The 138,545-nt window shown below is 41.8% G+C and overlaps 3 protein-coding genes across 11 annotated transcripts; 2 read left to right on the plus strand and 1 right to left on the minus strand.

Moving 5' to 3' along the window:
• Window positions 1-2,651: 2,651 nt before the first annotated feature.
• Window positions 2,652-33,275, plus strand: LOC139366455 (thyroid hormone receptor-associated protein 3-like). 8 transcript variants are annotated; one of them, XM_071103971.1, is made up of 12 exons: window positions 2,652-3,099; window positions 11,014-11,135; window positions 19,762-22,234; window positions 23,270-24,235; window positions 24,954-25,682; window positions 26,065-26,237; window positions 26,788-26,899; window positions 27,309-27,393; window positions 29,495-29,676; window positions 30,029-30,221; window positions 30,503-30,652; window positions 30,866-33,275. In XM_071103971.1, exons 3-12 carry the CDS (start codon window positions 22,218-22,220, stop codon window positions 31,133-31,135), a joined length of 2,877 nt encoding a protein of 958 aa, XP_070960072.1. In that variant the 5' UTR covers window positions 2,652-3,099; window positions 11,014-11,135; window positions 19,762-22,217; the 3' UTR covers window positions 31,136-33,275. The 8 variants fall into 8 exon arrangements, with proteins under 8 accessions (XP_070960072.1, XP_070960106.1, XP_070960080.1 ...); XM_071104005.1 differs by having other exon boundaries at window positions 30,041-30,221; window positions 30,503-30,656; XM_071103979.1 differs by having other exon boundaries at window positions 30,041-30,221.
• A 1,451-nt stretch (window positions 33,276-34,726) lies between these two features.
• Window positions 34,727-53,725, plus strand: LOC139366496 (SH3 domain containing 21). 2 transcript variants are annotated; one of them, XM_071104025.1, is made up of 17 exons: window positions 34,727-34,861; window positions 36,045-36,202; window positions 36,493-36,550; window positions 37,081-37,190; window positions 38,127-38,217; window positions 38,333-38,394; window positions 38,507-38,552; window positions 39,639-39,733; window positions 41,253-41,354; window positions 41,877-41,928; window positions 48,255-48,305; window positions 48,506-48,629; window positions 50,127-50,292; window positions 51,135-51,188; window positions 51,437-51,627; window positions 52,030-52,093; window positions 52,415-53,725. In XM_071104025.1, exons 1-17 carry the CDS (start codon window positions 34,858-34,860, stop codon window positions 52,445-52,447), a joined length of 1,461 nt encoding a protein of 486 aa, XP_070960126.1. In that variant the 5' UTR covers window positions 34,727-34,857; the 3' UTR covers window positions 52,448-53,725. The 2 variants fall into 2 exon arrangements, with proteins under 2 accessions (XP_070960126.1, XP_070960136.1); XM_071104035.1 differs by lacking the exon at window positions 51,135-51,188.
• Window positions 53,726-61,654: 7,929 nt separating this feature from the next.
• Window positions 61,655-82,044, minus strand: LOC139366505 (protein eva-1 homolog B-like). The gene is made up of 4 exons (XM_071104047.1): window positions 81,681-82,044; window positions 67,512-67,663; window positions 64,968-65,067; window positions 61,655-64,769 (listed from the first exon to the last, which is right to left on the minus strand). Exons 3-4 carry the CDS (start codon window positions 65,032-65,034, stop codon window positions 64,333-64,335), a joined length of 504 nt encoding a protein of 167 aa, XP_070960148.1. The 5' UTR covers window positions 65,035-65,067; window positions 67,512-67,663; window positions 81,681-82,044; the 3' UTR covers window positions 61,655-64,332.
• Between the last annotated feature and the right edge of the window lie 56,501 nt (window positions 82,045-138,545).

The following is a 138,545-nucleotide window of genomic DNA, read 5'->3' on the forward strand; positions in this document are numbered from 1 at the left end:
AAGTACATTACATTTCAGATATTTAGCAGGAATAGGAAAATGACCCTATTCACACACTTATCAAGAATACATATGGCCATCCCTACTGCATCTGATCTGGCGGACTCAATACAAACAAATGCTTGGTTTGTAAATGATGTCTGATTGTTGGAGTGTGCCCCATGCTATCTGTACATGTAAAAACAAGAACATTGTGTCATCTGGTCTGCTTAATATACTTAATATAATTAAGTATATTTGAGCAATTACATTTACTTTTTATACTCACATTTAAAACCAAATATTGTTTTACTTTTACTCAAGTAGTATTTTACTGGGTGATTTTCACTTTTACTTGAGTCATTTTTTTAAATGAAAGTTATTTTTTACTTTTGCTCAGGTATGACGATTGGGTACTTATTCCAACACTGCCTAGTTACTATTTGGGTATTGTCTTCTAGCTGGGTCTACGCAAGGGGTTACTTGTAGGTTACTTGTGGGTTACTTGTGGGTTACTTGTAGGTTACTTGTGGGTTACTTGTAGGTTACTTGTGGGTTACTTGTGGGTTACTTGTGGGTTACTTGTAGGTTACTTGTGGGTTACTTGTAGGTTACTTGTGGGTTACTTGTAGGTTACTTGTGGGTTACTTGTAGGCTTACCACTGGAAAGCTGTAGGCCTACTTGGCATGGGAACATTATCACTATGTACTGTACATTCTATCTGGTCGATGTCAAGATAAAGAACAAAGATGAAAATGAAGTGTGACAGCCAACTTGATGAAAAGATCTCACAGCAATGGATGTTTACCGTTAATAGTCTATAACTGCAAAGTATAGTTCCACGTGCATTATGCTGATGTTATAACTCTACCTCCTGTTTTTTTTATTTTATGGAAGACAATTCATTTCATTTGGCTTCAATTCATCTGGCTACTGTCTTTGGCATTGCTAGGGCCAGGCGTTTTTCCTTTCCCAGGATTAGATCACATGGTCAGGAAAAAAATACTGTTGTCTTAACCATGACCTATGAATGAATTATGTATCATTGTATGATGGATTCATTGTGTTGTCTCATCCCCCGGTAATAGAATTCCGTAGTTGGGGTTGTGGTTCTTGTGATTTGAATGGGCTCAGTACTACTCAACAGAACTTTGCCTAAGGGGTTGTTTTGTTTCCTGTTTTTCCAGACTGTGTTAGTTTGATTCATCCTAATGTATACCAATATTTGCCTTGCAAATACACAGCTAATAAAGGCAATGTCATTGTAACCCCGGCATCTGAACTGTCAGTGCAGCCAGTTGGTCCAAGCACTCAGGTCTGTTGATAAATGAATACGTCGAGTGCCTATGGTAGATATTGAACAATTAGTGCAAAGTTTATGCCACCTTCATCATTTCAGTCTTTATGATATATATCTTAATCAAGATTAATGATGTTTCCTCCTGTTCAATTTCTGCCAGGACTGAGATAACTTGCTGTAGTACGGCAACAAATGATGGAACATGCCTATATGATTCTTTCTTATACTGTATATGCAACGTACATGACCAATGACATTTCTGCAGAAGCACTGTAGTGACTGCAAATTGTAACAGTTGTGGTGGACTTTGTTACAGTGTAACTCCCAGCTGGAGATGAAACAGAAAACATGTTGCTAAAGTGTAACTATACTGAACAAAAATGTAAACGCAACATGTAGCAATATCAAAGATTTTAGGGAGTTTTACAGTTCATGTAAGGAAATCAGTCCATTTAAATAAATTCATTAGGCGCTAATCTATGGATTTCAAATGACTGGAAAACCAGTCCGTATCTGGTGTGACCACCATTTGCCTCATGCAGCACAACACATCTCCTTTGCATAGAGTTGATCAGACTGTTAATTGTGGCCTGTGTAATATTGTCCCATTCCTTTTCAATGGATGTGCGAAGTTGATGGATATTGGCGGGAACTGGAACATGCTGTCGTACACGTCGATCCAGAGCATCCCAAACGTGCTCAATGGGTGACATGTCTGGTGAGTACGCAGGTCATGGAAGAACTGATACATTTTTAGCTTCCATGAATTCTGTACAGATCCTTACGACATGGGTCTGTGTATTATCATGCTAAAACATGAGGTGTTGGTGGCGGATGCATGGCATGACAATGGGCCTCAGGATCTCGTGACGGTATCTCTGTGCATTCAATTTTCCCTTGATAAAATGCACTTGTGTTCATTGTACATAGCTTATGCCTGGCCATACCATAACACTACCAGCCACCATGGGGCACCATCGGCAAGTCGCTTGCCCACACAACGCCATACACGTAGTCTGCGGTTGTGACGCTGGTTAGACGTACTGCCAAATTCTCTAAAACAACAAAAACTGCACATTTTAGTGGCCTTTTATTGTCCCCAGCAAGAGGTGCACCTGTGTAATGATCATGCTGTTTCATCGGCTTCTTGATATGCCACACCTGTCAAGTGGATGGATTATTTTGGCAAAGGAAAAATGCTGATTTACAGGGATGTCAACACATTTGTGCACAATACTTGAGAGAAAATAAGCTTTTTTTGCATATGGAAATTTTCTGGAATCTTTTATTTCAGCTCATGCAACATGGGTCCAACACTTTACATGCTGCGTATGTTTGACGAGGGAATACCAGGAAGGACATTTGACCTGCGTGCACTGAGCACTGAGCACTGAGCAGCACTCACACCCCCTGCTGCGCTGCGAAGGAAGATTCTACTGTAGCCAGTACTATAGCTTCGTATTGTATGCGTTCTCGGATGATTTCTCCACTTTGAATTCATTCCTCGTGAGCGCACAGCGCAGTGTCGCATTACAACTGCTGTAGTTATTTAATGTGACATGAATACAAAACGGACCTGATAAAAGGCTTGTTGAACGAGCTGATAAACGTCATTCCCGCACATTTTTCGGTCAATAAGATGCTTGACACACAGTAGCCAAAGTTAGCTCAACTGGCCTGTTTGTTCGGACTGCAACCTATCATCGAAAATTACTTGGTTGACTGTGTGACAGCAACGGATCCTCCGCCGACTGTCAACCAAGAAGCTGTACGACCCGGACCCGCCAGAAGGAGCGTGAAAAAAACATAAATATCGGAGGTAAGCTATAGCCTGTCTATCCCTGCTGTAGTATGTCCTTTTATCCCCACCAGCTACTATATATGCTATAATGTATTACTTGTGAGGTTATTCTCATGGCATGATACAGTGTAATGTTATGTTTGTATTTCTCATTTATTCGACACCATTGTCAAGCTACTAGCGATGGGTCGTTCGCGAACGAGTCAGCTCTAAGAACGTTGGTGAACGTTGGGAGCCGGCTCATATATCAGAAGAGCCGAATCTATTTATACAAATATTTAAAAAATAAGATATGAATGATCAAAAGATTTCAATTAATAAAATTAACTAATTCAAAGAACGAATAAATAAATAAAATAATGTAGTCCTAAATACTCAAGTGCACACATTCGTTCTGAAAGATCTGCAGATCTTCTGAGCTGGTGGAAGAACAAGGCCTCTGTCTACCCACGGCTTACTAAAGTCATGACAGGGAGACTCTGCATAGTTGCCACATCCGTTACCTCAGAGGGTCTTCTTGAAACAAATAATTACTGAGAGAAGCAACCGCATCAGCCCCTCGAAAGTGAGGCAGCTTGCATTTCTGAATGCAAATCTCTCATAAAAGCAACATATGGTCAGCATTGTTGTGTGCTGCTGGTTATAACATGGCAATAAACACGATAGAGAAAAGAGGGACTAGTTTAATGTTTTAAGTGGGATGCTACAGTTTTGCACATTGTTATTTATTTTTCTTTGATATGGTGCAGTATTATATTATGCTGTTCAGATTGTATTTGTTTTGAATGATTAGATTTATATGCACTTTGTTTATATACATTAAAAACTTATACTTTAAATGCAAATGTTTAAACGCATTTTTTTATAACAAACCAATGCATTTTTAAATACATTGTGGTTAAGGTAGAGATGGTTTCATTTAAAAATGTAATTAGAATTGTTTTAACACCAATCATAGTCAAACTATCGCAAACTATTTTGACTCTTTTTGGTGAGCTGAGCCGAACGAGCCGGCTCACTGAAAATAACCGGAATGCCCATCACGTCAAGCCCCAGAAAGTCAACAGCTCAATGTCACTTTAAATGCATTTCATGTTGTCAATTGATTGATCAGCAATGATAGAGCTCAGTCAGCCAGTGAGGTATCCAGCTTTCTTCATAAATGCATCAGTTGCATAGAGCAACACCCAGTCATAGTTCATAGTTCACCCCCCAATTATAATTTCTAATTATTTATGAGTAAAAAATGGGACATGTTTAATTGTGCCGCCCTTTGCGTAAATAATCACTACATCATAGCATATCCTGTTGCAGTTTGCTCTAAGGTCCTGGTTTATTGTTCTCTTAATGCAAATAATATCTGTTCAAATGTACACAGATAAGAAAGGTGTAACCACATCCCCACCGGTATCCTGACACAGGTCCTTATAACAAAGAGGCTGTGCTGTACTGTCACTTGTTTTTTTAATAAGAATAACTTTTCTATTTGCTGTTAATGGGGATCATTGTAAAAGCAATAGGATTTACAGTAATCGGCCTTGTGGTCTTTTACAGTATGTATGCTCTGTTGTTGACTAGTCTACAGTTGATGTTGTGAATGCATGGGTGATGCCTTCTATTCTGTGTGGTGTACATTTGAGGACACCCCTGTAACTGGTACTCTCCAGTGTCAAGGTGTTGTATCTACAGGATGTTGTGTCAACACTTGTCTTTTCACAGGATTCGCAACTTACGTGACATTTCTTTTCAGACAGACGCAAAATGTGATGAGAAAAGGGGGAGTTCACAGGAGAAGTCGACAATTTGATTTTTTGACTCTGTTTTTGACTCTGTCAACTCTGGGGTAACATCACTTGTGTGTGAATGTAACGACTCTGGACCTGGTAGAATGGCTGACACTGAAAGTTGACCAAATACATCAGATATCTACAGCTTTAGACTACATTTGAATGAAAATGTCTGTCAATGGGCAATACCTAACATATACATCATCTCATCACATTGCTGATATAAGGAACGATAGCTGGCCACTTGCCATGCTGTTCACAACGGACCAAAATGGAGAGGACCTTTAGCTGTTGAGGTCCATCTTGATAGCAGCAAGTTGAGAAGCATGTCCTCGCAATTTGAGGATGCCTCAGTAATGTTCTGCTATGTATTTTCAGGACAACAGTTGTGTAAATCAAAAGCTCACACAGATATGAACTTTCCGCCTATTTACAGCAAGAAATAAACATACTGATTATAGCGCTGACTGAGGTTTTTTAAGAAATCTCAAGTGGGAAGAAAGAGTGATTATATGTACTGCACATGGATCCGACTCCATTGGTGGGAGTGGATGTGAATTCGCTGTGGCGGTTTGCATCCAATAGAGGGACTGTCTGATGTAGACAGACACTGAACTTTCAGTGAGGACACTGCTATGGGGCCCTGTATTTTCTCACTCTGTATTTTCTCACTCTGAGAAAATAAACCACATAACTTTCTCAGCCTTTCAGTTATTAAGTGATTTTATTTGTTTGTTTGGTATTTAATGATTATTGTTGCATTGTCCAATTCAATGTTGGTTTGTCAGCTTCGGTCAGTGTTGAGTTTGCCTCAGAAAATCACAATGACGCAGTCGTTGGTTGAGTTAATTCTTATCTGAGAGTTCCATTATCAATAGGCCTAAATCAAGTTACAATGAGCCTATTTGGTAATAAGGCAACTTTAACAAACATAATAATTATCCTCTGATGTCCATGGAACTGTATGGAAGGAAGCTAACACAGTCTATCTTGACTCCAGGAGCAGAGTCCGCTTGGCAATCCATGAACCGCCTCAACAAAGCCACGTCTTGAGGGAAAACTCTGACACTCTGACAATGATGCCCACATTTCAGTGACAGTTGCTGTTGAGAGTGTTGTCTCAGTGGTCCATATAGTTGCCAAATGTGATTCCAGCTGCTTCTGAGGCATCCAGGTCTTAATGATAGAGTAGTTGATTGAGCGGGGTGTGTCTGCTTATATTCTTGCTGCTGTATCGAGTTGCCCAACCATTGTTCGCAACAACTTCTGCCCTTAAATAAAATGAACAGGTGACCGGGCTTTAGCAGCTGTCACTCTTTGCACCAGGGTGGGTGTTTTTGTGTGTCTGCCAGTAGAGGGTACATAATTAGTGTAGATGCTTGTTACAGCCTTTTGGATGTTTAAATCCTAGTGATTAGGCTGGGAAGCACACTCTGTGAGGAGGAGACAGGCAGCTGCCTCTGGTTATCAGTTGGAAGTGGGTCACTGTGTTCTTACTGAAATGGACCCATGATTCATCCCACTTTACTGACACTTATTATTTATTAAGTTACAGTTAACTACACCTGGAATGGGCTACACATATCCTTGCCATTTTACCAGTAAGATAAACCAGTCACACACAATTCAGGGGAGCATCTATTTAAGTTAAAAATGATGATACATGATACAAGAGTTACCTAGTGAATGCCCAGTTTGCCCAGTTTTGGCCCTGGCAATGCGCTACACGGTTTTACCTGTAAGATAAACCAGTCACACAAAATTAAGTGAAGGAAGTGATTATACTCAAGTTACCTAGTGGATGAATGCACAGTTATGGCCCCCATCTTGTTTCGTTTCATTTGACAGGCATTTGAAAGCTTTCAGAAAGGTTTATTCTCAGCCATATGAAACCTGTCCCGAGAGAACCCTTAAAATATATGTTTTTCTTGTTTGTTTAATGAGTTTTAAACAAATTCTTGGTATTACAGTATATGCACTTATACAGCCATAGGCTATGTGTATTAAGTCAACTGTGTATGACTAGGAGATAAAGGTCTTCTGCGGAGAGTACTTTGCAAAATGTCTAATTTCATAATATGCCATACCATCTGTTGACCAGGGTTTAGGTTCCCTTTATTTTCCAAATGTGGATACGGGAGCACGCTCTGAATGCTGGTCATGAAATGTGCCCGGTAAGAATAAAAGTATATTCCAGTGCCTTCAGGAAATTAGCCCTGGAAGCCAAAAATAACAAGCGCAGTCTGCAATGAAGAAAAGCGAGGGAAGGAGCACCATAGAGGAGTAGCAGGAGGAGGGATCCATTTCAGTACTCACCAAAATAGTAGCAGGGATATACTCTGCGACCACCATGTGCTGCTTGATACCGGTGCACCGTTTTTGAAGTCCTCGCAATGTTTAGTCTGCAATTTCCTCCTCACGGCATTCCCCCTCAGATGCTTCTCAAAATGAAAAGTAAATGTTTTGATCCCTACTCACTTAGACCGAAGATCATATGCCATGGAGAGTGTCCATAGACTGAATAACCTCATCTGCTGGATCATATGAGTCATTCTCAGAATATAGCCAGAATCCCCTTAAGGAATCGTATTTACCCTCCACAGAGGTAAGGAACATGTTAAGATGTTAGGCACTGATTGTGCTATTCTAGAATGGACATTCTCGGGCCACTGATTGGCAGTTGCATTAGGCCCAATAATCAGATCATCTTCTCAACTCTCATGAGCCAATCCACTTGCTGGTCTGGCACCATATGAGCATTATCCTTTCAATTAGTTTATTTCGGAGAGCCAGAATGACCTCTTCCCTTCTCTTTATTGGCAGCCCAGTTGTTCAGGTTGTTAACTTATAAAGCTCTCCAGTAATGTCTTGTAACTTTGTATAATCAATTCAAATGTTATTGGTCGCGTACACGTATTTGCAGATGTTATTGCAGGTGCAGCGAAATCCTCCAACAATGCAGCTCCAACAGTGCAGTAATAATACCTAGCAATATGAAACTATACGCACATAATCCAAAAAGTTAAATAAAAAAATATAAAAAATATCAGAACGAGCAATGTCAGAGTTATTGGGTACGCCCATCTAGTACCAGGTCGGATCTCTCTTTGCCTCCAGAACAGACAAAATTATTCGGGGCCTATAAGGTGTTGGAAACTTTTGTTGCTCAAATAATATCAAGGGACCTAAAGTGTGCCAGGAAAACATTCCCCACACCAGTACACCACTGCCACCAGCCTGTACAAGGCATGATGGGTCCATGGATTCATGCTGCTTATGCCAAATCCTGACCTTTGAATTGCAACTCCATTTTGTCCATGTACTGTCGAATATACACTGCAGTGATGATAACCAAATAAAATTATCTTGGGAGATAATGTGGTCGGCATTTGATGGGGAGGTATTCCAGATCGGGAGAACAAAAGGACTTGAGTTCGTGTACATTACCACAATCACACCATGAGTTGTTAAAGATGAAACAAACCCATCCGCTTTTCTTTTTCCCCTGAGAGATTTTTCTTCCTGTCTGCGCGATGGATGGAGAACCCCGCTGGCTGAATGGACGGGGACAATATATCTGGAGAGTGCCATGATTCTGTAAAAAGAGTATGTTACACTCCCTGATGTCTCTCTGGAAGGAGATCCTCGCCCTGAACTTGTTTACTTTATTGTCCAGGGATGGTATACACGCTAGAGGTCGACCGATTATGATTTTTCAACGCCGATACCGATACTGATTATTGGAGGACCAAAAAAAGCCGATACCGATTAATCGGCCGATTAAAAAAAATATGTATTTGTAATAATGACAATTACAGCAATACTGAATGAACACTTATTTTAACTTAATATAATACATCAATAAAAATCAAATAAATAATGAAACATGTTCAATTTGGTTTAAATAATGCATAAACAAAGTGTTGGAAAAGTAAAAGTGCAATATGTGCCATGTAAAAAAGCTGTTCCTTGCTCAGAACATGATAACATATGAAAGTTGGTGGTTCCTTTTAACATGAGGCTTCAATATTCCAAGGTAGGAGTTTTTAGGTTGTAGTTAATATAGTATTTATAGGACTATTTCTCTCCATACCATTTGTATTTCATATACCTTTGACTATTCGATGTTCTTATAGGCACTATAGTATTGCCAGTGTAACAGTATAGCTTCCGTCCCTCTCCTCGCCCCTACCTGGGCTCGAACGAGGAACACATCGACAACAGCCGCCCTTGAAGCAGCGTTACCCATGCAGAGCAAGGGGAATAACTACTCCAAGTCTCAGAGCGAGTGATGTTTGAAACGCTATTAGCGCGCACCCCGCTAACTAACTAGCCATTTCACATCGGTTACACCAGCCATTAGGCCGATAGGCTTGAAGTCATAAACAGCGCTGTGCTTGCGAAGAGCTGCTGGAACTACGCACGAAAGTGCTGTTTGAATGAATGCTTACGAGTCTGCTGCTGCCTACCATCGCTCTGTCAGACTGCTCTATCAAATCATAGACTTAATTGTAACATAACACACAGAAATACAAGCCTTTAGTCATTAATATGGTCGAATCCGGAAACTATCATTTCGAAAGCAAAACATTATTATTTCAGTGAAATACGGAACCGTTCAGTATTTTATCTAACGGGTGGCATCCCTAAGTCTAAATATTCTTGTTACATTGCACAACCTTCAATGTTATGTCATAGTTACATAAAATTCTGGCAAATTAGTTTGCAATGAGCCAGGCTGCCCAAACTGTTGCATATACCCTGACTCTGCGTGCAATGAGCACAAGAGAAGTGACAATTTCACCTGGTTAATATTGCCTGCTAACCTGGATTTCTTTTAGCTAGATATGCAGGTTTAAAAATATATACTTTTGTGTATTGATTTTAAGAAATGCATTGGTGTTTATGGTTAGGTACAGTCGTCCAACGATTGTGCCTTTTTTTTGCAAATGCACTTTTGTTAAATCATCGATTATTATCATCGTGCAGAACACGCTAGATGAACTAGTAATATCATCAACCATGTGAAGTTATAACTAGTGATTATGATTGATTGATTGTTTTTTATAAGATAAGTATAATGCTAGCTAGCAACTTACCTTGGCTTCTACTGCATTCGCGTAACAGGCAGGCTCCTCGTGGAGTGCAATGAGAGGCAGGTGGTTAGAGCGTTGGACTAGTTAACTGTAAGGTTGCAAGATGGGATCCCCCGAGCTGACAAGGTTAAAATATGTCGTTCTGCCCCTGAACAAGGCAGTTAACCCACCTTTCCTAGGCCGTCATTGAAAATAAGAATGTGTTCTTAACTGACTTGCCTAGTTAAATAAAGGTATAAAAAAATATATTTTTTAAATCGGCAAAATCGGCACCCAAAAATACAGATTGTTATTAAAACTTGAAATCGGCCCTAATTAATCGGCCATTCCGATTAATCGGTCGACCTCTAATACGCGCCGCTTGAGTCTGAGTCAAATGTTTAGTCTCATCACTGGAATGAAACAGATTCCTTAATGCAAATGGCTGACTACTGAAACTGGTTTGACTGACTACATGAAACTGGTTATGTTACTTGCTGCAGTATCCACACTGTTCTCCAACAGTTTTTTGGCAGTAATAGTTAGTGTACGCTAGTAGCTTTTTTGCACTTCTTTTAAAGTTGATTCACTGTACATTTTTGCGCAAAAGCTTTGTCTCTTTTTCTGGAGTCACAGCTCTTTATCTTAATCCCTCTGTTTCTGCAGTAACTGTAGATAATCATTCAGCGGCCTAGCCGTCTGGTTGTAGTTTGCCACCTGACACTTCGGTCACAGTGATTTACAGATTTGCCCACTTTTACTCGTTCACAGCCATTTTGCTCTAAATCTTCAAATATGTTGTGAAGAATCTTTGATCTTGTTAAGTTATATTAAATCGTGGGTATCTCCTATGTAGTAGGCCTCATTGAAGAATATCAGTTTTTGTACGCAAAAATGAAATCATAGTCAATCATGTTTATTAATCCTATGACCAGCACTTTAGCTGATTACATTTTTCCTTGTTCTACTTATTCAATGTTGCCTATGTGGGCCTATTAAAAGGTGGGTGAAATGTTGAAATTGTGTAGATGCTCATGATCACTGACTCCCCCCCTCTGTTTGTCTGACAGGCTGTTGTCTCAAAGAGGTAGCTTGCAGTGATGTCCAAGGCAATGAAGTCAGCCTCTAAGTCTCGGTCCCACTCCCGCTCCAGAAGCAGCTCACGATCCAGATCTCGGAAGCATCGCTACAGGTGGCTAACAACGTAACTTACTGTAACTGATCTAACTTGCTTACCTACAAATTACGGACCACCTCAAACTAGGGCATTGTTATGAATTCATATTATTTTGTCTATAAATTGTCAGGTTAAGAGGGATGAGGCAACATATTCCACCTTATAAGGACATATGAAGTATTTATTTTCTGTCAATAAATTTCACAATAGGTTATCACATGCGTAGAGAGCTTGAAGAAGATTTTGAAACAGAAACAAGAGGGGAGGGAACACTTTTTCTGAGAAAGATTGTTTCCGTCTTGTTGTCTATATGGAAAGCAACGAGTGATAAATCGAAAAGAGATAAGAGTTGCTGACAGCGTCTTGACAGATATGCTACACATAGATTGTAAGAAATGCTTTTGACCCGACAACGGTTGCTGCTATGTTGATTAGTCAAGGTTTTAAATGCTCCTGATTGGTTGCTGACCTCCAACAGTTATGTGTGGACTATGCATGCTATGTTTGGGCCTCAATGCATGACCTGTTTCATTTGTCATCACCAACATGTGAAGTTCATTTGAGCATGTCAAATTGTGTGCATGGCATGTTTAATTTGTCATCACCAACATGTGAAGTTCATAGGAGTATGTCTAATTGGGTGTCAAATGAAAGCTGAGTCATAAATGTGTTACAAAGTATCTATTACCTTATATCATGCTTTATAAAGGGTCCATAAATGTGGCATGACTGTGTGACATAATCACCAATGTCAAAAGTGACATAAATCACTATGTCGAATGTGATATAACCATGTGCTTAAAATAAAGTAATGTTAGTCACAAGACCCCTAATCTCATTCGCAGACCCTTCCACCCAAATGTGCGGAAGTTCTGGAGGACCAACGCATCAAACGTGGCTTTTATTAGTTATGGTTAGATTTAAAATCTAATTTTAAGAAGATAAATTGTGGAAGTGGGCAGGGTTTTGCCATAATATATTTTTTTTTACTGTGTTAGCTAGTGACAATGACAAATAGTTTACTCAGTAAGGTCACTCCTTTAGAATTAAATGGTCACTCTTATCCCACTTTGAATGGTTGATGAATGGTTGATATCCCAGGCTTATATGTGCTGTGTGTGCAGTAGCCTGGAGACGATGTTACACCAAGAAACACTTATCTTGATGAAAGCTCCCAACATAAAGAAATTGAAAGTGTCTTTCTTCTGGAGCCAAGTTACATGTTCCTCAGTGCACAAACACGCACACGACAAAAACGAGCCATACCGTGTGGTGTTGGGTCCATCAGGTCTTTGACACATTCACCCACTCCCCCTCTGAAAGATCAGCCACAAAATGTTGGCACCATTGTAACAGGTTGTAATCAAGCCCTGGTCTCCAGCATGGGATCAGACGAGGAATACCTGTTGCGGTGGTCTCAGGTTGGACTACTCCAAATCATTTTGGCTCTGACACACACAAAAGCTTTGCAGGTCCATTAACCCATTTAAATACCTTACAGTAACCTGTGGATCATGAGAGAACCTTCATAAATCAGCAGAACGTTAACAACCTATTGATTGACACTATGTAGTGTCCTGTAATACTTTGTTTGATGTGAGACATCTTCGGTCATTCATAGCACATCCATTAAGACTACATCACATGATGCTTTACTTAATTTAAAGTCAGAAACATTTTGTAACTGAAAGGTTGCTAGATCGAATCCCCGAGCTGACAAGGTAAAAATCTGTCAAGGCAGTTAACCCACTGTTCCTAGGCCGTCATTATAAATAATAATTTGTTCTTAACTGACTTGCCTAGTTAAATAACAATAAAGTCATATGATGCTGTACTTACTATAAAGTCAGACACCTTTGGTCATTCCTAACACATACATCAAGGCTTATGATGTAAACACAAATTAATTATCACTAACAAATAAACATCAAAGACATGTTTAACACATACATGTCCTTTCATATGCACATTTTTGAAACAATACAAATTCTTTAAGTTTCAAGTCCAGCAATTGAACATTACACATAACTGTGAATAGTGCAGCTTGTCCCTGAGATGGCGGACAAATGGTTCTTGCCTCTCTGCCTCATGGAGGTACTGGATGTTGGTTCCAACCTTAAAAGTAACAACAAAGAAAGTTAGCATGTCTGTTAGGAAATGTCTTTGTCACACCATCTGGATAAGGGCATTTCTGTGCAGAGCCAGAAACTAAATGGGGAGATGGGAAAATCCATTATATTCATATTATTATATTCCTCTTTCATTTACACATTTCATGACGTAACTATGAGATGTGGATGTATCTAAGGGGATTGTTATTTAGCTGAGCCTGCTAGCTAGCTTCCTAAATTTAATCTAGCTAGCAATTGCCGTAAAGTACCCGAAATTATTTTAAATAACGACTGAGGTAGCTACAGTATATAATCTAATTCAACCCTTTAACTACTTTAAATTACAGTAAATAAAGGTTTATTTGCTTGTTTTTTGCTGTCCGGTTGGCACCACAATTGGGCATTTGATTTGCGTACTCATCACATGACCAGCGTCTCATCAGCAACACTAAAAAAGTACTTCAGAGTAACTGAATTTCAAAAAGTTTAAAAATAAAAGTCCCCCGACATAACAGTATAAAAGTGTCAACAACATGCATTTTATTAATGATATTAATGATATATGAAAAATGATTGTCTAAACATTAACAATAGTTGTTCATATTTAAGTGAAATATGCATTAAATTTGGGTTTTAAAACATGTTCCAAGGTCAAATAAATGCCCCCAATGCAAATCACTGTTTATGGAATTCATATTGGCTTATAGAGCAATAACTATTCTGGGTGCCGCAGTATTGTAGGGAGTACTCTGTAGGGTCTATAGAATGTACAGTACCAGTCAAAAGTTTGGACACAACTACTCATTCAAGGGTATATCTTCATTTTTACTATGTTCTATATTGTTGAATAGTAGTGCATACATCTAGCCATCCCGGATCCGGGATCGTGAATACAGCCTCAAGCTCATTACCATAACGCAACGTTAACTATTCATGAAAATCGCAAATGAAATGAAATAAATATGCTAGCTCTCAAGCTTAGCCTTTTGTTAACAACACTGTCATCTCAGATTTTCTAAATATGCTTTTCAACCATAGCAAAACAAGCATTTGTGTAACAGTGTTGATAGCTAGCGTAGCATTTAGCGTAGCATTGAGCAGGCAACATTTTCACAAAACAAGAAAAGCAGTCAAATAAAATCATTTACCTTTGAAGAACTTCGGATGTTTTCAATGAGGAGACTCTCAGTTAGAAAGCAAATGTTCAGTTTTTCCAAAAAGATTCTTTGTGTATGAGAAATCGCTCCGTTTTGTTCAAAACCGAAAAATTCAGTCATCAAAACGCCAAACTTTTTTCCAAATTAACTCCATAATATCGACTGAAACATGGCAAACGTTGTTTAGAATCAATCCTCAAGGTGTTTTTCACATATCTCTTCGATGATATAACGTTCGTGGAAGTCTGCTCTCTCCTCTGAATCCCATGGAAGAATGCTTGCAGCTGAAGATTACGCACCAATTTCGACAAAGGACACCGGGCGGACACCTGGTAAATGTAGTCTCTTATGGCCAATCTTCCAATGATATGCCTACAAATACGTCACAATGCTGCAGACACCTTAGGGAAATGGCAGAAAGTGTAGGCTCGTTCCTGGCGCATTCACAGCCATATAAGGAGACAATGGAAAACAGCGCCTCAGAAATTTTGTTCACTTCCTGTTTGAAGTTTCATCTTGGTTTCGCCTGTAGCATCAGTTCTGGGGCACTCACAGACAATATCTTTGCAGATTTGTAAACGTTAGAGTGTTTTCTTTCCAAAGCTGTCAATTATATGCATAGTCAAGCATCTTTTCGTGACAAAATATTGCGCTTAAAACGGGAATGTTTTTTTATCCAATAATGAAATAGCGCCCCCATAGATTCAACAGGTTATAGAGCAAGAACTATTCTGGGTGCCGCAGTATTGTAGGGAGTACTCTGTAGGGTCTATAGAATGTACAGTACCAGTCAAAAGTTTGGACACAACTACTCATTCAAGGGTATTTCTTCATTTTTACTATGTTCTATATTGTTGAATAGTAGTGCATACATCAAAACTATGAAATAGCACGTGTTAAACAGCTTTGCACACTCTTGGCGTTCTCTCAACCAGTTTCATGAGAAATACTTTTCTAACAGTCTTGAAGGAGTTTCCACATATGCTGAGCACTTGTTGGCTGTTTTTCCTTCACTCCTTGGTCCAACTCATCCCAAATGATCTCAATTGGGTTGAGGTCGGGTGATTTTGGAGGCCAGGTCATCTGATGCAGCACTCCATCACTCTCCTTCTTGGTCAAATAGCCCTTACACAGCCTGGAGGTGTGTTTTGGTTCATTGTCCTGTTGAAATACAAATAAAAATCTAATTGTATGTGTCACATGCACTGAATACAACAGTGAAATGCTTACTTACAAGCTTTTAACTAACAATGCAGTTTTAAGAAAAATATGTGTTAAGTAAAAAATAGATAAGTAAAAAATAAGGAATAAAAGTAACAAATAATTAAAGAGCAGCAGTAAAATAACAGTAGCGATGCTATATACAATGCAAATAGTCTGGGTAGCCATTTGATTAGTTGTTCAGGAATCTTATGGCTTGGGGGTAGAAGCTGTTGAGAAGCCTTTTGGACCTAGACTTGGCGCTCCGGTACCTCTTGCCGTGCGGTAGCAGAGAGAAGAGTATGACTAGGGTGTATGGAGTCTTTTACAATTTCTAGGGCCTTCCCACTAAGCGCAAACCAGATGGGATAGCATATCACTGCAAGATGCTGTGGTAGCCATGCTGGTTAAGTGTGCCTTGAATTGTAAATAAATCACTGATAGTGTCACCAGCAAAGCACCCCCACACCATCACACCTCCTCTATGCTTAATGGTCGGAACAACACATGGAAGGATTATCAGTTCACCTACTCTGTCTCACAAAGAAACGGTGGTTGGAGCCAAAAATCTCAAATTTGTACTCATCAGGCCAAAGGACAGATTTCCACCGGTCTAACGTTCATTCATGTCTTAAAGTAATGAATGACTGTCGTTTTCCTTTGCTTATTTGAGCTAACATAATATGGACTTGGTCTTTTACCAAATAGGGCTATCTTCTGTATATCACCCATACCTTGTCACAACACAACTGATTGGCTCAGACGCATTAAAACCTGTTGGGGCAACCAGGGAACTCCACCCCCCCGTTCAGCTGAAAAGGTGGCGCAGGGAATTCAAAAATATTATTTAGAAATATTTAACTTTCACACATTAACAAGTCCAATACCTCAAATGAAAGATAAACACCTTGTTCATCTACCCACCATGTCAGATTTTTGAAATGTTTTACAGCGAAAACACAACATATATTTATGTTAGACCACCACCAAACCAAAGAAAAAACGCTGCCATTTTTTTCCAGCCAAAGATAAAATCACATAAGCAGGATTAGAGATAAAATGAATCACTAACCTCTTGAAAATCTTCATCAGATGACAGTCATATGACATGTTACACAGTACATTTATGTTTTGTTCGATAATATGCATTTTTATATCCACAAATCTCGGTTTACATTGACGCCATGTTCAGAACTGCCTCCAAAATATCCGGAGGAATTATAGAAAGCTACGCCAGATAACAGAAATACTCATCATAAACTTTGACTAAAGATACATGTTCTACATATAATTAAAGATACACTGGTTCTTAATGCAAGCGCTGTGTCAGATTTTTTAAAAACGTTACGGAAAAAGCCTAACATTGCAATAATCTGAGACGGCGCTCAGACGTAACCGCCATGTTGGAGTCAACAGAAATACGAAATTACAACATAAATATTCCCTTACCTTTGATGATCTTTCATCAGAATGTAGTGCAAGGAGTCCTAGTTCCACAATAAATCGTTGTTTTGTTCCATAATGTCCAATACTAGTGTCCAAATAGCTGCATTTGCTATCACTTTCAGCTCACGTGCCCAAAAACTGACTGCTGGTTCAAGATAACTCGCACGAAAACTTCCAAAAGATATATTCCAGGTCGAATAAACTGGTCAAACTAAGTAGAGAATCAATCTTCAGGATGTTATTATCATATATATCCAATAACGTTCCAACCGGATCATACGTTTTCATCTGGGGCCGAATGGAACAGCCGTAGCACCCACAGAGAAATGCGCCACAGCAAAATGGAATTCTGTTGCGACACTGACTATTTTCCCTCCCATTAGGTCAAAGTTCACAGCAAATGCTCCATTACACTTTCTACTGAATGAGGACATCTAGTGGAAGGCGTAGGAAGTGCTTCCAGATCCATATCTTGTTGGGAAAGGAGGGGGCGATGACGTCAAAGTTGCTCCAACTTTCAGAATTTCACTCCTTGTTTGGAAGATTGTCTGCCCTATGAGTTCTGTTATACTCACAGACATAATTCAAACAGTTTTAGAAACTTCAGAGTGTTTTCTATCCAATAGTAATAATAATATGCATATATTAGCAATCTAGGACAGAGTTTGATGCAGTTCACTATGGGCACGCAATTAATCCAAAGTGAAAATACTGCCCCCTGTCCTCATGAAGGAAAGAAATTCCACAAATGAACTTTTAACAAGGCACACCTGTTAACTGAAATGCATTCCATGTGACTACCTCATGAAGCTGGTTGAGAGAATGTCAAGAGTGTGCAAAGCTGTCATCAAGGCAAAAAGTGGCTACATTGAAGAATCTCAAATATAAAATGTATTTTGATTTGTTTAACACTTTTTTGGTTACCACATGATGTTATTTCATAGTTTTGATGTCTTCACTATTATTCTACAATTTAGAAAATAGTAAATATAAAGAAAAACCCTTGAATGAGTTGGTGACTGGTACTGTATATATGGTGTCATTTCTTGGGGTTCTGAATAATATGAAGTGTTGCTGGCCATTTACTCCACCCATTCCATTGGCGGTCACAATACAAATCATTGTATATGGAATACATAATCATCACATGTGCGATTACTGCACTACGGAAAACCCTCTAACCAAACAACAGTGCAGGGCATGAGCACTGAATTAAAGGGCAACTACACAAAAAAATTGAAGTTTCTTAGATTTTTCACAGACCTCAAAACTCATCCCCTGATGTGGTTTGAGCATTGTTGTGGACACAGAAAATGTAAGGTTGTTGTTTTTCTATTAAAAAAGTGGGGAAAAAACTGAGGAAAAACTTGAAAATATTGGGGAAATCTGAATCCTGGAAAAACTAAACTGAGAAAATGGAATTAGGTGAAAATTCTAACTGATTTTAAAAGGCCACACCAATGTTTTTTGGCTGTGCGTGACTGCATTTTGTGGGAAGTTGAGGTCAGGTCCAATATAAGGAAATAAGTTGGGCCATCCTAGAAATGTTTTAGAATAATGTAATATATCAAGTTTTGCCGATGCTTTTAATGAAAGCGACTTACAGTCATGCTTGAATACATTTTTAAGTATGGGTGGCCCCGGGAATTGAAACCACTATCCTGGCATTGCAATGCTCTACCAAGATGCTTGACAAGGTTATAAATGCTTTGCGAAGCCTCAATTTAATATGATATATAAGGCATTTATTAAGCTGTGCTTATGCCACCTTTTATAATGTACAGGTTTATGTCATATTTGACATAGTGGGTTATGTCACATTTGACATTGGGGGTTATGTCACACAGCTATGCCACATTTATGAACCCTTCATAAGGCATGACATATAGTTATTGGGGGCGGCAGGGTAGCCTAGTGGTTAGAGCGTTGGACTAGTAACCGGAAGGTTGCAAGTTCAAACCCCCTGAGCTGACAAGGTACAAATCTGTCATTCTGCCCCTGAACAAGGCAGTTAACCCACTAGGCCGTCATTGAAAATAAGAATTTGTTCTTAACTGACTTGCCTAGTTAAATAAAGGTAAAACAATATATATATATATTATTTGTAACACATTTATGAAGGCTTTATGAAGCCTTTATAAGCTGCATGTTATTTAAAGCTGGAATAAGCGAAAGATTTGATTTCTTGTCAAACATGGAAAAGGGGTCTTATAAAACATCTACCAGAAAAAGTCATAAAAGGTATTATAAATACATAAAAACACAATAATGTTGAAGGAAAGTACCCCTGCCAAATAATATCAACACTTAACATGTTTTCTGCCTTCAGTAAGTTTAAGAAACATTGCTTTGTGCCTTTAAATTCTGTTACCAATATCCCACATGCTCTATCTTTAAGATATTTTCTCATTTATAATAAGAGGAGAGAGGATAATTAAAATTCACAGAAATAACAAGTAAAGGTAGACCTATCAATTAGTTATAGTGTTTTTACTAATATACACTTTGTTTATGAGTTATTAAGTGGATAAAACTTGTAATTCTGCGACCAAATCGGTAACAGAATTTCAGAAAGATCCGTAACAGAATTTCTGCTATTTTAATAGGCTAAAATGGGAAATCATAGTAGTCACAAACCACAGTTGGGTCACCTGCTACTGTCCTTCCTTCCACTGGAATATGGTTATGTTCAGCTGATAACGGTTTCCTTTCTATTTCTGTCGTCAGGTGGTGGCAAGAGTGTGAAGAGTCGGACAACCCCTCCCTCTCTCTCTCCTTCTCTACCTCCAATTAATGTCACCTCTCACAGCTCTTACTGACACCTACCCATGAGCCACCTCTCTTTCCATTTACTGTAACCAGCAGCATCCTCATCCTTCATTTGGCCCAGATCGGACCAAATCTGAACCGATCATAGATATCTATGTTACACAAAATTGGAACGCATTACAGTACAGTAGAACACAGTAGAGTACAGTAAAGTAAAGAAAAGCAGTGTATTGTTAGGTACTCGAGAATAGAGTGGAGTAGAGTTCAGTACAGTACACAGTAGACCACACTAGAGTGGAGTACACTATAATGTATTGTACTGAACTGTACAGTTCCGAATAATGTTCTGAACTGAATTATACTTTACTTTACTAAATTCTACTCTACTTTAATATACTCTACTCTACTAAACTCGACTGTACTGCACTGAATCCTACTCTACTTTGCTGTGCTGTACTCTACTATACTCTACTGAGCTCTACTGTGCTGTACTTTGATGTCCAAACTTGTGAAACATAGACGTCAATGACTGGTTCAGATTTGGTCCGGTTCGGACCGACCAAATAGGGTCTTGTTTGGTGGCGGAGCTCATTAAAAATAATATCCAAATATGCAAAGGAGGATACTGCATATTTCCACCTTTGTGTACCTATTCAGGATACATCACCATGAAGAGAATGACATTCATATCCATAGTTATGCATTTATGTGTAGGTCAGATCAGAGACCCATGATGAAATTCCTTTAAGGCAATTCTGTTACTGGGTGTAAATCCACTTCACTTAGTGTAGTTCAATAACCAAAATAGATTTTTTCAAAGTCAATGTCACGTATACTCCCTCTCCGGCCTCTAGGTCATCAGGGTGCTGATTATCCTGCACACCTGTCACCATCGTCTCGCGTACCTGCCTCATGACACTCACCTGGACTCCATCACCTCCTTGATTATCTTCCCGATATCTGTCACTCCCCTTGGTTCTTTCCTCAGGTGTTATTGACTCTGTTTCATGTCGGTGCGTTGTTTGTGTTTCGTGTTGGTTGGTTGGTTTATTAATGAAATTAAAACACTCACTCACTCCCTGAACATGCTTCCCGACTCTCAGCGGACACGTTACAGTCAAGGTGTCATGTCATAGCTGACACCCCAGTCTTTCTGCAGCTGTCCATGGTGTTATATTTGAGTGTGCTTGAAAGGGGTTGAAGTGGTGCTGAAGCATACACTTTCTGATTTCCTGCCTCAACCCATGCATTTTCTGTGCTTTATGTTGAGTTGGCACTCATATTAAGTGCAGAGCGACAACAGCTTTCTGCTGGCCTTACCCAGGGTCTAGTGCACTTTATACAAAGGAAATTGATGTGTGTGGGAAAGAGCTCTGGTGCTGTGATGGCACACTTGCACTTGGTTCTTGGCTATTGTAATGAGTTCTCCCACTACTACACAGGCCTTTGACTTGCACCAGAAACATTTCAGAATGATTTGCATTACCCGCACCTCTCTGATTCGGGAGGGGTTGGGTTAAATGCGGAAGACACATTTCAGTTGAATGCATTCAGTACAACTGACTAGGTATCCCCTTTTCCCTTACTACGATATTGGCATTCGTTAATAGGCTACATGTTCAACATCTACCTAGTGCTTTTACTATGATGTGTAGCCCTAAATGGAAATGAATCTGTCATTCGGCTACAATGTTCATTTGCAAGGGAAACTAGTTTGAGTGTGACACCACCGGCCACTCTTGCTGCTGGCAGAATTGTTTTGTGGAGTCTGAAATGCATGGCAGCTCTTCTCCGTGGAGTGGCACAGCATGGCACTATTAAGCCATGGTCTTGAGTTCTATGAGTTCAGAAAAGAGATGGCTTGAACCTGCAAGTCAATGCTGGACCTGGATTGGCCTATCACTGTTTACAGTGTATGAAATGTAACCCTCTCGCAGTACAAGACGGCACACACGCACAAACATGACTTATTTTAGATGTAAGCATTCCATGAAATGTTCCTTCATCAAAAGTACTGCATTTACCCACAAATCTTTAGCATTTCAAGTGAAATTTAAATCCATTGTAAAGATAGCCTACATTGTTTGGTTTGAAAATGCTGCATTATGTAATATTAGGCCATTTCCATCACAAAACTGTGATTTTAGCTGTCCTAAATCCCTGTATATAGTAGCTGGCTGACTGAATTTCTCCTTTTAGCCTATGTTTCTGGGCAGACTGGCCAGCCAGGGTAATTGGCAAGCCGAGCCCCGTCCTTTTGCTTTGAAGGATTAGACTAGACATTTTTCCCATATGGCCCATGTGACTGCCTCTTTCCACTAGTGCTCAGCATAAGAGATGCAGAGTGTCTTGCTTTCAATGTGAGTGTGCAATGCTGCTCGGTGCACTACCTTCTCTACTCACTCTTTATTCCAATGAAAAAACACACTGGGTGAGTAGTACCGCAGGGCTTTGTTGTTTACTTCAAAGGTTTCCAGATGGCTCTTACTTAGGAGTACTAGATTGTTCTGTCAATGGTGGTTTTCTTTTTCGATTTTGTGTGCTTTTAGTCTAAGTGATGTAATTGTAGGTATTTTTCTGTAATGCTGACTGTAGTTTGAATTTCTCCTTGTTATTTGTGCAAGTTATCCATCTTTGCCTGTGTAGGGATATTGACTGCAGTGCAAAGCTGCTGAGCAGTTTGAGATTTTTAATGACTTTTAACTCATGTTATCAAAGGATTCGGACTATTTACCAGGCTATGTATTGTTGGATCGTGCTGATATATGAGTAGTCTCCGATGTATCCTCTTTAAATGAGACTGTTTTCTTTACTGTAGCTAAGATGGACCATATGTGTCAACTTAATTTTTAATACTTAGAGGCGATAGATTGTTTAGAAACTGGAGAAACTTCTTCTGTTATGCTTTACTGTCCATGGTGCTATGGAGCCACCATGTGGACTGGGTAGACCTCACAGCCATATTCTCTAGACGAATCTTGAAGTCTGTTTTTCTCCATTGCTTCCATTGTGCACCCATGTATTCCCACTTCCCAGCAGTTACATTTTAAGATGTGGTTTGCTACCTCTGTTAATATATTTGTCAGATGCACACAGATGCGTCACAGTGTGCCATGTACATGGGATTATGATGTACTTTACAGAAACAAAACTGCTAAGTACATGAGTATCTGTCACTTTTTTCCCCCTGTAACCAACAGGCACTTGATTATTTTTTAAGCTGTAGACCCAATGTGAACTGGAAACAAAATGTGTTGGCCTAGTTGTTTTGGAAGGTTTTGGAAGGAGGACAGCATCACACAACACAAAAAAATGTATTGCTCAGGCTATAAGGTTGTTTATAGTCTTGAGAAAAACAGCATTGCACACCTTATTCCTCAAAGTACTTTCAGTCATCTTCTCTTCATCTTCCGTCCCTTTCATCTCTCTATCCCTTCTGCCTTCTCTCTTTCTCCCACTTTCAAAGCTCTAGGTCCCGCACTCGCTCGCGCTCCAGATCTCATTCTCCATCCCACAATAACCGAGAGCGGAACTACCCAAGGGAGTACCAGAATAATAACCGCGAGTTCCGGGGCTACCACCGAGGCTTCCGGAGGCCCTACTACTTCAGAGGCCGAGGGCGTGGCTACTTCCCACGGGGACGCTTCCAGAGGGGTGGTGGAGGCGGCTATAACAACTACCGCCCCAATAACTGGCAGAACTACAGGCAGCACCCCCAACAGCAGCACCCCCAACAGCAGCAGCAGCAACAACAACAGCAGCAGCAACAACCCCACAGCCCGAGACGGGGACGATCCCGTACCCCTAAAAAGCGCTCTGGTAGCCCTCATTCCCACAGCCACTCCAAGTACTCGGACCGCTCTTCCTCGCCCCGATCCCGGCGCTCCCACCACTCCTCTTCCTCACATTCCTCCTCTCCCACACGCAGGTCGGGCTCTGGGTCAGCTACGCAGAACTCTAAGGATGTCAAGGAGGAGCGTTCTGCCTCCAAGGAGGTCCAGAAGAAAGGAGTAGGAGGAGGAGGACATGGTGAGCCTGTGGAGATCACAGGGGGGTCTGCAGGGCCTGATGGGGGCGCCAGTGGGGACAGGCCCAAGGCTAACTGGCAGGGCGTGACGGATCACAGCAGCCCCAAGGGGTCAAGTCCAGATCACACCAGCCCCAAGGGGTCAAGTCCTCAGGTGCGCTCAGCTGTTATCATTGGTCAGGGCGCTCCAGCTTCGACCCTGTCTAGTCCCTCTCCTAAAAGCACTAATGCTAATGGCCCCAATTACAATGGTGCCCCCTCATGGCAGATACAGACGGTGGGCAGTTCACCTTCCACCAAAAGCCCTTCTCAGAAAAGCCCCACACCTGTGTTCTCTGGCTTTGGCTTCTTCTCTAAAGACGACAACCTGGCAGGAGATAAAGATATCTCTTCAGTGTTCAAAAGGTAATACAATTATTTGTCTCCTTTTCTCTTTGCCACTTCTGAAATATCTTTAGAAGTGAAAGGTTAACACACACACTACCATGTTTTTCTCATTTTTGGTGCAAGAATTTACTGCCCCCAAGTTCACGTTGTAGCACATGATTATTGTCAACATTTTGGTCAAAGACCCTTTTCATGGCTAGGAAATATCTGTCATATTTATTGACACCTTTCATTTAGTGAGGTTAGTAGATAGTTGTGATGTGCCAATTGTATTGAGTCTTTTTTAAAATTTGTATTTAGAATTCATGGTTCTTTCCCAATGCGTCATGCACCACATAGAATAATTTGTCCCTGGTATTTGTTCTTGGCCCTAAGCCCTTGGTGGTCGTCGTCATAGCATGCTGAAACAGGAGTTTGTAAGTTGAGAAGGCATTACAGGCCCTTGGGAGTTTTGAGATGTGTGTGTTTTCTTGGCCAGTCAACGCTGCACTAACCATGACAAATCCCTCATGGCTTGGGCCTTTGAAGAAGGGAGATCTTTTGCTGGCCGTCATATTCTATGTTTATAACTTTATCCTCCATTACCCTAAGTCTTCCATTTTTACCTACACCATTGACAAGCATCCTTATTTATTTCGCATGGTTTTGTAATAAAGTTGCAGGGCACTCACCTGAACTGTTGTTCAAGATGCATTTAAACACAGTTGTTTCTCTTTCTCTCTTCGCCATTGTCTAGGTTCTTGGAAGAGCACAATCATAAGAAAACGCAGTCCAGTTGGGAGAATGGCAGAGAGATGAAAACCAATGGTGGGGATGTGGAGCGGGAGAAAGGGAATGGCATGAAGGCCTCTGGGGGCATCTTTGACAGAGAGCCCGACAAAGGGGAGAATGAGAAGTACAAGGAAGACTTTGACGATGAGGGGAATGTGTCGTTGAACCGCTTCTTGAAAGCCTCCCCTTTCTTTTCCTGCGATAGCGAGGAAGAGGAGTTGATACCCAAGCCCCATCCCAAGGTGCTCCGCAAAGAGCATGACCGGGAGGACGATGAGTCGCCCAAGCCAAAGAGCAAAGTCACCCTCTCGGCCCGCGAGCTATTTGAGGAGCGCTTCGGCAAGTGGGAGGACCTGGCCTACTTGCAGGTGGCTGCCAAAGATGATGATCTTGATGCCATGGCAGAGGAGATTTACCGCAGCCGGAAGCAGGAGAAGGCTGCGGCCATAGCTGCGGCCCTGGCCAAGAGAGAGGCCATAGCGGGCATGCTCAGAGGCTTCTCCCCGGAGAACGTCAGCAAAGACAGGAGGAAGGAGAAAGCTGCCTCCAGCCAGTCCCCCACACCCGCACCACGGAGGAACTCTGACCGAGAGATGTTCATGGTCAGGGGGGAGGACTCTCCCCCAAGGGCCTCTGAGAAAAGAGGAGCGGAGTTCAGTGTCAGAATGGATTCTCTCAGAGATGACGTGGCAAGGTAAGCAGTATGCACCATCACGACATAGATTCACACAGAGGACTCTGATGCCTTTATCGCCTTGGATAGGTTTCAATCTCCATTAGCAGGAAGCCATGAATCATGAGACACACTCTTTGGCTCAGGCCTGGGCCATGTTTTATAGCCTCTTTGAGTCATAGTTCTATGAAACCATGAGCTTTATCAAAATGAATAAAGATGTGTGCTGTGACAATTGAGATAATGAAATTACCCCTCCAGATTAAATCTTTCGGGTGTTGTTTATAAAAGTCTCATGAGAAAGATCCCATTCTCTTTGTTCTCTGTTTATTTTCCGCCATAAAGGGAAAAGGTGAAACATCAAATTACATTTTTGTTGTTGTTGTTTTGTCTCTTTCCCCAGCTCCTCTGGTGTTATGGTTGGTGAGCGACGATTATCACGGGATCTTGTGCATCCTACTAAAAAGGAGCAGGAGTTTCGCTCTTTCTTCCAGCACATTCAGGCCACACAATTACAAAGGAGTCCCTCAGAGCTGTTTGCACAGCACATTGTCACCATTGTCCACTACATAAAAGGTGACTGACCTCTCTAACCCCTGATCCTTTGCAACTGACCAGTCTCTCTGCTAGCTGGGCTTTAACACAGTTGCAAGTTAAGGTGCAATTGCGATATCAAAAGGTTTATATAGCCTATACAGTATATCATTTAATAGGTCAAACTGAAAAGGGTTGCCAAATGCTTGTGAAATAGCTTGGCCAGTATGCCTATCTAGCCCTGCAATCCCGTGTGGGAATGATTATGGAGAAATATTGCTGTACACCAAAAAAACATGGAGTCGTTTTTCAGGCACAAATGTTTTCTAATGGAATTTGGTTTCGAGAAGTTTTCCAAAAATGTTCTTCATTGCTATGAAACATTTGCATGGGTATTATACCGTTTATGATCCTATGAGGCTAATAAACTCACATTAAAATATATATATTAACCTTTGATACAGCTGAAAATATTGTTTTTATGGTCTCAAGCTAACACAACTTATGAATTTAAAGTAATAGGAAATTGCATTGGCACAGCATGTACTGTCATATCTGTTGTGTAACAAGTTCTGGTTCCTGTTGATTACAGCACAGCACTTTCCATCCAACGGAATTACTCTAAATGAGCGATTTGCCATGTACCAACGAAGAGCTGCACAAAAGGAAATGATGAAGCCAAGAAAGAGCCCAGAGATACACAGGTAGAGTCTCCATTCTGAGCGACCATCTCACCTTCAGTGTGCTGTGGCATCACCTTTTGTTTATCAAAGCTTGCAAAGGTATTTGTCTTACCTTTTGTCAATCAGTGCACGATCACTGGTGGTCTTGTTTGCTATGTGATATCCTGGAGTCATCCGGGTCTATACATTGCTCGTAGACAATTCATTTTAGTCCTCATCTGATCATCACTGAAAATAAGAATAATTCCTTGCAGTCATTTCAGTACTCACCTGAGCAGCACAGACGTGAAACTAAGAGTAAATCTTGGCAGTCATTTCAGTCCTCATCTGAACAGCACTGACCTAAAAATGTTTTAGAGTAATCCCTTGCTTATGTTATATTTGCCACCTGAGCTGTGGCAAAGTTAGACATTGTGTTTCTCTCTTGCAGGATAATTGATGTTTCTCTCAGTGCTTTTAAGAAACACTCTCACCTGTTTGAGGGGATGAAAAGCTCCGGGGATGGCAGTTACAAGGTGACTGAACATTTTGAAATATGAAGTATTTTGGGAAAACTGACAAAACAACAGCGAGCGAGCGAGCGAGCCAGCCATCCACCTTTAGACTGCGTTCTCTGTCTAAGCCTGTGCTTTTCTTTGAAGGGAGATGCATAACGTCTAAAAGCAAAGCAAATGCAAAACAAGGCACATTCAATTTGTTGTGTGTTATATACTCCCCCTCCACGTATGATGATTTGGTTATACTGTGGGTACAAGCCTGCCTGAGGCCATTGAGTCGAAAAACATGAGGGGTCAGAAATGGAAACGGCCAATTGCTCCTGTGTCCAAGCCATTCAAAGGACTCTAAAACAAATGTCATAGTAAGTATTATTCTTCAACAAATAAGGGGAAATATAGTCAAAAGCAAAAACCTGTTGTACTTGTAGAGTGCTTATACAGTCTCTAGGCCTACTTATAACTTCGGTCACTTGATGACATCTGACTGAGACCATTTTGCAGTATGGCTACATTGAACTCTCTTCAAAACGGAAACATTTTAGGGAAATAAAACAGCGTGAAAGTCAATGAACTCAGCTCCGTCAGGAGTTTGAAACCGCATTATGTTCAGTTGTGTTGCAGAGGTTCAACATTGTGTTGTGCAGATCTGGGAAAGTACACCGAACAAAAACATAAACGCAACATGCAACAATTTTGTAGATTTTACTGAGTTACAGTTCATATAAGGAAATCAGTCAATTGAAATAAATGAATTAGGCCCTAATCTACGAATTCCACATGACTGGGAATACAGATATGCATCTGTTGGTCACAGATATACTATATATACAGAATAACTGTTCGTCAGGAGCTTAATGAAATGGGTTTTCCAGGGAAGAACTGGGACATTTTCAGCTTCCGGGAATTGTGTACGGATGCTTGCCAATGGGGGCTGTGCGTTATTATGCTGAAACGTGAGGTGATGGTGGCGGATGAATTGTACGACAATGGGCCTCAGGATCTCGTCACGGTATCTCAGTGCATTCAAATTGCCATCAATAAAATGCAGTCGTGTTCGTTGTCTGTAGCTTATTCCTGCCCATACCATAAACCCACCATCACCATGGGGCCCTCTGTTCACAACATTGACATCAGCAAACCACTCGTACACATGACGCCATACATGCCTTCTGCCATCTGCCCGGTACAGTTGAAACCGGGATTCATCTGTGAAGAGCACAATTCTCCAGCTTGTCAGTGGCAATATGAGTATATGCAGATGAGCTTCCCTGAGATGTTTTCTGACAGTTTGTGCAGACATTCTTTGGTTGTGCAAACCCACAGTTTCATCAGCTGTCCGGGTGGCAGGTCTCAAACGATCTCGCAGGTGAAGAAGCCGAATGTGGAAGTCCTCTGGGCTGCCGTGGTTACACGTGGTCTGCGGTTGTGAGGCCGGTTGGATGTACTCTAACACGACATTGGAGATGGCTTATGGTAGAGAAATGAACATTCATTTTCTGGCAATAGTGAACATTCACTTTCTGGCAATAGCTATGGTGGACATTCCTGCTGTCAGCATGCCAATTGCACGCCCTCAAAACTTGAGACATCTGTGGCTTTGTGTTGTGTGACAAAACTGCACATTTTAGAGTGGCCTTTTATTGACCCCAGCACAAGGTGCACCTGTGTAATGGTCATGCTATTTAATCAACTTATTGATATGCCACACCTGTCAGGTGGATGGATTATCTTGGCAAAGAAGAAATGCTCACTAACATGGATGTAAACACGTGTGCAAAACATTGGAAAGAAATATGTTTTTTGTGCGTATACAAGATTTCTGGGATATTTTATTTCAGCTCATGAAACATGGGATCAACACTTTACATGTTGCGTTTTGATTTGTGTTCAGTGTAGTTCCAGAATGGTCTGTTTTCACTTATTCCGGTCAAATGTTACACAGCAGCCGTTAAACGGGCAGTTCCCAGAGTTTGTTGGTTAATTATGGTCTTGTAACAGTTCTACCGGCCCCTCGCATGCAGTGTGCAAACAAGACTGATTGCAGACTGACAGCACATCTCAATGCTAACCCATAGCATGTCCATGTCCTTGTGTTCTTTTATTTTTTTTTCCTGCACAGGACGAAGGTAAAAAAATGAAGGGTGACTCAATGGACCTTCGTCTGGATATTGAGCGCCGCAAAAAATATTCCACCCGGGAGAGAGATTATAAACAGGACGGGGGGAGAGATTCAGGAGACTCCCCAGAGGCTAGCATGGAGAGGTCCGCTGAGAAATCCTCCAAGCACCACAAGAAGTCCAAGTATGTTCAACTTACTCACACTCTATAGCAGTGGTTCTCAAACCTCTCATCGGGGCCCCCAACAGTTCCATGTATTTTATCTATTACATGGCTATCACGCCTTTGACAATGTGAATCAGGTGAGTTAGTTCAGAGCTACAACAAAATTGTGAAAGGTCTGATGGTCCCTGAGAGTTTTTAGAACCACTTCTCTATCACAAGCATCACAATCACTTTACTTTACCACATTCCATTTACTACATTTACTTTACAAGTCATGTACATATCTGCAACTAGCCAGGGTCTTACAAGACAAGCAATGGAGCTAACAATGAACTGACTTTTAAAGTTATTTTGGTCCCTCAACCTTAAGCTCTTCCTCCAGGAAAAACAAGAAGAAGCAATCTCGCTCTCGCTCCTCCTCTTCATCTGCCGAATCTCACAGGGGAGGAGACTATCCCCACAAGGAGCCTGAGCTCAAAGACGAGGGCTTTAACAAGGCCAGGCTGGGGCCTCGGGGGGACTATGGCAGCCCCATGGAGAGGGGACGAGGACGCGGAGGCTTTGTAAGTTTGCTCATGGACGTGCACTCATATTAATTTTGGAAAGTAAAGGATCTGATAAAGAATAGAATCATCAAGAGAACAAGACAAAGTACCACCACAACTAACCTGAAAAGAAAACCATATTTGAAATTGAAAAAATATGCCATGATAGCAGTTTATTTTCTTCTTTGCACTTGGAAAGATTTTTCTGGGAAATCAAACTCATGGATAGTTATTTAAATTTGTGCAATAATTGTCTTGTTTTTGTGATCTGGGTTCTCTGTGTTTGACTCATGTTGCAGCAATTTAGAATAAGAGGAAGGGGCTGGAACAGGGGAAATTACCAGGAAAACAATGCCAACGGTAATCCCCCTAACATGGGCATACCAGTTCACCCCAAGAATGAGGACTGGGACCCGGAATACACCCCCAAGAGCCGAAAATACTACTTGGTAGGTTTGTACCCATGCCATTATAAATATATCTTTGTTTCCTCTTGCCTATATATACAGTTCCATACTCAAATGAATTCATTACTCAAATCAAATCGGTGAATTCACCAAATTCACAGCTCCTTTGAACTTGCTAATAATGGAAATACCTTCAAGCTCACTTCAAGATATTAACTCTTTCTCTCTTTTCCTGTCTTTCCATTTCTCTTTCAGCATGATGACAGGGAGGGCGAGAGGAAGTGGGTGGACAACCGAGGACGGGGGAACTTCCTGCGTGGCAGCAGGGGCCGTTTCATTATCCGGAAGGCCAGCCTTGGCCCACCCAACAACCACACCAACAACAACAACAGCAGCCCCAAGTGGACACATGACAAGTTCCAGCTCAACAGGGGGGAGGAGGAGGACGAGCCCCAGGAGGAGGAAACGGAGCAGGACCACAAAGACCAGAAGAAGTCTGAAGACATGGAAAACACTGAGCAGTGAGGGAGCTCAGGGAGAGTGAAACATTGTACCAACACAGTGGCAATGTTCTATTGTCTCAAGTCATCTGGGTCATGTTCAAATGGATGAAAACAGACTGAAACAGGGGAGGAAAGGACTACCTGGACTTGTCCAGTAATGAACACTGTCCAATAAGAAACTACCTGGACTTATCCAATAAGAAAATACCCTGCTCTCAGCCTTTATCCATCAAATGGCCGGACTTTGGAGAGAGTTGCCCGTGCACAAATACACACATTAGGAATCAATCAGGACTCTCTTTGACACAATATCTTTACGCAACATTATGTTATACTTTTGTCAGGGTATAGCTAACTTGTGTTTTATCTGCTTATAGTAGAAACACTGTTAGACAGTGAACTGCTGTGTTGGAATAGGAAATATACATAACCAACCTCTGCGCTTGATAGGTTAGCACTATGAACAGTGCATTGTGGGGTGTTATGCCTCTTAGTACAGGGCTGATGCAACATTGCATAACACTTTGTTTATATCTTGATGCGAGAATGTCACACCTTTTCGCAGAGCATGACCAGAGGATATTTTTGTGCCATAGATTTGTTCAAATATGTCAGACACATATTTATCTAATTAAATTACGTTTGAGGCCAAACCGATTAATACTATACTAGAAGATAAACATTTTATTTATTTATTATATAGTAGTGATAAATCATACACTATTATACAGTAGATACATTTTTAGACTAGTTTAGCCATCAACCTCAGAAAATGCAGTATGCTGTTTGAGGTTTCAACAATGTAACCTACGGATTCAAATACATAACCTGCATGTTCAACTACGTGACATACGTAGTTGTTTTCAAATACGTAGCATTCAACTACGTAACATTCAACTTTGTAGCCTGGTAGAATCTAAAAACATGTTAAAGTACAGCTAGAGGCAATCGAATCCCCTTTTTACATGACAACTGGGCCAGTTTCTAATGGTCTATATGGTTTAGATCGTATGGTTTATAGTGGTCTTGCTAGTCCAGCATCTTGCAAATGACCCCTCTGACAATGGGACCAAATCGGGTCAAAGGTTATATTCTACAGACCTGCATTGTGGAGTGAAACAAGATGCTCAGCAGTGGTGGAAAAAGTACCCAATCGTCATACTTGAGTAAAAGTAAAGATACCTTAATAGAAAATGACTCAAGTAAAAGTTGAGTCTCCCAGTAAAATTCTACTTGAGTAGAAGTCTAAAAGCATTTGATTTTAAATATAATTAAGTATCAAAAGTTAATTTAAAAAAAATATATACTTTAAAAGTATAAATCATTTAAAATTCCTTATATTAATCAAACCAGACAGCACTATTTAGTTGTTTTTTAAATTCAGCGGCAATAGGGTTGACCAAGGACGTTCTTTTGAAGTGCGTGAATTAGGCCATGTTCCTGTCCTGCTAAGCATTCAAAATGTAAAGAGTACTTTTGGGTGTCATTGTTTTCTTTAGGAATGTAGTGAAGTCAAAATTATAAATAGTAAAGTACAGATACCCCAAAAAACAAATACAAATACTTTAAAGTACTACCTAAATACTTTACACCACTGGCAAACAGAGACTGTCAAATAAAATGAATTGGCATACCCTGTCTGCAAAGTCACAATAGGCTACCTGGATGTTTGTTATCTTGTCTAGTTTGTTGAGAATCCTGTATTGGATTGTTATATCTTGTACATTTCAGAACTGTTAACTTGGTCTTGGGTTAGGTGTGTACTACTACTGTCTCACCATTGGAAGTCTGTGCCTCAGAAATACCTGTGCAAAGTCATTCAACTTTTGATTAGACGACACAATTTGTAATCATTTGTAGTAATTAATGCTTCCTTTGTATATTAAGAAAAATTGGTGATTGGTTAGATCATGGCACACTCTATGCTTTTGATGTGATAGGTTTTCTTCATTGAATGGGGACTTTCCCCCTTGTGTAACGTCTATGTTAAGTTTGGATTGCAGAGTAGACTGTGTGGGGTGCACTCTTTAATGTGCATGATAAACGTTGTGGTTGACACATTCATGTTCAATTCTATGTGGTTGGGGGCAATAACTTTTTTAAATGGTTCCTGTAGCCAATGTTTTTCAGATGTAAATTAAAAAGAACTTTGGTTAATTTAACATCTGTTAAATGTTATTCTGTGTTGCTGATTTTATGTACAGTATCTTTATTCAATAAGGAGTTGAAAATCTAACATTTACATTATTGACACCTGTCTATATTGTACTGGAAAGGTAAGGTTGTAAGAGCCACACAGTACATGCACTAGACACAAAAGACACAAAAGACACAAAAGTGCAGAGATGTATAAGTCGTTATACTCACTTTCATTACTGCATTCTGTGTATAGGGAAGAGAAGTGGTGAAAGCTTTGATTTTACAGATGTAGGATCTTAATTCGATCCCTCTTTTTGTCGCTGAGAATTTTCCTGCGCTGCAGATAAGCTTCATCATTTACATAAATTCACTGAAACCCCACTCTAAAACACAGTTGGCACTCCAGTTTCCTTTTCACCTCATTTAACACCTGATTTACATGACATAGCACGCGGTGGGCCTTTTCTCTTTTACTCAGTTGTTCCTCAAGCGGCTGTTGACATCCACAGATTCCCATCAAACCAACTCCTTAAATGCCCTACTCCTTGAAGTTTGCAGTTACCCTTTAGTGTGTGTACTTTACTGTATTTATGCTTGGGATATCGCTCTTCAACAGGAAAATATCAAAATCGCTGTAGGACGTCTTTAACAGTATTGCACGTTCACATAGCCTAGCCACCATTCAATCAACGTTATGGACTAAACATTTCAATCCTGTTGCTGTAGTATTCTTTCTGTGACGATATAGGTCAACATGAGTAAACATGAGCTAGATAATATTTAACAGTAAACCATTCCATGTGGTGAAACAGTATTAGCAATGGAGGGTGAAAATTTTCACATATTACCGCCTGGAGCCTCCAAGACACATTTTCAATACCTTGAGAGAGTAATGCAATTCAAGCATGCTCGTTATCTTTTATTTTATTTTACCTTTATTTAACTATGCAAGTCAGTTAAGAACAAATTCTTATTTTCAATGACAGCCTAGGAACAGTGGGTTAACTGCCTGTTCAGGGGCAGAACGACAGATTTGTACCTTGTCAGCTGGGGAAATTGAACTTGCAACTTTTTGGGCTACTAGTCCAATGCTCTAACCACTAGGCTACCCTGCCGCCCCGAAATCTGCCATCTCCAATGTAAGCTTCTCTATGAATGGACGCCTATTCTACCGTAAGCGGTACGCACACACATACAGTACACACATCATTACGTCACATTGACATATTGTGACTGTCTTGTTTCTTTCCCATACAATGTATGACAGTTACTTTTACAGCTGAAAATATGGGGCTATGTTCTTTTTCACCCTTGCCTATCGTCTCTCTCCAAATAGAAACCTGTCCCACCTGCTCTCTCTCCTCTTACTCTCTCGCTTGCTCTCTCTGACCCGTCGTCCTCCTGGCTGGTGGCTTGTCATGACTAGCCGAAGTAGATGTTAATGAATGACTAGAGGGAAGGAGGGCCCTGGCTAGCCATATATAGCTTTGCTTCTTGGGCAATACTTTCTTTCAGTTCTCCTTCTGTAGCATGAGGTGTCTGTCTGTCCTCTGAAGAGGATTTACATAAAAGTCTAGAAGAGAGAGTAAAGCTTTCTAAGAAGTCATGGGTAAGTGCATTGTAACTGTGTGGTCCATTCAGCAGGGTCTAGATGGGTTTTGGGGAATGTTTACAATGTCTGTCAATCAATCAGTTATGTTCAGGGCAATTGACAAGAACTATAGTTTAGAAAATGTATGGTCATGTTGTATTCCCAAATAATAGTTGCGAGTGGAGGTGATTTTAGTATACCAGAGCCTGTTCGTGTGTCTAGATTATACACCCTCTTTGTCATTAAACAGACAACAGAGATAATGATCTTTCTTCTTTATTATCCAGAAAACAAAGGGGTAGTAGGTCTCTGGGTGTCCACTATACTTTTGCATTTGGTGTTGCAGGGTTGCTTCATAGCTAACATTGACATAAATGCCTAAAGCCAGGTAAACAGGTTAGCACTAGTACTAGCAGTGGATAATGGGTGTGTAGGCAATGGGTGTGTGTGGTAATAAAAACTACTTGAACAGAAAGCTTTTCACTATCCCAGGGCAAATTCCAAACTGTAATGTTTGATATCCATTTTGCTGCCCCAGTACTGTACTGTAACCTTGGTTTACATACCTGTACATGTTGTTCAAACACAAATATGCTACAGGAGACTGATTTGATTTACAAAGGCCTTGGTGTTTAGTCAGAAAAAAACAAAAGCCTTTCTTGCCTATGATTTGCTGTATGTTCCAAGCACAATAATCTTGATATCACATTGTTGTCCATTGCAACTCGACTACTCTCCTCCAGCCTTGCATGGAACATACCACATAGCCTGTTGAAACAAGCATTGCCGTTCTAGATGTTGGGGCACATTACCTGTCTAATGAGTCCAAATAATCTCGCAATGCCATTACCCTTCTCACACTATGCAGCCAAGCTGAGTCAAACAAGCTGGTTATATACCCACCATAGTTGCTGAAACCATGCTAGAGAGGACAATGTGAAAGGCAACATCCATGCCAGCACAGTACGGGTTGGATCAGCACAATAGTGTGAAAAGGGTCCACGTAATCTCTCTCCTCCTCCCTATGTGTTTGAGTTACCAGACTATGGTGTTAACCTTCTAGATGTTGGGCCACATTATTTGTTAAATGACTCTAATTAACTGCAGTTCCTCAAGCAATGTTGTTAGGTCTGTTTGAAAAGAGAATGAAACTTGCAACATCATATTCTCTTCCCCCTCGTCCCCTATTTGTGTGTCTCAGAGGTGCTGGTGCTGATAGCCTTTGAGGGCACAATGGGTGATGAGATGACGGTGCAGGTGGGAGACGTAGTGACGAGTGTCTCCAATGCCAGCGAGGAGGGCTGGCTGGAGGGGGAACTGAGGGGCAAGAGGGGCATCTTCCCCTCTAACTTCGTCAAGGTACGGTATGTCCATCAAGAGTTTGCCTTCATGCCTTCAGTCCCAGGATTAGGATTAATACCATCTCAATTCAGTCAACAAAGGAAGTCAGATGAAATTATATTCTGTCAAGGAACTGAAATTCCAACATTTCAGTTTACTTCCTTCCTTGACTGATTTGAAATCGGTTTGACCACATCTCTGATCAGCCTACTGTTTGTGCATTTTCATGAACTACCCATTGTATACTGTATTACTTGACTCGTTAGCTTTTTCATTGTATGTGTCTGTATCTTTTATTTCCCACACAGGAGGTGCCAGTGTATTTGATAGGTGACAGCAAGAGGGAACCAAGAAGCATACGGAAATGTATGTCACTCTCCAATGGCTTTAAACCTCCACTACCATGTCACTCTGTTTAATGTGTTTCCCATAACTTGGATCCAGATATGTTTCCCAGTCTATCAAACACGAACCCTGTTTTGTGCTGAAATGTGGAAGTGTTTCGGTTCGTGCCCATCGAGATACACACACACTTTGTCAGCACGACAGGCTCAAACAAGTAATTAAAGGCCTTGTGCAGATATACAGCTTCGCCTGCTAGCACCAAGCTTATTTATAATTTACAAAGAAGGAACCGATTAAAAAACACAGAGAGTCTACTGTTAAGGCACAGTCCCTTTGAGGGATTCAATTAGTTACAACACGACGAAGCTTCAATTCTTCTAGTCATGCTCTGAGTCTGGAGTCTATAAGTGATCATGTTGAGACTTCTGTATTTGTTGACTTCTACATTTCTCTACTGAATTTCTATTCATCATTAGTTTTAACTATTACTTTACAAAAATAAGAACAGTTTTGACTAATCTTGTGGCTGGTACAATGCTTTGTTCAAGCAGCAAGGATGATTAAACAAACAAGGAAGTGTGAGGTGGCCTTTGCCTACAGTCCCTTGAATGAGGACGAGCTGGAGCTGGTTGTCGGGGAGACCATTGAGATCCTCAGAGAGGTAAAGTGCTGCTTTTATCATTACTGACGCTAGACTATCGATGGATGGGAAAACACACATACTAGAGGAGGAATCTCCAACAAATATCCCACAAGACAATTTAACGAGGCCCTAGACCCAAATTATTCTGAGACCCCTGCTCTATAGTGTCAGTGTAAATTAGTTGTAGGTTTGTTGGAGAGAACATTAGCTGCTCTCTTTAGAAGGATACGTTTATGTTTTTACTTCATAATTGGAGTGGCATATCATATTTACTTTCTTTGTATCATATCTCTAATGGCAAATTCATGAGCATGAGGAAACAACCACAAATAATTGATCTTGTTTGCCTAGCTAGATATGATACTAAAATGTCACCCCTCCAAAAGCTCAGAAAAACAAATAGTCGTACAGACACTTCCAGCAATGCATATTCATTGTGATATTTCCCCAAGATTATCCAGAAGAAATCACGTTTCTCGCACACATAACAACTTTACTCTGAGGTGTGTGCAGATGTAGGCTCTTCATTTGAGCCAGTTTGCTACAGCAGGAAAATGATCCTGCAGCAGTAACAGGAAATGATAGTTATTATGTGGATCACAGGAGGTTGGTGGCACCTTTATTGGGGAGCATGGGCTCGTGGTAATGGTTTCACCGTTCCAGACATTATTATGAGGCGTCCTCCCCTCATATAGCCTCTCCACTGATGTGGATTATAATTCATGGATATTTCACAACAAATTACAAACTTCAGACACCTTTTTAAACCTCAAACACACTCAGAGTTGTACATTTCCTGATAAGATCCTACATCTGTAGACACTATGCTGACCAAACCTGTTTTGAGAATTCCTATGCATGTGGATGATTGGTGAAACATTCTCTGTTACACGGTGCTATTCTTATATTTCTGTTTCTCTTCTTTTTTCTTCTCTCTCTTCTAACACCTGATAGATTGAAGATGGCTGGTGGATGGGAATGAAAAGTGGTAAAGTGGGAGCGTTTCCATCAAACTTCACCAAAGAGATATTTGTCTCTCCAAAAGGTGGGATTTTCAAATGTAATTTTTTTCTTTTTGCATTGCCGAGTTACTGTACATGTTCTGAGAGTGGACTTGAATCAATATACCCTTATAGAACTTCCTTCTCAATCTTTTTCAGACGTCAAGCATAACGAGAGCAAAACCAGACCCAAACTCTCAGATACAATGTTTAGTAAAGAGGTATGGAATGCAAGATAAATCAAAATACAATACACATGGGATGTTTTTCTCCTGAAAACGTAGGTGTGAGATGCCATTGATGAATTTAATACATTGTTTTTTTTTTGTTAAGACAAAGCTACCTCAGAGGACGAGTGTTAGGAACAAAACAAAAAATGGTAAGTTTTTATAGTTCTTATTCCTACTTTATGTATGTCGTATAAATGAGTGGACTGCATTTTGAAATACATTTTAAATTGTAAAATAAAAGGTCCATCCTTGTAACCCTCATCAAATTCATCCTCCTTGTGGGAGAGACTTTTTGATACATTGAATGAAACTGCAAAGCAATGTCTCTGCTGAATATAGACATGTTCTGATGTACTACAGCAGTGAGACCTCTGCTTGTGTTCTATTTTTGGACCAAACTACCACTTAGGCAGGTGTCCACAAATAATAGACAGCCACATCATTGGCATGTGACTGCCAGTAATTCCCACAGTTTACCTAATAGGCTATGTGGGTGTTGGCCCACAGAAACTTTGACGTTCACCCTGGCCTGATGTCACAGTTTCATGTGGAAAAAAGTCAATGGTTCAAACAGGCTAAACAGGTTAATCTCATATTTCAGTAAAAATACTTTAAAGTATTACTTAAGTAGTTTTTTGGGGTATCTTTACTTTACTATTTATATTTTTGACAATTTTTACTTTTACTTCACTACATTCCTAAAGAAAATAATGTACTTTTTGCTCCATACATTTTCCCTGACACCCAAAAGTACTCATTACATGTTGAGTGCTTAGCAGGACAGGAAAATGGTCCAATTCACGCACTTATCAAGAGAACAAGTGGTCATCCCTACTGCCTCTGATCTGTCAGACTCACTAAACACAAATGCATTGTTTGTAAATGATGTATTTTGGAGTGTACCCCTTGCTATCTTCACATTTTAAAAACAAGACAACGGTGCCATCTAGTTTGCTTTATATAAGGAATTTGAAATGATTTATAATTGTACTTTTACTTTTGATACTTAAGTATATTTAGAACCAAATACTTTTAGACTTTTACTCAAGTAATATTTTACTAGGTGACTAACTTTTACTTGAGTATGACAATTGGGTACTTTTCCTACCCCTGGTCATGATGAGGTATTGTGATAAATTACTGTCAGCGTCTGTTCAACATGATCTTACAACCAATGCATTGCTTAGGTTCTCTAAGTTCTCTATAACACTCCCTTCTCTTTTATGTCTACTCAGTGAAGGAATGTTGTCAAGTCATGTTCGACTATCCAGCCTTGACCGAGGATGAGTTAAATCTAAAGAAGGGAGACATTGTTACAATCATCACCAAGGTTTGTACGAATGCTGTCATCCATGTTCCCCAATGCAATATACTGTACCTTCATGACTTTATGCCTTTTGGGACCAAAATCAAGGATATTCTGCTCCAGTTTTGGACTAGTATAAACATGGCTATACAATTTCAGAAATATTTTTTCTCCTCTTCAACCAGACAAACCTGTTAAGTGACTTGTGAGCAATTCTGTGAAAATATGTGCCACTAGACGACAAAGCATGCACAATTACATAAGTGGGGAAAACATCCAAAAATCTGATGGTATAAATTATATTCCAAATTACAGTGGTGTAAAGTAACTACATTAAGGAAAAATACTTTAAAGTATTACTTAAGTCGTTTTTTTGGGTATCTGTAGTTTACTTTACTTTTTATATTTTTGACAACTTTACTCCAATACATGTTTAAAGAAAATATGTACTTTTTACTCCCATACATTTTCCCAGACACCCAAAAGTACTTGTTACATTTCGAATGTTCATAGTAGGACAATAATGTCGCCCAATTCACGCATGTACAGTATCAAAATAATGTATTGTCACACCTACTCATTCAAGGGGTTTTCTTTATTTTTTACTATTTTCTACATTGTAGAATGATAGTGAAAACATCAAAACTATGAAATAACACATATTGAATCATGTAGTAACCAAAAAAGTGTTAAACAAATTAAAGTATATTTTGTATTTGAGATTCTTCAAAGTAGCCACCCTCTGCCTTGATAACAGCTTAGCACACTCTTGGCATGCTCTCAACCAGCTTCATGAGGTAGTCACCAGGAATGAATTTCAATTAATGCCTTGATAAAAGTTAATTTGTGGAATATCTTTCCTTCTTAATACGTTTGAGCCAATCAGTTGTGTTGTGACAAGGTAGGGGTGGTATACAGAAAAAAGCCTCCATATTATGAAAAGAACAGCTCAAATAAGCAAAGAGAAACGACAGTCCATCATTACACTTTTTTGGTTCCAAAATGATTCCATATGTGTTATTTCATAGTTTTGATGTCTTCACTATTATTCTACAATGTAGAAAACTGTAAAAAAAAAATTAAGAAAAACCCTTGAATGAGTAGGTGTGTCCAAACTTTTGACTTGTACTGTATATATCAAAGAGAGAATCGTGCCGTCTGGTTTGCAAAAAATAAGGACTTTGATGTTTAGCATTAACTTGTACTTTTTACTTTTGAATACTTTTTCCACCACTGTACTTAAGTATATTCAAAACCATATACTTGTAGACTTTTACTCAAGTAGCATTTTCCTGGGTGACCTTTACTTTTACTTGAGAAATGTTCTATTAAGGAATCTTTACTTTTACTCAAGTATGATAATTGAGTACTTTTTTCCACACTGCCAAATTATAAGTGGAAGGTTTATAAGGTTTATGATAACTTTGAAGATCAAATATTAGTGTCCACTGTGGGCAATGACCATGGTCCTCATGGACATTGTCGTTTTTCGAACTATGTGTAGTTTTTTGAGGTGCTCTTCACACAATGTCTCCTTCTGAAGGAAACAGAGGACGAGGGCTGGTGGGAGGGAGAGATGAACGGACGCAGAGGTTTTTTCCCCGACAACTTTGTCATGGTGATACCGACGACAGATGGTCTCCAAGTGAGTGAGGGAAACGTTCTCAGCAATAGTCTTGCTGTAGCCCTGTGAATGGGAATTTCCCCCCACACGTTCCAGGTGGTTTTAGCCATTACATTACACTGACCTAAGCAGCTATGACACCAACCACTAATGGACATGAGCTGTCAATAATAACAGATCAATAAAAACAAAGCCCTTCATCTACAGTTGGCTGACATAAAAACAAAAATACATTTCCAGTCAGGTCTTTCTTATATAACTAACTTATAAAGGTTTCTGACTCAAAGATCTCTTCAACATCCGCAGTTTAGGAGTCACGGACAAACATTTCTGCCTGTGGAAAGAGTGTGTTAGTTTAATTTGAATTGTATTCATTTTATATATATATATATATATATATAAAAATGTTATAAAACAATACAAGACAATACGAATGGCCGCTCGCATCACTGGGTGCTCTAATCAGTGGGTGTGTGTTACTGCAAATAGGCAGTAAAGAGAGACTGAGCCATCCTGTTGTGTTTTCCATCCCTTTTCCTCCAGTCTGGGAGCACCAGCCAACCACCTGCGCGCCGTGGCACGGAAAGACGCTCAGGTAAAGACAGCAATTTCCTGTTTTAACAAAGAGTCCAGTGCAACAGGATATACGGTTACACCAGTTAATCCATGATACCAATATGACAGTACAGAATGTCTTGTGATTTAGATGCTGACGATGGAGCTTTTGAGGTTTAACAGAATAGCTGGTGCAACAAAACATACTGTGACACCCATAGAGCTCACAATAAATTACTATTATAATTAGTATTAGTGTATTAGTATTTTAATTCCTAATTCTATGGTGACACCAATCTGTGACACACCAATATGAACACCAATATGATTTATAGATGCTAATGGGAGCTGAATTAGAGAATTCTCATACAATGAAATGGCTAGGGTTGCTACTGTTTTTGTCTGCGGTGGTGTTCAGTCTGGCGCGGTGTTCATGTTTTAGGGTGTGTGAGGTTGTTGTTTTAGCAGCCGAATATGAGATGATTTTGTGTGGTCCAAATGGCTTCCTGAATATTTCCAAATCAAGGTCTTTGTATTTTACAGATACTGTTATTGTAGATGGAAAACAGACATTAACATAGGCATGTTACAAAACATGTAATACTGTACTCAGGTTGAGGGAGTATGGTGACCCTAACGGTCAAGTTACAGTAGCTTTTAAAATTGAGTGACAATGGCACAGGGAGACACCTCACCTCACCTCCTCTCTACTCAACTCAAACATCCAGAACCTTAACACCCATGAAGACCTACAGGAATTCATGCAAAGACTGAAACCACATCAGGATCTTGGCTACTTCACAGAGACCATCATATGATTCTCTCCAAAAAAGTTATGACATCAACACTTGAATCTAGGATGATGATTCATAATGGCCTTGTGCTAACATCCACCCTGCCCGTCTGTCGGCTGTCTGTAACTGAACCACACTGAGGTTTTTATTAGCAAACCAGACCACAGACACACTCACATTTCTTCAGTCCAGACTACATAGGCAAATCTTATGTAAGTGAAACCTCCCCCCTAAAGATCAATATAACGCAGGAAAGCCCCAGAATACTCAGCTATTTTGGCGTCAAATTCACACAACCACACCTATATTAAATTCACGGATGTAACCGGTAACAGGTTAGATACTTTGACAATCTAAAATGTGGTTTGTGTGATATAAATGGAAGCTCCCAATCGTCCCTATTTCAGATACTAGTTTTTTTATTGCCTCTCAATTATCTATAGCTATGCATCATACAACGAAGTCGGGTAGCATAAATGATTGTTCATTGTTGAAGTTTCAAAGCTGTTCAAATGTTTCAAGTTGACCTCTCTTGGCCTGAAGTGCTAGCATTTTAACATGTGGTATATTTAGTCTCAACATTTTGATGACTCCATGTTGTTCAACGAAGGAATAGACCCACTGGGCACACCACATCATTTCGATGTGGATAATACATTTTCAATGGCGTTCAAGATTCTGAACAGATGATTATAGCAATTGTGAAGCTCTCCACAGACCTGCGACAACTTATGCATGCAATCTTGAACATATGATTACATAAGAAGAAATGTGTAGCTACAGTAACCTCAGTGGCCATGGATGAGTTAATCATTTTAAGGATAATTGTTACATTCGTTTGTAAGATAGACTTCACTTTTACTGTATTACAAAAGTAATATTGAATTGTGCTTGGTTGACAACGCAACCAAACATTAACATTTAAAAGAGATGATTCTACCTCTTGGATAGTTCCATCTGAGCCACTGGCTTAATCTCATTCTTTAACTTTTATTTTTGAATTGGAGATGTGAATCCAACATATCATTTGTTAACTTGTCGACAAGTTCATTTATTATATTTCAAAAATGATATTGTGTTTGGTTGTCAACTCCTGGATAGTTCCATCTGTGCCACTGACTTCTGACTTTAATTCCAGTTTGTCTACAAATTAATAATTGATATGTTATATTCACGTCTCTATCTCAACCAAACATCTACATTTAAAAATAGGACTAAATAAAATAAAATACAAATTTAAACACACTAAATGAAGATTGATTTGATTTAATCCTATTCTTTAACTTAGATTTTTGGTTGAGATGGAGTCGTGAATCCAACATATCAGACAAACTGGAATTAAGTCATCTTGAGTCAGTTGCACAGATGGAAGCAAAGCAAAAGCTCTCCTTCAAATATAATATTTAATTAATATTTGGTTGCGTTGACAACGAAACACAATTCAATTCTACATTACATTTGAAATCAACTAGAGCTTGAAACCATAAGCAACAAGAGCTGTTGATGACTTTGCAAATGCTATAGGCCTAAATAGCATCATTGATGTTAAATGAGTGGTAAAGTATGGTCAGATTTCATTTGCTCTGTTAAACCTACCCTTTGGAATGACTTTGATAGCAACAGCGAATCTATTTATTTTCTAAGTGGAGAACACTCGACCATCGTTCTCATGATAGCACATTGGTAATAGTCAGTGATGAATTACATAGCTACAGTACCAGTCAAAATTTTGGACACACCAACTCATTCCAGGGTTTTTCTTTATTTTTTACTATTTTCTACATTGTAACAGTAGTGTAAAGTACTTAAGTAAAAATACTTTAAAGTACTACTTAAGTAGTTTGTTGGCTACTTTTACCACTACATTCCTAAAGAAAATAATGTACTTTTTACTCCATACATTTTCCCTGACACCGAAAAGTACTTGTTACATTTTGACAGGAAAGTGGTCCAATTCACACACTTATCAAGAGAACATCCCTGGTCATTCTTACTGCCTCTGATCTGGCGGACTCACTAAACACACATGCTTCATGTAAATTAGGTCTGAGTGTTGGAGGAAAACAAGAAAGAAAACGATGCCGTCTGCTTTGCTTAGTATAAGGAATTTGAAATTATTTATACTTTTACTTTTGATACTTAAATATATTTCAGAAATTCAATTTACTTTTGATACTTACGTATATTTTAAACCAAATACTTTTAGACTTTTACTCAGGTAGTATTTTACTAGGTGACTTTCACTTTTACTTTTCTATTAAGATACCTTTACCTTAGTACTTTTTCCACCACTGCATTTTAGAATAATAGTGAAGACATCAAAACTATGAACACATAGTAGTAACGAAAAAAGCGTTAAACAAATCAAAATATATTTTATATTTGAGATTCTTCAAAGTAGCCACACTTTTTTTTGATGACAGCCTTGCACACTCTTGGCATTGTCTCAACTAGCTTCATGAAGTAGTCACATGGAATGCATTTCAGTTAACAGGTGTGTCTTGTTAAAAGTACATTTGTGGAATTTCTTTCCTTAATGCGTCAGTAGTGTTGTGACAAGGTAGGGGTGAAATACAGAAGATAGCCATAGGTAAAAGACCAAGTCCATATTATGGCAAGAACAGCACAAATAAACAAAAAGAAATGACGGTCCATCATTACTTTAAGACATGAAGGTCAGTCAATATGGAAAACGTCAAGAAATTTGAACGTTTCTACCATCAAGCGCTATGATGAAACTGGCTCTCATGAGGAACGCCACAGGAAAGAAAGACCCAGAGTTGCCTCTGCTACAGAGGATAAGTTCATTAGAGATACCAGCCTCAGATTGCAGCCCAAATAAATGCTTCACAGAGTTCAAGTAACAAACACATCTCAACATCAACTGTTCAGAGGAGAATGCGCGAATCAGGCCTTCATGGTCGAATTGCTGCAAAGAAACCACTACTAAAGGACACCAACAAGAAGAAGAGACTTGCTTGGGCCAAGAAACACGAGCAATGGACATTGGACCAGTGGAAATCTGTCCTTTAGTCTGATGAGTTCAAATTTGCGATTTTTGGTTCCAACCGCCGTGTCTTTGTGAGATGCAGAGTAATGGATGATCTCTGCATGTGTGGTTCCCACCGTGAAGCATGGAGGAGGAGGTGTGATGGTGTGGGGGTGCTTTGCCGATGACACTGTCTGTGATTTATTTAGAATTCAAGGCACTTTATCAGCATGGCTACCACAGCATTCTGCAGCAATAAGCCATCCCATCTGGTTTACGCTTAGTGGGACTGTCATTTGTTTTTCAACAGGACAATGACCCAAAACACACCTCCAGGCTGTGTAAGGGCTATTTGACCAAGAAGGAGACTGATGGAGTGCTGTATCAGATGACCTGGCCTCCACAATCATCCGACCTCAACCCAATTGAGATGGTTTGGGATGAGTTGGACCGCTGAGTGAAGGAAAAGCAGCCAACATATGTGGGAACTCCTTTAAGACGGTTGGAAAATCATTCCTCGTGAAGCTGGTTGAAAGAATGCCAAGAGTGTGCAAAGCTGTCATCAAGGCAAAAATCTAAAATATATATTTTTTTGGTTACTACATGACTCCATATGTGTTATTTCATAGTTTTGATGTCTTCACTATTATTCTACAATGTTGAAAATAGTTTAACTAAAGAATAACCTTTGAATGATTAGGAGTGTTCAAACCTTTGGCTGGTACTGTAAGAAGGGCTTGGTTTAAACCCTGGATGGGAGACCACAGGGGAGCTATAAATAAGTTATCCAGTAGGAGGTGCTGCCTAGCCTAATGATCTGACATTGTTTTAAAGATACAAATGCAACATATTTGATGTTGAAATTTGGTGATGATATAATCCTGTGGTTGTAAACCCTCAAAACTAGAGTTGACGTGGATTACTTCTTTCAAATCCAATGTCGTTTCCATGTAGATTCCATGTCACAATACGCTGACAAATGACATTCAAACAACGTTGATTCAACCAGTTTGTTCCCAGTGGGGAGGGATAGACAGCATGTAACACATGTTTTTACCTAAAACAGTAAAGAGGATGTGGGAGTCAAATCTTGAGACTGTCAGTAGCACACATAGCAGGATGTGGTTCACATGCAGGTTTTATCTAAGTGCACCAGATCTTGCTTCAAACACACATTTCTGCTGACGGTACAAGTTGTGTTTAAGACGCTAACTGTTAGTTAGCTGTTAGGCTGGATGTTTCGTCCCAGCTTTAAATAAATAAAGCCTTTCTAATTGAATACAAAGAGTAAACAACATTAAGATGCAATATTTCAATCACATAATGTATTTTAATAATGAAATCGGTGCACAAATACTTAAAAAAGTTTGTTATTGCTACAAGACCCCTTTGATTGATGTTTTGAGGCACTGGCTCTTGCTGAACAATAACAAACGTGCATATCTTGCTGTTTGAGTTCAAACATTAAAAGGCCTGACAGTCATTTGGAGATAATATCATCCCAACTCAAAACTGCACTTGAATCCCTCCACCCCACCCCATCGCTCCTACTACCCCATTGGCGTCTAGTGTCACTGGGGGGTTGCAGTTATGTCACAGGAAGTCATACACCATGATGGAGAGGGGAATGTAATACAGTTGGTCACATGACCTGGCTGAGATGCCTTGGAGGAAGCCAGGGGGTGGGGGACCGTAGAGAGCTCTGTCTGTCACAGTGGCTTTTCACAAGCGGCCCAAGCAGCCAACTCTGCAACAACTCTAGTGCTTCACATTGGTGGAAGGGCTTGGTCAGGGAGTTTTACATGTGCTTTGAACTGAGAAGGTAGGCTCTATTCCCATTCATTTACTATTGGTCAGTCTGTGGAATTCATCATCACCAGTCTCTTTTGGTGGTTTATTGTCTTACATGTCAGCATGACACTCATCATGTTCTTCCTCTGTATCTTGAGAGATGTGCTAACAGCTATAATGCAGATTCATGTTGTTATTGACTTGGCTGTATTGTGGTCAGTTCCCTTAACTGCACTCAAGTTGATCTTTAATTTTTTTTATTTTTATTAAACACTATAATTGCTTGGTTAACTCTAAATGGTAATTGAAAGGCAGAATACTGTGCTTTGTCAAAAGACACTCCCATAAGTCTATTATACCTAGCTGTTCACACTTGAGGGATCTCCTTTGTGATAAGTTAGTTCCACCCTCCAAGCCAAGGCCTTCTCAAGGGAGATTATTGGGAACAGTAACTACAGTATGTTGGATTCTATTGGACACAGCTGTGAACTAGCCTGCTCCTATGACATACAGAATCTTGGCTTCGCATGCCACTATACTGGTTGTAATTGAATCAAACTCAAATGGAAGAAAATTAACAAAGTTTCAGCGCTACATGAACATTCATTTGCATTTTAATGAAATTTTGCTGAGTACATTTTTGCAGAGAATTATTAACCCTGGAGGCCTGCGTCTTGATGCTGATGTACACTCACCGTTGTCGTAGCGAAGAGAACAACACACCAGTAGCAAGATAGATAGCTGTGGCCGGGTATAATATGGTGTGCGTTTTGTGCTCTTATGGTCTTCTAGTCAAGGCAGAGGGTTCAGCGATGGAGAAGAGCAGCCCTGCAAAAGCAAAAGGTAATATACAGTATGTTGATACCGTTCAATTAAAGTACAGTTTTACTGTGTCTGTAGTCTCATTCAACCAGATGTTGTATTAAAGGATACTTTAAAATACAGAGGAGATGAGGCTTTACAATTGTACCAAGGTGTGTGTGTTGTTAATAAGTACATACGAGTACAGTTTGCTTACTAGCAATGCTTAAATGTGCACACAGATGAGAAACCAGAGAGTAAAGACTTGAGAAGCAATCCCCCAACCAAAGTCAAGCTCCCTGCACCAAGTAGACCTGCACAACCACCTCCAGTGAAGGACAAGCCTCTGAAGTTTGGTAGTAGCAAGTGAGTGATTCTAGAATATCCACTACTGTTTTTAAGTTTGGTGTCACTTATAAATGTCATTGTTTTTGTCCATTAAAATATCATAAAATTGATCAGTGAACAGGCTGGCCTTCGAGGCAGAGTTGCAAAGAGAAAGCCATATCTCAGACTGGCCAATAAAAAGAAAAGATTAAGATGGACGAAAGAACACAGACACTAGACAGGGGAACTCTGCCTAGAAGGCCAGCAGCCCGGAGTCGTCTGTTCACTGTTGACATCGAGACTGGTGTTTTGCGGGGTACTATTTAATGAAGCTGTCAGTTGAGAAACTTGTCTGTTTCTCAAACCACATTTTTTCTCAGTCCACACCAACTATTTAGGTAGAGTATGGAGGTATAGTAGTGCCAACATGAATGCAATCTTAATCCAATGTTGACACTAATATCACTCCATAGTATCAAGTATGAATGTAAATAGTTCAGACTTGTACATGAAGGATTGCTTTCAGACTTTGTTACTGATCAGAATGGACAAATAGGGCACTCATATGGAAGCCTTAGTAGTTATATAATTGCAAAAGCCACTAATAAGAAAAGCAAAAGGTCTCTGTCAAGACAGGAACTGTTGATTCTATTTAAACTGGCAAGGAAGGAGAGTGCGGAGGAGAGTTTTGGTTGGTGCCTAGGTTACTATAGCACATAGTCTTCAGGTCTTAATGCTGAATTGCCAGGATTCCCAAACCTTGATCGGTTCACAGGAAACTCTGGGATGAGTCAGTGTGGGCCTAAACAGACGAGAGCAGCCCATTTCCTGTTTCCTGAACAAACACACACACACACACGCGCACACACACACACACACACACACACACACACACACACACACACACACACACACACACACACACACACACACACACACACACACACACACACACACACACACACACACACACACACACACACACACACACACAAACACAACTGGGAAAAACAAAAAGGCCGTCTTTACCAAGGGGCAACTGACGAGGAAAAAGCCATTCAGACTGTTCTTTCCAAGTAACTGTCACATGTTGGAGGCAATGCAATGATAGTGTGGCCTTGGCTAAAAGCATTTTGCTTATTTGTCAAATTCACTTTGGATTATATCAGGTCAAACAAGTTTGTATATTTTATTAAAAGCTATTGCGTCTTTTTGTTCTAGTGAGGGTGTGGACGTTGAAAGGGGAAGTCTTAATGCTTGGCTAAACATTAACTCACTGAGGTTTCAATATGCAGTACATCACCACCTGCCTCTTAAAACATGCAACAGGAAACAGGATGCCACTTTTTCCACACTAAACCACAACAATTTTCATCAAAAGAAAATCTCAACTGTAGAAAATGAAGCATATGTTTCAGTTTTCTTTCTTTACATCATAGATTTTTGGGTCTAGTTAACCTTATGAATCAACCAGTGTAGGCCTGAAATAATGAAAGTTTAATTTCTCTGAAAAAAATACCTATTTTCCCCCATTAGAGCCAATGGCGATCTCCCTCCTCTTTCACCAAAATGTTCAGAGGACAGCAACTCGGACCAGTTTGACGGAGTGGAGGTGTCCCCTGAGAAACTGAGTCACCCCACAGCCAACAGAGCCAAACCCCCACAGAGACGACCCCCATCAGCCCTCGTCACCAGTCCACAGGTATGGCGAATGCACCTCTGTACAGTGTACATATTATGACATACTAGGAACAGAAGCATTTCGCTACACCCACAATGACATTTACTAAATATGTGTATGCAACCAAAATAATGGTATTTGATTTGATTTAGGACAGCATGTTAGAACAGTCACACATCCATGGAATCTGTCAGAGTTACTTTGAGTTAGTGTCATTGTCGTATGTGTCTCCTAACATGGACACCACACACAGTTAGTTATGTTTCCTCTGAAACCACAGGGAGACAATGTGGCTTAATCACATGACGCATGACAGTAGACCCCCCCAACCCTTAGGATATCATAGCGATGATGATACAATCCCTGATTTGTCTATTGTCATGACGCTACCAGTCCATATCTGCCCAAAGGTGCACACTATACTCCACATCCACTCTGAAACCACAGGGGGGCAGTGTGGCCCAATACTCATCATGTTGTGACATTATGAACCCACAACCCCAGGTTAGCATAGAGATGATGATACATTCTCTGGTTAGTCTGATGTCATTTTCTAATGTCACGCCACAAGTACATATCTGCCTAGAGGAATCCTTGTCATCACAGTCATAGGGGCATATCAATGGAGAATAGTGGCCCCTGTTAGATTACATTCCTCCAGAGTTTCCCTGCGGACTATTTGTTCGTATGACGTGGCCCATCTGGCCCACTAAGTCTGAACTCACCCGCCCAGAGAGAGAGATGGCCTGTTCATAAGTGGCTTGACAAGTTGCATGCCATGAAGGGTTAGTGAGGCCATGATGTGAGGAATGACTCTTAAAAAGAAATCGTCATTAAGGTCATTGTTGTTGTTCTAACCCTAGGCTCTGAGTGGCAGGGACCAGACAGAAGCAGAAAAATTGCCTAAACTGCTGGAGGTTTGCAAAATTGACTTTGATTCCATATACATTAATACTCTATCATCATGTTAGGCCTTGCTGGCAAGTACATAGAACACACAATTAACATAACGGCAATGTATCTCTCTCAAAGTATCAATTAGCCACAAAGTAACAACTGACTTTAAATAGGCTTACTGAGATTGAATAGATTTTAAAGGGCTTGAATTCTGGACCTGTCAACCCTTGACAATCAAACTGAGAGATACCTTGCCTATACATTGCAGATTTCAGAAAGTCATTCACCACCATCCAAGCCTGAGCATTCTACCAAGAATCCAGTACCTTCCAGGCTAGCACTTCCCAAGGCTGTAGTGGAGGCCAGGGCAACCCAGGAGGAGAAGCCTTGTCTGGACAGCCTACACGCTGAGGTCAGGGAGCTGAAGATGGTTCTGGAGCTGCTGCAAAACAGACATGAGTAAGTAGTATTACCCATTTATTCAGACTTCTAGATAACCAGGGGAAAAACTTGAGGAATCTGGGACATTAACCCGTTTGTTCAATTGTTCCACCAAGCTATTTTCAACGATTTTGATAATAGGTAGAATCTACAGCACACCCAAAAAACGATTAGTGAAGGTGCTGAAGGCAAAATGCTAAACTGGAAAGACAGGAAAAAGTCTCTGCACACTTCCAGTCTGACCTCTCCTAGCCTGGTTAAACCAGACTGAATGCTGGGCTCACCATTGTTGAAACAATTCAGTATGGGTTAACCAGGCTACATCTCTCCTGCCAAAAATGTAAACCATTCCATCCTTTTTGAACTCTTCTTTGACCTCTTAGTGCATCGATTGATATATTTTCTGTTCTCTCCTTGTAGACGAGACATACAGGAACTGAAAGAGGAACTGAGAGACGAGAGAAACAAACGTGTGGCGCTGCAGGTATGTGGAATATTTACAGTGAGCTCCAAAAGTATTGGGACAGTGACACATTTTTTGTTATTTTGGCTCTGTACTCCAGCACTTTGAATTTGAAATGATACTATGACTGAGGTTAAAGTGCAGACTGTTAAATAGCACATAAATATTGCACAAATATCGCACAAATAGGATACCCCCATGGCATGCTAATCTCCCCTGTTATTCTAATAGTGAGAGGTTAGCATGACTTGTTTTGAACATACAGTGGAACATACAATGTTTGGAGCATAAACACTAGCTTTTGACTTAACTGAATATTATCACAATGTTTCCCCTGTGCAGGAGGAGGTACATGGTCTTAGGACTAAACATTAATCCCAACTGACACCATGACCGGGCGGTACATCTAAGTCAGGCTCTATAATGTCATTCCCTTGAATTCACTTGAAGTGAAATTCAAAATGTTCCTGGCGTTGGAGTGCAAGAGAAGAAAGAAAGGATGCATGTCTGCTTCCTCTGCAGACAAACCAGCTGAGGCCACATTAAGGGCTGGAATCAATCCGTATCTCTGAAGTATCACGGAAGATCCGCTTTATAGCTCGATTAAAAATGTAAAGGCAATGTTCCAACGTTTGCATTTAAGGTAAACGCTGCATCGGCAATTACCTTTAAAGGGATACTTTGGTATTTTGGCAATGAAGTCTTTTATCAACTTCCCCGGCGTCAGATGAACCCGTGGATACCATTTTTATGTCTCTATGTGCAGTTTGAAAGAATTTGCTAACTAGCATTAGTGCAATTACTAACTAACGTTAGTGCAATGACTGGAAGTATCTACTAGCATGCTAGTAGATACCATAGACTTCCAGCCATTGGCCTAACTCTAGTTAGCACTGGCTCACAAAACTACCTCTAACATTGAGTACATCTGACTCTGGGGAAATAGATAAAGGGCTTCATTGCCAAAATCCCAAAATATACCTTTACATTTTAACACGGACCTTCCGTGATACTTTTGCGATAACGAGTGAATACAGACATAGATTGTAGTCTTCCATTTTGTTTGAGGGCATTCTGTACTTGATTGGCAAGGGACCAAAATTGGCAGGGGGCCAAAATGCTTTGTATAGATCGACCAAAATACTTTGTAGCCTGGGATTCAATTCAAGGTGGGTTACAGCGCAGTGCACAATACAACTGATAATGTGTCTTTTAAAGTACTTTCACCCAATATTTACATGGTAAACACTGCACACGTTGGACCAAGCCTAAATCACTTTTAAAAGTATGTTATAGTGTGCCGTGCTTTAACACGGGACACTCAATGCCTTGCATTGATGGGCCTTTGGATAGAAAATATGTTTTATTTTATATTGATGATATTGTATATTTCATTGAAAGAACAACACCAACCGGAAATACAGAGGACTGGTTTTATACATTGAATGTGGGCCACGTTTCTCCTGTAAAAGCATATTTCTTATTTTTATGAGCATGTTTTGAAGCACAGTGTTTACAATATTTTGAAGCACTGTGTTTGCGGAACATGAGTCAACTTAACAAACTACTTGTATCTTTTGTGTAAACATTGTATATAAGAGTAACTATTTTGTGTCTCTTTTATAAAATATAAAATAATACCTGTCCAAAATACTCCAGTGACTCAGCAACTATTCTGCAATGCTGCATGCATCCATTGGGAGGCACCTTTGTACTACTGTTGTGAATTCAGTGCTGCATTGTAGTTGGCTTTCAGGGCACAAAAACAAAACTATATAAGTTAATTCTGTATAAATGAACCCTTTTCTCTTTTTTGGATGTGTCTTTAAGAATAGGTGCCAGGAGGTCACACTTGTGTTAAATTAGTCATATAAAGGGTAAAGTGAAACTAATTAAAACCTTGAAAATACAAACACACTGAAATTAAGTGATCCGTCAGTGAAGCATGTCGGTATTATACTTTTTCAGCTGGATAAAAGTGGTTGCGTCAGTCACACCAGAACATTAACTTAGCATACTGAAAGCAGCATACCAGCACACTGAAACTGAAAACAAGTTGACTCATCACAATGAACAAAAACAGAGGATGAAGGAAGACAAACAAGGATAGATTTGCTGTCGGATATTTGATGAGATATCAGTATTTGTTGTTACCATTTTAGGCCTTTGGCTTCTCTTGAGTGAGCCCTATAGATCTGTTTCCCCCGTCTCGGCATTGGCGACATGCTTCTGGCACGGCCCGGGAAGTCTGTGAGCTGGAAAGCACATCTGGAGAGCATCTGGAACACATTAGAGAGAGTGGGCTTCTGAAACTGCCATGGGAACAAACTATTTTTAAAAATGGCATCGAATATGTGTGATGGAGTGCATATTCCCTCTCGGGCTAAAACTGCTAGTGTAACATGAAATAAACCAAAGTAAATAAATAGGGTTTGTTGGTACGGCAGTATTTTCATAATTTCTTTCACATAAGGCCTTTTGAAAGTGATCCTTCATCCTTATGGACCTGCAAGGACAACTGAAAACTGTACTTCATGACACATATTTGATAGGACACTAATCATAAATGTTACAGCACAGGCATTTCCATTAAACACATACATTTTGCAACTTCTTGAAACCCCATAATCAACCAAAGAGACAATAGACAGCCGTTTTCATTAGTCCAGAACAATCTTTTTTAAAGGGAAACAGTTACTGTTAAAAAGGAGGGATTTGGGAGGAGAGAAATGGTATCAGGCATGGAGGCATGGAGCCAGATATAAGATTTGGAGGAGGGTCAAATGTAAACTAAAATTAGCCTTCATAAAAAAGGGTCTGATACGGACAGAAAGAGAACAGTTTTCCTCTTCTGTGGAGAGGAAATGAGGGATGAGGAGAGGGCACGAGCTACATAGATAAGCTGGTTAACCTCCAGGAAATGACCACAAAGCCATTTTTTTTTTTTAAATGTGTCATTGCGTTGATAAGGAGCCACAAGTCACAAACAGTACAGTTGTCACTGGTGACTGTCATTTCATTCAAAAGACATGGGCCCTTTTTGAATGCCTTTGTCAATCATTCCTTCCTATATAGGTTTATATAGAACTTTTGTGAAACAGAATAGTTAAAAATATATGTCAAATGTCAAACATTAGAAATAGATGGGAGAGGTTGAGGGTAGAGGAAGAATAGGACTAAAAACAAACAAAATATAACTATTGTAAAATAGATTGTTTCCTGTAAAATGTATATAGTATCTATAAGCTGGAAGTAGAAGTAGAAGGGTTGTTTTTCAATAGTTTACATCCAATTAGGGGAGGGGTGGGAGGGTTAGAGGAAAATAATACAGGAAAAAAAGATGTGTATATATATATATATATATACACTACCGTTCAAAAGTTTGGGGTCACTTAGAAATGTCCTTGATTTTGAAAGAAAAGCAAATGTTTTGTCCATTAAAATAACATAAAATTGATCAGAAATACAGTGTTGACATTGTTAATGTTGTAAATGACTATTGTAACTGGAAACGGCTGATTTTTAATGGAATATCTACATAGGCGTACAGAGGCCCATTGTCAGCAGCCATTAGAAAACCCTTTTGCAATTTTGTTAGCATAGCTGAAAACTGTTGTTCTGATTAAAGAAGCAATACAACTGGCCTTCTGTAGACGAGTTGAGTATCTGGAGCATTGGCATTTGTGAGTACGATTACAGCCTCAAAATGGCCAGAAACAAAGAACTTTCTTCTGAAACTCGTCAGTCTATTCTTGTTCTGAGAAATTAAGGCTATTCTATGCAAAAAATTGCCAAGAAACTGAAGATTTCGTACAACGTGTACTACTTCTTTCACAGAACAGCGCAAACTGGCTCTAGCCAGAAAAGAAAGAGGAGTGGGAGGCCCCGGTGCACAACTGAGCAAGAGGACAAGTACATTAGACTGTCTAGTTTGAGAAACAGATGCCTCACAAGTCCTCAACTGGCAGCTTCATTAAATAATACCAGCAAAACACCAGTCTCAACGTCAAGAGTGAAGAGGAGACTCCTGGATGCTGGCCTTCTAGGCAGAGTTCCTCCAGTGTCTGTGTTCTTTTGCCATTATTTTATTTTTATTGGCCAGTCTGAGATATGGCTTTTTCTTTGCAACTCTGCCTAGAAGGCCAGCATCCTGGAGTCGCCTCTTTACTCTTGACTTTGAGACTGGTGTTTGGTGGGTACTATTTAACGAAGCTGCCAGTTGACGACTTGTGAGACGTTTGTTTCCAGCTACAATAGTCATTTACAACATTAACATAGTCTACACTGTATTTCTGATCTATTTGATGCTATTTTAATCGACAAAACATATGCTTTTCTTTCAAAAACAAGGACATTTCTAAGTGACCCCAAACTTTTGAACGGTAGTGTATGTATGTGTATTTATATGTATGTGCTGTATGTATATATGTATGTATGTATGTATGTATGTATGTATGTACAGTGCCAGTCCAAAATTTGGATACAGCTACTCATTCAAGGGTTTTTCTTTATTTTTGCTATATTCTACAAAGATTCTTCAAAGCAGCCACCCTTTGCCTTGATGACCCTTGAATGAGTAGGTGTGTCCAAACTTTTGAGTGGTGGTGTATGTATATGTATGTATGTATTTTGTTAGGTTACAGCCTTATTCTAAAATGGATTAAATAATTCCCCCCTCTCATCAAACTACACACAACTCCATGATGACAAAGCAAAAACAGGTTTTTCGAAATGTTTGCTAATAACAAAATAGAAATATTACATTTACATAAGTATTCAGACCCTTTACATGCTCCACAGCTTTTTTCAGGTCTCTCCAGAGATGTTTGATCTGGTTCAAGTCCAGGCTCTGGCTGGTCTACTCAAGGACATTCAGAGACTTGCCCCGAAGCCACTCCTGCATTGTCTTAGGGTCATGTGCTTAGGGTCATTGTCCTGTTGGAAGGTGAACCTGAGCACTCTGGAGCAGGTTTTCATCAAGGAGCTCTCTGTAATTTTCTCTGTTCATCTTTGCCTCGATCCTGACTAGTCTCTCAGTCCCTGCCGCTGAAAAACATTCCCACAACATGATGCTGCCTCCACCATGCTTCACCGTAGTGATGTTGCCAGGTTTCCTCCAGATGTGATGCTTGGCATTCAGGCCAAATAATTCAATCAAAATCTAATTAAATCTGATCCATTTTGCTACTTCCAATCTTGGTTTCATCAGACCAGAGAATCTTGTTTCTCATGATCTGAGAATCCCCCCCCCCCCCCCAAAAAAAGACAAGAAAAGTACATTCCTTCCTATCTTCCTTGAAGTAATCACAGATCTGATTTGGTTGCATTGGTGAAACTAATAGGGTGGTAACCTTACTTCCACCTATCCAATCACTTATAGATCTGTGCTTACCTCCAGGAAATGAGGAAGGGAGGATGCATTTCTAAACTATTCAAACAGGTCCATGGTTTGTTTTTCCAAGGAAACAATGGAACTCCAGAGATGTATGGTTTGTGTCATTTTGATTTGATTCTCAATTGCAAAATTGTCCGATTATGCTAGTCTATAGAATCGTCTGTGGTTCGGTGAAGAACATGAAGGGGTTAACCCGTTACATTGGGGAGGAAAAGAGCGTGTGTGCTGCTGTTGTTGTTTTACCCTTTCTACGATGTTCAGATCCTCTCGGTGTGCGAGTCAGAAACTTTCCCGCAGCGTTGTGGTTCTCTGTGTGGTCCATCCTGATTGAAGTTTCCTCATCTTAGCGTTGTGAAAATCCTCTTTGTCTCATTCATAGATTTTTTTTGTCCATGTGCTTTTCTTCACAGTCGTATAATCGGTATGAGTCAAACCCGGCAAACAGTTAACAACTACAACGTCAGAGACATTAATGGGGAAAACGTTATAGCTATGTCATGGGATCGTCCCCGGGAACCTCTGTCAAACGTTGTCATTTTAACATTCTCAAAACTGCTAATGTTTTGGGAATAAGAAGGTAACCAGAAATTGTCTGCTGGGAAGATTTGCTGTGAATAACCTCTATTCTCAACTCAACTCAATTACTACCACTGAGATTGATAACATGTCAGATGGAGAAATAAAATAGCAATTGACTCACATTTAGTCACACAATAACTTATTCAGCTTGATGAAGCCCTACGTAGATGCGTTACAAAACATTTACAAGCAAATGTCACTATATACAGTAAGGGTGATGATATAACAGGTCTGCACATTTGGTACTTTGCAAAATGTGGCATGACCATTCTGCCACCCTTTATATGGTGTGACACTCGATTATACATTAAGCATTTAAGGCCTTATTAAATGGAAATAAATACCTCAGTGTCTTCGATGATCAACATTGGACCGTGAAAATTGCACTGAATAACGTTCATATATTTCCAGTTTAATTGCCATACTATTTCATCTAATTTAATGTTCTGTAATGTACTGACATACCCTCTCATTTGATTTGATTTATAGTATTCTTTCTAACAAAGATATCTACATATATTTCAGGATATTGCTCAACTTGCCATTGGCTCAACCATTGGCTCAAGTTACCCCATTGCCATTGTCTCAACTTACCGCAAGGCAAACACTTTGACTACATTAGCCCACACAGATACAAGGATGCACTTGTATTCTAGGTTTAGGAGCTCATATTGGAGCTTTTATAGGCCCCAACTGATGTATAGAACAATCTTACAATTTTCTACTTTGGTTTAGATACAAGCATCATGAACCCTCTCCATGGAATTATGACCTGTTCCTAAATGTTTGGTCAAATTATACATTTTGTGTATGGTTTCATAGAAACCAAGATGGCTCAAATGACTCCTTTGGCTCAGCTTACCCCACTCTCCATTACTGTTCTAAGGGAATGTCCGGTCTGAAAAGTAGAAAAGGCATTGTTAGTCGTGTTACTATCAGTCTTTTTCTAAGAAATGTGTGTTCAATGGCAGTGTAATAATACTAAGGGCTCTATTAATTCCGCATCGCGGAAGTTCAGCTTTACAGTGTGATTGAAATTTAAAGGCAATGCTCTCGCTTCACCAGACGACATTCATCGGAAATTACCTTTACATTTCTGTCACCCTTCAGCGTTACAGATTTAATAGAGTCCTATCTCTTTAGAAGAGGGTTTACACCAGGGTTGGGGTCAATTCAAATGAAACTCAGTGACTTCAGGAAGTGATTTGAATTTAATATCCCAAAATTCTAAAACATTTAGCAAAAATAGTGTCTCCTTTTCAGTTTGTTGAGAACTCATTGACAATAGATGCCCTTTTTCAATTATTGAATTGGAATTTCAGTTTACTTATATAAGCCCCAGTAAGATATCAAGTCATTCTAAATAAGTACTCATTCAAATTATATTGCTATTCATTTTATTTATTCATACTATTGTACTCGACAGGGATATTACATTTTAATCAACATGTCAGTTTTCACATCAGTACCATAGAGTCCGCTATAAAGCTAGCTTGCTCCATGGGCCTACAGCTTTTGGAAAATGGCTCACTAAGTGTGTCACTCTCCCCATACGGGTTACATGGCGGAGGGTAAGGCTCCGATCAAGCCTCTGACCGACAAGATCCAGGAGCATGCTGAGAAGATCCAGGAGCATGCTGAGGAGATCTAGGAGCATGCTGAGAAGATCTAGAAGCATGCTGAGAAGATCCAGGAGCATGCTGAGAAGATCTAGGAGCATGCTGAGAAGATCCAGGAGCATGCTGAGAAGATCTAGGAGCATGCTGAGAAGATCCAGGAGCATGCTGAGAAGATCCAGGAGCATGCTGAGAAGATCTAGGAGCATGCTGAGAAGATCCAGGAGCAGAAGAAGCCCTTCATCAGTGAACTCGAGAAGCAGGTCCACTGCCACCCCATTACTGACAACATCCAGGCCTAGTTCAGTCCTCTAAATGACAACCTGCAGGCCCAGTTAATGGCCCTGGTCGACAAGATGCAGGCCCAGTTCAAGCCTCTGGCTGATGACTTCCAGGACCAGATGGAGCAGGTCTTCCAGACCGTGGTTGACCAGACCAAGGCTCTCCTCCCCCCCAGTAAAGCTAACGTAACATCCCCCTAGCTTGGGTTCAGACCATAGATGGAAAAAACTTTCCCCTCTGTCTGTTTCACCTGTGTCATGTAAAGAGGAGTTAGATGGTCATCATCTTGAAATTATGCCAAAATTTCACCAATAAAGGGGTTTAAAGGTGGCAATTTTGTCTGTGATTGTTCCTTTTTTAGTTCACGTGGGCACATTGCAGATGAAAATAATGACCTGTGTACTGCCATGTAAATTATTGAAGGTTAAAGGTCAAGTTATGAGGTTGAAATTAGATGAATTTCTGGGCGGAATTTGATGGAACGTGCTTATTGAAGTTCAAGCAGTATTTGTTTTTGATATACTGACCTTTGGGCCACTCCATCATATAGCTTAAGCCTATTTGTTAATATTCTGAAGTAGTTGCTTATATTGGATGGAGTTTAGCTGAATTGCTATATTAAGATATATTCATTTAATTGATTTTGACCTCTAGGCCTACTACACAGTAAGCGATCACAAAAAATAAAAATACAATATCATTGGAATAGAAAAGCCAGCAAAAGTAGTTGGTTTGGAAGGGGGTGCCCCTCAGTGGCTGTCCATGTGGGTGTTTGAGTGAGGAAGACACAGTGGTGCACCAATCAGTATAGAAGCACAGCCCCTTTCATTATCGATGCATCCTGCTGACAACAACAAAAGAGCCTTTCCAGACTCTGAAGTCAGGAGGAGTTCGAGTCAGGTGTCAGCCAGACTAATGACTTATGCCATGTTAAGGCAATGTTCCCGCAGTTACGGAGAGCTCAATCGGTCAGCTCTGTTGGATATTACCTTAACATTTGAACGCAGATACTGCGATACTGATTGAATCCAACCCTTAATATGATATCTGAGTGAGAGTGACTTACAAAAACAATGTGGGCCCTCTGGAGGTCAGGGCACCTGGGGACGTGCCCTTCGTGCCCCGTCGGTAATTTGAACATGGTTGCTTCAAGTTTAGATAGCTGGCTAGACTAACTATACTAATTTACCAATCTACTTTTTTTTATTGATATGGGCTAATTGAGTGACTGTCAGTGAGTGACATATAACAACAGGAAAACTGCTGATGTACAACAAAGTTTTGAAATTGCACCTTGTGTATTCTGCTATAACTCTCAACAGCAAGTTGAGACCCCAATTATTATTAATTCTAATTCGAAAAAAATCCAGAGGTCCAGATCTCGGTGTCATTATATGTAGCTACGGCCTGGATCACATAAGGGTTTAGCCCTGACCTCAACAGAGAAAACCTTGCTAATTCAAACCTGCTACCCTGTCTGCTTTTCCAGCACATTGTGAATTTCGAGGAGGTTTAAGACATGCTACAGTAGTTCTTGGCTGGTTTCCTCTACAAGCAATGTCTCCCTCCTCGCACCGTTAGCCTGGCCTCTTTATGCATGGGTGTCGAGCACAGTCAGGCTCCAGTACTAAGGCTTCTGGCTGCTAGGTTGGTCAAAAAGTCTAATGGATATAAGACATATCTACTGAACACACACTGGTTGAATCTATGTTGTTTCAAGTTTCAAGTTTTAATGTCACCTGCACAAGTACAGTGAAATGCCTTTCTTGCAAGCTGTAAACCCAACAATGCAGTAATCAATATAAATGACTGCATTGGTTAAATGTAATTTCAATCACATTACGTTGAACCAACGTGGAATATATGTTGAATTGATATCTGTGCCCAGTTGGTACACTGATAATTATATTTAGTTGGAGGGCCAGGTATTTATTTGGGGCTAGGGTCCTTTTTTCAGAATTTCCGCCTGACTAACGTGCCCAAAGTAAACTACCTGTTACTCAGGCCCAGAAGCCAGGATATGCATATAATTGGTACCGTTGGATACAAAACACTTTGAAGTTTGTAAATTAAAATAATGTATGAGACTATAACACAATTGATACGGTAGGAGAAAATCCAAAGAAAAAACAACTGGAATTTTGTTTTTGAGATCCCATGCTCTTCCAATTGAAAGCTATGGGTCCTATGCAATTCCAGCTCCCAGCTTGCAATTCCTATGGCTTCCACTAGATGTCAACAGTCTTTGTTCAAGGTTTCAGGCTTGTTCAGAATTTTGAGTTTTGTTACAGGGAGTCAGAGTTGGGAACCAGCATGTGGGCGTGCAACTAAGAGGACGCGCACTTGCTAATCTTTTATATTGAACATACTTCTTTCCGGTATGAAATATTAGAGTTTAGTTACATTTTAGGGTACCCGATGATTAAATAGAAACGTAGTTTGACTTGGTTTAACAAAGTTTAGCGGTAGCTTTTTTGAATTCCTGCATGTTGAACTCAAATTGATGGCGCCAACTAAACATACTTTTTTGGGATACAAAGAAGGATTTTATCTAAACGACCATGCATGTTGTAGTCAGGACCCTTTGGATTGCAAATCAGAGGAAGATTTTCAAAAAGTAAGTGATTATTTAATCGCTATTTGGGATTTTATGAAGCCTGTGCTGGTTGAAAAATACGTTGATGTGGGGCGCCGTCCTCAAACAATCGAATGGCATGCTTTTGCTGTAAAGCCTATTGTAAATCAGACAATGCAGTTAGATTAACAAGAATTTAAGCTTTTAACCTATCTACGACACTTGTATGTACCTAGATGTTTAATATCCAGAATTTTAAGATGATTTATTTGAATTGTGCGCCCTCCAATTTCACCGGAAATTGTCAACGGGTTTCCCGCTGATGGGACGCATAGCACTAAGAAGTTTTTTAATAATTTGAAAAACCTGTACAGCTAAAGCCCAAGAGAACCAAACTGGATAATGATCATACCCAAGGTACATATGCAGCTTGTGTTATTCATCAACGTTCAACATGATTCTGTTGGCAATCAAATATCCTTTTGTCCTGTGTTTTATTTCCAACAATAAAATAAGACTTTATTTCGTTTAGATAGACCACTGGGTTTTGCCAAAACATTTAGTAAACAAGTTTTCAAGATATTGTACTATAAAAATCATATCTGTTTAACATTTCAAGGCACACATGGGAGCAATTGATTAAGAATAACAATTCACTATGAGTGACCTTACAATCCATTGTAATTAAATGGTTCAACTGAGGTTTTTCAGTTGTTAAATTTCAGCCCTAGACAATCTTTATATTGTACAGTATATTCAAAATACATAGTCTAGGAACATTTTAAGAAAGAGCATTGTTTGTCTAAAAGACATTAAGTGTAACAGAAACAACCACAAGGCCTTTTGAGTTTCCCACTTTAATTACTTAATTTCCCCTAGTGTAATTGGTTCTGAAAACAGCCTTTAAACTGTGTTCTTAAACTGAGCAGACTGAGCAGTCCAATTCCAAAATGACTTGACGTCAGGTGAAAAATCGTCTCACCGAATCTATTTCTATTTTCTTACTTAGGCAAAGCTATTTTCTCACAGAAGATTCCAAGACCACTCTAAAGCATTGAGGATAATTTCCTAATATAATGACAAACAGCTCACGGCACTGTCCCGCTGTAAACTCACCAGTGTTGAGGGAAACATGGCCCCATAGCAAACAAAAGAAAGTGACCTCTCATTGTAAAATACTTGGTCCCTACTCCCTACAGTATCTCTGGCTATTTGTCAATGGCTGTATTAGTCCTTCCTTACTCCCTTTGTGTTTTTCTAAGGGCAATACTTTGTTCAGGCATCTCTCCACACTGTAGACTCCAATTATGATAAATGTTCCCATTCACATGCCTAAATCACAAAGCAGCAGAACTGGTCTCAAAGGTGCCTTGTGGTGTAACTCCATTATGGCAGTGGTAGTAGGTGACAAATGTTGATGGGGGAAATACATTCACACAGCACACCACTATCACATAGTGTTAGAGTCAAGACTTACACTTCAAGGGCCTGTTCAGAGGGATGTCACGTTACAGAATGTTCAGATAGAAACTTATCGTGCAGAACAGATATGTTTGTCTTTCAGGTAGAATAGTGAATTTTGTCAGCTCTATTCATTATATTTCTATCTGCAACATTCAGAAGATTTCACATCACTGAATACACCCCAGATCGAAGTAGCACGCCACTTGTGACCTGTCTGTATACAACAGCATGAGTGACACCCCTCATGGGAATCTGTCTTTGGCGGGTGTGGACCACAGTGTACCCCCTGATTCCATAGCACCATAGTTCTATATAGTATGTCCATTCAGTGGCCCAGTAGTACTGGACGTTAGTAGTAGTGCACCCGACCTATAGTGCCTGTTCCTGAACCCAGGATATCAGGCTGCCCATTCCTCCAGATCTCCCGTATGATTCGCTCCCTCTCCTCCAATCGCTGTGCCCGCTCTAGCTCCTCGGCCGACGTGAACACGTTAACGCTCAGTGTCCCGTCCGATTGGCTGTGGTTGTGGTGGTTGCCAATGGGAATCTCTGTGGTGGGCACGGGGGCAGGTGCTTCGACGTCACCCTCCTCTTCCTCATCCTCATCCTCGCTATCTTCATCACATTCGTCCTCACTGAAGTCCTTCAGGTGTTTCTTCTCGGGCGTGGAGGCCGGGATGTTGGTGCGGGGCTTGCAGGAGATCCGGATGACCAGGAGGCAGAGGGTGAGGACCAGGCCAAAACAAACCCCAATCACAAAGTACAGCCCAAAGCTCTCTGGGTTCTCTACAGGACAGAAAAAGATAACTGGTAATTTCACCTAGTATAACAAAACCCCACAATATGTCAAAAAGGCATTGTGCTAGTAGCCTAAATCAATATTGTTATGACTGGCACATTGGTGATTTTGTGTCATTGATTCATTTTGTGGTACTTTAAAAGCAATGTGAGAACTGCTGATGTTAAAGTGATTGATTGACTGACCTTTGATGTGTGCATAGGCAGCTATGCTGTTGCTCAGGAGGTCCATCTCTTTCCTCTTTGCGTCCATGCTGACGATATATCCAGTAGCCTTTGCTTACACCTAGAACAAATAAACACAACCCACTGCATCAGAATTCCTTGCGATCTCAACTTCAATGCCATGCATGCAATGCCAAGTACTGTATGCAGTAATGTATGCATGAATTCAGTTATTCCCACTGTGTACCACAGAAAGTTCCACAACAAACAAACTGACACAACGAGACTTGGCCAAAAGACACATGCTACCCTCATGCTACCCTCATGCACCCCACCGAAACACTTCTGCTACCACAAACCCCTATAATTCCCCTCCCCTTTAAAACGTAGTTAAAGTGTTTTACGAGTGCCTCTAGTGCCACACTAGATGTTTTCTTGTTTGCTATCGCGCCAAACGCACTGACCACAGAATATCTCCATAGGGACATTTTCTCAAAAGTGGTATTACACGTTTATCAGCTTTCAAAGCAGAATTACTTTCACATTGTTCCTCAACTGTAGTGTATGATATACTACATTTTTCTACATAAGACCGAATTGAGCCGGTCGGTCACATATGTCTTTGGGTGGGTGAGGACCAGGCCTAACTGGTCCAACTGTGGCAAACAAAAGCTCCACTTATTCGTCCTCAAATACCAACCGCGCAAACTGGGATCATGACGCATTTGGAACATGGTCCTGCCTGTGAGCCGTGACAGGCCTCTACAGTGAGGGTCCAGGGGTCAACTCTCTCCTCAGAAGCCAATGAACAGCACTTCCTCCAACGAGCCTCCCGGATCATTGGGGGCAAGGCCTAAGGCCGTCTGTGTTGTTTTTACAGTACCTGTTTAGTTCACCCTTTCAATTTCCCTGACTGACACAAATAGGTGAACACCTGGAAGACCTGTGTTGTTGCTATTGTTTAACTATGTATTTTAGTCACACTTTTACTGTCCCTGACTGAAACAGAGTCACTGGGTTTTCGTTTTTTAATCTTGTTCTGAAGGCAGCTCTGCCTGGAGAGCAGAACCAAATGTGAATGATTGAGTTTAGACAAGTAATTTAATTGGTTTAAGTTTTGGCCACTGGGCTTATCCCTGGTGACGCTTTCTGGTCGTCTGAGTCTTTTCCTCAGCGTTTCCAGACGCTCTGTTTGGCTCCATTGTGTTCCTGCAGGCCCTCGATGGCCCGGTCATTACTCCCTCACCTCAGACTCCCCAGGAAGTCTCAAGTTTCCCTCACAGAGAACCTTGCGGCGCCACGCCTCGCCACACAACAAAAGTATGACGCCTGGTCCTGCTTCTTTTCCTATGTGGTCTGTTTTTATTTTCTGTCAATTACATAGGCTAGGCTATAAAGGTAAGCCCCTGTGCTTTTTTTATTTTACCTTTATTTAACTAGGCAAGTCAGTTAAGAACAAATTCTTATTTTCAATGACGGCCTAAGAACAGTGGGTTAACTGCCTGTTCAGGGGCAGAACGACAGATTTGTACCTTGTCAGCTCGGGGGTTTGAACTTGCAACCTTCTGGTTACTAGACCAACGCTCTAACCACTAGGCTACCCTGCCGCCCCAGAGAGAGAGCGAGCGAGCGAGCGAGCGAGCGAGCGAGAGAGAGAGAGAGAGAGAGAGAGAGAGAGAGAGAGAGAGAGAGAGAGAGAGAGAGAGAGAGAGAGAGAGAGAGAGAGAGAGAGAGAGAGAGAGAGAGAGAGAGAGAGAGAGAGAGAGAGAGAGAGAGAGACTGTTTCCAATCAGAGTGGGAGGCTGGGTGGATTCTCCCATATGGAACACTCTATCCACAAGGCCCTGCTGGTTCTCTCCTGCATTTCCTGTGCAACCCCCTCTCTTCACCCTCAACCCTTGTCATAGCCCTTTCCTGCTGACTCTGCCCTTTTCTCGTCCGCTCCACTATTGTTCTCCCCCCGACCCGCCTTGATGACATCCTCACATGGAAGGCACATGACACAGGAAAACCAAGATGCTATAGATAGCGACACAGGGGCCCAGCCAATACGAGTCTCCCTGAACCCTTCAATGTGTTAGCATTAGCCTTCGATCCCTTTCGTTCTACACGTGTTCTGTGTTATGGCTCCCAGGGGAACAAACATGTTGTTCAAGTAGGACAAGATGGCTGACTCTAGCACAGTCACATAGAGCACTAACCCGTGGAATTGCTCACAACAAGCTAAGTCATAGCACATGGCATGATATTCTCATAGCCTACAGATCGTTGACATCAAAAATGGCACAGGCCACCTGTTTTTGTTCTGTCACCTCAACATTGTTGGCTGATCTCTTCAGTCTATGGATTTTACACTAATGTGAATCCCAATGATATTATACTGTTGTTAACACGCTCATTTGTTAATGCAGCAAGGATTGAAAAATGCAACAAAAACATTGGTCAACCATATGTATTGCACATGCCTGACTTTAAAAAAAGCTCAATGCTCTTTCTCTAAGATATAAAGATATGCAATAACAAGCACAGACAGATGTACACCTGGTATTGTATCATAAACCTTACCATAAAATGAAGCTGTAGTGGTAACTATTCAGTCCCAGCTCATGATGGAAGTGGAGAGGTTTGCTGAATGATTGAGCTACCCTCTCTCTCTGTCTCTCTGGATCTACGCCCGTGCCCTTCGCTCCTCAGGCCGAACAGTTCATTTGGCCGCCCTGAGACAAGAACAAACACACAGACACTCACACAGCCGTCAGCTTACATCAGATCCAAACTCACTGAGGCGTTGGCAATGCAAACAATGACAGGCCTTTTGCTGTTGCCGAGGGATACACAGTCCGGCAGCAGACAAAATACAGGCTTTGCTTTCAGTAGTACAAAAGTTCATATTTCGATACGCAAACGCATACATATACAGTGCATACTGTATAAATACAATTTGCATACGCATATGTTCAAAAGACATGCAAGTAACTATGTTATAAACGTTAAACACTGAAACACTGCACTTGTTCATGTATGGAGGCTACACAACAATAAATGATGTGCAAGGAGGAAGAGGCATTTTTTTGGTGGGGATTTGTCCATGGTGTTTGTAATCAAACATGACAAAGATTGAATTCTCACTAGGTTTTTGTGTGTATTCCTAAGCACTGATATGTTTGAAGTAAAGTCAAAGCTGCCTACAATGAATGAAAGTATATAAAATATCTCTGATAAAGTCACAGGCTGATGTTTCCCTGGAAACAGTTCAACACATAAACTTAAGTCTCATCCCATCTCTGACACATCAAACCACTGCAATATCCTCAGAGCACTTTGTCTCCAAGAAGTAGAAATCCTAGTCTATAAACCCGACAGCCACCGTATATCTCACAGAATATGAGCAGCTCTTTAAATGCCAGGTGGGGAAAGAGGACCGTGAAAAACATTTAAACATTTTTCACAAACCCTTTATGTGTTGAGAGGAAAAAGCCCAGTGCCAGTTTGAGTTGGATTAGCAGGGCCTCTTTGCTTCCCAGTGCAGATTTTGATCTTGCTGACTCTTGCCAGACCCTATGTACACTGATGCTGGGCCGAGAGAGTGTTCGGGGCTAGCAGGGACTCAGGGAACAGTCGCCATGACAGCATCTCTCCACTCCAGGCCACAGAGTCATATGGTCAGTGAGCCTTTTGTTTTGGACCACAGAAGCGGGTTCCATCTGCACACTCTTCCTGTTTTTACTTCCTTCCTTTTCAATTACTGCAACTTGTGTTTGAACGGACAAGGTCAACTTTCCCCCAGCACATCATTCCTGTAGCCTGGTCCCAGATCTGTTTGTGTTGTATGTATAGCCAACTACAGTCATTGTAATTGCCAAACAAAAACAGATCTCGGACCAGGCCACCTTGGCCTGATCCTTGCTGAGCTATTTGAAACAATGCATCGTCTAGGCAAAGCAGCCAGTACCCACATAGGATACTGTCTAAAGAGCTTAGGTAATAAAGTGTAAGGTCCGAGTGATTTCACCAGTTTTCCAAGGTCATGGCTAATGATTGGACTGCTAACTGGGCCCAACTGCTCTTTTCTCACAGTGGAATGCACCAGAATGGAATTAGTCAGAACTCAGGCATCTGAGAAGGGTGGTTAAAGACAACCGGAGACTCGTTTAAAGCCAATCTAAACAATAATTAACCTGGGCCTGTTGTTTTGTTTTGTTTTTGTTTTGCCCTGAGGAAGAAATCATGAACAGACGTGCTCTCCACCTCCCTCAATCCCATGACTCAAATTTCAGTCATGTTCTCCAAGTGACTATTCAATAGCAGATGTTGCCATGCCCCTTCACTGCTGGAGAGAAAAACACTGTTCACATATGTTTCAGTGTTTCTGCAGTTTTGGGGACCTTGAATGCTGTGCTGAAAAAGTTCTGGCATATTACTCCCTTCAAGAGCCTCTAAAGGGGTTCAAATGCTAACTGGATCATTATGCCACTACAAAAAAAATGACATAAAACCAAAACAGGGTTTTCCTACACCGACATGCCAAAGACCCTTTATGGTACTGGAAAATAAATGGAGGCACACTCTAAGCTAATGTTGTGTGAGAAGGCTTCAGCTTTGAAGGCCTCACTCATAGATTACGTCACCTCGCATGTTACCAAATAATGCCTGTCATTCAATCCTAACTGACCTCATATCCTCAGGTCAAACAATTTGAACACACAATCCACTTCCTGTGTCCTCAGTCACATGGTGGGCAGCATCAGTCAACCAATGACTTCACATTGAAGCCAATTAGTGTGTACTTAAGAGTGTAAGAAAAGTGTATCTTGACACCATGTCAAGATACAAAAACAATGAAAAGTTCATCCAAGTCTCAAATAACTGTAAGGCAAATAGTGCTGAGACTGACACTGAGGTAAACAACATGTGGTGTTGTGAGGCCTGGGAAGAGTTCATTCTCTATTTCTGACTGACAATTGTTTGCTTTGGTTGGGAGGACAGAGGAACCAAATGAAGGAAAACCCTGTCCGTTAAAGTTGTGATATTTTAGTTCTTATCATCTTGCAGAAGAGCACAATAGCTTTTCCTTTCCTACCATGTTTCCCCCCTTACATCCGGTTGTACCGTCAGTCCGGAACCTAGTCCAGACAAATGCCCTTAACTCCCACTCCTTAAACGGCAGCCCCGCCACTTGGTTTGCTATAAAGCTGGGTCAAAGAAACGTAAAAAATTGAAATTCATAGATGGAGGTATGGAAACAATGACTGACTGTCCACAGAGTCAACATGATAGTTTTAAAGTGGGCCTTTAAAGTGAATGATAACATTGTCTGATTGTCTGAGCTAATCATGCTGTTATTGTCTTGTGGGGAGAAGCTGATTATGCCGTCTCTCTAGATAAAGATAGTTCCTAAATGATTGACTAGCCACATAGTGACAGGGACCAACCTCAGAGGCAAGACTTTTCGCTCCTATTACCAAACAGAAGCCCTTTTCCCTAGATACAGGTACACTATAAACCATTAATAAAGTATCTAACCATAGTACTCCTCTGCCGCGTCTGAGAAATCACATTAACAACCCATGAGTAGGAATTTATCCAGGGAGTGTAGCCATAATTGAATAACAATGAGAAACTGCATGAAAAAATACAAATCCCACAAGGGAGCGAGTACACCTGCTTCCTCATGATAATGACACACTTTGAACCACAGAGGGACAGGGATATTTTTGATACCTAGAATTTCTGTGCTGCCGCAATTTTTCCCTGGCACAATGGATGCTCTTTCTGTGGTTTGCCTGGCATAGGTCTTCAGTGAGTTGAAAAGCCCAGATTTGAATTTAATCACATTTTGTTGTTTTTATGCACAGATATAGCCTATTATACAACTCTGGCATGGGAGATCAGAGACATAGCTGGTGTCACTTTGAGTTTGAGTGTAAAGTGAGGACAATTTTATAGCATTCATCAACTTTGCCCCTGACAATGTTAATTAAAATGATCCTTGTTTCTTATATTTTTCTTTGCTACTGACAGAGAAAATCTGTCTGTGATTAATGATCCATGGGATCAAATGGACCACTGAGGAGTAATTTATTCATTGTTTTGAGCACATGGAGGCAGTTCTAAGCTCAATATACTCCACTTGACTTTTGCAACGTGAATAAATACTGTATGCTAGAATTGTGCAGCCTGTAGAGCTACTGCTTTGATTTACTTTTTTTTTCAATTTTTCACCGAAAGCCATGATGTGAGATTCTGTAAGTAGCAGAAAAGCAGGTTAATGGCTATTCCCTAGATGCTCATAAACTGAAGTTGTATCACAGCAATATCTACTGGATGTTTTTTTTCCCATACCTTTCCTATTTTAACAGATTTCTGTAAAAGAGTTTACCATGTGGCTTCAATCACGGCAGTGTATGGTCTCACAGTCTTTCTCTAGCCTAAACCCAGCCAACCAAGATCCCCTGACCACCAACCAAGGCAGGACAGCATCCAAGTCCAGAAAAGCCTGAAGTTCAAGTTCAAGTTCCCTCTGGGATTTGACTAGAAGGGATACAGCTTTTGTCATTTAGATTTTTTTTGTATCAGGTTAGGAGAACATATGCAGCAGGTTAGGAGAATATACGTAGCAGGTTAGGATATTTATGTTAAGGTAAAGAAAAGGGTTAGGGTTAGGAAAAATGCCCCCCCCCCAAAAAAACTTTTGATGTTAATTTGACAGAAGCTGTATCCCTTCTAGCCATGACCCTCTCCCTGAGAAAGACAGGCAGAGGTGCAGGCGGTAATGTTCCACCCAATAAACACGGACACTTTTCCTAAGAGCTAGGGCTCTGTTCGCCGGGGCCTGCAAAAGCATTCAGAGGGTAGGCATCTGGTGAAGGCATTTTCTGTCCAGCGCGGCCGGTCTTTCTTGACGACAGTAAAGGGTTGTAAGGGCATTTCAGAGAAAAGAGAGTGTCTTCCTTTCTTGTTTTCTCTTGACATGGGATCTTGGGGATCAAGCTGTGCTAAGTGTTGGTGCTGTTTTCCATTGCACCGTGCCCTGGCCATGGGCTCATACTGTGGGGGGAATTATTTCAGTTTGAGCCCAGTCAGACATGTGTTTTCCATCAGGCCCAGTGACACCAAGCACAAGTTAGAGCTGACCCCAAAGATGTCTGCCAGCTGAGAGTATGGGGAGCTCCACTGAGCTGAGACTCAAACGTAGAAAATCTGCTTTTCGTTTTCTCCTCCCGAACAGCGAGCAGGGTTGCCACCCAGTGAAGGTGGTTTCCAAACATTAGCCTTGGATGAACTTTCTCTGGGTTATAAGTGAGCCATTTTAAACTGCCCACCAGGCACAAACTGGGAGAATCAACCATTTTTGTAGATACTTTTTTACCCAACTTTTAACCAAAATGCACTTACATGGCTCAAAGATTGTTTTGATTTCACTTTCAATTCACGCTCATTGACAACGCAATCAAATATAAATGAAAACTTGACATTGTACCGACATTTGTGCACAGTGGGTGGACAGTTTTGATAAGTTGTTGAATTTGACTTTAGTCTCACTTAACAGCTTTTTAACACTGGGACCAGAACCTTCTTTCAAGGACCAGAACCTTCTTCTCATCCAAGGCATTACTAAACATTCTGATCTAATTCACAGGGCAGGTACTCAATAAGGAAGTTATTTTGGTTTCTTTATGTCATACTTCTCTACGTGAGGCCATGATTTAATTTAAATGGAGAGTGTCATCTTCAAGTCCACTCCAACTTGGTTCAGCAGAGAAGCCTCTATGCTTTTCAGTGCGAATGTAACTGCAATCCGTGACAAACCGAAGCAGGTATTTGACATAAGAAATTATCTAGCGAGCAATCTCTTTACCCCATGAGTATTGGGCTGGTGGGGGTATGGGGAGTAATGGAGATATGGGCCCATGGGGGTGGAGGTTAATAGCGGACAGATGTGGGGTTGAGGGGTTTGATGTTAGACAGAGACAAAGTGCTGCTCTCCTATGGAAATCCAGAAGAGAAAACACATGCTCTATCACCATATCAACTTTATCATACGTGCTCCATCGCAATCCAGCTCATGCATGTTAACATTAGAAGCATCCTCCCTAAGTTTGCTTTATTCACTGCTTTAGCACACTCTGTCAACCCGGATGTCCTTGTCGTGTCTGAATCCTGGATTAGGAAGGCCACCAAAAAACCCTGAAATGTCCATCCCTAACAATACAATTGTCCGACAAGATAGAACTGCCAAAGGGGGCAGAGTAGCAATCTACTGCAGAGATAGCCTGCAGAGTTCTGTCTTACTATTCAGGTCTGTGCCCAAACAATTTGAGCTTCTACTTTTAAAAATCCACCTTTCCAGAAACAAGTCTCTTACTGTTGCCGCTTGCTGTAGACCACCTTCTGCCCCTAGCTGTGCCCTGGACACCATATGTGAATTGATTGCCCCGTATCTATCTCCATAGCTCGTGCTGTTAGGTGACCTAAACTGGGATATGCTTAACACCTCGGCCATCCAAGAATCTAAGCTTGATGCCCTCAATCTCACAAAAATTATCAATGCAACTACCACCGTACAACCCCAAATCTGTAAACACAGGCACCCTCATAGATATCATCCTAACCAACCTACCCTCCAAATACACCTCTGCTGTCATCAACGAGGATCTCAGTGATCAATGCCTCATTGCTTGTGTCCGTAATGAGTCTGCGGTCGAACAACCACCCCGCATCACAGTCAAACACTCCCTAAAACACTTCAGCAAGCAGGCCTTTCTAATTGACCTGGCCAGGGTATCCTGGAAGGATATTGACCTCATCCCATCAGTAGAAGAGGCCTGGTTATTCTTTAAAAGTGCTTTCCTCACAATCGCAAATAAGCATGCCCCATTCAAAAAAATTTAACCAGGAACAGTTAGGCAGTTAGGAAAGCAGCTTTTTCAATTTCATTGAGTAGCTTGGATAAAAAGGTGCCCATAGTAAACTGCCTGCTACTCAGCCATAAAAGCTAGAATATGCATATAATTAGTAGATTTGGATAGGGAACACTCTGACGTTTGTAAACTCATTGCCTATCGAATGTACAGTGTCTATGGGGTCATATTGCACTTCCTAAGGCTCCCACTAGTTGTCAACAGTCTTTAGAACCTTGTTTGAAGCTTCTACTGTGAAGGAGTCTGAATGAGTCAGGGCTCTGGCAGAGTGCCACAGAGCTGATCACGCGTGCTCACGTGAGAGCGACCTGCTTTCCATTGCATTTATGAAGCCAAAGGAATTCTCCGGTTGGAACATTATTGAAGATTTATGATAAAACCATCCTACAAATTGATTCTATTCTTCGTTTGACATGTTTCTACGAACTGTAATATGACTTTTCATCTAAACTTTCGCCTGGACTTGCCCGCGCCTCGAGAGTTTGGATTGTGTACTAAATGCGCGAACAAAAAGGAGGTACTTGGACATAAATGATGGACTTTATCGAACAAATCAAACATTTATTGTGGAACTGGGATTCCTGGGAGTGCATTCTGATTAAGATCATAAAAGGTATGTTAAGATCATCAAATTAATATTTATAATGCTATTTCTGACTTCTGTTGACTCCACAACATGGCGGATATCTGTATGGCTTGTTTTTGTGTCTGAGCACTGTACTCAGATTATTGCATGGTGTGCTTTTTCAGTTAAGTTTTTTTTAAATCTGACACAGCGGTTGCATTAAGGAGAAGTGGATCTAAAATTCCATGCATAACACTTGTTTCTTTTAGCAATGTTTATTATGAGTATTTCTGTAAATTCATATGGCTCTCTGCAAAATCACTGGATGTTTTGGAACTACTGAAAATAACACGCTGAGATTTTTGGATATAAATATGAACTTTATCGAACAAAACATACATGTATTGTGTAACATGAAGTCCTATGAGTGTCATCTGATGAAGATCATCAAAGGTTAGTGATTCATTTTAGCTCTATTTCTGCTTTTTGTGACTCCTCTCTTTGGCTGGAAAAATGTCTGTGTTTTTCTGTGACTAGGTACTGACCTAACATAATCGTTTGTTGTCCTTTCGCAGTAAAGCCTTTTTGAAATCGGACACTGTGGCTGGATTTACAACAAGTTTATCTTTAAATGGTGTAAAATACTTGTATGTTTGAGGAATTTTAATTATTGGATTTCTGTTGTTTTGAATTTGGCGCCATGCAATTTCACTGGCTGTTGGCGAGGTGGGACACTACCATCCCACATATCGCAGAGAAGTTAAGCACCAGCTGTCAGAGCAGCTCACAGATCACTGCACCTGTACATAGCCCATCCAACTACCTCATCCCCATACTGTTATTTTTTTGCGCCTTTGCGAGTATCTCTAACCCGTATCTCTGCACATTCATCTTCTGCACATCTATAACTCCAGTCTCTATCACTCCAGTGTTTAATTGCTAAATTGTAATTATTTCGCCACTGTGTTCTATTTATTGCATCACCTCCCTTATCTTACCTCATTTGCACACACTGTATATTTTTTTCTATTGTGTTATTGACTGTATGATTTGTTTATTCCATGTGTAACTCTCTGTTGTTGTTTGTGTCGTACTGCTTTGCTTTATCTTGGCCAGGTCGCAGTTCGAAAGGCTAGCCTAGTGGTTAGAGCGTTGGACTAGTAACCGGAAGGTTGCAAGTTCAAACCCCGAGCTGACAAGGTACAAATCTGTCGTTCTGCCCCTGAACAGGCAGTTAACCCACTGTTCCTAGGCCGTCATTGAAAATAAGAATTTGTTCTTAACTGACTTGCCTACTTAAATAAAGGTACAAAAAAAAAAAGAAACTAGCCTATCTGGTTAAATGGTGAAATTAATAAAACATTTATATAAAATACTGTACATACAGGGCCCAGGACATTGATGCTCAGAATTGGAACTTAATGAGTTTGTGTGTGTGTGTGCGAGAGAGTATAAGTGGGAATGTGTGTGTGAGACAGAGCGTGATGATGTGTGTCCATGCATACACCCATATGTGTGTTCATTTTTGCCTCCTCATATGCACCCCTGTGCTTTCTTAAAGCACAGTAACCCTCAGATGATCCCCAACCTCAAGCTCCAAAAATAGAGTCGTGATCTTTGATCGATCTGGGCCAGCATGTACCATCCGACCACAACCACACACTGCATTCATTACACAAGACTTGTGATTACCCTATGACACAAAATGTGTTAACCCTTTCCATGAGTGGCTGGGCAGAGTTAACCATGTCCTGTTCACAAACAAGTAGAGCTGGTTTCCTGGACATAAAATAAGCCTAGTCTTCTAGGAAAGTGACACGTGCTGTCATTTTTAGTCTGTATGGTATGAGTTCTTTAGTTCGTCAGGGTACAGTTTTGTCGGAGCTGAACAAACAACTTGTTTGGTGTAGACCATAAATATTTGATAACCGACCTTAAACTATGATTCAATCATAAGATTGAGCTTCTGAGTCAAGTGTCTCTTATTTAATGTGCAATCAATGAATACTAGAGATACTTTACAAACGTCACTGTACCAGTTTCCAGAGGTGTGAACTCGAGTCACATGACTTGGACTCGAGTCAGACTCGAGTCACAAATATGATGACTTGAAACTCGACTTTGACTTTAACACCAGTGACGCGTGACTTGACTTGGACTTGAGCGTTATGACTCGACCTGACTTGATACCCTCCCCAAGCCCAAATATTAAAAATGATACTATTAAAAAAAGTGTGCAGCGCATTAACTGTTCATTTAACGGATTACCTTTTGAATCGGACAGCAGCCAATCAAATTGTGTCAGCTGAGAAAAAGTTGTACGTGGCAGTGCAGAGGAATGTCGGCGGGTGAATTCAGTTGGAGCCCTTGGAAAGATGATACCCCAAATAATTACATTTGGATATAAAGACAACGCTGTATCAACAAAAAAATGGATTGCAACTTGCAAAACATGCGGGAAGAAATTTACAGGCGGAGGAGCAACAATTTCCAACTTTGTTCGACATTTGAAGCTGCACAAAGAACGGTAAGTCGTGGCTAATATAGCCGACAGCTATACATTTTATTAATTTACTAGTGTATCTTGTAGCAAACGTAACGTTAAATCAATGAGCCTCCACACAGTCAGTCAGTGCGGGAATGTGATCGTTGCACCCAAGATTGAGCTTCAACTGGCTAGGCAATTGGTAGCCTAAGTCCTGCCTGATGTTACTGCTGTTCCTAAATCGATTGACATATGTTAGCCTACTGTAACCAGAGAGAGAGAGAGAGAGAAAGAGAGAGGGAGAGAGAGAGAGAGAGAGAGAGAGTGTGTGTCCATGGAAATATAAAGTTTATTTGGAAAGTAGTTAATATATATATATATATGTTTTTAAAATCATTCATGATTTGCGTAAATGTGAAATTGTATTACATTTGGTGAAGAGCACATTATGACATTATTGTTTAGGACTCGAAACTCAAACTTGTAAAACAATGACTTGGTCCAAACCTCGGCCAGTTTCTGTGTGCTTAACCCTGTCATCTTGTTTTTATTCCCTTTTCACCATATGGTACCTCTCTTCCCCCAGATTCCCATGTAAAGTTTTAAACAAATTCTACCTTAATTGCAGGGCTCTTTATGTTCTTGGACATTCACATGTGTACAGAGATAGAGAGGCTTAGGCAAACCCTAGTGGATTTAGCATGTCAAACATCCCCCTAAGTCTAAGGAGACCAGGGAGAAGCAGTCATTAGAAGGCATTGAGGCTTTATGAGACAGCAGTGGTTTTAGTTGGAGTCTTGCTAAACACAGCTTCAGAGATAAATCACTCATCAACCTATTATTTGTCAATGGCGAATCTGAATCGAATACAGTCTTGTTGAGTTTACATCTGATTAGACAAGGCAGTTCATAGCTTCTGCGTCTCTTTGGAAACCTGTTTATAACGTTTAATGGCTACTGGTCTACAAAATATAATATACTGTATCTCCCACTTCATTTAGATAGCATGTCTCAAACTCTCTCTCATGTTACACAACAAAACAAAAATTATACCAACACACATGTGAGAGTAATGGTTTACTCACCCTAAGAAGTTGTCAGATGTGAGTTACTCTATCAGTTTCTGCTAGGCGAGAACAGCAAGACCAAGGCAATGGCTTAAATAGCAATATCAAGGCATCATTACAGGATTGTAGTGATAATAAAGCAAATACACCACTCATAAAAATACACCACTCATCTTGATCCAGGGCTACTGTGGCTTACATAAGAATTTACCCCCTTTGGTATTTTTCCTATTTTGTTGCCTTAACCTGGAAATCAAATAGATTTTTAGGGTGGTTGGTATAATTTGATTTACACAACATGCCTACCACTTGGAAGATGCAAAATATGACAACAAAAACAGAAAACTTGAGCGTGCGTAACTATTTAAAAGTCAATACTTTGTAGAGCCACCTTTTGCAGCAATTACAGCTGCAAGTCTCTTGAGGCATGTCTCTATAAGCTTGGCACATCTAGCCACTGGGATTTTTCCCCATTCTTCAAGGCAAAACTGCTCCAGCTCCTTCAAGTTGGATGGGTTCCGCTGGTGTACAGCAATCTTTAAGTCATACCACAGATTCTCAATTGGATTGAGGTCTGGGCTTTGACAAGGCCATTCCAAGACACTTAGATGTTTCCCCTTAAACCACTCAAGTGTTAGTTTAGCAGTATGTTTAGGGTCATTGTCCTGCTGGAAGGTGAACCTCCGTCCCAGTCTCAAATCTCTGGAAGACTGAAACAGGTTTCCCTCAATCATTTTCCTGTATTTAGCTCCATCCATCATTCTGACCAGTTTCTCAGTCCCTGCCAATGAAAAACAACCCCACAGCATGATGCTGACACCACCATGCTTCACTGTGGTGATGGTGTTCTCGGGGTGATGAAAGGTGTTGGGTTTGCGCCAGATATAGCCGTTTCCTTGTCAGCCAAAAAGCTCAATTTTAGTCTCATCTGGCCAGAGTACCTTCTTCCATATGTTTGGAGAACACCACATGCCCTTTGGCAAACACCAAATGTGTTTGCTTATATTTTTCTTTAAGCAATGGCTTTTTTCTGGCCACTCTTTTGTAAAACCCAGCTCTGGGGAGTGTATGGCTTAAAGTGGTCCTATGGACAGATACTCCAATCTCCGCTGTGGAGCTTTGCAGCTCCTTCAGGGTTATCTTTGGTCTCTTTGTTGCTTCTCTGATTATTGCCTTCCTTGCCTGGTTCGTGAGTTTTGGTGGGTGGCCCTCTCTTGGCAGGTTTGTTGTGGTGCCATATTCTTTCCATTGTTTAATCATGGATTTAATGGTGCTCTGTGGGATGTTCAAAGTTTCAGATATTTTTTTATAATCCAACCCTGATCTGTACTTCTCCACAACTTTGTCCCTGACCTGTTTGGAGAGCTCCTTGGTCTTCATGGTGTCGCTTGCTTGATGGTGCCCCTTGTTTAATGGTGTTGCAGACACTGGGGCCTTCAAGAACAGACGTATGTATACTGAGATCATGTGACAGATCATGTGACGCTTAGATTGCACACAGGTGAACTTTATTTAACTAATTATGTGACTTCTAAAGGTAATTGGTTGCACCAGATCTTATTTAAGGGCTTCATAACAAAGGAGGTAAATACTTTTCTGTATAAAGTTATTTTTTTCATTTCACTTCACCAATTTTGACTATTTTGTGTATGTCCATTACATGAAATCCAAGTAAAAATCCATTTAAATTACAGGTTGTAATGCAACAAAATAGGAAAAATGCCAAGGGGGATGAATACTTTTGCAAGGCACTGTACAGTATGTGTGTCTGTGAAAGCACTCTGAAGCGCTCTGTTGTCTCCTGTGCAGCAGAGGGCCAGGCAAATGGTTTAGAGTTTAGACAAGCGTTTCAAGTCAAGGATTGACCTGTGACTCCTTAGAGGCCACAGATAAGGCAAAAACCCCAATGATAAAACATGGGGCAGTGAGATTGAGGAGAACAAGAGGATGGTGGGGAACATAGCTGGGAGAGGTCAGATACAAGTCAACTGTCCCAAAACACACTTGAGGGTTTAAGGCATTCACACTTATCCTCTGTTATCTGTCACTTTATCAGATTGACACAGGGAGGGACAGCAAGCTGCCTGCCCACTTAGAAATGCTAATTAGAGGGGACCTCTGAGAATGGCTATCTCCTACTGATAAGAGGAGCTGACCACAGCACTCCAGTAGAGACGGTGTGTGCATGTGTATGTGTGTGAGACAAAACCATTATTCTCCCCCACACACACACACGTACGCACACAAACAGGACCCCTATATGTTGATGAAACGGGAGGGCTGCACATCAGTGAAGCATGACGCTCCCACCTCGGCTCCCCCAGATCGTATTACGCTGTTGATGCGGCCCTCACCAAAATACAGAATGCGGCAGGATGTTTGCATTTATTGCGGCGAACGTGAAGTCATTTATCACCGCAAGGTTAGCCACTGTGCAGCTAGCTGCATCAGCCCTGCTCTCTGGCACTGATCCATCAGATACATGTTGGGGCAGTGAGCTCTTAGCTCTTGTAAGAGCTCACGTTGAGACACTTGTTGAGACACTCAAAGGTGAGCATTGCTTCTCTTGAAGACACTCCAACAAGAACAGTATAACCCCTATAAATGAGCTTGGATCACGTAAAGATATGAATATAGCTACTCTTCCCGGAAGGAAGGAAACAAGCTACAACACACAGCGCTGGAACCTATAGCTGTGTGTTCTACTGAGTGCACTGACAGAAAGGGAACTTCTAGTCGTCATTAGAGTTTTTAAAGTGTTTCCAAACTCTTGCTAACCACAAGAGTACTGCTTTGCAGAGTTCTGAAGGAACATAAACTGCAAAACATGAAACAGCAGACACTCATTGAAACCCCACTGTACCTAGACACACACCACAGGTCGCACCCCCATAAAAATCAGTCAGTTTAAGCTAGAGATATCAGGTTTGCATTAGATGCATCTCAATCCACTGCATCTGCCTATGTCACACTTCCACATCTGTGGTGAAAGGTGAAAGAGCTAGAATGGTGTTTGTCACAAAAATCAGTCTTCCCAAACTATTATGACCACTCTATGGAAAGATGAGACTTTCACGAACACGATGGTGTTCTCCGTTTTGCTCTACGACCACAAACACGTCTGAAGTCAGTACAGCCGATCTGTCAACTTCTGTCTGTAGAGTCCGAACAGTTTGGGCTACACACTAATATGATACCAGTTGAAAAAAATGAATGGAAGTATGTATATATGTGAAGACTGTTTAGTGCCAAAAATAAGGGTTAAATACATGCAAAAAATAAGTTACAAATGTTTCCTGATCTTTCTTATATCTCTCAGATATAGGGGAGACATTTCAGAACAAACTTCCTTTAGATTTTTTGGGGGACTATCTGTTGTTCCATGTAGTGAATCTGTCATTCAACGCGTTGGTATGGGCTAATAGCAGGACGGCCCAAAATATTTTAAAACATATTTTTGTGGGATACTTCAAGGGGTATTAAAATTCAAAATCAAATAGCAAAATGATCCTTTGACCTTCTCAAAAAAATTCCATGTAGCTTAGTAGAACACCCTCCCCCGGCTTAAGCATGGCTTATGGGTTTTAAGGGAAACGCAAAAAGTTACAGCCTTTACATTGTAAATACAGTGATTTAAATACCTCGTTGAGGTTCATATGTTATTGTACATACACAGACTGGGGTTGTCACACTCACCAAGTAAGTAGTACTGTCAAAGTGTCCTCTTAGGAAAGTTAATTCCTGTCGAGATAAGGTAAGGCTCAATGCTAGCCTCAGTCAAAACAGTCCACTTCTCGCATCCAGGTTGGCAAAATCAACACAACAAGCAATCCTGACTTTGTCAATCTTGCTCGTTCCTTGTGTGTGACTACTGCTGTTCTCCAGTCCCGGAGCGTGTAGAGAAACCTATAGGGAAGAGGTGGTAGCTTGTTCTGAATAACAGACTTTCCCTCTCCCTCACGGTCTCCACTCTCTCTGCCAGCAGCAGGAAAAGCTGTCATACAACCTCTCAGAAAGAGAGAGAAAAAAGGAGGAATGAGGAACTGCCAAAAATGAGCAGGGTTTGGGAAAGAGGGAGGGAAGAAGGAAAGAGGGAGGGAGTATTGGGAAGGGAGTTCTTCCCCCTCGTCCCCTCTGTTAAGGAAATGGGCAGGAAAAACACAACCCCCGACAAATGAAGGTTGATTTTCCACACTGAGTACAGAATGACAGAAAACACGAACAAAAACAAAACACGAGGCATGACAGTGGTGGATTGTCGTTTACCTTTGGAGCTATTAATAATAACTGTATATAAGCAACAAAACACACTGTATTGCAGCTTAAGCCTTTTTGATTTGAAGATGAATGGGAAAGTGGGACTTTTGGGGGGTAGGAGAAAACATGTAGTCTGAAAAATATGACAACCCCCTCACAGTTGTGAGCCACACTCATAAATATATGGCTATCAATTTGATTTTATAATCCATTATAGAGAAGAAAATGAAGACTGAAGAGGTTTGACTGCGTAAAATGTGGTATCTATCTAGTAACTGTCCTTGCTGAATAACAAAATAACGCAAAACCATGTAAGTATCCATAGTCTTTTGAACACTTTTGGAAAAAAGCCTACTTTTCAGGCTTAGCACTTGGCCGTGACAGCATGACATGGCCATAAGTCCTACATTACGGGCTCACAGCACATGCTCATCTTGTTTTGTAACCCAGACTTACTAGCAGGGAGGAAACCCCCAACCAACTGAAGAGAGTGAGCAGTAAATACACTGGGCCACCAAGCAAAGCCTTGACCAGATTTAATTAAAGCCAGACGGAGTGGGTGGGCATGGAGATACAGTATTTCCCATCAACATGGACAGGGTCTCCATGGGAATCCAGGGAGGGGAAGACTTCTCTACAAAGTGCTGTGAAATCAATATTGAGAAGCTGCATTAAGAAGTGCGTCATCGAGTTTCCTAATTTCTCAATGAGGTCAATGTCGGCGCAAAGCTGTTATTGTGATACACCCTGCTGCTAAGGTGGAAAAAGAAAGAAACATGGTATTGGGATACGTCCCAAATAGCACCCTATTCCCTATGTGGTGCTCTATGGGCCCTGGTCAAAAAAAATAGTGCACTATAAAGGGATTAGGGTGCCATTTGGGATGTACCTTGGTTTCTGTCCACATATTTCACTCATTAACCCACGCTCACAAGAGAGCAGAACTTAACAACCCATGAAGGGACACAAGCTCTTTGGATGCTCTGGAGATGGATTCAGTTCAATTGGACTCCTTCGCCACTCCAGTTCAAACATTCTCCCTTTCTGCCTCTCTTCCCAGATGTTTTGCTTTTCCCTTGTCCCTAATAATAAAAGTTGGAGAAGAAAAAGAGACAGCAGAAGGCATCTCTCCAGCACCCCACCCCCATGTCAGCTGAAGAGATGGGGGAGATGAGAGGAGGAGTGTGGGGTGGGTTGGGTTGGAGCAGTTGGTTTTAAGACTGCAGTCCTGTACGTGCGTGGGCACACACATACTATATTGAGCTCTAGGATCTCAGTGTTTTTTTCTGAGGTCGCCAGGCAGCTCCATCCCTGATCACATTCCTGCCTGGATGATCTTCTCATGGCTGGCAGATGTTCCCCTGTCCCTGGCACTGATTTACACTCCAACACTGAGAGAGGTGTGTGTGTGTGTGTGTGTGTGTGTGTGTGTGTGTGTGTGTGTGTGTGTGTGTGTGTGTGTGTGTGTGTGTGTGTCCATGTGTGTGTGTCCATGTGTGTGTGTCCATGTGTGTGTGTCCATGAGTGTGTGTCCATGTGTGTGTGTCCATGTGTGTCTGTTAGGGGTGGAGAGGTGGTAGAATCTATGGAAGCCTCCAGGCTATTACTTAAGCATACCTTACAGAGGGGCGCAGTGAGTCAAGGTTGTGTAGACCATAGATTATGAGAGGCTTTTGTCACAGGAAGAAGGAGTGGGTGAGACTTTGTTCAGAGATGTGAAGGTTCTATCTCTAGACCAGGTGGGAGAATTAAATGAACGAAGGACGATGAAATGAGAGGTGGATGGATGAAGGAAGGAGGAGGGGAAGATCTCAGACAAGATAGCACTTGTTCATTGAGCGAGCTGCTGCTTGAGGTGATAAACTATAACAGCCTGGCCTCATAGACGAGACGTAACATAGTAAAAGTACATCTGTGACACTAAAATTAGTATGATATGTTACGTTTGATATGGGGAAGATGGTGGGCGTATAATGCGAACGTCTAGCAACCAAAATGTTGCGTGTTCAAATCACATCACGGACAACCTTTGCATTTTAGCTAATTAGCAACTTTACAACACCGTACAACGTTTTAGCTACTTTACAGCTACATAGCATGTTAGCTAACCCTTCTCCTAACCCTAACCCTAATCTTAACCCTTACACCCTAACCCTGACCTTAACCCCTAACCCTAACCATAATCTGGCTAAGGTTAACCCAACAAGCTCTCAGAGTCTCACTCCAGAATTAGACGTTTATTTTCCGTTTCTCCAAACGTAAAATTTCGAGGAAATGTACCAAAAATCCAGAAACTCCCAAGTGATTTCATACATTGAAACTAGTTCAGTGGAGTTTGCCCTCTCCCGTTTCTCTGCCTGTATTGCTGTACTGAAACAGCTGCAAAAACGTTGCTGGATGCAGGCCTCGCTCTGCTCCGTTGCCAGTGAATTTACAATTCAGACAAATGTTTTTGAACGCTTAAAATGAGCAATTATTTTCAAAAGTACTGTCGGTTTTAATACTAACATTTGTGATTATTTTATATCATTATTTCACGTAGCTGACTGCCACAGCAGTGGAGATGGGTAACAACTGCACATGTGTGCTCTCGGGGGAATCCCTGTCATGTAGAAACTGCACGATATGCCCTTATTCACAGATGCACGTTTTTTGGGGGGCAGAGAAGTGAAGACAGTGTTACACGTTAGTTATACAAAGTAAACCACAACCTACAAATGTCTGACAACAACATACTTGCTACTAGAGGGGCACCGATGAATGTTGTTGAACCGTATTTATATGAGCCTGAGTATTTGAACAAAGAATTGAGGCAAATTGAGCTTCAGATGGTCGCTGCCACCTTAGCCACCAAAGCCGCAGCAGTAGCTGGACCAAAGCCGCAGCAGTAGCTGGACCAAAGCCGCAGCAGTAGCTGGACCAAAGCCGCAACCCATCCCCAGGATCAACACAGGCTGGTGGTGCAGATGTGGCAATTGTGCTCCAATGGAGCGAATGAGGAATGTTTGAGCTGCAGAGAATTTGAGTACGTGACTACAATTCCTACAGAAATAGAGGAACGTAATGATGATGAGGAGAGGTAAGGTTGCTTTTGCGACTACAGGTATTGTGCTGCCCACATAAACGCTGGTGTCCTGGGAACAATTTTCGGTATTCCAAAAATGTATTGGTGACGCAACCCTGTTCCAGCTGGGCAATATGGACAATTATTTAATGAATAAGTAGCTAAACTTTACTTTATTGAATGATTACTTATCATAAATCTCTATGAGCAGGACCGTTATCAGGGTTATGTTTTCACATTAGCTCAAAACACTATATAGCCTATGTTTATTTGTCACAATGGTTTTATGATACTCTATTCTGTAATGTAAGGTGACACAATGTCTATTGTATCTCTCCATAATTTCAGATTACATATCTCAATCATATGGATTATTACTGAAGAGCTAGTTACGCATACACAAGGATGTAAGGTTGGCTGCAGGGGTATTTACATATTTTATCGGAAAACAGTGGAATTTGGTGCCTTCCGTTGATTTCCTATATAAAGTGTAGCCAGGGACCGAACACCAGTTTGCTCTTGCTGTCATCTCTGTTTCCGAGGACAAGGAGGTGACCCAGCTCATGGTCCAGCACGTCTTCCGGATCCATGGATTGCGCGTGGACATGGTCTCCGACCGGGGACCTCCGTTCTCGTCCTGGAAGGCGTTCTGCACCCTCATTGGGTCGTCGTCCAGCCTGTCCTCTGGGTTCCACCCCCAGTCCAATTGCCAGTCGGAGCGAGCCAACCAGGCCCTCGAGACTACTCCATGCTGCCTGGTCTCCGCCAACCCCACCACCTGGAGCCAGAAGCTTGTGTGGGTAGAATATGCCCGCAACACCCTTCCCTGCTCTGCCACGGGCCTATTGCCATTTGAGTGTTCCCTGTGGTGTCAGCCCCCGCTCTTACCCGAGCAGGAAGAAGAGGTCGGCATACCTTCTGTCCAGATGTTTATCCACCGCTGTCATACCTGGAGGAGAGTTTTTACCTTTTCTGCCTGCCCTGACCCTGAGCCTGACTGCCTGCCGTCCTCTACCTTTGCCCCACATATTTGAATTACTGGCCCCTGCCTGCCCTTGACCTGTCTTTTGCCTGCCCCTGTTGGATTAATAAACTGTTGTTAATTTGACATTGTCTGCATCTGGGTCTTACCTCAAATGTAATAGGAGAGGGCAAACTCCACTGAACTTGCTTCAATGTATGGAATCACTTGGGAGTGTCTTTATTTTGGGTAAACTTCTCCTTTAAGGGTTAAGGTTTGTGTTTGGGTTTCAAACAAAAACAACTAAATATAAATGTCACCATTGGGATCAAACACACAACTTTCTGATGCAGAGTCATGGGATTACACCCATCCGCCACCCCTGTCCACACCTTAGCGAAAACCAAGCCTTCTTGTTGCCGACAGATTGGGCTGCTGTGCTTATAGATCTTAGGACATTTTGCAGTATTTTTTTTTTTATGTGTTATTTCTTACATTATTAGCCCAGAGAAGTTTCTGTGTTTTTACATACAGCCGGGAAGAACGTTTGGATGTCAAAGTGACGCTAACTCACCAGTTTTACCAGCATTACGACCATGAATACGACTTTCCTGAATCGGCTTCTTTCGTTTGTACCCCCCAGGGCAATTGAACTGATTCCAGAGGCTGACCCAAAACACCACCGGCGGAGAAGAGGTACTCGGAGTGGACGTCTAGTCCGACTCAGTAGGCATGCACACCACCCACCGCTTACGAGTATATTACTCGCTAATGTTCAGTCAATGGGATTGTAACATACTCTGTTTCACGGAAACATGGCTCTCTCGGGATATACTGTCTGAGTCTGTACAGCCAGTTGGGTTCTCAGTTTATCGTGCAGACAGAAATAAATATATTTCCAGGAAGAAGGGTGTATGTTTCATTATTAACTACTAATGGGTTGATTGTGAGAAAATACAGGAACTCAAGTCCTTTTGTTCACAAAACCTAGAATACCTCACAAATGATGATCGTATTACCTGCCAAGAGAATTCTCTTCGGTTATAGTCATAGCCGTGTATATTCCCCCTCAAGCTGATACTATGACGGTTCTCAAATAACTTCACTGTGTCTATGGACATATTCAATCGCTCCCTATCCCAGTCTGCTGTCCCCACGTGCTTCAAGATCTCCACCATTGTTCCCATATCCAAGAAAGCAAAGGTAACTGAACTAAATGACTATTGACCCTTAGCACGCACTTCTGTCATCATGAATTGCTTAAAGAGACTAGTCAAGGAACATATCACCTCTACCTTACCTGACACCCTAGACCCGCTTCAATTTGCTTACCTCCCCAATAGATCCAGAGACGATGCAATCGCCATCGCACTGCACACTGCCCTATGCCATCTGGACAAGAGGAATACCTATGTAAGAATGCTGTTCATTGACTATAGCTCATCATTCAACACCATAGCACCATCCAAGCTCATCATTAAGATCGAGGCCCTGGGTCTGAACCCCGCCCTGTGCAACTGGGTTCTGGACTTCCTGACAGGCCGCCCCCATCCTCAACACTGGGGCCCCGCAAGGATGCATGTTCAGCCTCCTCCTGTACTCCCTGTTCACCCATGACGGCGTGGCCACACACGCCTCCAAATCAATCATCAAGTTTGCAGACAACACAACAGTAGTAGGCCTGATTACCAACAATGACGAGACAGCCTACAGGGAGAAGGTGAGGGCCCTGGGAGTGTGGTGCCAGGAAATAACGTCTCACCCAATGTCAACAAAACAAAGGAGCTGATTGTGGAAAAGCAGAGGGAGCACCCCCCAATCCACATCGACTGGACCAGAGTGGAGAAGGTGGAAAGCTTCAAGTTCCTCGGCATACACATCACTGACAACCTGAAATGGTCCATCCACACAGACAGTGTGGTGAAGAAGGCGCAACAGCACCTCTTCAACCTCAGGTGGCTGAAGAAACTTAGCTTGGCTCCTAAAACCCTCACAAAATTTTACAGGTGCACAATTGAGAGCATCCTGTCGGGCTGTATCACCGCCTGGTACGGCTACTGCACTGCGCGCAACCGCAGGGCTCTCCAGAGTGTAGTGAGGTCTGCCCAACGCATCCCCGTGGGCAAACTACCTGCCCTCCAGGACACCTACAGCACCCAATGTCTCAAGAAGGCCAAAAAGATAATCAAGGACAACAACCACCTCAGCCACTGCCTGTTAACCCCGCTATCATCCAGAAGGCGAGGTCAGTACAGGTTCATCAAAGCTGGGACCGAGGGACTGAAAAACAGCTTCTTCCTCAAGGCCATCAGACTGTTAAATAGCCATCACTAGCACATTAGAGGCTGCTGCCATATATATTTGAAATCACTGGCCACTTTAATAATGGAGCACTAGTCACTTTAATAATGTTTGCATATTTTGCATTTCTCATCTCATATGTATATACTGTATTCTATCCTATTCTACTGTATGTTAGTCTACACCGCTCTGACACTGCTCGCCCAAATATTTATATATTCTTAATTCCATTCCTTTACTTTAGATTTGTGTGTATTTTTGTGAAATAGTTAGATATTACTTGTTAGATACTACTGCACTGTTGGAGCTAGAAACACAATAACTTTGCTACACCCGCAATAACATCTGCTGAACACGTGTATGTGACAAATAACAATTGATTTGAATGAATACATTCCATACATTTACATTCCATACGAAATGTAAATCATAAAATGGAGGGAGACAGACGTTTACTTTGTTACGTCCACCCCTGAGTCCAGGTTGACTATAAATGTTAAGCAGGTTTTGGAAGAACAAAGACTATGAAAGTATAGCCTTTAGCTCAGATTAATCCCCATAGAACAGTGTTTGAGAGAAAGGAATAAGGATTGGCCCACGCGATCCAAAAGATTTCCATTAAACTCCTTTGTTGATGCTTTGTATTGTGTGGGTGGATGTGTGAATGGTACTGGGGAACACGGGTGATGAAGGGCTGGGCTGCTTTACATACACATTCACACAAAGACAGAAAACGCCTGGCAAACACTGGAGCCAACATACATACATACATACCATACATACCATACATACCATACATAACATAACATACATAACATACATACATACATACATACATACATACATACATAATGTAGGCTACATATGCATAGCAAAATGACCCTTATCTCACAGTCCTAAAGGACTTGTTACACTTTAACTGTGAACAGAACAAGGGATTAAGGTTTCATGGTTAGCTGTTATGCTAGCTAGTAGCTAGAGTCAAGATGAGGAACATAGATCGTAATAAACAACAGCACAATTTTTCTACACAGCCGCTAATCTGATAATTGACTATAATGATTTCATCAGTCAAGCTTCAATGGCCATTAAAAATCCCAGACAGAAGTGAGACAGTTAAATCCATGGGATAAACACACCTCACACCACTGTAATAGTCATCTGTAGAAATGCAGTACCCTGGAAATGAATATCATGGGAGAGCTCCCTAAGGGAATTAGCATTAAATCATAAACCTATGAAACATTTTCAAACTCCAAACACATGTTGCTCAGCCTCGGCTCAATCTGTGATTGCTTATCTTGACTGACACTGAAATGATATAAATCTTAAAAAGTGAGCAAGATGGAAGGAATGGAGGGAGGAGAAATGAAAAAGCATGTTCCTTTCCCAGTTTACATGGACTGTCAGACATGCCAAGATGAAGATAGCATGCCAAGATACAACAAAATGCCTTGGCACCTCGCAACCATTCATTAGCTAAAGACTGCTGCATCCTAGAGTTCCATGTCAAGTCCTATAACCAGGCGGCTGCTGCTGTCCAGGTTGTCCCTCGGATGCCCTCTGTTGAAGCGGGTGTCATACGGTGTCCTCTCCAGGCTGGGGGAGTCCCGGTCTCCCATGTACTGCGGGGGCTGGTGGCGGTGCAGGGTGGGGCTGTCTTTCGTCAGCAGCTCAGCTCTCTGCAGCCGAGGGTCTATGATAGGAGTGTGGGACGCCACCAATAGGTGCAGCGTATCTGGCATAGCAGGGGAGGAGGTTCCCTTCTGCTGAAGGAGGGGAAGGCTTGCCCCTGTCCTTTACCTGGTTTGGACTCTCTGGAGTGGGGTCCAGCTCCTATGGTCCTGTAGGTGTGTGTGGGTGTTAACATCAGGGTGGGGCTGTGCTGGAGAACACTGGCCATGGAGGGTGGAGTAGGGTTGAGACTCCCTGGAGATGTAGCCAGGTTTGGGGCTCTCTGACCTGGTGGAGTTAGCCTGGGATGGGGTGGGGGAGGGAGTCCTCCTGTCCATGAAGATGGTGGACAGCTTGGTAACCTCCTCAGCCAGCTTACGAGTCATGTGAGGGCTAGTGGCCAGGGAAATACTTCTTCTGTCTCTCGTCTGGTTCATTCCCTCCCCCACCCCGTCCCAGGCTAACTCTACCATGTCAGCCTGGCTACATCGCCAGGGATTCTCAACCCTACTCCCTCCAGCACAGCCCCACCCTGAAGGGGACATGGTGTAGTTGTAGTAGGACTACCTGGCTTGAACAGAGAGCTGGTGAGAAGCTGAGCTACTGGTGAGGCCATTCAAACCATGGTTCCTGTCTGAGTCTATGAGGCGTGCATTGACTGGCAGCATTTTGGCACCCCTAGGCAGGACCGGGGACCCACCCCAGGACTGGCAGCGGGGCTGCTGCTGGTAGTGCTGAGACAGGCTGGGGCTTCTCTCTGGGCTGTAGGCTGCCAATCTGCGCCTCAGTTCAGGGAGCCAAATTCCTCCATTGCCCTGTTGGTGGCCTCTCTGGCTACAGTATCCAAAGTGGCCCTGCGGAGACAGGGGGAGCTCTTGGGGGACTTGACCGAGGTGGGCCTGGACAGTTTGGGGCTGGAGCAACCGGAGGGCTGCCAGCTGTCCGACCACACAGGGTCACTGACACTCTTCCTAAGGTGGGCAGGCATATACCTCTCCTCCATGCCTCTATTAAAAGGGTTCTCAGGTACACTTTGGCACACAGCACTGCAGTTTTCCCTGCAGGTAGAGCCCACACCTACACCCTCCACCCAGTACATAAAGACACTTCTTTGTCTTTTGGCCCTGTAGGTCCCTCTTTAAAGCAACTGGAGGAATCTGCCGGGAGCCACTTTATGACACACATGGGATTCCATGGCAGTGGCACCATGTTCCGAACGTGGAGCTTGTTTTGTGATCCGCGGGCTCCACCTCCCCCTACTTCAACTACTCCTATACACATACACGCACGCATGCTAGCTGACACGCACACAAACAAACATACGCAGAACCCACACAGAACATCTGCACATGCACACACACACACACACACACACACACACAGATTCCACTCTCTACCTCTTGACTCCCTGCTGAGCCATTGCTTACATTGTGATTCTAGAGTTGTGATTACAGCCAGCTCGGTACTCCTTCCCCTGCCTCTACTCCTAAGTGAGAAGCCTCACAGAAGCCTGAATTCTTCTATTACAGCCAGTTTTAACCCCTTGTTAACTGACCATATTGTGATATATCAGGGACATTGTGGTGTTACCCAGCCATTGGGGTTTTACAGTCCTATATGTTTCCAGGGAGGGACTGTATCTATGAAGAAATGGGTGTGAACTGTGAAGGTTCTGGCATACCCATGCAGTGTGGAAGGAAGGAGGAAAATATACAGTAAGTATAATGGTCTATTAGGCGGGAAAGGCTGGGTAGGCTGGTACAGGAAATGGCTCAGGGAAGACTGGGGAGGGCGGCCCCTGCACGGTAGTGGGCAGCGGTCCTGTCATGCAACCCCAGGGCTGAGGGCCGAATATAAGGCCCGTGTTCCCCTCTCCTCAGGAGGGGGTGACAGAGTTTGAACTGGTGCAAGCCATGCACAGGTCTGGGGGAGAGAGGGTGGAGGGGAAGGTCTGTGTTCCCCTCCGGAGAGAGGGTGGAGGGGAAGGAGAGTGGAGTGGGATTACATAAACACTTCAACATCTTGGCAGCTAGGCATCTTGACATCCATTTACCTCTTCCCATCTCTCCCATCCCCCTCTCCCTCTCTCCCTCCATCTCTCTCCTTGATGGCCCTGTGCCAAGCCCCCAGGGCTGTAGGCCCCTGCAAGGTTGCAGCAGGCACGTTGGAAGCACTCCCTACATTCCTGTGCTTCAGCTTGTCCAGATGATACGCTAACGTCATACTAGTTGGTATTAACTGTTTCATTCAACAGAGTGGATTGTCAACAATTAGCTTGCCCAAGGAAAACATTTTGAGAGCTTTGTAGGCCATTGACATCCACTACTCTTTGTGGGGTGAAATGGTACCTAAAAGCAGCAGTAATGCGTACGTTCTATTTATTTTCTACAAAATGAGCTCAAGAGATTGGACACATCTCAGTCATCACTAGTCTTCGTTTGTGGAGGGACTAAAGTCTTGACAATTTGAAACATATGTTTTGAGATATTGTCAAAATGCCGTTTTCCAAAGAACTAGATTAGCATACAAAAATAGATCCGTGTGTGTGTGTTGTGCGTTGTGAGGAAATGATGTGACGGGACTACTTCCCCATTCAGCCTTGAGGCAGGAGGTGCAGACTGGCACCTTTGAACAGTATGTGTCATTATCTGTCATGTACTGTCATGTTGTGTCTTGTCTCTGTCCTTTCCCTTCACCCTGTCTCCCTCTGCTGGTCGTTGTTAGGTTACCTTTTCTCCCCCGCTTTCCCCCAGCTGTTCCTTGTCTCCTCTTGACTACCTCGTCACCCCTTCTCCCACCTGTTCCCCTTTTCCCTCTGATTAGGTCCCTATATCTCTCTCTGTTTTTGTTCCTGTCCTTGTCGGATTCTTGTTTGTTGTGTTTCATGCCTGAACCAGACTGTCGTCATGTTTGCTGTAACCATGTCTTGTCCTGTCGGAATCTGCCGGTCCGTCTGAGCCTACCTATGTTTGGTAATTAAAGAAGCTCTGTTTAAGTTAATTCGCTTTTGGGTCCTCATTCACGCACCGTAACAGAAGAATCCGACCAAGAATGGACCCAGCGACTTCGGATCCTCTCCACTCAGCCGTCGGGATCCAGGGAGCGATGCTAGGCAGACACGAGCAGGAAGTGTCTGCTGCTCGACATGCCGTTGAGACCCTGGCCACCCAAGTCTCCAACCTCACAGAACAGGTTCACCATCTCCGCCTCGATCCACCGGCCACTTCCAGGGCTTTCGAATCTCCGGAGCCCAGAATCAATAACCCGCCGTGTTACTCTGGGGAGCCCACTGAATGCCGCTCGTTCCTCACCCAGTGTGATATTGTGTTTTCTCTCCAGCCCAACACTTACTCCAGGAGCACTGCTCGTGTCGCCTACGTCATATCTCTCCTTATTGGACGGGCTCGTGAGTGGGGCACGGCAATCTGGGAGGCAAGGGCTGAGTGTACTAACCAGTATCAGGACTTTAAGGAGGAGATGATACGGGTTTTTGATCGATCTGTTTTTGGGGAGGAGGCTTCCAGGGCCCTGTCTTCCCTATGTCAAGGCAATCGATCCATAACAGACTACTCTATTGAGTTTCGCACTCTTGCTGTCTCCAGTGGCTGGAACGAGCCGGCCTTGCTCGCTCGTCTTCTGGAGGGTCTCCGCGCAGAGGTAAAGGATGAGATTCTCTCCCGGGAGGTTCCTTCCAGCGTGGATTCCTTGATTGAACTCGCTATTCGCATTGAGCGACGGGTTGATCTTCGTCACCGAGCTCGTGGAAAGGAGCTCGCGCTCTCCGTCGCCCCCCTCTCCGCATCACTACCATCTTCCTCTGCCGGCTCGGGTGCTGAGCCCATGCAGCTGGGAGGTATCCGCATCTCGACTAAGGAGAGGGAACGGAGAATCACCAACCGCCTCTGTCTCTATTGCGGTTCCGCTGGTCATTTTGTCACTTCATGTCCAGTAAAAGGCCAGAGCTCGTCAGTAAGCGGAGGGCTACTGGTGAGCGCTACTACTCCTGTCTCTCCTTCAAGATCCTGCACTACCTTGTCGGTCCATCTACGCTGGACCGGTTCGTCAGCTTCCTGCAGTGCCTTAATAGACTCTGGGGCGGAGGGCTGTTTTATGGACGAGACCTGGGCTCGGGAACATGACATTCCTCTCAGACAGTTAAAGGAGCCCACGGCCTTGTTCGCCCTGGATGGTAGTCCTCTCCCCAGGATTCAGCGTGAGACGCTACCTTTAACCCTCACTGTTTCTGGTAATCATAGTGAAACCATTTATTTTTTAATTTTTCGTTCACCTTTTACACCTGTTGTTTTGGGCCATCCCTGGCTAGTTTGTCATAATCCTTCCATTAATTGGTCTAGTAATTCTATCCTCTCCTGGAACGTCTCTTGTCATGTGAAATGTTTAATGTCTGCTATCCCTCCTGTTTCCTCTGTCTCTTCTTCACAGGAGGAGCCTGGTGATTTGACAGGGGTGCCAGAGGAATATCACGATCTGCGCACGGTGTTCAGTCGGTCCAGGGCCACCTCTCTTCCTCCACACCGGTCGTATGATTGTAGTATTGATCTCCTTCCGGGAACCACCCCCCCCCGGGGTAGACTATACTCTCTGTCGGCTCCCGAACGTAAGGCTCTCGAAGATTATTTGTCTGTAGCTCTTGACGCCGGTACCATAGTCCCCTCCTCCTCTCCCGCCGGAGCGGGGTTTTTTTTTGTCAAGAAGAAGGACGGGTCTCTGCGCCCCTGCATAGATTATCGAGGGCTGAATGACATAACAGTGAAGAATCGTTATCCGCTTCCTCTTATGTCTTCAGCCTTCGAGATCCTGCAGGGAGCCAGGTTTTTCACTAAGTTGGACCTTCGTAACGCTTACCATCTCGTGCGCATCAGGGAGGGGGACGAGTGGAAGACGGCATTTAACACTCCGTTAGGGCACTTTGAATACCGGGTTCTTCCTTTCGGCCTCGCTAACGCTCCAGCTGTCTTTCAGGCATTAGTCAATGATGTCCTGAGAGACATGCTGAACATCTTTGTTTTCGTTTACCTTGACGATATCCTGATTTTTTCACCGTCACTCCAGATTCATGTTCAGCACGTTCGACGTGTCCTCCAGCGCCTTTTAGAGAATTGTCTTTTTGTGAAGGCTGAGAAGTGCACTTTTCATGCCTCCTCCGTCACATTTCTCGGTTCTGTTATTTCCGCTGAAGGCATTAAGATGGATCCCGCTAAGGTCCAAGCTGTCATTGATTGGCCCGTCCCTAAGTCACGCGTCGAGCTGCAGCGCTTTCTCGGCTTCGCGAACTTCTATCGTCGTTTCATCCGTAATTTCGGTCAGGTGGCAGCTCCTCTCACAGCCCTTACTTCTGTCAAGACGTGCTTTAAGTGGTCCGTTTCCGCCCAGGGAGCTTTTGATCTCCTCAAGAATCGTTTTACATCCGCTCCTATCCTTGTTACACCTGACGTCTCTAGACAGTTCGTTGTCGAGGTTGACGCGTCAGAGGTGGGCGTGGGAGCCATTCTTTCTCAGCGCTCCCTCTCTGACGACAAGGTCCACCCATGCGCGTATTTTTCTCATCGCCTGTCGCCGTCGGAACGTAACTATGATGTGGGTAACCGCGAACTGCTCGCCATCCGGTTAGCCCTAGGCGAATGGCGACAGTGGTTGGAGGGGGCGACCGTTCCTTTTGTCGTTTGGACTGACCATAGGAACCTTGAGTACATCCGTTCTGCCAAACGACTTAATGCGCGTCAGGCGCGTTGGGCGCTGTTTTTCGCTCGTTTCGAGTTCGTGATTTCTTATCGTCCGGGCTCTAAGAACACCAAGCCTGATGCTTTGTCTCGTCTCTTCAGTTCTTCAGTAGCCTCCACTGACCCCGAGGGGATTCTCCCTGAGGGGCGTGTTGTCGGGTTGACTGTCTGGGGAATCGAGAGGCAGGTAAAGCAAGCGCTCACTCACACTCCGTCGCCGCGCGCTTGTCCTAGGAACCTTCTTTTCGTTCCCGTTCCTACTCGTCTGGCCGTTCTTCAGTGGGCTCACTCTGCCAAGTTAGCCGGCCACCCTGGCGTTCGGGGTACGCTTGCTTCCATTCGCCAGCGTTTTTGGTGGCCCACCCGGGAGCATGACACGCGTCGTTTCGTGGCTGCTTGTTCGGTCTGCGCGCAGACTAAGTCCGGTAACTCTCCTCCTGCCGGCCGTCTCAGGCCGCTTCCTATTCCCTCTCGACCGTGGTCTCACATCGCCTTAGATTTTGTCACCGGACTGCCTTCGTCAGCGGGGAAGACTGTTATTCTTACGGTTGTCGATAGGTTCTCTAAGGCGGCTCATTTCATTCCCCTTGCTAAGCTTCCTTCTGCTAAAGAGACGGCACAAATCATCATCGAGAATGTTTTCAGAATTCATGGCCTTCCGTCAGACGTCGTTTCGGACAGAGGTCCGCAATTCACGTCTCAATTTTGGAGGGAGTTTTGCCGTTTGATTGGGGCTTCAGTCAGTCTCTCTTCCGGCTTTCACCCCCAGTCTAACGGTCAAGCAGAACGGGCCAATCAGACTATTGGTCGCATCTTACGCAGTCTTTCTTTTCGCAACCCTGCGTCTTGGTCAGAACAGCTCCCCTGGGCAGAATACGCCCACAACTCGCTTCCTTCGTCTGCGACCGGGCTATCTCCTTTTCAGAGTAGCCTCGGGTACCAGCCTCCGCTGTTCTCATCTCAGTTCGCCGAGTCCAGCGTCCCCTCCGCTCAGGCTTTTGTCCAACGTTGCGAGCGCACCTGGAAGAGGGTCAGGTCTGCACTTTGCCGTTATAGGACGCAGACTGTGAGGGCTGCTAATAAGCGTAGAACTAAGAGTCCTAGATATTGTCGCGGTCAGAGAGTTTGGCTCTCCACTCAGAACCTTCCCCTTAAGACGGCTTCTCGCAAGTTGACCCCGCGGTTCATTGGTCCGTTCCGTATTTCTCGGGTCATTAATCCCGTCGCAGTTCGACTTCTTCTTCCGCGATACCTTCGTCGCGTCCACCCGGTCTTCCATGTCTCCTGCATCAAGCCCGTCCTTCGCGCCCCCGCTCGTCTTCCCCCCCCCCCCCCCCATCCTTGTCGAGGGCGCACCCATCTACAGGGTCCATAGAATTTTGGACATGCGTCCTCGGGGCCGTGGTCACCAGTACCTCGTTGATTGGGAGGGGTACGGTCCTGAGGAGAGGAGTTGGGTTCCCTCTCGGGACGTGCTGGACCGTGCGCTGATCGAGGATTTCCTCCGTTGCCGCCAGGTTTCCTCCTCGAGTGCGCCAGGAGGCGCTCGGTGAGTGGGGGGGTACTGTCATGTACTGTCATGTTGTGTCTTGTCTCTGTCCTTTCCCTTCACCCTGTCTCCCTCTGCTGGTCGTTGTTAGGTTACCTTTTCTCCCCCGCTTTCCCCCAGCTGTTCCTTGTCTCCTCTTGACTACCTCGTCACCCCTTCTCCCACCTGTTCCCCTTTTCCCTCTGATTAGGTCCCTATATCTCTCTCTGTTTTTGTTCCTGTCCTTGTCGGATTCTTGTTTGTTGTGTTTCATGCCTGAACCAGACTGTCGTCATGTTTGCTGTAACCATGTCTTGTCCTGTCGGAATCTGCCGGTCCGTCTGAGCCTACCTATGTTTGGTAATTAAAGAAGCTCTGTTTAAGTTAATTCGCTTTTGGGTCCTCATTCACGCACCGTAACATTATCAGTATTTAATGGGGACCGGCATCCAACACTCACAAGGCCAAAACACTCATTATTACGCATGCAGAATGGAATTCCAGGGAGGGATACTAGGTTATGTTCATTAGGCACCAAACAGAAGAAAACAGATTGAAACAGTTTAGGATTCACAGTAAAAGCGCAAGAACCACTCTGGTCATGGGGTTGATTTTTGTTTAGAGTTAAAATTACATTAAAAGCCATTCCATACTTTTCCATGTCATTTTATAAATAACTCCCTTGTCATTTAATACTTTTCTGTGTTGTTTTGAATTAACTCACTGTACTGGTGTCAAAAATAACCCTTTTGAAAGTGTTGAAAATAAACTTGGTTTCAAATGTTGTTGACGTGAATGGGGATAAGATTAACGTTGTCTGCTGAATGACTGTGATGTGACGAGCTATGCCTGTCATGGGCCGTTCGGTCACACAGTTGTTGATTAAAACCATTCTAGAACCCTCTTCCTGAAAGGGGTTCAACAACCAGTTACTGATTTACTGTAGGTCGGGACACGGACAGGGTTAGAAAGTTCAGAACGAAGTTTGAACACTTAGCATTGTTATAAAATGGCAGTTGACAGGGCTTAAAAGTAAGGTATACATGTTGCCATTCACCCTTCCAAGTCTTCCAAGCGTTGGAATTTTGGAGTAGCTGAACCATTCGTTTTCACTGAAAGTGTAACTTTTACCCCTGTAGCATTTGTGCTAGAGGGAGGAGGGATATGAAACACTTCTGTGCAGCGTTGTGTAACTTGAACATTCAGTTTTACTTGAGCTTGACTAAACTTTAGTTACACATACGGCCTGTTTTCAACAATTTTCTGGAAAAGTTACCTTATATCTGAACCTACCAGCCAGTGCTATATTAGTTCATAACTATTTGGGCCAAATATCGAAAGGAGATGCTGAAGTTGACATAACATGTGGAGTCCTTTGCATAGCTGTGGGAAGAGTGCATGACAGTGAGTTAGGGGTGCTGGATAGGATACATTTGCATACATTTGAGCTCACACATTTTTGGGATTTTATTTAGCAGGGTAAGGAAAATATTGCATTTTATAAACACATTTCATTCGTCCGACCAGGAAGGCAGGCACATTACTTTACAATGAGCTGGAGGTAGTATGCATTTTGAAATCATATTTGAATCCTGAATGTTTTACTACTCCAGCTCATTATGAGGTATGTTTTACCTTGCTTCAAAGTAGCCTAGGAAAAGTATCTGTGGAGGCAAATATTTCATGAAGCCTTCCATATGCTATTGAAACCACCAGCCTATTTCTCTCATGTTGGTTTTCAACTTTCTTTCATTGTCCGGTAGCCAAAGGCTTGGGTTGCTAATATCCTGGTCATATTAGCAACCCATAGTTGTTCTTTAGATCTCCCCTCTCTACATTTCTAAAGGATATTTTTTATCTGTCACTTTGACAATGGTGTTTTCTGCCTGTTGTACTATGAAACGAACATTTGCGCGTAGCCTACGGCCTTGTGCACATTGCTAAGCTTATAATGTGAAGAAAGAACAGTTTCTCAACATTTTAAGATAAACGTTCTGATCTGCTGCATCAGGCTCATAGCTTTTTTACTTTAAAAAAAAAATGTAGCCTAGGCCCACTGCTTGTATGAATTTGGGATCTAGCATCCCACAACTGTCCCAGAGTCTGTTTTCTTTCTCGACAAGCTGAACAATAGAATAGGTCAACTGTTCTACTATGGGAAATAGTATATTGACATAGGCTAGTGATTCTGCTGTTCGTTACTAGTCTTGTTGGCTGAGGAAAAGTACATGTGGACAGTTATTCTAACATTTTCAAAGGGCACATCGAAATTCGGTAAGAAGGACGCACTTCGTTGCATCCTCACTTGCATGTTCTGTTAAGATGAATGACCACAATCTAAATGTGATTTCTGTCATTCTGAGAACCATGGGTGGATGTCCTAATCAGATTAAGCACCCAATGCATGGTTCAGTACATTTATGAAATGTCTGGTAAATTAAAATGCTGCCTGTCCGTGGTCCGGAAATATAAATATATCTGTCCGTGGTCCGGAAATATAAATATATATATATATATATATACAGTGCCTTGCGAAAGTATTCGGCCCCATTGAACTTTGCGACCTTTTGTCACATTTCAGGCTTCAAACATAAAGATATAAAACTGTATTTTTTTGTGAAGAATCAACAACAAGTGGGACACAATCATGAAGTGGAACAACATTTATTGGATATTTCAAACTTTTTTAACAAATCAAAAACTGAAAAATTGGGCGTGCAAAATTATTCAGCCCCCTTAAGTTAATACTTTGTAGCGCCACCTTTTGCTGCGATTACAGCTGTAAGTCGCTTGGGGTATGTCTCTATCAGTTTTGCACATCGAGAGACTGAAATTTTTTCCCATTCCTCCTTGCAAAACAGCTCGAGCTCAGTGAGGTTGGATGGAGAGCATTTGTGAACAGCAGTTTTCAGTTCTTTCCACAGATTCTCGATTGGATTCAGGTCTGGACTTTGACTTGGCCATTCTAACACCTGGATATGTTTATTTTTGAACCATTCCATTGTAGATTTTGCTTTATGTTTTGGATCATTGTCTTGTTGGAAGACAAATCTCCGTCCCAGTCTCAGGTCTTTTGCAGACTCCATCAGGTTTTCTTCCAGAATGGTCCTGTATTTGGCTCCATCCATCTCCCCATCAATTTTAACCATCTTCCCTGTCCCTGCTGAAGAAAAGCAGGCCCAAACCATGATGCTGCCACCACCATGTTTGACAGTGGGGATGGTGTGTTCAGCTGTGTTGCTTTTACGCCAAACATAACGTTTTGCATTGTTGCCAAAAAGTTCAATTTTGGTTTCATCTGACCAGAGCACCTTCTTCCACATGTTTGGTGTGTCTCCCAGGTGGCTTGTGGCAAACTTTAAACGACACTTTTTATGGATATCTTTAAGAAATGGCTTTCTTCTTGCCACTCTTCCATAAAGGCCAGATTTGTGCAATATACGACTGATTGTTGTCCTATGGACAGAGTCTCCCACCTCAGCTGTAGATCTCTGCAGTTCATCCAGAGTGATCATGGGCCTCTTGGCTGCATCTCTGATCAGTCTTCTCCTTGTATGAGCTGAAAGTTTAGAGGAACGGCCAGGTCTTGGTAGATTTGCAGTGGTCTGATACTCCTTCCATTTCAATATTATCGCTTGCACAGTGCTCCTTGGGATGTTTAAAGCTTGGGAAATCTTTTTGTATCCAAATCCGGCTTTAAACTTCTTCACAACAGTATCTCGGACCTGCCTGGTGTGTTCCTTGTTCTTCATGATGCTCTCTGCGCTTTTGACGGACCTCTGAGACTATCACAGTGCAGGTGCATTTATACAGAGACTTGATTACACACAGGTGGATTGTATTTATCATCATTAGTCATTTAGGTCAACATTGGATCATTCAGAGATCCTCACTGAACTTCTGGAGAGAGTTTGCTGCACTGAAAGTAAAGGGGCTGAATAATTTTGCACGCCCAATTTTTCAGCTTTTGATTTGTTAAAAAAGTTTGAAATATCCAATAAATGTCTTTCCACTTCATGATTGTGTCCCACTTGTTGTTGATTCTTCACAAAAAAATACAGTTTTATATCTTTATGTTTGAAGCCTGAAATGTGTCAAAAGGTCGCAAAGTATATATATATATACAGTGCCTTGCGAAAGTATTCGACCCCCTTGAACTTTGCGACCTTTTGCCACATTTCAGGCTTCAAACATAAAGATATAAAACTGTATTTTTTTGTGAAGAATCAACAACAAGTGGGACACAATCATGAAGTGGAAAGACATTTATTGGATATTTCAAACTTTTTTAACAAATCAAAAACTGAAAAATTGGGCGTGCAAAATTATTCAGCCCCTTTACTTTCAGTGCAGCAAACTCTCTCCAGAAGTTCAGTGAGGATCTCTGAATGATCCAATGTTGACCTAAATGACTAATGATGATAAATACAATCCACCTGTGTGTAATCAAGTGTCCGTATAAATGCACCTGCACTGTGATAGTCTCAGAGGTCCGTTAAAAGTGCAGAGAGCATCATGAAGAACAAGGAACACACCAGGCAGGTCCGAGATACTGTTGTGAAGAAGTTTAAAGCCGGATTTGGATACAAAAAGATTTCCCAAGCTTTAAACATCCCAAGGAGCACTGTGCAAGCGATAATATTGAAATGGAAGGAGTATCAGACCACTGCAAATCTACCAAGACCTGGCCGTCCCTCTAAACTTTCAGCTCATACAAGGAGAAGACTGATTAGAGATGCAGCCAAGAGGCCCATGATCACTCTGGATGAACTGCAGAGATCTACAGCTGAGGTGGGAGACTCTGTCCATAGGACAACAATCAGTCGTATATTGCACAAATCTGGCCTTTATGGAAGAGTGGCAAGAAGAAAGCCATTTCTTAAAGATATCCATAAAAAGTGTCGTTTAAAGTTTGCCACAAGCCACCTGGGAGACACACCAAACATGTGGAAGAAGGTGCTCTGGTCAGATGAAACCAAAATTGAACTTTTTGACAACAATGCAAAACGTTATGTTTGGCGTAAAAGCAACACAGCTGAACACACCATCCCCACTGTCAAACATGGTGGTGGCAGCATCATGGTTTGGGCCTGCTTTTCTTCAGCAGGGACAGGGAAGATGGTTAAAATTGATGGGAAGATGGATGGAGCCAAATACAGGACCATTCTGGAAGAAAACCTGATGGAGTCTGCAAAAGACCTGAGACTGGGATGGAGATTTGTCTTCCAACAAGACAATGATCCAAAACATAAAGCAAAATCTACAATGGAATGGTTCAAAAATAAACATATCCAGGTGTTAGAATGGCCAAGTCAAAGTCCAGACCTGAATCCAATCGAGAATCTGTGGAAAGAACTGAAAACTGCTGTTCACAAATGCTCTCCATCCAACCTCACTGAGCTCGAGCTGTTTTGCAAGGAGGATTGGGAAAAAAATTCAGTCTCTCGATGTGCAAAACTGATAGAGACATACCCCAAGCGACTTACAGCTGTAATCGCAGCAAAAGGTGGCGCTACAAAGTATTAACTTAAGGGGGCTGAATAATTTTGCACGCCCAATTTTTCAGTTTTTGATTTGTTAAAAAAGTTTGAAATATCCAATAAATGTCGTTCCACTTCATGATTGTGTCCCACTTGTTGTTGATTCTTCACAAAAAAATACAGTTTTATATCTTTATGTTTGAAGCCTGAAATGTGGCAAAAGGTCGCAAAGTTCAAGGGGGCCGAATACTTTCGCAAGGCACTGTATATGTATATATATATATATATATATATATTTATTTATATTTCCGGACCACGGACAGGTAGCATTTAATATATATATACACTGCTCAAAAAAATAAAGGGAACACTTAAACAACACAATGTAACTCCAAGTCAATCACACTTCTGTGAAATCAAACTGTCCACTTAGGAAGCAACACTGATTGACAATAAATTTCACATGCTCTTATCCAAATGGAATAGACAACAGGTGGAAATTATAGGCATTTAGCAACACACCCCCAATAAAGGAGTGGTTCTGCAGGTGATAACCACAGACCACTTCTCAGTTCCTATTCTTCCTGGCTGATGTTTTGGTCACTTTTGAATGCTGGCGGTGATTTCACTCTAGTGGTAGCATGAGACGGAGTCTACAACCCACACAAGTGGCTCAGGTAGTGCAGCTCATCCAGGATGGAACATCAATGCGAGATGTGGCAAGAAGGTTTGCTATGTCTGTCAGCGTAGTGTCCAGAGCATGGAGGCGCTACCAGGAGACAGGCCAGTACATCAGGAGACGTGGAGGAGGCCGTAGGAGGGCAACAACCCAGCAGCAGGACCGCTACCTCCGCCTTTGTGCAAGGAGGAGCACTGCCAGAGCCCTGCAAAATGACCTCCAGCAGGCCACAAATGTGCATGTGTCTGCTCAAACGGTCAGAAATAGACTCCATGAGAGTGGTATGAGGGTCCGACGTCCACAGGTGGGGGTTGTGCTTACAGCCCAACACCGTGCAGGACGTTTGGCATTTTCCAGAGAACACCAAGATTGGCAAATTCGCCACTGGCGCCCTGTGATCTTCACAGATTAAAGTAGGTTCACACTGAGCACATGTGACAGACGTGACAGTCTGGAGACGCCATGGAGAACGTTCTGCAACATCCTCCAGCATGACCGGTTTAGCGGTGGGTCAGTCATAGTGTGGGGTGGCATTTCTTTGGGGGGGCCGCACAGCCCTCCATGTGCTCGCCAGAGGTAGCCTGACTGCCATTAGGTACCGAGATGAGATCCTCAGACCCCTTGTGAGACCATATGCTGGTGTGGTTGGCCCTGGATTCCTCCTACTGCAAGACGATGCTAGACCTCATGTGGTTGGAGTGTGTCAGCAGTTCCTGCAAGAGGAAGGCATTGATGCTATGGACTGGCCCGCCCGTTCCCCAGACCTGAATCCAATTGAGCACATCTGGGACATGTCTCGCTCCATCCACCAACACCACGTTGCACCACAGACTGTCCAGGAGTTGCCAGATGCTTTAGTCCAGGTCTGGGAGGAGATCCCTCAGGAGACCATCCGCCACCTCATCAGGAGCAGAGGCCTCATTTTGACTTGTTTTAAGGACATTACATCAAAGTTGGATCAGCCTGTAGTGTGGTTTTCCACTTTGATTTTGAGTGTGACTCCAAATCCAGACCTCCATGGGTTGATAAATTTGATTTCCATTGATCATTTTTGTGTGATTTTGTTGTCAGCACATTCAACTATGTAAAGAAAAAAATATTTAATAAGAATATTTCATTCATTCAGATCTAGGATGTGTTATTTTAGTGTTCCCTTTATTTTTTTGAGCAGTGTATATATACCCTTACCGAAATTTAGCTCAGATCCATCCTGTTTCCAGTGATCATCCTTGAGATGTTTCTATAACTTGATTGGAGTAAATCAATTGATTGGACATGATTTGGAAAGGCATACACCTGTCTATATAAGGTCCCACATATGACAGTGCATGTCAACAAAAACAATCCATGTGGTTGATGGAATTGTCCGTAGAGCTCCGAGACAGGATTGTGTCTAGCCAAAGATCTGGGGAAGGGGACCAAAAACATTCTGCAGCATTGAAAATGAAGAAAATTAGAGTAAATGCCCAGCTAGCACAGTGGATCTGGGCTGATTCCGGGCTGAGACTCAGGGTACTTGGCTGTCAAATTCCACATCACTGTTTAGTCACGGTAATTAGGCTTCTCCAAGCTCTGATGCTGCTGCTGGTCATTAGTAGCCTATCAAACTTGCTAACTGCCTGGTATTCAGCACTCTATTGTCCCTCTAATCACTCTGACATCAAAAATCGAATCAAACACTTCATGAGAGCACATGAGTTCATGTTGCGCAACATTTCTATAGGCTATGCAATTGCGGAAGAAAACAGAGTGATGGCCGTTAATAAAAAGAGGAGGATCCCATCAGCTTTCTATAGGCTAAGGCTAGGCCTAGGCCTACTATATTTATTCATCAACTTTCCTAATATTAAGCACATTGCTTAATTTACAACAGGAGTATAGCCTACCTGGCTGGCATGAAAATAAACCACGGGGAAAAGTGTCTTCCATTTGCTATTTAAGTGCTTAGATGACATGTAATTCTTTCCTGCTGCCCCTGTTTCGATACAGGTGCATGACAATGGTCCATTCTAAATCAAAACAAATGTCACACATACATTATTTAGTATTTGTTAAGACAAGATTAAATCAAGAATAGTCTGATGGGTGACAATATTAGTTGTGAATTATATATTATCACTTGTGAATGATGCCCAGCATAAGAAACAATGCCTTTTTGTGCTAGTTGTCACACACCTCATGTAGCCTAGACCATAGGCCTATATGTTTCAATAAGGTTTGTATCACAACTGAAGTGGCCAAATAACTTCTTAAAATTAAGCACACTAATTAAGTGGTGTAAAGTCTAGCTGGCATACAGTATATAAGCAGCGTGTGAGTTTCAAGTTTGGAGGAATATCATTTTCACCATAAAAATGCACCTTCATAATATAATCATTAAATGCATAATTGCATTTGCAGTCACTTTTGATAATGGTGGTTTCCCCTGATGGAACATTCCCGCTTATAGCCTTCTACCATGTGCGCATTGATGCGCTTATAATGTGAAGAAATAGCCTAATAGTTTATCAACATTTGAAGCTAAACTTGCTGATCTGTTGCGTCAGCCACATTGCTTAAAACATGTTTTTTAATAGTAGTGGTTGTATTAATTTGGGATCTAACGCAGCATCCCACAACTGTCCCAGACTGTTTGGAATATTTATTTATCTCACAGAATAGAATAGGTTGATTTTTGTACAATGGGGAACAGTAGATTAACATAGGCTAGTGCTTTTGTTGTTGGTTAGGCCTGCTCATCTTGTTAGCAGACAAAAAGTAAATGTGGACAGTTCCTCCAATATCTTCAATATGCACCTTGGAAAGACCTGATCACTTGACGCAGAGCTGTGTGAGTGAGAGACACAATCCCTCGGGGAGAAGGGCACAATGCAGCACTCTGGGCCGCAAAAGGCATGGATTTTGTTAGGGAGCATTACGGCCACAAAGGGGATGCCACTGTGAAGTTCGAGGCATTATCAAGTGCTGGTCAAATTGTGAATGAGAGACTATTGGAGTGTGTTCAGCCTGCGCAAAAACACAAATCATCATTATGCAGCCTTAAAATGTTTTAAAAAATGTAAACATACAGCTCAACGTTTGTAGAACAACTAAGGTTACATTAATATTGCGCACAAGGCTATTCTGTGTTGAGTGGTTAACAAAGAAATTGGTACTCCTATAAGATTATATATTCAGCTTTGTTCAAATGTATTCTTCATGCTATAAAATAATGCCACAGAATTATAAGCAAACCAAGTCTGCTAAATGAACAAGTGTAGCCCACAGCCATTTGGCATAGCCACATCAGGACCAAACATAAGCACAACTCAGAGTATGCTATTATTTTCTTCTGAAAAAGACGACATATTCTTCATATCATGTTTCTTTAGACCTTTCTAAAATAAATAATGGGTTTATTGTGGTGTAGGCTATATTACATGGATTTATTAGACTTTTTAAAATGGCTTGTAGGCTACAGTATGTGTGGAGATACTAAATGTCTTTATGTTAATTAACGGTCAATTATCGTGAGACAGTTATTTGCTTGATAATTACCGGCTGACGCAATTTAGTGACCGCCACACCACTAATCCTGTTTGTCGTGTTTTATATACATATTTCTTTAAACATTGACTGTTCACTACAAAGTCTTTAAACACAATCTTTCTCCACAAGCGCATTCTCGTCTGACCCAGTAGTCACAGTGCACAGTTTGGAAAGTTCCATATTTAACTCAATGCTACTATTTGTATTCCCGTTGCAAAACGTTTTAAAACATTTTCCACATTATTTTATTTATTTTTATTTAACCTTTATTTAACCAGGTAGGCTAGTTGAGAACAAGTTCTCATTTGCAACTGCGACTTGGCCAAGATAAAGCAAAGCAGTTCGACACATACAACAACACAGAGTTACACATGAAATAAATAAACATACAGTCAATAATACAGTAGAAAGAATCTATATCTATATACAGTATGTGCAAATGAGGGAGGATAAGGGAGGTAAAAAAAAAAGCTTTACAGCGAAAGCAAACCAAGGTTTATGTGAGGATAGCTCTCAGTAGACCAAACATTACAAACAGCTAACAACAAAGTAGATTGGTCACGAAAGTCAGAAAAGCAATAAAATTAATAGTTACCTTTGATGATCTTCAGATGTTTGCACTCACGAGACTCCCAGTTATACAATTAATGTTTGTTTTGTTCGATAAAGATTATTTTTATATCCAAAAACCTCCATTTGGTTGGCGCGTTTTGTTGCGTAATCCACAGGCTCGTGCAGGTCACGACCGGCAGATGAAAATTCCAAATAGTATCCGTAAAGTTCGTAGAAACATATCAAACTTTTTTTTATAATCAATCCTCAGGTTGTTTTTACAATAAATCATTGATAATATTTCAACCGGACGGTAGCCTTTTCAATACAAGACAGAAAAAAAGGTCTTGTTTCTGTGTCGCGCGCATTAACAAATCTGGGGACACCTAGCTATCCACTGACGCGATGTGATCATCCTCGCTCATTTTTCAGAAGAAAAGCCTGAAACTATGTCTAAAGACTGTTCACACTCTGTGGAAGCAATAGGGAAAGGAATCTGGTTGATATCCCTTTAAATGGAGGATAGGCTTGCAATGGAACAGAGTAGTTTCAGAAAAACAGCACTTCCTGGTTGCATTTTCCTCAGGTTTTCGCCTGCAATATCAGTTCTGTTATATACTCACAGACAATATTTTGACCGTTTTGGAAACTTTAGAGTGTTTTCTGTTCTAATCTGCCAATTGTATGCATATTCTAGCTTCTGGGCCTGAAAAATAGGCAGTTTACTTTGGGAATGTTTTTTATCCAAACATCAAAATACTGCCCCCTTGCTTCAAGAGGTTAAAGCTAGTGAGGGAGATAAGAGTCTCCAGCTTCAGTAATTTTTGCAGTTCATTCCAGTCATTGGCAGCAGAGAACTGGAAGGAAAGGCGGTCAAATGAAAAATTGGCTTTGGGGGTGACCAGTGAGATATACCTGCCGGAGCGCGTGCTACAAGTAGGTGCTGCTATGGTGACCAGTGAGCTGAGATAAGGCGGGGCTTTACCTAGCAGAGACTTGTAGATGACCTGGAGCCAGTGGGTTTGGCGATGAGTACAAATAGAGGGCCAGCCAACGAGAGCATACAGGTCGCAGTGGTGGGTAGTACATGGGGCTTTGGTGGCAAAACGGATGGCACTGTGATAGACTGCATCAAATTTGCTGAGTAGAGTGTTGGAGACTATTTTGTAAATGACATCGCCGAAGTCGAGGATCGGTAGGATGGTCAGTTTTACGAGGGTATGTTTGGCAGCATGAGTGAAGGATGCTTTGTTGCGAAATAGGAAGCTGATTCTAGATTTAATTTTGGATTGGAGATGCTTAATGTGAGTCTGGAAGGAGAGTATACAGTCTAACCAGACACCTAGGTATTTGTAGTTGTCTACATATTCTAAGTCAGAACCGTCCAGAGTAGTGATGCTGGATGGGCGGGCAGGTGCGGGCAGCGATCGGTTGAAGAGCATGCATTTAGTTTTACTAAGAGCAGTTGGAGGCCACGGAAGGAGAGTTGTATGGCATTGAAGCTCGTCTGGAGGTTAGTTAACACAGTGTCCAAAGAAGGGCCAGAGGTATACAGAATGGTGTCTTCTGCGTAGAGATGGATGAGAGAATCACCAGCAGCAAGAGCGACATCAGTGATGTATACAGATAAGAGAGTCAGCCCGAGAATTGAACCCTGTGGCTCCCCCATAGAGACTGCCAGAGGTCCGGACAACAGGCCCTCCTATTTGACACACTGAACTCTATCAGAGAAGTAGTTGGTGAACCAGGCAAGGCAATCCTTTGAAAAACCAAGGCTGTTGAGTCTGCCGATAAGAATGTGGTGATTGACAGAGTCGAAAGCCTTGGCCAGGTTGATGAATACGGCTGCAGAGTATTGTCTCTTATTGATGGTGGTTATGATATCATTTAGGACCTTGAGCGCGGCTAATGAAAACACCCCTGGTGAACCACACTGAGGGAGTAAACAATTAACTTCCACATTTGTCCTGCAGCACCACTCATTGTAGCCTACAGCTAATAATAAACTCAAGGCCTATTCTTAGATCGTGTCTTTTAGGAGAAACAGTAAAACATTCCGAAATCTATGACCTGGACCATTGGTAAGTAAACATCTTCCAACCCTGTTTAGCTGGACTACTTTATGCTCTGTATACAGTATGACACATAAACACAAGTTCCTAGCAGTGATTTAGATAAACATGTGAGATATGATGACAACTGGAACATTGAACTGAACACAATTGACCATTGAAATCAGTTGTCGTCAGTTTAGCCATAAATGATCATCAAAGTTAAGTCAAAGAGCCCTTGAAAACAGTCATCGTTATATTGGTCACAGACACACAGATGAAAGAGTATTAGGGTGTTGTTTCTTGGGTGTGTGACACGTGGTCACTCTGTCTGACGTACATCCTCCTTGTTAAACCTTGTGAGATGCCTCTGGGCGGCGTCCATTATACCCTTTTATATTGAACTCCATATTCTTAAGGACTTTAAGATTTTTAAGGTCTTTGACTTGTGGTCATCTTGTTTACCACCATAGATATAGAATATAAGCCAGTACGTTTATCTATTTTATATTTATGTGTACCACATAAGATTGGTATTTTTACAGTTAACTTGTAATTGACCAATACGAAAAGTTCTACCGTATTATCTTTCTTATTAGATGTAAAAAAATAAAAAATATATAGAGAATATTAAGCATAACCATGGCCAATAACATTTGTATACCAAATGTATTGTTTGAGGTTAACACAAAAAACAGCAAGCGTGGTGGTTTGGGTTTGACAAAGCACCAGGCCAGCAAGCTGGAGCCAGTTAACTCTCCTACCCTCCCTCCCCTCCCCCCACCCCACACTGGCGACTGACCTGTGATAATGACATAGTCCGTCTGTAGTCGCCCCCCAACTAAAACATAATGCTCCTTTGGCCACAGTCCGACCTCCTCTGCCCCAAACCACCTCCCTGAACTCTCCTACTCGCCTCCTCTTCAACCTTGTCTCCTAGATAGCACTGACACTGCAGCTGAGAAATGGACTCCCTCAAAACTCTAGACAGATGCGTTTTTCCCTTTAAAAAAAGAGGCTACAATGAATCTCTCAAAGGCATACTGTGTTCAACTCACAAGGGAAATAGAGAGAAAGAGGCAGAGAAGGAGACAGAGGGAGGGAGGGAGGGAGGGAGGGAGGGAGGGAGGGAGGGAGGGAGGGAGGGAGGGAGGGAGGGAGGGAGGGAGGGAGGGAGGGAGGGAGGAGGCCTCACATGCCTGTGTTGACCTGTGTTTTGAACTCTGGTGCCTTTAACTAACTCACATTTAACTCACTTAATTTCACAAGACAGGGACATAACAGATCATTAGCCTGGCAAAATATAATCAAAATAGTTACAATCTCGAACTGTTCCGACTTTACAGATGTTTTCATGAGAAGACCTATTTCAGGGATGTCCCCTCGTCCCACAAACTCTGTTGTATGTCAGCTGTTTTCCACCGCAGAAACAAATGGCCCACAATGGCAGATGCAGTGGATTGAGACGCAACCCAACCAGAAGTCTCTAGCTTAAAGTCATGGATTTCGATGAATGAAACGTAAATTCAAGTATTATGCTAATTTGATTCCTGCAGACATTGAACTCCATATATATTGACTTTTTCTATATTCTACTAGCTAAATAATATTAGTGACATGTATACAGGGCCTATAGAAAGTCTACACCCCTTTGAACTTTTTTTTCACATTTTGCTGTCTTAAAATTACATTTAAAAAGAGATTAAATAAAAACAAATCCCATAGATCTACACAACCTTCTCCACATTTTCTAAGTGAAAATTGTCCAAATTAAGAAAACATAATAAAACTGAAATATCATAATTGGATAAGTCATCACTCCGCTGAGTTAATATTTGGAAGTACCTTTAGCAGCCATTACAGATGTGTTATCATTTTCATTAAGATTCTACCAATTTTGCAACTCTTAGGACAACGTATATTCATAGTTTTGGTCAAAATTGTTCAGGGTTAGTAAATTTGGTTGGGAATCATTGATGGATTGTCAAATTCTAACTTAAATCTGCTTTAAAAATCAGAGACTAAGTCAGGGCTGAGACTAGACCACTCGGGATCACTCAACACCACTTGGAAAGCCATTTTGGTGTGTCTTTTGCATAACAATGTGTGTAATTGTCCCACAGAAAAATAAAACCATATGCCAGGGTTAGGTTTTCAGAATACATTTTACCTCGGTTTTGCTTCTTTTATATTTATTTTGATTCTAACAAACTCCCCAGTCTCTGCCGGTGACAAGCATACCCATAACATGATGCTTCCTCCACAATACTTGAAAATACAAAGGGAATCAACAATATTGCATTCCCTCCATATTACTGGCCTGTGTCAGGCGGTGGGTGTAGCTGGTGCATGAAGTCAGGCGCAGGAGAGCAGAGATGAGTGAACAACGCACTTTACATTGGTACTGTTACACAAGTAACACAAGTTACACAAGTAACAGTACCAATGTGCGAACAATAACGGTTGCCACAAAACACGGGTGAAAACAGCACCCGGACAAAACCAGCCGGAAACGTACCGACCTGAACCATAAACAATCACACACAAAGACATGGGGGAAACAGAGGGTGAAATACATGACCAGTAATTGGGAAATGAAAACCAGGTGTTTGGGAAACAAAGACAAAACCAATGGAAAATGAAAAGTGGATCGGCGATGGCTAGAAGACCGTCGACGTTGACCGCCGAGCGCCGCCCGGACAAGGAGAGGAACCGACTTCGGCAGAAGCCTGTATGAAAAAGTGAAAAGAAAGAAACCCGTGTTAAATAATCCACTCCAAATCATCCATTACGTTTGCAAAAAGGCTTTTAAGTAATACAAGCAAGACAACACAGCAAATAAATTAACTTTTTGCCATAAATTAAAAAAGTACATGGTTGGGTCAATTCCAATAAAACACAGAGTGAAACCCCCTCTATTTATTGGGTTATTATAGTTATGCATGTATTTTCAGGGATTGGGGAGTTTGTCAGGATCAAAATAAATATGAATGGAGCAAAGCTCAGGTAAAATGTTAGAGGAAAGGGGGGGGTCAGTCTTCTGAAAACCAACCCTGAGTTTTATTTTTCTGACATTTTAATGCCAAAGACACCAGAATGGCTTTCCAAGTGGTGTTGAGTAGGTTTGAATATTGGTTTGAACATGGCTGTGATGCTGTCCATCACTGATTCCCAACCAAATTGAATGAGCTTGAGCAATACCAAACATAAGGAACACCTTCCTAATATTGAGTTGAACAGCCTCAATTCATCACAGCATGAACTCAACAGGGTGTCGAAAGTGTTCCACAGGGATGCTGGTCCATGTTGACTCATATGCATCCCACAGTTGTTTCAAGTTGGCTGGATGTCCTTAGGGTGGTGGACCATTCTTGATACACCCAGCAATGTTGCAGTTCTTGACACAAACCGGTGCACCTGGCACCTGCTATCATAGGCACTTAAATCTTTTGTCTTGCCCATTCACCCTATATTCTTAATGTTTTGTATTCTCAGTGTATGTTGCCCTAAGAATTTAGAATATGTTCTATAACTTTCTTTCACTTTGAAAATGTGGAGTAGGCTGTGTAGATCTCTAGGAAGTAGTGGATACAGCACCGGGCGAAGTCAACCCCCAAGCCCCCTCCTCTCAGTTGATGTCCTATACAGTATATGAGTCACCAAGTTTGAGTCCCTCTACTCTACTGCCTCCACTCAGACAGGAACCCCAGGAACGGTATGCGGGTGCCTTGTGGCACTCCGGGCTGCAATTTGGTTAACACGTAAACAAGCCTTCCTGCCTACCAAGTCAAAGCATGTTTCGGATTCCCAGTTATTCCCAGCTATGTTTTTCGACTGTCTACTAGTACCCTGTTCAAGGCTACAGTGGGATTATGAATTAAGATTATGAGGCGTTTATACATGATAATCAATGGGTATCATTCATTCAATTGTTTAAACAAAAAATGGCTGTAAATATCAGAGTTGGACTTTAAGGCTGTGAAACCTTGTGCAATCTTTGAGTTTCGTTCACCTGGGGGCAAACGTCCTTGTTTATCAAAGGAGGATTTCCTTGCTGATAGAGCTCATTTATAACAGGGTGTCTTTTGGTCAAGGAGTTCTCACTACTAAACACGAATGGCTTACGAGGACTAATGGCTTGTTATGAGGAAAAAGCTAAAAGCCTCAGGAAGAGAGAAGCCCTTGTTTAGCAAGGCCAATAAAAAAACTTGACCAATCAAAGAGACACTTTTTAAATAGTGGAAATGGCCCTGTATTGTCACATTTGTGTTTTTGGGCCTACAAGAAAGCAAGACATTGATTTAATACCCCACCCCAACCAATGAGCACTCCCTTCGGACAAAATCTGCCAATCAGGTGCCAGACAAATCCACATTGTCCCGTCACTAATGTGTCAATGATAAATGATAAACTTCCTGGAGCCCCAGCAGGTTTCAAGTCCTCACAACCATCATCCTCTCTATGAAAACACATAACGACCTCACCCGGTCCCGTAGACACTGTACTGTATATACACAGACAGACAACTAGACTTACAGACTCACAGCCTGTGGAACTCCGTGACTCTGTGAACTGTCTCACAGATGTGAGCTATAATTACAAGCTCTTAATTCTTTCTGAGCTTCTCACATCTGTTACGGGAAAGAGATGAAGAGGTGAAATGTTAACCAAAGGCAATCATATGCATCGGATGAGGGTTGCATGAATCATAAGGATGCCGGTTTAGACCATAGACTGTATAAAGGAATACCCCCATTGCAGATTATAAACTGTATAAAGGGATAGACCCATGCCTTGCCAAAGCCACGGAGACAAACCTCACAGGACCAGATCTGTGTTAAAATACTGTTCAAAAACTTTGAGCGTTGGCTTTAGCCTGTGACAGGTAGACGTGTTTGCACATTTGGGACATTTCTATTGGTTCCTTTACAACAGGCAATATCAATCAAGCACAGGTAAAGTATTTGAAATTATTTAAAATAGTATTTGAACCCAGGTCTGGATGGATGCGTGCCTCACCACAGCCGAGGAGACAAACGATCACAACACAGCCTTCCACATAATGACATGGAAACTAACTGGCAGCAACAATTTGATTCCGATAACAAACAATCTGTTTCCAGTCATCCGCTTCCCACAGTTTAAAGCCTGGACTTGTGCATAGTGTATACAGTATGAATACTGAAATAACACAGAAAGAATGTGTACACATTCTAGCATTTATAAGATAAATTAATGTAGACTGTACTGTGTGTGTGTGTGTGTGTGTGTGCTGGAGACACTTGTTGGGGCATTTGTTGTGTGCGTGCGTGCGTGAGCGTCTGTCTGTCTGTCTATGATGACGTAGTACAGATCCATTAGCACCAGAGCTCTCCCTTTCATTAAGATGGAGCCTACATGAGCGTGCTAGAGAGGAGGAGTATGATCAGGATAATGACAGGGTGACACACATACTGATGATAGGCAATGGAGACCAGAGCCAGGTTAACAGACCAGGCCCACTGCACATTTACTGCAGTTGATCACCAGGTTCACTGCATATTCTTCCCCCAGCACAGGACCCAACAAGCCCAGGCTAGGAGAGGGGAGTGAGAGGACATGCCCATCCTGATGTTCCTCAACTTTGTGTTCTGTCTGTCTGTATCTCTCACACACACACACTGTAGTCTACAATAGTTGTATTCCACACATCTACATGCTAGACAGACAATATGCACATTTTTCGGTGTGGTATTTCAATATTCATACTGTATAAACAAGTCCAGACATTTTGAGATATTTAACCTGAACTGTCTCCATCCCCAAATTATTTGAAACACTCAAGCATTTTTTTTTCTGAATCACTCAGATTCCCTCTTACTGTTCCTTTCAACTTCAGATGGCTGCTGGCTAACTCAATCCCCATGCAATCCCTCGTCACTGTGACCCTCCCCTTCCTCCCTCTGCCGGTAACTGTTGACTCATAGTTAATTAAAATAAACAGACTGAGTTAGTGGCATCCTCCTGGGCTGGCTGGAGTCATTACTGCATGGTGGCTGCTCGGTCATTTGGCCTCCACCGGTTCAACGACCCAGGAGTGCTGCTCAAAGGACACCAGCACTAATGACAACAGGAAGCACTGCTTTTCATCACAGTCCATCCACAAGGCAAAGATTGACACTCCACACTCATCAGTGGGGTTTAGACATACGGCAAGTGCGAAAGGAGTCTGGCCTCTTAGAAATGGGTGAAGAGACGGCATATTCCAATGAGCAACATACGGTAATTCAAATATCGGTTTTAAGGCAAACGTACTGCAAACAAAGAACCATGGGTTTTAGTTACACATGGCTGTAGTAAGGATACGCAAATGTCGTATTTTACTCTGTCACCATGGTAGTTTATAGATAAAACACAGTCTAAAATCCTATGGACCAATTGTCTCCTCTTTTTTTTTAACATGGAGGTTAGATCAGCTTTAATATTGCAGATAGAACCTACGATCTATCAATTTAATTGTTTACATCATTATTGATCCCAAGTTGTTCCCCCGTACCATCCCTACCCTAATTGGACTAAACTAAAGGACAAATCTTCCACTGCTACTTACAGCTATTTCACTCACATCTTCAGTACCTGTAGTTAAATAATTATACATATATTCCTCATTTCCTCTTTCTTCAACTGCCAGATTGTCACCCACAATGGCTAATCCCCCATTCATTTTGATTTTTAACTCCAACCCTCCAATGTTCACAGATCAAGAGTTCATTTGGATGTATATGACACTGGCCTGGATGTTAAAAGTGCAGCAAGACATAGACTGTTCTCTCTGCTATCGCCTGGCAAGCGGTACCAGAGCACCAAGTCTGTGACCAAAAGGCTCTTGAATAGTTTATACCCCCAAACCATAAGACTGCTGAACAGTTAATCAAATGGTTTCCCTGACAATTTCCATTGACTGCTTTATTATTTATTCATCTTAATTGTTTTTGCACTGACTCATAGACACACTTTACATATGCTTCTGCTACTCTGTTTATTCTATATCCTGATTGCCTGGTCACTTTTACCCCTACCCACATATACACACTGTAAAAAATAAAAGGTTCCTGGAGTATCCTTTACGGGTTCTTTAAATTTGAACTGTGGGGGAACCCCTATAAGTTCTTCAAATAACTCCTTTTAATGGATACTCACAAGAACCTTTTGGGGTGCTACCCCCGTCCCCTATTATTATTATTAATAATACCCATAACAATAACACAATAATTTGGCTGTCAGTGTTTATTGTGATTTTAGTGACAAAACAGAATAAAGAAATCCAAATATGAGGTAAACTTGTGAGGACAGATGCTGGGAGACGAGAAGCCAGTACAGGGAGTGAACACTTACTAAACAACGGGCACAAAACAGACCACGGACAGCGTGTGGACAGGGAAAACATAAACAACAATAATGCTGACACGGGGATGAAATAGAGGAACAGACAAATATAGAGAAGGCAATCAAAACGTGAAGGAGTACAATGAAGCGCTGATCCGCGTAACGAAGGTGACCGGTGTGCGTTAATGATGGGCAGCCTGGCACTCTGGAGCAGGTGTGACAAAACTCCCTGCAGAGCCCCAATGGGTATATCCTCTGGCATGTTGATGTTAATGTGTTGATGTTCTCTGTATCCATTGCCAGAATTATTTTGTAGTGCATGGTGATCGAACAGGTTTCCTGTTATATTCATCACAGATGTAGGGAGGGAATCCAAAGAATAGTTATTATACAGACGTTTAACAAAACTTTCACACAACAGTTTCCATTCCTTGATTTGTGGTAAATGTGAATTAAAAATAACTGTTTTGATCATGCTTATCATACAGAAACAGTACCTTGTCCCTAATATAGAGGCCTATGGGATTGTCATTGAAGAAGTAAAGGAGGAGGATGGTGCATGTGATCTGCATCACATACCAATACGAATTGACATACCTTTGTATGCCTCCTCATCTGTACACCTGCAGACAGAGACACCAAAGTGAGCAGTTCAGTCATCTGCACCCAATGCAGCTAGCCTTCAACATATTCCTTGCCTTGATTGACCAAACCTTCCTTCCTTGCTCCTGGCCTACCTTGCTTGTTCCACTCATCTATTTGTTTTTACAGACAGACAAGAGCAGAAGCTCTGAGCTTTCCAATCAGGCCCATTGTCTATTGTCACTCACACTGTTCCTAATCCTGTTAGTCATTATGAATGTAGTTTCCAGGTGAATAAAAATTCCACCTGTTGGTTATCCTAACTCTGGCTGGATTCCAATAGAAATTACACATCACCTTGTAAGGCAGCTTAATGTAATTTGCAAAATTCGGGTAAATTTCCCAGGGTTTCCAGAAAACCCAGTTGAAAGATTCCTGGAAATCCTCCAACCAGGATTTTTTTTTTTACATCTGGGAATGTTGGGAAAATTAGTGGAATTATGCAACCCTACTTGCAGGCCTGATGTGGCCACTGTATTAGGATGAAGATAGGCCTCAAAATAAGTCCTTATGAGATACAATATGTAATGTACTGACATAACAAGTTCAATTATAATGATAATATTCACTTTGGAACTCACATGGTGAAGGCCACTAACAAATTCAGTCATGGGTGGCAACTCTACAATTCACTCGAAAAATAAATGATATTGGAGGAGAGGCTTTTCAAGCTGATAACTCAAATTTGGCTCCGCTACAGCACAGGTATCAAACTCATTCCAAGGAGGGCCGAGTGTCTGTGGGTTTCCACTCCTTCCATGTCCTTGATTGATGGATTAAGGACAATAATTAGTGAGGAACTCCCCACACCTAATTATCTACTATAATATAATAATACTATCAATAAGCATTTTTCTACGGCTGGCCATGCTTTCCACTTGGCTACCCCGGTCAAGAGCCCTGCACCCCCCACAGCAACCCGCCCAAGCCTCCACTGTTTCTCCTTCACCCAAATCCAGATAGCTGATGTTCTGAAAGAGCAGCAAAATCTGGATCCCTACAAATCAGCCGGGCTAGACAATCTGGACCCTCTCTTTCTAAAATTATCTGCCGAAATTGTTGCAACCCCTATTACTAGCCTGTTCAACCTCTCTGTCGTATCGTCTGAGATTTCCAAAGATTGGAAAGCTGCCGCGGTCATTCCCCTCTTCAAAGGGGGAGCCAAACTGCTACAGACCTATATATATCCTAACTTGCCTTTCTAAGATCTTCGACAGAGACATTACTGTGCAGCCGTATTCATCGACCTGGCCAAGGCTTTCGACTCTGTCAATCACCACAGTCTTATCGGCAGACTCAACAGCCTTGGTTTCTCAAATGAATGCCTTGCCTAGTTCACCAACTACTTCTCTGATAGAGTTCAGTGTGTCAAATAGGAGGGCCTGTTGTCCGGACCTCTGGCAGTCTCTATGGGGGTGCCACAGTGGTCCATCCTCGGGCAGACTCTCTTCTGATGTCGCTCTTGCTGCTGGTGATTCTCTGATCCATCTCTACGCAGACGACACCATTCTGTATACCTCTGGCCCATCTTTGGACACTGTGATAACTAACCTCCAGACGAGCTTCAATGCCATACAACTCTCCTTCCGTGGCCTCCAACTGCTCTTAAATGCTAGTAAAACTAAACACATGCTCTTCAACCAATCACTGCCCTCACCTGCCCGCCCGTCCAGCATCACCACTCTGGACTGTTCTGACTTAGAATATGTGGACAACTACAAATACCTAGGTGTCTGGTTAGACTGTATACTCTCCTTCCAGACTCACATTAAGCATCCCCAATCCAAAATTAAATCTAGAATCAGCTTCCTATTTTGCAACAAAGCATCCTTCACTCATGCTGCCAAACATACCCCTGTAAAACTTACCATCCTACCAATCCTTGACTTCGGCGATGTCATTTACAAAATAGCCTCCAACACTCTACTCACAGCAAATTGAATGCAGTCTTCACAGTGCCATCCGTTTTGTCACCAAAGCCCCATGTACTACCCACCACTGCGACCTGTACGCTCTCGTTAGCTGGCCCTCTCTTCTTACTCGTCGCCAAACCCACTGGCTCCAGGTCATCTACAAGTCTCTGCTAGGTAAAGCCCCGCCTTATCTCAGCTCACTGGTCACCATAGCAGCACCCACTTGTAGCACGCGCTCCAGCAGGTATATCTCACTGGTCACCCCCAAAGCCAATTCTTCCTTTGGCTGCCTTTACTTCCAGTTCTCTGCTGCCAATGACTGGAACAAACTGCAAAAATCACTGAAGCTGGAGACTCATATCTCCCTCACTAGCTTTAAGCACCAGCGGTCAGAGCAGCTCACAGATCTTCAGATTTTTCTTGCTCCTTTGCACCCCAGTATCTCTACTGCACATTCATCTTCTGCACATCTGCCATTCCAGTGTTTAATTATTATATTGTAATTACTTCACCACCATGGCCTATTTATTGGCTTTCTTCCCTTATCCTACCTCATTTGCACATATTGTATATAGACCTTTTCTACTGTATGTTGGTTTATTCCATGTGTAACTCTGTGTTGTTGTATGTGTCGAACTGCTTTGCTTTATCTTGGCCAGGTCAAAGTTGTAAATGAGAACTTGTTCTCAACTAGCCTACTTGGTTAAATAAAGGTGAAACGAAAATAAAATAAAATAAAATCCAGGGCTTAATTGAAAGGAAAATCCATAAATCTGTAAACATTAGGCCTTCCACAGAAAGAGTTTGACACCTCTGCCCTACAGGGTCACAGTGACTCTGCAGGGCAGACTACAAAATCACTTTAAGTAACTGTACTCGGATATATTAAGTGCAACGAGCTTCCTCAAAAGTTTTGACAGCACATTGGGGTTGACAGTGCCATGTACACATCACCATCATAGCCACATCTTGTTTGAACCTTTATCATCAATGCATAGACCTCAAAGGATGCATTAATACCAAAATTACTTAATCAGTATCTCCTCTGCTCCACCCACTCATCCCTTTGTGTACAGTTAGCCCATGTCGAAGCATGGCGCCTACTCTAGAATAGGCTCTTCTTCCTGCTGAGAATAGACACTTCCTATTCATTACTGTCCATCACATTTACAAGGGATCTCCTTTCCCTCCTCTACCTGGACCCGCCTCCACTGATTACTGTCCAATAAAGGGAAAGGGGGATACCTAGTCAGTTGTCCAACTGAATGTATTCATACGGTGTCCTTATTAGGAGGGAGGGCTGAAATTTAGGGAGTTCAGAGGGTCCATGCAATGATAGTATTGGCCTTATAAGATATTAAGAAGCCTTATTCACAGCCCATGCATGTGGATATCAATTTGAGCACTTTCATCCAAAACCTGGGAATTGAAACCCATCTTTTCAACCCATTATAGAGCCTGGTGCGGCACTTTCCCCCAGGCCCAGACCATCCAGCATTCTTTGCCTAACGACAAATCACTTCATAACAGAAGTAGTACACACAGCCAACTTTTACTGAGATAGATCTCCTTGATCCACTCCAGGGAATGCACAACTATAATTCCATAACTCAGATAGATATAGGCTTCCCTTGTGCACACCAAATACATCAACTGAGTACCAGTTCGGAGTACAGTACGTGAAGGCCATATTTTCTGCACTGTGTAGGGGTGCATGAGCGTGTGTGTGTGGGGGGGGATTGGTTTACATTGCATTTCTCAGCTCTCTCGTGACAGTGGAATGCAAAAACACAACTCCCTAGAAGTCCAACCATCTGCTTCACTTGTAATCGGCTTGTGCCGTGTCAGAGTGTTTACAGTGAGACCGAGCAGTTTGAAAAACCCTCAGACTCCACCATTAATCAATCTTTCCACACAGGACGTATGAAGACACACAGAGAGCACACGCACATACAGACACATGCACGCACATACACACAGACCAATGAAGATACACACATGCGTATGTACAGTGGTGGAAAAAGTACCCAATTGTCATGCTTGAGTAAAATTAAAGATGCCTTCATAGAAAATGACCCAAGTAAAAGTAAAAGTCACCCAGTAAAATACTACTTGAGTAAAAGTCTAAAAGTATTTGGTTTTAAATATACTTAAGTATTGAATGTAAATGTAATTGCTATACTATCAAAAGTAAACGTAAAAATATAAATCATTTCAAATTCCTTATATTAAGCAAACCAGACGGCACTATTTTCTTGATTTTTTTATTTCTTTATAGATTGTAAATTATGTCTGAGTGTTGGACTGTGCAAACAAACATTTGTGTTTAGTGAGTCCGCCAGATCAGAGGCAGTAGAGATGACCATGGAAGTTCTCTTGATAAGTGTGTGAATTGGGCCATTTTCCTGTCCAGCTAAGCATTCAAAGAGTACTTTTACATTATTTTCTTTAGGAATGTAGTGAAGTAAAAGTAATCAAAACTATAAATCGTAAAGTACCGATACCCCGAAAAACGACTTAATTAGTACTTAAAATATTTGTACTTAAGTACTTTACACCACTGCGTATGAAGACACACACACACACACACGCATGCTGGCAAATAGGTTATTCACCCTAACTATGCTGTGTGTTGCTTATCAGCAATGACTTCATGTTTAGGGTCAAGCCAGAGAGCTCTGCCCAGAAACATGGTGGTGTTAATAGGCACCTCTAACTGCTGTGGAGGGTCAACATACATCAGACTTTAACTGCCAATCCATATCATTTATGGCATCAGATGAAATCTACAATAGTGGATGGAAATGTGAACACACATAACCTAAGGTATTATGATTTCATAGAGTGATAGATTGTAATTCATTTTAAAAAAGAACAAGAAAATAAATAAATTAAATGAAGATAAAATACGAAATTGTTACTTGAGCAATTAGCATGTCACATCTATACTGACCAAAAATATCAACCCAACATGTAAAGTGATGGTCCCATGATTCATGATCAGAAATAAAAGATCCCAGAAATGTTCCAAACACACACTTATTTCTCTCAAACAATTTTGTTTACATCCTGGTTAGTGAGCATTTCTCCTTTGCCAAGATAGTCCATCCACCTGACAGTTGTGGCATATCAAGAAGCTGATTAAACAGCATGACCATTACACAGGTGCACCTGGTGCTGGGGACAATAAAAGGCCACTCTAAAATGTGCAGTTTTGTCACACAACACAATGCTACAAATGTCTCAAGTTTTGAGTGAGCATGCAACTGGCATGCTGACTGCAGGAATGTCCACCAGAGCTGTTACAAGAGAATGCAATGTTCATTTCTCTACCATAAGCCACCTCAAATGTCATTTTAGAGAATTTGGCAATACGTCCAACCGGCCTCACAACTGCAGACCACGTGTAACCGCACACCAGCCCAGGACTTCCACATCTGGCTTCTTCACCTGCTGGATCGTCTGAGATTAGCCACCCGGACAGCTGATGAAACTGAGGAGAATTTCTGTCTGTAATAAAGCCCTTTTGTGGGGAAAAACTTATTCTGATTGGCTGGGCCTGGCTCCCTAGTGGGTAGGCCTCATGGCCTCCTAGGTCCATCCATGGCTGCGCCCCTGCCCAGTCATGTGAAATCCATAGATTAGGGCCTAATAAATTAATTTAAATTGACCGATTTCCTTCTATGAACTGTAACTCAGTAAAATCGTTGAAATTGTTACATGTTGGCTTTATATTTTTGTTCAGTATAGTTCTATCCTTCTAAAGTTATTTCAAAAGTGAGATGGAGTCTTGAGAGGGCTGTGCATGGGCTATGAAACACCTTGATTCTTTATTATTAAAGAATGCAGAACCTCCAGGGTGCTTTGTCTGCTCTCTGCATACAGTACAATGAACCCTATGGCATTCATTCAGTCACACAATCCATGGAAATATCCTTTTGCTCCACTGGGTGAAATGTAATAAACATCTCGTTACAGCACATGCATTCCATCTGTGCAGCTGTAGCCACCATCTACAAAGCAGGCCTGGCTTTAGTGATACATTAGTCGCCTCAGTTTCACGAACAGACCTGGGTTCATATACTATGTCAAATTATTTCAAACACTTTAGCTGGGCTTGATTGAGCTTGCCTGGCCCAATGGAACCAATAGAACAGTCATGGAAAGTGCAAAACCCTTCCATCTGCCATCCAAGGCAGGTCAAAGGAAACACTTAATGACTTTGAATCGTTTTTTAACCTAGATCTGCTCGTAGAGGTTTCACCTTCCGAAACAGCACGTAGCACAAGTCCATATGTCCCCATCACTTAAACACCATATTTCTCAAGGGTGCTATAGGGTGATATGTATTTGGATATAGATCATTAAAGGCCCAGTGCAGTCAAAAATGTGATTTCCTGTGTTTTATATATATTTCCACACAATGAGGTTGTAATAATACCGTGCAATTGTGGAAATTATGATAATGCCATTTTAATGTAAGAGTTGTTCGAAAAGCCTGAAATTTCAGTCTGTTTTGCTGGAATGGAGTTTCGGCCTTACATGGTGACATCACCATTAAGTAAATGAGTTAATAGACCAACAAGAAAGAGTTCCAAATGGCTCTGCCAACAACAACTAATTCTCAGTTTTCCCCTCCCCACTCACAGTCCTAGCAAAACTCTTCCTTGAGATATTGCTCTTTGCTAGGAAGCATTTTTTTCTTATTTTTGAACATTTTATTTGAAAACAATCACAGTAAGGTATTTAATTGTTCCCCAGAAATGTGTTGATAATGAGATAAAAACGGCTGCACTGGTCCTTTAAGTTGGACTAAACCATCAAATGGAAAATTGGGTGGAAATGACAAGATGTGATTTGAGAGTTAGTCCAGGATTAATGCTTGGTAGGTTAAGAATGTATCGTAGTACGGTGACCCTAAGCGGCAAACCAGAGTCCAAACCAAACATCACTCCCGGATTACATTTGTCTATGGAATCTTGATTCTTGATTTAAAGGCCAGCCTACAGCTTGGACACTCAATGACATGATTATATTATATTATTATGAACATTAAAAAAATAATTCAAAGTATTACAGACAGGTCACTGGTCACAGTAGCTTTTATTTCACATGTCTGAGATCAGTAAAGATGGGGATCATTCCCTGGCCAGCTAATGGTCGATTTTTTATGAGGGTGGGGACCACAAAAAATCTAAACTAATCATCAGGGGCCCAGTGGCTTGCGGGTCTGCGTACCCACATCCATTCCCACACATGCAGTCAGAGTCGAGCCGTCTGTAGCCTTTTGGGGGCCCTGAGCAAAACTTTGTTGCAGTTCTAAAGGAATCTTGCTGCACTTCTACAAATTTTGCCATGGGTCGTCGAGAAAAAATGTAAGTTTTACAGCCAATTTCCTGCAATTCTACACATTTTGCCATAGGGCTGAGATACGTTTTTGCAGTTTTTAATATGATATGAGTGCGAGTGATTGACAAGATCATTGGGGTCCCCCTGGTCGGTAATTCGACCAGGATAACTACAAGTTCAGATATCAGTCAACTTAATTATGCAAGAAATGGTGGCTTAAAAAAACCTTTATGAGCAAATATTGATATAATAATCATCGTATCGAAGTAAACTTGGATTCAATCGTTGTGTTGTCCTCCCACGACAACTTGGAAAAGCATAAAGTATAAATTATAAAGCATAAATTAGGCTACAGATTAAATCAATTATGATGAGCTTCACAGGGTGGTGAAAGTGCACCTTTAATGAGCTTGATGCTCCTTTCCAATAAATACTGAGGATATTAAATTCTTATTCTGGTGACATGATCAATACTTGGATTCCTTTTGACAAATAAAAATAATTTTGTCCATAATAATCTCATGTAGGAAAGCCTACACACACTGTATCTGTGAGCTGTTGGCTAGAGTGCATGTACCAAGACCAAAAATATAAACAAAAAATATTTGTTGACAAAACCATTAGCAGAGTTGAAAATGCAATGGAAACCCATTTCACTTGTATTTTTTATTGGGTAAATGGGAATTTAACCTGCAAAAGTCATGATGTGCATAATGTCAATGCACATCTTTTTATCCTCAACAAGTCAATTAGATGGAAACATCTCTGGTGGGAAAATGTTTATATTAAAACTTGTCAGTGACTGACATAACAAGAGAAACTGCTGATGCACATCCACATTTTGAAATTGCACCTTGTGTATTCTACTATTCTCATTCTCAACAGTAAATTGAGACCCCACCCCCAAAAATTGCTTTATTACATTATTATTTATATATTTTTTCAGGAAAACAATGTCAGGATCTAAGCCTAGCAGCCCTCCAGTTGCCAGGTCGGATCTGGCACTGTCATTCCCGATAGTCTGGGACTGTCGGTCCCGTGTCTCCTTAATTTAAACTAAGCTTTGCTCATCCTAAAATTATCTGGCCTAGAATTGAAACAAATTAGATTTTCAGACAAACCACCAATATGTTCTGTGGAAAAGAGTTGTACAGCATCCATATTTAGAAGTTGTCAGACAAAACTCTCAGTTCTCAGTTTTCAAACCATTCAAAACAGTATCACTGTGTCTCAAAGGGTTTGTCACATTGAAATCATTGTTGTTCTATCTCTAACCAAAAATAAAAGTATGTAAGGTCAGACGCGTAGCCTGGAAATGTGGACATGGTGAGTTCACTCCAGGACACAGACAAAAAGAAAAACGGCCTCACAAATAATTCCCTGGAAACTAAAAGCTGTTTGTTGGGGCAATAAGTAAAGCTTCAAGGCTTTCCTCCCCAGGTGGGTTTGCCTGAGTTTTATGCCAGAGCATAAACACAGCTGACACCTGCTCTGGCAGGGTTCACTGTAAACAACCTGAAAATCCTCAAGGATGGATGTGCATGCACGCACACACACACAGGCGTATGAAGACACACACAGACCTACGAAGAAACACATATGAAGACACACACACACAGACCTACGAAGAAACACATATGAAGACACACACACACACACAGACCTACGAAGAAACACATATGAAGATACACACACACACACACAGACCTAGGAAGAAACACATATGAAGACACACACAGACACACACACCTACGAAGAAACACATGACACACACACACACACACACAGACCTACGAAGAAACACATATGAAGACACACACAGACCTACGAAGAAACACATATGAAGAAACACATATGAAGACACACACACACAGACCTAGGAAGAAACACATATGAAGACACACACACACAGACCTACGAAGAAACACATATGAAGACACACACACACACACAGACCTACGAAGAAACACACACACACAGACCTACGAAGAAACACATATGAAGATACACACAGACCTACGAAGAAACACATATGAAGAAACACATGAAGACACACACACACAGACCTACGAAGAAACACATGACACACACACACACACACAGACCTACGAAGAAACACATATGAAGACACACACAGACCTACGAAGAAACACATATGAAGAAACACATATGAAGACACACACACACAGACCTACGAAGAAACACATATGAAGACACACACACACACAGACCTACGAAGAAACACATATGAAGACACACACACACACACAGACCTACGAAGAAACACACACACACACACACACACACAGACCTACGAAGAAACACACACACACACACACACACACAGACCTACGAAGAAACACACACACACACACACAGACCTACGAAGAAACACATATGAAGACCGGCACATGCACACACACAGTCCATTCACAGGTATGCTCCACCCTCTTGTATGTGCCTGATAGAGAATTGAAGGTCTTGCAGTAAACCACAGTGCCTCGTTCTCCTCCCCTTTCTCTCCTGCAGAGACTTCCACGTCGTCCACTGTCTGCAGGCCTAGTGTGCTGCAATGTTTATCAGCTGGTGTGGATGGACCAGATGTTTTGAATGAGGGTGTCCACGTAACTTCCCGTAATGAGCACACACACACACACACACCTCAGTGATGGAGGACAGAGGTGACCGTGTGGATGATGGAGGGTGATTGGTAGAGGAGCCTAATAAATAACAGAAGCACCCTGCTCTGCCTTTAAAGCTCCATTTTACAATGGGGTTCTCATTTTTCAACAAAAGCACTACAGCACAAAATACAATCTCGCCCCAGTGCCAAGATATCCAAAGCATTTCCACAGACGGAAGATAGATATACTGCCCAGGCGTACAGGCTTATTTTATTACCGTTTGGAGAGATGTGAAGCGCCTCAAATCCTAGGTTTGAGTTTCTTTCATGTGCAGAACTTCAGTCTGTCCTGAGCCCTGTACTTGCATTTCTTCAGGGAATGTGTTGACTAATCGTTTTGCGTACATGGCTTGGCTTACACTATTCTTTGGTTGATCAAATGTCTGATTTGGGTTTTAATTCAGTTCAATCACATTCAAATCAAACAGAAAAAAAAACATTGGGTTTCATGTTTGCTGAAGCTGAAATACCCTCTTTGATAGCTGAATTCAATTAACGCAGGAAGATATGTTATTGGCGTAATATTCTGGGCTTCTGACTGAAACAGTTCATTTCTCCTTGTTATTTCAGTGTTTCTTAACATGGGACGGTCTGAGACTGCGTCACCACCCAGAGAAAGTATAAAGTTATGACCTTTCCACCACGGGCCGCTTCCGTCTACCGGAATTCTTCCGACTTTGCCGGCATCTTACCAGAATCTCCCCAGAAGCGGCCACATGCAAATGTAAATAAATGTAGACAAAATTACCCGAAAGTCATTTTAAATATTACTACTGTACATGTTATACATACAAATTCTACTCATCCACAAAGAAAACATTTGGTGTCAGAGGAAACACTGTACACCTGGTGACCGTGTCAGTGTGCATGCGCCTGGCCCGCCACAGGAGTCGCTACAGCGCGATGAGACAAGGACATCCCGGCCGGCCAAACCCTCCCCTAACTCTGACAATTGTGCGTCGCCTCCTGGGTCTCCCGGCCGCGGCCGGCACGTGTCTCAAACCAACATCTGCAGCAACACAGTTTGCACTAAGATGCAGTGTCTTAGACCGCTGTGCCACTCAGGAAGCTTCATCCACAAAGTTTTTAATGCTTATCAATTGCCTTGCACAAAGTATTGCACAAAGTATCAAAATACAAAAATACTACACACCACTCTTAAATAATTTAAATTAAATGTTAATTGTATTTTTTTAAATCACAGAAACAATGACAAAATATGGAAAAATAAATAATTAAATATGAATTATATAAAGCAGCCTGTGTAATCATCTGCCAGAGAGTAGCCCCAATCGGCCTGAGCCCCAAGTAATATATTTGGGCCAGAAGCTCTCACCGGAATCGGCCCAAGCTCAATCCCCGCATCCTAGCCATAAGTAATACTGCCGAAGGCAGCCTAGCTTCGGGCCACATGACTTCGGCCGAGTCTGACTCTCAGCCAGAATCGGCCCAGATCCACTGTGGTAGCTGGGTTGTAATGATTTCGCCCAGACCGAGCCCTTTCTCCTCAGCCAAATCTTTAAAATGATTGACAGCGACGGCTTGACCTCATAACAGACCATATACTGCACCAGGTGACCCCCGCAACACTGTCTGGATAGTAGCTATTCCAGCCACAGAGTTCCATTGGTTGTTCTTCCCTCACTCCCCTGGTTCTCTCCTCAAAATAAATAAATACATTAAAACAATAATGCTTTGTTTAAAAAGTAACATATTTTTGAGATTTCGTTTTCATTTAACCTGGAGTGAGTGAGAAAAAGGCAATTCTTGAACATGGGGTGAGACTTTCTCCCTCATTTGTAAATAAAGCCAGTTTGTTATTAGAATTATTTATTTCTGGAGAAACCTAACTTGATTATTTAGCAGACATCACTTGCTTATATTCAATCGGAAGTTTACATACACTTAGGTTGGAGTTATTAAAACTAGTTTTTAAACCACTCCACAAATTTCTTGTTAACAAACTATAGTTTCGGCAAGAAGGTTAGGACATCTACTTTGTGCTTGACAAGTAATTTTTCCAACAATTGGTTACAGACAGATTATTTCACTTATCACAATTCCAGTGGGTCAGAAGTTTACATACACTAAGTTGACTGTGCCTTTAAACAGCATGGATAATTCCAGAAAAGGTCATGGCTTTAGAAGCTTCTGATAGGCTAATTGACATAATTTGAGTCAATTGGAGGTGTACCTGTGGATGTATTTCAAGGCCTACCTTCAAACTCAGTGCCTCTTTGCTTGACATCATGGGAAAATCAAAAGAAATCAGCCAAGACCTCAGAAAAAAAATTGTAAACCTGGTTCTTCCTTGGGAGAAATTTCCAATAGCCTGAAGGTACCATGTTCATCTGTACAAACAATAGTACGCAAGTATAAATACCATGAGACCATGCAGCCGTCATATCGCTCAGGAAGGAGACGCATTCCTGTCTCCTAGATATGAACGTACTTTGGTGCAAAAAGTGCAAATCAATCCCAGAACAGCAGCAAAGGACCTTGTGAAGATGCTGGAGGAAACAGGTACAAAAGTATCTATATCCACAGTAAAACAAGTCCTATATCGACACAACCTGAAAGAAGCCACTGCTACAAAACCGCCATAAAAAAGCCAGACTACGGTTTGCAACTGCACATAGGGACAAAGATGGTACTTTTTGTAGAAATGTCCTCTGGTCTGATTAAACAAAAATAGAATTGTGACCACCATAATGACCATCGTTATGTTTGGAGGAAAAAGGGTGAGGCTTGCAAGCCGAAGAACACCATCCCAACCGTTATGCACGGGTGGCAGCATCATGTTGTGGGGGTGCTTTGCTGCAGGAGGGACTGGTGCACTTCACAATATAGATGGCAACATGAGGAAGGACAATATATCCACATAATTTAGGCAACATCTCAAAACATTAGTCAGGAAGTTAAAGCTTGGTTGCAAATGGGTCTTCCAAATGGATAATGACCCCAAGCATACTTCCAAAGTTGTGGCAAAATGGCTTAAGGACAACAAAGGTATTGGAGTGGCCTATAGAAAATGTGTGAGCAGAGCTGAAAAATCGTGTGTGAGCAAGGAGGCCTACAAACCTGACTCAGTTATACCAGCTCTGTCAGGAGGAATGGGCCAAAATTCACCCAACTTATTGTGGAAAGCTTGTGGAAGGCTACCCGAAACGTTTGATCCAAGTTAAACAATTTAAAGGCAATGCTACCAAATAGTAATTGAGTGTATGTAAACTTCTGACCCACTGGGAACGTGATGAAAGAAATAAAAGCTGAAATAAATCACTCTACTCCTATTCTGACATTTCACATTCTTAAAATGAAGTAGTGATCATAACTGCACTAAGACAGGGACTTTTAACTAGGATTAAATGTCAGGAATTGTGAAAAACTGAGTTTAAATGTATTGGGCCAAGGTGTGTGTAAACTTCCGACTTCAACTGTAATCTTATGAATATGATGGAATATCATGCTTGTCTGAGAGCAGCACGAAACGGTGCTGAAATAGACATCCACAGCGGGAAAGCTATATACTGTATAACGTTTTTTAATGTTTAAATTGAATTTTCTTTAAAACGACAGTGAGCGATTGTAATCTGAATAAAGGCAAAAATAATAATTTATTAAAGGCCAAAATATAGCCCTGCTAATAGCCATGATGATGCTGTACAATGTGATCTGTGTTTGAAAGAGTACTTTCCAGTAAGCAACAATTTATTTGCCTTCATTAGACAACTTTGTTCCAATATTTTTTGTAATTCAGTGATAATTATTCCCATAGTAATTCGTTATGGATCCATAACTAAATCAACATCTGCATTTTGAAAGATAATTTTTATCATTATTTTATTAACGAAAGCATAAAGATGCTGATGAAGAAATGCAGTAGTGTACAGTATATGCTTTTATATTTGGATAATAAAGCATTTTGAAGATATAAGCCACCTGCATTTGTTTATTAGGCTACTGTGCAGTCTGACAAGTAAACATAGCCTACAATACATACTGTAGAAAGTGTAGAATTCCTTACATAAGGGAGAGCAGGCCATGTCCAGACTCTCTCGGTGACCTCAAGTACCCTCAATAATGGCTGTACTAGAGAATGCGGGCACGCGGGAGACCAGGGTTCAATTCCCTGATGGGCGTAAGGAGTAGGCTGTCCTTGAAAATAAGAATTTGCTCTTAACTGACTTGCCTAGTTAAATAAAGGTTACACTAAGAGCATAGTATTTCTACAACCTATTTTTTGTTTTTATTCTAGTCTAACCAATACCCAAACGGAGATGAAAATCTCATTGATTTATCAAGACCAGTCCCCATGCTTGTTTCAGAGCAGGGCAAAACGGTGCTAAAATAGTTGTAGGCTATTGCTTCTAACTTCAATATTCCCTTTAAATAAATATGACCTACACCACTTTTAACAGCACATTACTCAACACTAGTGAGACTCATGTTGACTACGGTAGGCCTACAGTATAATCGAAAAATATGACGCGACTCTCCGCCAATAATTACATAGAGGATATTTCTGTCATTTAGTGATACTTATTCCCATAGTAATTATTTATGGATCCATAACTAAATAAACATCGGCATTTTGAAAGAGAATTTGTATCATTTTTTTTATTTTTATGAAAGCATAAAGATGCCATTATTAGTTACATTGAAACTAAAACAAAGTGCAGACTGGCACTAAGAACAGAACAGCGGGAACGTTTCCCGAGTCAGCTCCATTATTAGTGCAATCCCCTTTAAATATTTTGGAGATTTCGTTTTCAAATAATGTAAATTGAGTGAGAAAAAGGCCATTATTGAACATGGGGTAAGACATCATTACTAATTTGTAAATAAAGCCAGTTTGTTATTTAGAATGATTCATTTATGTTTTTAGAGGGAGAAAAATCAAAACCCTACAGTCATCTCATGTGTCTCCCAGTCGAGGCCAGCACTGGCCAGCACTGAACCAGGATCTGTAGCAACACAGCTTGTGGTGTCTCAGACCATTGCACCACTCAGGCACTGTACAACACTGGTCGGGAGAGGCCTACAGTACTACAGTAAGAGCAAAATAATCATAAAATAAAATAAGAAAAACCTTAGTGTAACAACAGTTTTAGTAAGTAATACTGAAGTCGTGTACAATTATCAGTTTGTATTTAGGTTTATGTCGCCCATTCATTGTCAGTTAGAGACACAGTAGGACTCAAAAGCATAATCAGTGCTCTAACTCCCCCCTTGTGCTGGTCTGGAGCAACGAAGTGGTGACACAGGGTACCGTACTAAACCACAAATGACCTCTAAGTCCCACGGCATGAGCTTGCAACTTTCAAAGGAGGAACCACTGTAGGTTGATGTATGGTAAATATGTAACTTATTAATAGTCACATTAAGCCAACTGAGTTGCAGTAAAATGTACCTCCCAAAACCATACACATACGCAGCCAGCCGGCCACACACACTAACTCACGTACACAGTCCTGTGCCAAGCTCATCCTGTTCTTTGATGAGAGCTGTAGTGATGGGCTTTAACAGATTAAGCTGGGCTCTGAAGTTTGGGGGCTTTAATTAGAGACTATTTACTGCATGTTACACCACCTCCCACCCACACCAAAGCCTCCTTTTGAAGGGGCAGATTGAGACAGAGGAAGTACAAGGGCTATTTCCCATCACTAGACAGAGGGGAAGAAAAGGAGGTTGGTTTAAGAGCAGGAGTGGAGTTGGGGGAGGGGGGTGGGGTGGAATCACTCCATGAAACTCCCAATGCAACATCCTAGGAAAAACACTTTTTATTTGTCGTATAACTCTGTCCTTCCAATTCCACCCCTGGTTATGTTTGTACTGACTCCATCATCCATAGCCCTGGAAAGCCTCAACAGCACGGTTGGAAAAGCCACGCACCTTCAGTTTTCTGCTGCTAATGATATATGTTCATCCCAGTGAAAGTAATAAAGCAACGTACATACTTCAAAGTAAATCACTTGTGATATGGGTCACCATTCCCCTTTTGTTTCTGACAGTCACCCAAGGTGAGAAGGTAACACGGTAGGCTAAGCTACTGTGTGAGCCGCATGCACCTCAAAGTGCTCAATCTATTCAACAGACCCATATCAGCTTTCCTTAAATTTGGTGCCTGTAAATTAGGTTCATGTGAATAGAACTGTTCTACGACAGAGTATGAAAGTGAAAAGTATGAGCCCCAAGACAAAGAGAGCACTTGCATAAAATAACTAAATAAAAAGGTGTTAAATCTGTTTTAGCAGTCAATTGTTTCAGGCTTTCTGTTGAACAAGCCCAGTACCATTCACGTCAAGCAATGTACAGCCATCACCAAAACAAGACTGGACCAAGCGTAGGCAACCATTGACGTCATCATTCAAAATGTTGAAGCTCGGCAACATCATGAAAACATCACATATTTCGCTGGCGAACGAGGTGAATGTACAGTAATTGAATTGTCCGTGTCATCTAATTTGTGAGCAAGAAGTGAGAGTTTGAGGGAGTATGCTTCTACACATCATTAGGAAGGGAAAGTGTGGAAAGAAAGACAGCCGAGTTTCTTTCCCAATGCTCCTGGCTGGAACCAAAGTGAAGCACAGCCCGATGTTTCCTCATTCCCTGGGAGCAGTGTGTGTGTGTGTGTGTGTGTGTGTGTGCTGACGGTGTGAATGGGGCCAGCTGTTAGAGTCGTAATCACTGAGTGTTCCGAGGCCTTTTCTGAAGCCTTCCCAAGACATTCCCCACATTTGGTTGTAGCTAGACCTCTGTGGGATAGGTGAGGGCGTGTGTGTGTGTGTATATGTGACCGTGTGGAAGTATGTGTGTGTGTCTATATCCATTAAGTTGGGCTGCACTTGGGTCTATCATCCAGCGAGACCGCTAGAGTATTTGAGTAAGAGTGATATTGACTAAATGGCACCAAAAAAAAATTCATTTTCAAAACAGCAGAAAGTTTGGATGTGATACCATCATATTTCATCATTTGGTAATTGAAAAACATCAACGGCCCATTTGTTCAAAACACTTATTTAATGTCAGACTCAATTCATTTAGTTCACTTTCTATCGGCTTGGGTGTCTCATTCCAAATGAAAACTCAAGCAAAGTTATTTTCAACAAATACATATTTCAAGTCATCACAAAATGTGCCTCAGTTTGAATTCAGCAGGTTAAATATGTGAGTGGGTACAGGTAACTCTATCCATGAACGTGTGTTTGTAATAAGAAAAGTAGATTTGAATGGTGCTTGCATTTGTGAGGCTTCATACATTACATTACAGTTGGGAACCATCGCACTGGCTTCCTGTAAGGGCAAGGATAGACATTCCTGAAGTGAAACAGAAAACTGGGTCATAATCAGAAGGCACCAAATGGGATAAAACAGACCCAAACAGGGAGGGCACTATCTGAACTTGTCTAATAAGAAACACTTGTTATCGTTTCCCGTTGCATAGCGTTTTGCTACGGTGTGCCCCAATAAACCCGACCCCAGTATGGTAGGAGGAGCAAAAGTGAGACAAGACACCAACGTTATGTAGTACAGTTGTGGATATTAAAAAGGTTCCTTTTCAAAATGTCTGTTGCAGCAATGGTCCAATGTTACTGTGACAAACTCTCTTGCTGGGTGACGCCAAGCAGCAACTTCATCAGCGAACATCTAGCAATAACCTATGCAGTTAAATACATTTCTGAACTGCAGTGCAGGTAAACTTTAGCATGCCCACACCTGTATGATTAACTTCACCAGTCCTAAGACATACTATTAGTAAAAGTGCAAACACCAACAAAACACCACTCCACAAATGTACACATGAACATACTCAATACTGTTCAGCACAGTGTCCCTATACATGTATAGAAACTCAAACATGCATACTCTTGTACGTGTTTTGTGCACACATGCTTGCATGTTCGCACAGGGACACAAACACACACACGCATTTGCACACACACACACACACACACACGGGCAGGCAGCCAGAGCGTGCGCACACACTGCCACACACACACCTCCTTGTTCAGCTTGTGGTGGGCCGGTATCCTGCGTTGACAGCGCGGATAAGGACTCCCATTGAAAAGTTCCCTCTTCTCCTCCCCCCCGGCAGATGTTCACAGTTAGCGGGCAGTTTGACAATGACAGATACGCTCACACGCCATTTTAGATATCCCAAATACTGTGACATGGCATGGGCAGAGGGAGAGAGGCAAAGGAGGAAGAGAAACCATGCATACCACACATGCTAAATGGATGGGATCGTCTTGTGCGACTCAGTTGGTGGCGCTAGCAATGTCAATGGTTCAATTCCCACAGGGATCACATAGACATACTAAAAACATATGCACTCACTAAGTGGCACGTGTTAAGTTACCTTACATTGCTGTATGCAGAAATCGACAAGTGAATTGACATCTATGAATCTCTATGGTACAGAGGAGTGACCGGTAGAATGCACGAGTTACGAAAAATCTTCACCCCTTCAGAGGACTCTAAATAAAACTTGTCTCTTTATTGCCCAAATTCCAATCCTCTCTAGCACAGTGACCAGACTCCGATGTGCCATTCTTTGAAGAATCAAACATGTTGTTTATCCTAATTCCTAGAGCGGGCCCAGTTCAGTTGGCTCATCTCTCACCCCAGAGAGTTATGTAAGAAGTACATTTCTCCACGTGGAGCAGAGTGGAGTCCAGAGAGAAATATGAAAGGAAAGGACATCCATCCCCCATTGCCCTGCAACATGTCAAACACGAACACTGTGTGCCTGTGCTGCACAAAACGGGATGAGAAAGAATCATTAATGCCCACTCCAAACAGACAAGAACAAGTGCCGAGTTGGCCAAAGACTGGGTCGCTGCAATAGCTACACTGCAGTGTGAGAGAGAGAGAGCAAAATAATGAGCGAGAAACAGACAGAAAAATACAAAGGGAAAGAGAGAGAGAGAGCAAAATAATGAGCGAGAAACAGACAGAAAAATACAATGGGAAAGAGAGAGAGAGAGCAAAATAATGAGCGAGAAACAGACAGAAAAATACAATGGGAAAGAGAGAGAGAGAGCAAAAGATTGAGCGAAAAACAGACAGAAAAATACAATGGGAAAGAGAGAGCGCGAGAGAGCAGGAGGGGGCAGCTGAAAGCAATCATCTGTCATGGGAAGAGGCCGTTACTGATGTGTTTCAGATGATGATGATGACTTAGTGGTTATGTTGCAGGTACACCATGTGTAGGTTTAGTAAAAATTGCCTCTAAAATCCCTAGAGTTCATGAGGGCACACAATAACAAAACGCTACAACGGAAAACAAGCATGTTCAAACAGTACCTTGCCGCATCACTCCGTTTCGGACCATTTTCCTTCATTTCGTGCCCGTAATCACAACCCTGGTCTCAGGTGGGTGGGTGGGTGGTGGGGATGATGCTGGACTCATGTGTCAGGAACAGAAGATCAGCCTGCGGCTAAAACAGATCGGAAATTTGGATTGATTACACTCGATATTCTCTGGACATTCTATTTAAAACGTTGTTGTATCACATTACGTGAATTACACAGTTATTGAGACAGTCAGTTGTAATCAGGGGTGGAATAGGTAAAAACTCACTCTGGATACAGACCATGTAAAATCCTAGGAATTCACCTTCAAAACCATTGCCTGACAACTCAAACTGAATTCTTCCTCTGCTCTGTTTGCTACACACTTCATTCGGAGACTGTCATTGTTGAAGTCGTTTGTGGTGACATCAAAATGAGGGGTGTTGTACAAAACAAAGTCATCAGCGATTGGATCATCTCTAACCAATCAGAGTATCAAAGCCAAATGTTGAATTTTCAAAACGCTGCTTTACCCAGGTATGTTCTGGCTCTTGCCGAACCCATTGATTTCATGGATCAATTAGAATAGTTAGAATGTTCTGTTTGCGTTCTAGAAATCGGTGGGGAGGTACTCAGATCCAAACTCATTGCGGAGAAGGAACTAGCGTGGTGTGATCGGAGTTTGGGGAGCCAGGCAATGAAAAAAAAAAAAACTTTTACATGTCATGTTTACTTGTCTTGTGCAGAACAAGTCTTCCACTGAGAGCAGTGATGTGTGGTGAATACTGGCCTATGCAGTTGTCTTCATTCATTTCGATTGGACACTCCCCATATCTACATCCCATAACCTACTCCAATGCCACACAGTATTTATTTTAGCTGGCACCAGCTTTGTCGAAAGTCAGTAGCCATTGTTGGATTTGCCTGTCCCCTTTAATGTGGGGAGAGAAATAAGCCCTTGTGGTTTGGATGAGAGACCCAGCTGGATTTCTAGGTCCTATTTAATGTGGAATTCAGAACACCATTAGTGGTATCAACTTCAGCAATGATGACTTGATGTGTCCATCCATCTAGGTCTGATTAAATCAACAGGAAGATGTCATTCTGTGGCTATAAACTGCATCACTAAACAAATAAAAACTCATTCGTACATAGTCACTCAGTCACAGCAGTGACTGTACAACTAAACTCCCCTGTGGACAATGAATCCTTCAGTTTATTGCATCTTAATCCAGTCTTAGATCTTTGGGTTTATTTCCTGTATTTACTAGAGAGACAACAAAATATGACAGAAATATAGTTTCATAGAGGGATAGTTGTTTGAACAACAAATGAAGGGCAGGAATCTTTTCTCCAAGTGTTTTCCCTGGCCGCTCACATGGAAACCTTATGCACATCCTGAACGAAGAAGAGATGCCTTGAGCAGCAACAGAACCTCCGCAACACAAAGTAGATGCTCAGAGGAAAGTCATCAAAACACTGACTATGAGATGAGT

The sequence above is a fragment of the Oncorhynchus clarkii genome, chromosome 2, assembly GCF_045791955.1.
Source record: "Oncorhynchus clarkii lewisi isolate Uvic-CL-2024 chromosome 2, UVic_Ocla_1.0, whole genome shotgun sequence".
In the NCBI taxonomy this organism is placed as follows: Eukaryota; Metazoa; Chordata; class Actinopteri; order Salmoniformes; family Salmonidae; genus Oncorhynchus; species Oncorhynchus clarkii.

What these genes read in the sequence shown, in the direction of transcription:
- LOC139366455 (XM_071103954.1), top strand. Translation starts at nt 11,044, where the DNA reads ATGTCCAAGGCAATGAAGTCAGCCTCTAAGTCTCGGTCCCACTCCCGC. An exon ending in ATCTCTTCAGTGTTCAAAAG is followed by an intron (nt 24,236 to 24,953) that starts GTAATACAATTA and finishes GCCATTGTCTAG; the next exon opens with GTTCTTGGAAGAGCACAATC. An exon ending in AAGCACCACAAGAAGTCCAA is followed by an intron (nt 29,677 to 30,028) that starts GTATGTTCAACT and finishes CTCAACCTTAAG; the next exon opens with CTCTTCCTCCAGGAAAAACA.
- LOC139366496 (XM_071104025.1), top strand. An exon ending in CCATTGAGATCCTCAGAGAG is followed by an intron (nt 37,191 to 38,126) that starts GTAAAGTGCTGC and finishes AACACCTGATAG; the next exon opens with ATTGAAGATGGCTGGTGGAT. An exon ending in GATATTTGTCTCTCCAAAAG is followed by an intron (nt 38,218 to 38,332) that starts GTGGGATTTTCA and finishes AATCTTTTTCAG; the next exon opens with ACGTCAAGCATAACGAGAGC.
- LOC139366505 (XM_071104047.1), bottom strand. Translation starts at nt 65,034, where the DNA reads ATGGACGCAAAGAGGAAAGAGATGGACCTCCTGAGCAACAGCATAGCT. An exon ending in TGCCTATGCACACATCAAAG is followed by an intron (nt 64,770 to 64,967) that starts GTCAGTCAATCA and finishes TCTGTCCTGTAG; the next exon opens with AGAACCCAGAGAGCTTTGGG.